The sequence below is a fragment of the Callorhinus ursinus genome, unplaced genomic scaffold, assembly GCF_003265705.2.
Source record: "Callorhinus ursinus isolate GAN/ISIS: 27379988/994484 unplaced genomic scaffold, GSC_fseal_2.0 scaffold18, whole genome shotgun sequence".
Taxonomy (NCBI): Eukaryota; Metazoa; Chordata; class Mammalia; order Carnivora; family Otariidae; genus Callorhinus; species Callorhinus ursinus.
Genome location: NW_027397080.1, coordinates 2,919,551 through 3,037,320, shown reverse-complemented (window position 1 = coordinate 3,037,320; position 117,770 = coordinate 2,919,551). Strand labels below are relative to the sequence as shown.

General features: G+C 51.6%; 6 protein-coding genes across 21 annotated transcripts; 3 read left to right on the top strand and 3 right to left on the bottom strand.

Moving 5' to 3' along the window:
- The first annotated feature begins 8,804 nt into the window (after positions 1-8,804).
- Positions 8,805-22,945, top strand: MPL (MPL proto-oncogene, thrombopoietin receptor). 2 transcript variants are annotated; one of them, XM_025856501.2, is made up of 12 exons: positions 8,805-8,899; positions 9,076-9,181; positions 9,503-9,681; positions 10,221-10,519; positions 10,900-11,062; positions 11,323-11,449; positions 15,887-16,065; positions 16,227-16,369; positions 18,538-18,697; positions 18,854-18,950; positions 21,074-21,161; positions 21,369-22,945. In XM_025856501.2, exons 1-12 carry the CDS (start codon positions 8,821-8,823, stop codon positions 21,759-21,761), a joined length of 2,013 nt encoding a protein of 670 aa, XP_025712286.1. In that variant the 5' UTR covers positions 8,805-8,820; the 3' UTR covers positions 21,762-22,945. The 2 variants fall into 2 exon arrangements, with proteins under 2 accessions (XP_025712286.1, XP_025712285.1); XM_025856500.2 differs by having other exon boundaries at positions 9,049-9,181.
- Positions 22,946-27,630: 4,685 nt separating this feature from the next.
- CDC20 (cell division cycle 20) lies at positions 27,631-32,483 on the top strand. 3 transcript variants are annotated; one of them, XM_025856044.2, is made up of 11 exons: positions 27,631-27,748; positions 27,853-28,082; positions 28,198-28,346; positions 28,437-28,533; positions 28,715-28,843; positions 28,939-29,135; positions 29,248-29,342; positions 29,491-29,719; positions 29,885-30,010; positions 30,933-31,050; positions 32,237-32,483. In XM_025856044.2, the coding sequence occupies exons 2-11, from the start codon at positions 27,902-27,904 to the stop codon at positions 32,413-32,415; spliced, it is 1,500 nt and encodes a 499-aa protein (XP_025711829.1). In that variant the 5' UTR covers positions 27,631-27,748; positions 27,853-27,901; the 3' UTR covers positions 32,416-32,483. The 3 variants fall into 3 exon arrangements, with proteins under 3 accessions (XP_025711829.1, XP_025711830.1, XP_025711831.1); XM_025856045.2 differs by having other exon boundaries at positions 27,644-27,748; positions 27,826-28,082; XM_025856046.2 differs by having other exon boundaries at positions 27,658-27,748; positions 27,894-28,082.
- An 84-nt stretch (positions 32,484-32,567) lies between these two features.
- Positions 32,568-37,443, bottom strand: ELOVL1 (ELOVL fatty acid elongase 1). Of its 2 annotated transcripts, none has more exons than XM_025856058.2 (8): positions 37,310-37,443; positions 34,756-34,815; positions 34,394-34,584; positions 34,139-34,219; positions 33,944-34,000; positions 33,751-33,856; positions 33,524-33,660; positions 32,568-33,362 (listed from the first exon to the last, which is right to left on the bottom strand). In XM_025856058.2, exons 2-8 carry the CDS (start codon positions 34,799-34,801, stop codon positions 33,141-33,143), a joined length of 840 nt encoding a protein of 279 aa, XP_025711843.1. In that variant the 5' UTR covers positions 34,802-34,815; positions 37,310-37,443; the 3' UTR covers positions 32,568-33,140. The 2 variants fall into 2 exon arrangements, with proteins under 2 accessions (XP_025711843.1, XP_073758870.1); XM_073902769.1 differs by lacking the exon at positions 37,310-37,443 and adding an exon at positions 35,342-35,541.
- A 150-nt stretch (positions 37,444-37,593) lies between these two features.
- On the bottom strand, positions 37,594-54,424 carry MED8 (mediator complex subunit 8). Of its 11 annotated transcripts, none has more exons than XR_003205129.2 (9): positions 54,354-54,424; positions 52,899-53,080; positions 51,925-52,069; positions 51,259-51,399; positions 50,978-51,059; positions 50,356-50,604; positions 49,475-49,535; positions 44,875-45,032; positions 37,612-37,718 (listed from the first exon to the last, which is right to left on the bottom strand). XR_003205129.2 is itself a non-coding variant. In XM_073902768.1 (9 exons), exons 1-9 carry the CDS (start codon positions 54,357-54,359, stop codon positions 37,703-37,705), a joined length of 984 nt encoding a protein of 327 aa, XP_073758869.1. In that variant the 5' UTR covers positions 54,360-54,424; the 3' UTR covers positions 37,622-37,702. The 11 variants fall into 11 exon arrangements, 9 of the variants coding, with proteins under 9 accessions (XP_025711838.1, XP_073758869.1, XP_025711837.1 ...); XM_073902768.1 differs by lacking the exon at positions 44,875-45,032 and adding an exon at positions 43,558-43,659 and having other exon boundaries at positions 37,622-37,718; XR_012381260.1 differs by lacking the exon at positions 37,612-37,718 and adding an exon at positions 43,558-43,659.
- Positions 54,425-54,490: 66 nt separating this feature from the next.
- Positions 54,491-104,807, top strand: SZT2 (SZT2 subunit of KICSTOR complex). The gene is made up of 72 exons (XM_025856197.2): positions 54,491-54,590; positions 64,359-64,484; positions 64,793-64,966; positions 65,252-65,422; positions 68,905-69,036; positions 69,734-69,875; positions 70,287-70,393; positions 73,603-73,813; positions 74,039-74,209; positions 74,622-74,856; positions 75,047-75,176; positions 75,894-76,036; positions 76,265-76,417; positions 76,552-76,666; positions 76,883-77,100; positions 77,191-77,406; positions 77,801-77,879; positions 78,105-78,199; positions 78,459-78,627; positions 78,828-78,942; positions 79,056-79,169; positions 79,378-79,548; positions 79,723-79,802; positions 80,026-80,149; positions 80,251-80,415; positions 80,506-80,710; positions 80,999-81,114; positions 81,231-81,477; positions 82,342-82,483; positions 82,642-82,734; positions 82,882-82,960; positions 83,067-83,360; positions 83,525-83,666; positions 83,841-83,948; positions 84,036-84,099; positions 84,319-84,504; positions 84,868-85,035; positions 85,129-85,207; positions 85,343-85,414; positions 85,602-85,803; positions 86,598-86,697; positions 87,405-87,534; positions 89,283-89,435; positions 89,518-89,620; positions 89,710-89,815; positions 89,903-90,014; positions 90,643-90,761; positions 90,868-91,032; positions 91,280-91,364; positions 91,508-91,672; positions 91,752-91,919; positions 92,279-92,412; positions 92,824-92,990; positions 93,309-93,406; positions 93,498-93,630; positions 93,750-93,880; positions 93,982-94,082; positions 94,156-94,332; positions 94,535-94,802; positions 94,899-94,978; positions 95,066-95,191; positions 95,316-95,515; positions 97,530-97,620; positions 97,769-97,849; positions 97,933-98,007; positions 100,468-100,681; positions 101,068-101,221; positions 101,374-101,496; positions 101,610-102,015; positions 102,145-102,261; positions 103,875-103,943; positions 104,086-104,807. Exons 1-72 carry the CDS (start codon positions 54,564-54,566, stop codon positions 104,227-104,229), a joined length of 10,275 nt encoding a protein of 3,424 aa, XP_025711982.1. The 5' UTR covers positions 54,491-54,563; the 3' UTR covers positions 104,230-104,807.
- Positions 104,808-104,952: 145 nt separating this feature from the next.
- HYI (hydroxypyruvate isomerase (putative)) lies at positions 104,953-107,688 on the bottom strand. Of its 2 annotated transcripts, none has more exons than XM_025857074.2 (8): positions 107,432-107,688; positions 107,232-107,343; positions 106,109-106,223; positions 105,826-105,904; positions 105,682-105,731; positions 105,499-105,568; positions 105,236-105,370; positions 104,953-105,141 (listed from the first exon to the last, which is right to left on the bottom strand). In XM_025857074.2, exons 1-8 carry the CDS (start codon positions 107,628-107,630, stop codon positions 105,065-105,067), a joined length of 837 nt encoding a protein of 278 aa, XP_025712859.1. In that variant the 5' UTR covers positions 107,631-107,688; the 3' UTR covers positions 104,953-105,064. The 2 variants fall into 2 exon arrangements, with proteins under 2 accessions (XP_025712859.1, XP_025712860.1); XM_025857075.1 differs by having other exon boundaries at positions 104,953-105,110; positions 107,432-107,687.
- Between the last annotated feature and the right edge of the window lie 10,082 nt (positions 107,689-117,770).

The following is a 117,770-nucleotide window of genomic DNA, read 5'->3' as shown; positions in this document are numbered from 1 at the left end:
GCTGATAGTATATGCAAATGCAAGGAGTTTGGAATGGGTGGTGATTAGCAGAATCTGTATTCTAAAAAGACTTGAATGGTTGGAGTCGGGGGCTGAATTTAAGAAGAAACAAACTGGAGTAATTGGGAGGCTATGCAGGACAAGGGGAGGTAGGATTTGCTAGAATGAAATTTCAGATAGACCGCGAGGATATTTTGAGGTCCAGGATGTGGAAACTAAAAAGTTGTCTTTGCCGGGGCAGAGGAAGGCACCTGGGTGGCTCAGTCGATTAGGCGTCCAGCTCTTGGTTTTGGCTTAGGTCATGATCTCAGGGTCGTGAGATCAAGCCCCAGGTCGGGCTCCACACTCAGCACAGAGTCTGTTTGTCCCTCTCCCTCTGCTCCTCCCCCTGCTCTCTCTCTCTTTCTCTCTTTCTCAAGTAAATAAGTAAAATCTTTAAAAAACAAAACAAAAACATACCATTAGTTTAAAAAAATGTATACTTTGGAATAAATTTAACAGAGTGCAAAACTCATACCCTGAAGACTATAAGACATCACTGAAAGAAATTAAAGCAGGACGAAATACATGGAAAAGCCTCTCATGTTCACGACTTGAAAAACTTCATATTATTAAGATGATAATACTTCCCAAATTGATCCACAGACTCAATGAAATCCTTATCAGACTCTCATCCGGCTTCTTAGTAGAAATTGACAAGTCAGTTCTAAAATCCGCATAGGGGCACCTGGGGGGGCTCAGTCAGTTAAGTGTCCGCCTTCGGCTCAGGTCTTGATCCCGGGGTCCTGGGATCGAGTCCTGCATCAGGCTCCCTGCTCCGCCTTTCTTTCTGAGGGCCTCTGCCTCCCTCCCTCATTCTCTGTCTCTCATGAACAAATAAATAAATAAATCTTTAAAAAATAAAATAAAATCTATATAGAATTGTAAGGGACCCAGAATAGCCAAAACAATCTTGAAAAAGAATGACAAAGTTGCAGGATTCACACTTCTGATTTCAAAATTAACTACAAAGCAACAAATACCAAATAAATGAATAGAATCAACAGTCCAGAAATAAACCCATGTGTCCAAGGTCAACTGATTTTTAACAAAGACATCAGGACCATTCAATGGGGAAAGAATGGTCTTCAACAAATGATGCTGGAACAAATTAATAGCCACATGCAAAAGAATGAAGTTGGACTTCTACCCAAACACTATGTACAGAATTAACTCAATATGGATCAAAGGCCTAAATGTAAGAGCCAAAACTATAAAACCCTTAAAAGAAAACATAGAAGTAAATCTTCATGACCTCAGATTTGGTAATGGACTCTATGGACAACAAAAGTACAAGTAACAAAATAAAAAATCGAGAAATTAGACATCATCAGAGTAGAAAACTTGTACATCCAAAGACACTATCAAGAAGGTGAAAAGACAAACTACAGAATGGGGAAAATGTTTGCAAAGCATGTATCTGATCAGGGACTTGGGTCTAGAATATATTAAGAAGACTTACAACTCAATAATAAAGAGATAAACCAATTTTTAAACTAGCAAAGGATTCGAATAGCTCCAAAGAAGATCTACAAATAGCCAATAGGCACATGAAAAGATGTTTGACATGATTAATCGTCAGGGAAATGCAAATCAAAACCACAAGGAGATACAAATTCACACCCACCAAGATGGCTATAATCAACAAGTCAGATAATAACAGATGTTGGCAGGGAGAAATCAGAACTCTCTTACACCACCTGTGGGAATGTAAAATTGTATAACCTGTTCAGAAAGTAATCTGGCAGTTTGTCAATAAAATGTAAGTTTCCTTAAGAGTGCCCGTAAGACCCAACAGTTCCATTCGTAGGTATCTACCCAAGAGAAATCCAAACATATGTCCACGCAAAAACTTGTATACAAATGTTTATAGAAATGTTATTCGTAATGCCAAAACGTGGAAAGAACTCAAATGTCCCTCCAAGGATGAATGGGTAAACAAAATGTGGTCTGTCCATACAATGGAGTATTATTCCGCCATTAAAAGGGAATGAAGTACTGATCTGTGCCACAACATGCTTGGACCCTGGGAAATCCATGCTAAGCGAAAGAAGCTAGTCACAAAAGACCACCTATTGCATTTGCTTGTATTTCATTTATATGAAATGTCCAGAATAGGCACATTATAGAGATACAAAGTAGACTGCAAGTCTGTAGAAGAAAACTGTGTTTTGTGTGTCGATCTTGTGTCCCGCATCCTTGCTGAATTCAGTTATTCGTTCTCAGTGGTTGCTTGGGGCTGGGAGGAAGGTGGGGGGGTAGGGGGGCAAGAGGTGAAAGTTTCAGATCAGCCCTGGTCCTAGGCTAAGGGCACCCTCCCCCAGCAGAAGATGCCCACATTTCCACTGTGGCCTCCTAGCAGCCAGAGCCCCACTGCAGACAAGGCAGCAGACCATAGGTACAGAGCACCTAGATTCTCAGCCTCGGCTGTCCCAAGGCTACCTAGCTTCAGTCCTCACCGCTTCTCTCTACGGCTACATTCTACCGTGCAGGGGATGGCCTGGGTTGGGCAGGGGTAGAGCAAGAGACCAGCCCAGTCCACTTGTTGGTGGAAAAGGGAAAGAGGAAAGGCCAAGGTACACCTGTCCAAGCCCCATTTGGCAGACGGCTGGGGAAGGCGACCCCGAGCACGTTATCCAAGGGGCCTCACGGCAGCCCGTCCTGGCCACAAAAACGGAACTCCCGCCAGTCAGCCCTGAGTCATTCCCTCTTGGCCCCCCAAGGAAGGGGTGATTTCCTGCCTGGCCCTCTGCCCTGCTCAGGCTCCTCCCACGGGCTATGCATCCTCTTATCTCACCCCAGGCCCTCTCCTAGGGCAGCAGGCCAGCCAGTGTCTGGTCCCCCTGTTTCCTCAGCAGGAAACATGGATTCAGGGGTCAAAGAGAGCCCAGCAGCTGAGTAAGAGCAGCTCAGGAGCCCGGCTGTCTCACGGAGGATGGAGGACAGAGGGCTGACCGGACCGGGTCCCCTGCAGCTCTCTCGCTGGGCATCACTGCTGGATGCGTACTGGGAGTCCTTTTCCCCCTTACTTGAAGTAAGCCTCTCTTGACGCCTGTCTTGAACTCAGCCTCCTACTGTGGGAGAGACCCACGGCAGGCCCTGGGCCGGACGCATACCGTTAAGTGAATAAAACGGACGAAACAGTGAGAGGTGTCTAGGCAGTGGTTAAAAGAACAGGCTTTCGGGCGCCTGGGTGGCTCAGTCGTTAAACGTCTGCCTTCGGCTCAGGTCGTGATCCCAGAGTCCTGGGATCGAGCCCCGCGTCGGGCTCCCTGCTCTGCGGAAAGCCTGCTTCTCCCTCTCCCACTCCCCCTGCTTGTGTTCCCTCTCTCGCTGTGTCTCTCTCTCTCTCTCTGTCAAATAAATAAATAAAATCTTAAAAAAAAAAAAATAAAGAAAGAACAGGCTTTGGAATCCAACAGACCTGAATTCACATCTCTGCTCTGCCCCTGAACAGTGACTTTGGACAACTCATTTAATCCTTCGCAGCCTGCATTTCCGCTTCCCTGAGGGAAGGACAAGGGCACCTGAATGAGCCGTGCGAAGACGCGAGACGGTGCGTTAGCATCGTGCTGGCAAATAGCCCGTGTTCATTGGCAGTAGCTCCTACAAGGCTGGGACAGGGGTTGGGGAGGAAGGGGCAGGCCCGCTCCCACCCAGCTTTTACCCAGGAGGAGTGAGTTGGGATGACAATTGCCCTCTGGCAGGGTTCTCGGCTTATCCAGCTCAGGAGGAGCCTAGCACAGCTGCTTACATAGAAAAGCATCCCAACAGAGGCACAGAATTCTGGGGGGTTTCTGAGAGGAAGGAAAGATTGTGTGTATGCAGCCCTTTGGGACCACCTTTTCCATTTAATATCCCATCAGAACAGCTCAGTCCCTATTCCACATCCTCGGGAAGTTCACACCCTTCTCCGTTCCTACTGGACTCTCCCTCCCATGGTGTTCGCACCCTCGGGGTCGTCCCACAACCTGAATCCTGTGGCTGCCATCCTCTCTCCACTCTTCATTACTCTTCTCCCTTTGTTCCGAAAACACCACGAATGAAGGTTATGCGTCGAGGACACGTTCACTGAATGGTGGGGCGGGGGGGCCGTTCTGGGGCAGCTGAGCATTCAGAGTAGCTAGTACCCTTCAGACTGGGCATTAGGCATCACTGTGCTGAAACTCTCCTCCGACAGTCCTACTGGAATCTCTCACTCGTGAGCCTTTCTTCTCCTCAGGTTGCAGTCTTTCACTTACTAGCCCTTTCTCTGGAGTTACCGCAGGTACACTCTCAAATCCCCACCAATTTCATACTCAGCAGATTTGGCTCTCTCACTCCTTCTTACCAAGGCCATGCCCAAAGGCTCACCAAGCTAGTCATAATCACAAAAGAGCTACAAGGCCTCTGGAAGGAATGCTCTGCTCTGTTACATATAGTCGGGGGATAAGAAAAGTTGGAGTCAGGTCTTGAATCACAAAGAAAGTTCCAACAGGCTGAGAGATTGGAGGGTCCTGTGCTGGGGACGCAAGGGACCAAAGCCCTGTGGCAGAAAGGGGATTGGGCTTGCGAATCGTGAAGGGAGCATCTTGAGAAAGAGATTCCAGGAAGGGGAAGATGAAAGGCATAAGGGCCTTGTGGTCCAGCGTCCAGAGATGAGTCTTGGTCCAAAGGATCCTATGGAGCCATGAAAGGTTTTTAAGCAGGGAAAGGATAAAGGCAAATTTGAGCTTCGGGAAAAGCACTGAGTGAGGAGCTTGGAGCATTCGTCAACTATCCGAATAGCAAACTTAAAACAACAGTGACATAGGTGTGGGGAAAAGACAGCGCTCTGACACCCTGCTAGAACAATCAAACAAGTGGAACCATCCTTTTGGAGAGGAGTTTGGCGACGCCGGGGAAGTAAGTGATGGGGAGGTGGAGAATCCAGGGGCCTAGAGTTACCTATCTCCGACTGTCTGGCTGGTGTTGGAAATCTGGGGAAATGAGGAGACAGGCATGGGCTCACGAGAGCCAATTCTCTTCCCAACTCACTATTGAGCGACATCATCTTAGCAGCTTGAAATTGGCCGTGGTGGCATATTTGCACAAAAAAAGCAGCAAATGCTACAAAACAGGGCTCCCTGCTGCCCCCAGAGAGTAGTTTAACAGTAGACTTACTGCCTGAGCCCAGCCTCATCCAGCAACCCCTTAAATTCTCTGAGCAACGGTTGCACAGAGATCAAATACAGGCTTTTCTAAGCTGGGGCTTCGGCCTTATAGCCCAACAGAAAAGCCTAGGCCTGCTGACCTGGGCTGGACCTTGAGGAGACTCCTGGACTCTTTGGCCAACGAATGGGTATACCTAAGTGGTCTCCTTTCCCCTAGGCTTCTTCTAGCTCCCCTTGATATTCTAAAGAAGCAAAGGACTGGGGAAGACACCTCTTCCCAGCTGTGTGGAAACAGAGAAAAATGGGGAAATGACAGGGACAGGTAGCTGGACCTCCTTTCACGAAGGCTCGCAGAGCCCCCATCTCAACTCTCGACAGACAAAGCCCCTTGTCTTTCGCCGGTTCTGCATCCTTCACCACTATTACACTGTCTCCCTGTAGAAGTCACAGACTTGATAAGGCTTGGATGCAGGAGTGGAGGGAGAATGAAGATTTGAGGAAAAGTTTCAGCGTCCAGGCTTAGATGCCCAGGAACCAAGGGCAAGATGCAGAACATAGGAAGAGAAAAATCGGAAAGGATGTATGGGAGTTAGTGACAGTTGCATTTGGGACTTGGTGCATTTAGGTGAAGTGCCTATGGAACAACAAATAGAGACATCCAATAAGTAACTAAGAATTTGAAGTTCAAGAGAGTGATATAGTCTTGGGAGTTACTGGTCTATAGATGGAACTGAAGGGCGCCTGGGTGGCTCAGTTGGTTAAGCGACTGCCTTCGGCTCAGGTCATGATCCTGGAGTCCCAGGATCGAGTCCCGCATCGGGCTCCTTGCTCAGCAGGGAGTCTGCTTCTCCCTCTGACCCTATCCCCTCTCATGTGCTCTCTCTCTCTCATTCTCTCTCAAATATAGATGGAACTGAAGACATGCGATCACTCGGGGGTGGGAGGTGATAAAGGGCAAAGCAAGGACACCTGGGGAACAGCAACATTTAAGAGAAAGAGTAAAGAAAGAAAGAAACTGGGAGGGAATGTTCCAGAGGGTAGGAGGAAACCAGGAGAATGTGATACTTTTGTAGAAGCCAAGGAAGGAGGAGAATATCAAATGTTGCAAAAAGGTTGAGCGTGATAAGGATTGAGGTGAGAGACACAATGAGGTTATTGTGGCTGGTTGAGAGTGAAGACGGCGGTAGGAGATGAGATTTAAGTAAGCAGGGGCCACATCACGCAGGACCTTGTATCCCCAGGCAGGACCTTGTATGCCTTGAGAAGGTATTTGGATGTTATTCTAAGTGCAGTAGGAAATCATTAGCGGGTTTTTTTTTTTAAAGATTTTATTTATTTATTCATGAGAGACAGAGAGAGAGAGAGACGCAGAGGGAGAAGCAGGCTCCCAAGGAGCCGGGAGCCCGATGCGGGACCCGATCCCAGGACTCCGGGATCATGACCTGAGCCGAAGGCAGACGCTTAACCATCTGAGCCACCCAGGCGCCCAATCATTAGCAGGTTTTAAGCAGGGGAGCAAAGAAGTCTGATTTGCATTTTAAACAGCTCCGTCTGTCCTGTGGAGGACTGGAGGACTGGAGGGCCGGCTGCCCCGGACAGTGAAGGCAGATAGGAACCTACTGCAGTAGCTCAGACTTTGCCCAGGACGGCGGGAGGTGGTAAAAAGTGTTCACATTCAGGGTACATTTTGAAAGAATATCGAAGAGGACTTACTAGTGAATTGAATGTAGGGTAAGAGAAAGATAGGAATCAAGGAGGACTGAGGTTTCGGGTTCGATCACTTGAGTAGACGGTGGTACCATTTACAGAGCTGGGTAAGACAAGAGGAAAAAGAAACAAAATCACAGGCTTCGAGGTGGGAACCAGAATCAAGAGTTTTATTTTGGCTATCTTAAGCATAAGATGCCCATTAGACGTGCAAGTGGAGATGCCAAGCAGGCAGGTGGCGATCCAAATCTGGAGCCCAAGGAAAGCCACAGCTGGAGAGACTAATTTTGAAGTCATCCACATATACAGAGCATCGAAGCGTCGGGAGTGTGTGAACATTAGAGATGTGTTTCCTCTGTCACTTGACCTGGAGGTTGGGTGGCCCTTGATTGGGGGCTGGGGGAGGCATCCAAAGTCATCCCCATTGGACAGAGGAAGCTGGTCCTTGTAACCCGAGAGCTGGACAGGAATCAGGACAAGCCTGGCCTCAGGGACTTCTTGCAGAGAAACGGTGTCAGAGAAACTAAGACCTCGCAGGAAGGCTGAAGGATTTCCATTTACTCCCTGCCTACCCACTCCCCCCAAATCTGTCTGTAAGTAACACCAATTCAGGAGGAGGAGAAAAGGTTGATATTGAGGCCACTTAGCCTGTAGCGCCAGCAATGGTAGCCCCAGCTGAGGCTGGAGGGGCTCAATGTAGGAGTTGATGTGGCATGCGGTCCCCCCATCCCAGGAAGAGTCAGAGCTTCTGAGAGGTGGCATAAAAGCCACCCATAGTTACAGCACTCCCAGGAGGCAGCCTGGGCTTCACACAAAGCATCATACCTACTCTTTTGCTACTAATGTGAAGAAGATGAGCACATCATCTGAGACCAGTGCTTCTCAAACTGAAATGTGTATTCAAGTCATCTGGGGATTTGGTCAAGGGCAGATTCTGTTTTAGTAGGTCTGGGGTGGGGCCTAAGATTCTGCTTTTTTTTTTTTTTTAAGATTTTATTTATTTGTTTATTTGACAGAGAGAGAGAGAGAGAGAGAGCACAAGTAGGCAGAGTGAGGGGGAGAGAGAGAAGCAGGCTCCTCACTGAACAGAGAGCCCAATGCAGGGCTCGATCCCAGGACCCCGGGATCATGACCTGAGCTGAAGGCAGACGCTTAATGACTGAGCCACCCAGGCGCCCCAGATTCTGCATTTCTAACAAGCACCCAGGTGATGCTGTTGCTGCTGGTCTACAGGCCACACTTTGAGTAGCAGAGGACAAGAGGCAGCTCTGGAGGCTCCCCACCAGGGAGGGTGCACATCCAGTTCCAGGGAGAATGTGTTTGTGCACAAAGGTACAGAACCCATTGAAGTGGAAATAGCTACCATTTTGTTATGGTTGTGAAGCAGTCATTTCTCGATGGATTACGCCTTCCAGTAGCGTGGCATAGCTGTTCAGCCCTTGGGCTCTGAAGCTTGACCTCCTGAGCTTTACTTCTCAGTAGGTCTGTGATCTTCGGTGAATCTTTTAACTTCTCTGCATCTCAGTTTCCTCATTTCCATAGTGGAAATGATACTATTGTGAGGATGAGCTGAGTCAATAGATATAAAGTCCTTAGTAAGTGCTCAGTAAATGTTGCTATTCTTGTTGATAATACACCCTTCTATAATAGTTGACATAGGCTCGGTCTCCTGGTTCACGATCAAAAATGTAACCCCCATCTCCCTCCCACCAAAAGGCCTATATCTTCCCTTCCAAATTCCTCTTACCCTCCTGCCCACTCCCACTCCCCCTCCCCTGGCCCCTGGCCCCGGTGTGGTCTGGATGGGCCCCACAGGGGCAGGGACAGGGACAGGACGTGGGGCTGTATCTGACAGGAACCTGAGGGGCTGGCCTGGGAGGGGATTGGGGCCCGGCTTCCTGAGGGGAGGATGGGCTAAGCCAGGCACACAGTGCCGGAGAAAATGCCATCGTGGGCCCTCTTGGTGGTCACCTCCTGCCTCCTCCTGACCCCCCAAAACCTGGCACAAGTCACCAGCCAAGGTGAGGTGTGTGGAGGGTGGAGATCACCTATACCCAGGAAGAGGGAGCCCTGGGAGGGGTGCAAGGTAGGAGGCTCCCACCAGCCCCTTACTCTTGCCTATAAACATGCCTGGGAACACCCAGAGCTCAACTCGCCAGCTGTTCCTCAGATGCCTCCTTTCTGGCCTTGGATTCAGAGCCCCTGAACTGTTTCTCTCGAACGTTTGAGGACCTCACTTGCTTCTGGGATGAGGAAGAGGCAGCACCCAATGGAACATACCAGCTGCTGTATGCGTACCCAGGGTATGTGCTGGGCTGTGCCACACTCCCCTGTATCTGTCCTGTCCTTGCCTCAGCTGAGCCCAGCTCCTGGAGCTTCCCTGCCTTTGGGCCCTATCAGAGGACTACTCCAAGTACATGCCCTCGAGTAGCCACTTAATGAACAGATGTGCTTTGGATATCCCCAGTGCCAGCCCATACACAACCCCCAACCCCACCTGTCCCAGGCACTGAGTAGAAAAATGGCAGGAATGGAAACAGAAGTTGGGCTTGGGCCCAGAACTGGGCCCTCAGAGCCTGTCGTGGTGGCCACGTAGGTGGAACAGACTTCTCCTACGCCCACAGGGAGAAGCCCCGTGCCTGCCCCCTGAGTTACAAGAGCGTGCCCCCCTTTGGGACCCGATACGTGTGTCAGTTTCCAGCCCAGGATGAAGTTCGCCTCTTCTTTCCACTGCACCTCTGGGTGAAGAACATGTTTCTGAATCAGACTCTGACCCAGAGGGTGCTCTTTGTGGATAGCGTGGGTAAGGGCCATCCTCCTGTCACCCTGGCCCCTCTCTTTGCTGCCCTCAGTCCAGCCCCTGGGATCAGACTGGTCTGTGCTCCTTTAGGGCAACGTGGATGCCTTCGTGACCAGACCGCCAGAGGCACCTCAAGACCCCCTTATCATTCTTCACATCCAGAGCTAGATTTCATTTCACACCAGAGACAACCTGTGCCCTTGCCCCATCATGAACCGATTCACTGACTCATTCCACAGTTACAGAATACCTACCATGTGCCAGGCACCGTGCTAGGTGACAAGGCTATTAGAGAGGAAGAGATCCCTGCTCTTGTGAGCACTGAGTCTAACAAAGCCACAGTGAGGTCACTGTTCTAAGGAGGAAAGGAGAACAGGATAAGGAACCTTCTTGCCTTGGCCTCCAAGAAAGCAATGGCCTGTGATCTTCTAGAATCCAGGGGCTGCCCCCAACCCAGCTTCCAACTCCCCTCTGTACAGTCCATGGGTTGAGCCACAGACTGTGGCACTCAGAGAGTTCTGTGTACCCTGTCTTGCCCCCAGGCTTACCAGCTCCCCCAGATATCATTAAGGCTTCAGGTGGGAGCCAGCCAGGGGACCTGCAGATCAGCTGGGAGACCCCAGCTCCCGAAATCAGTGATTTCCTGAGGCATGAACTTCGCTACGGCCCCAAGGATCCCAGCAACTCCATTGGTCCCACAGTCATGCAGCTGCTGCCCACAGAAACCTGCTGTCCAGTTCTGCAGAGACTAAACCCAGTCCCAGCTCTGCACCAGCCTCCATGTGCTCAGCCCATGATGCCCCAGCAGGATGGACCAGAGCAGACTTCCCCAACTAGAGAAGTATCCTGGCTTTCTTCTGCCCCACCCCCTATCTCCTACCCCAGATTTTGCCCCAAGAAAGGATAGGCCATACTTTGGGGATTCCAGACTGCGTTGGTCCTTGGGAAGTTAGTATGGGCTTGGGAGCCATGTCTATTTAGGAATCTCCCACTTTGGGTCATTCACACCAACAAAATTGAGGATTTCAGGCCTTTGAATTAGTAGGGATTTCCCTAAAAAGCTCTGAATACCACCCGAAACCCACTGACCTGGTCCCTAGTCTGTGTGCATATCTATCCAGTGAGGAAATGGGCATTTCAGTTCCATCTTCAAATATAAGAGATGGAAGCTGTCTTGGTTGAGGCAGACCTAGATTCTGAGGCTGGGCTTCTTCTCCCAAGGCTTCATCTCTAACAGTGAGGAGTGGAAGCTGCCTCATCTCAGGGCTCCAGCCTGGTAAATCCTATTGGCTCCAGCTGCGCAGTCAACCCGATGGGGTCTCCCTCCTTGGCTCCTGGGGATCCTGGTCCCTCCCTGCAACCGTGGACCTGCCTGGAGATGCAGGTGAGTCAACAAAAGAGTGGGAAGATGGGGAGGAGATAGAAAAGATCTCTAGAGAGGTCTGGACTGGATACGGCAGCTCTGAGAACCATGGTCCTTCCTGATAACCTCAGACTTGCCACCGGACAGACAGAGTGAACTATATTCAGGGAGAGAACAAGGAATGGGGGTAAATATTCCAAGTTATGTGTGTAAAGATAATCTGGATACCCTATAGAGTGGGAATGTGTTGGCCCTGATGGGACTTCCTTCTGTTAATTCAGTGGAAATTGGACTGCAGTGTTTTACCTTGAACCTGAAGAATGTTACCTGTCAGTGGCAGCAACAGGACCATGCTAGCTCCCAAGGCTTCTTCTACCACAGCAGGGCACGGTGCTGTCCCAGAGACAGGTGAGAGCTGAACTGCTGATTGAGCTCGATGTCGTGGGAGAGAGGCATGGTCATGCAGAAAGGGAGAGATTGTTCTTGATCCTCTTCACTTCCCTCCCTTGTCCCAAAACCAACTGGCCTCCATGCCCTCATCCCCATAAGATGCTCTCATCATAATCCCCATCACCCATCTAGCCCATCCCCTGCCCACCTCCCTCTATCAATCCTCAGTTTGTTCTCTATCATTAAGAGTCTATTAAGGTTTGCTTCCCTCTCTTTTTTTTTTCCTTCCCATATGTTCATCTGTTTTGTTTCTTAAATTCTACGTATGAGTGAAACCATATGGTATTTGTCTTTGACTGACTTATTTTGCTTAGCATAATACACTGTAGCTCCATTGTTGCAAATGGCAAGATTCCATTCTATTTGGTGGCTGAGTAATATTCCACATATATGTATGGCATATACACACACACACACCACATCTTCTTTATCCATTCATCAGTCAATGGACATTTAGCCTCTTTCCATAGTTTGGCTATTGTTGATGCTGCTGCTGCTATGAACATTGGGGTGCATGTACCCCTTCGAATCTGTATTTTTCCATCCTTTGGGCAAATACCTACTAGTGCAATTGCTGGGTTGTAGGGTAGTTCTATTTTTAACTTTTTGAGGAACCTCCATACTGTTTTTCAGAGTGGCTGCACCAGTTTGCATTCCCACCAACAGTGCAAGAGGGTTCCCCTTTCTCTGCAGCTTCGCCAACACCTGTTGTTTCTTGTGTTGTTAATTCTGACAGGTGTAAGGTGGTATCTCAGTGTGGTTTGATTTGTATTTCCCTGATGATGAGTGATGTTGAGCATCTTTTCATGCACCTGTTAGCCATTTGTATGTCTTCTTTGGAGAAATGTCTGTTCATGTCTTCCACCCATTTCTTGACTGGCTTATTTGTTTTTGGGGTGTTGAGTTTGATAAGTTTTTTGTAGATTTTGGATACTAATCCTCTATCTGATAAGACATTTGCAAATATCTTCTCCCATTCTGAAGGCTGCCTTTTAGTTTTGTTGACTGTCTCCTTTGCTGTGCAGAAGCTCTTTATCTTGATGAAGTCCCAATAGTTTGTTTTTGCTTTTGTTTCCCTTGCCTCCAGCGATGTGTCCAGTAAGAAGTTGCTGCAGCCTAGGTCAAAGAGGTTGCTGCCTGTGTTCTCCTCTAGGATTTTGATGGTTTCCTGTCTCACATTTAGGTCTTTCAAACATTTTGAATTTATTTTTGTGTATGGTGTAAGAAAGTTACCAAGTCTTGTTGATTTTACCTATTAAATATCTCTAGAACCTGTCCACATTTTTTCATCACTGCCATTCCCCTAGTATGAGCCATCATGACGTCTCACTTGGGCTACTGAGGAGACTTATTAACCGATCACCTCTTAAATCCTCCAAATCATTCTCATAACACTCTCTGCTTTAAAATCTTCAATAGCTTCCTACTGATCTTGGGATTAAAAAAAGAAGAAGAACCCTTGCTGTGGCCTAATAGAGTACTAACAGACTCAGCCCTGAATGCCTTCAGCTTCATCTAACACTATGCTGCCTTTTCCCCTCTATGACTCTTTGGTCCCCTTCTATCTGCCATATTCTCTCCTGCCTCTGGGTCTTTGTGCATGCTGTCTACCCAGCCCTCTTGTCTTAACTTCTACTTATCCTTCAGATCTCAACTCAAATGTCACCTCCTCAGGGAAACCTCCCCTGATCTTCCTCATCAGGTCCAATAGCACTATTATACGTGCTTACTGTACCATTTACCTCTCCTTCTTAAGTACTTATCACAGTTACAATTTTACATTTATACTTTATGTGGTTATTTGACTGATAATATCATCCTGTCTCAGAACTCCAGTTGAGAGGGGCTGATCTTGACTATACATGATCCCTAAGGACAAAATCAACGTCTGCTTTTACTCACTAAGGTATTCTCACCTACCACAGTGCCTGGAACTTAGCAGTTACTCAGTAAAAAAAAATTGCTAAATTAATGAATAATGAAAAAAACACCATTAACAGTTTTAATGTTCTTTTCCAGTTTTTCTATGTACTTATACGTGTCTATACACAACATTTCATTTTCACTATGAATCGGATCATATTATATATATAGTTTGCCAACTTACTTTTTTTACTTAAAAATGTGTCTTGGAGCCCATTACAAAAAGATGTAACTGATTATTTTTAATAACTGCACAGATTTCCATAGTCTAGAAGTGCCATGAATGGTTTAAAGGGAAGCAGAACTGACGTTCATCATTTCTTCTACCAAAACCTGCTCCTCCTCCTATTGTCCTCCATCCTACCATCAACTCAATTTTCCAGGCCTGACATGGTGATTTCCATGGACTTCTGCCTTTTCCCCACCCTGCAGGTCCAATCAGAAACAGTCTAATCATCTCTACCTCTTCAGTATCCCTTGAATCCATCTCTTTTCCTCCACCTCCTTTGCCGCCACCCTGTTTCTGGTCCTTCATCCATAAAAGTGTCCAATTGGATTTCCCCACTTCAAGTCTGTCCTCACAAATTCTTTCCTACAAATTGCAGTTACAGTGATCTTCCCAAAGTACAATGCTAATTATGACAAGTTTCTGTTTAAAATCCTTACACTTCTCCATGATTACTACAAGATTAAGTTCAAGCTCCTCAGAAAGGCCGTAAGACCATCTATGATCTTAGTCTGCCCTCTCCCATTTACCACTCATCACCAGGCCCCTCTAAGCTAAGAGAGTTCTGTACCACTTAGAGTTTCCCCCAAAGCACCATATCTCTTATCTGTGCACAAGCATGTGCCTGGGATGCCTGTTTGTCCCCTTTGCCTATCCTATTTATAGTCCAAGACTCAGTCTAAGCACTGTCTTATCCAGGAAGTATTCTCTCCCTCTAACCCTCCCCATCTGGGTTAGATTATCCTCCTTGATACCCCCCAAACCAGCCAGTCCACACCACAGAAAAATACCATCTGTCTGTTTTTCCGCCTCTCCCACTGGAATGAGAGCTCCTTGATTATTCCTCTATGTATTCATAGTGCCTAGCATGGTGCCTGGCACATTGTGTTAATTATTTGTTGAATAAAGAAGTAAACACATAAATACATTAATAAATAATTTTAGTAAGGGCTAGCCATTTAGGAATGACAATCAGGAAGGAGACATGATTCATTTGTTCAATAAACAATTATTGAGGGTGACTATGTGCCAGGCATTGGGGCTAGAGTGACAAATAAAAGAGAAACGTTTCCACATTCTTGAGGTTTCCATTTTAGTTGGGTGGGTGGGGGGGAGGAAGGGTGACAAAGAAGTAAAGAGACCAAAGAACAGGTTATATGATAGAGACTAAGTGGGAGGATGGGGGATGGATGTTAATTTAGATTGTATGGTCAGAGAAGGCCTCACCAGGAGGCCTAAATGGCAAAAAAAGAATGAGTCACATGGAGATCTAGAGTCAGAGCAATCGAGGGCAAGGTGTAGTGCAAAGGCAGTGATTGGGACATATTTGTAGCGCAGCAAGAAGGCTCGTGTGAATGAAGGGTGGCAGACTGGTGTTAAGAATTGTAGGAGAGGAGAATGGCCAGGTAGGGAGGAACTGAACCATATCGAGTCCTGTGGGCCCTGGCATGGAGTTTGGATTTCATTCAAGGGGGACAGGGAACCACTGAAGGATTTCAAGTGGAAGAGGGACGTGATGTGACTTTCCTTTCAAAAAGGTATTATTCTCTGTGAAATGATGAAGTAAAGGTGGAAGCAGAGTCACCAGTTAGAAGTTTGCCTTAATCCAGGCCGGAGACAGAGGTGGCTCATTGAATGTGGCCTTGGGAAAGATTCAAACAAATGGACAGATTTGTGATCTCTTCTGGGCGTTATCGGTTCAAAATTTTGGAAGCAAATTCTGGTGGCCATGTGGAGAACAAACTCCACAAGGGAGTGGTGAAAATGAAGGCAGAAAAGCCCGTTGGAAGGCTATTGTAATCACCTAATAGTAGAATAACACAGAGCGGTGACTAACAGGCCTGCTGTATGAGATTAAAAACAGGAGGATCTTTCCACCATAAAGATGAAGGCTCTTTGAAACAATCCTGTGAAGTAAGGATTTTTAACCCATTTTGCAGATGAGGAAATGGGAGCAGAGATCAATCATGTACCAGAGTTGCAGACCAAGCTAAGACCTGAGCTGTAGAGCCCAGGCTGTGTTCATGAATCATCTAGCTCTTTCCTTAAGAGGAAGAGGCTGGACACCAAAGTCAGCCTCAGGAAACAAAACATCGTGGCAGGAAGACAGAGAGAAAGCCTTGGAAGCCCATCCAAGGGAGGAGTTGGATTATAATCCCCACAGGCCATATCCCCTTTGGGATGGGAATTATCAGGATTAGTCTCGGAGGCAGGCCTGATTCAGTGACTACGGGGATGATTCTTAGGGACCCCATCTGGGAGAAGTGTGAAGAGGAGAAATATCCAGGATTACAGTCCTCCCAGTTCTCCCGCTGCCACTTCAAGTCACGAAATGACAGTGTTATTCACATCCTTGTGGAGGTGACCACAGCCCAGGGTACTATTCACAGCTACCTGGGCTCCCCTTTCTGGATCCACCAGGCTGGTAAGAATTTTCTTCCCTTCTCCTCCCACGTACTTTCTGCCCCTACCACTCCTGACCCCACGCCCAGGATCGCCAGCTCTGGCACTTCTGACCCATGGCCCTCGTGGCATGATGTCTCATGCACAGAAGGGCTTAGGCCAGTCCCTGCTGGCTCCCTGTAGTGCTCATCCCCACTCCAAACTTGCACTGGAGGGAGGTCTCCAGTGGGCAGCTGGAATTGGAGTGGCAACACCCATCATCCTGGGGAGCCCAAGAGACCTGCTATCAGCTCCGATACACAGGAGAAGGCCATCAAGACTGGAAGGTACGTTCGAGGAAAACATGTCCACAGATCTCACTACACAGGGTATTCCTGAGATTCATCGGGTCTGTTATCAAGAGTGAAGGTATCCATGTATCTGGGTCTGGGTTTGTATATCTATGTTGATCTGATTCAACTGGTATCTTAATCTTTCTTGGGCATTTGACACTATTGACTACTCCCATTTAAAATTTTCTCTTTCCTTTGCCTTTGGGATATCAGTCTCCCGATTCTCATACTATTTCTCTGGCTGAACCTTCTCCCTCTTTCCTGGCTCCTCCCTTTCCACCCTTCCTTAATATGTTGTGCTTCCTATAGTCCCATTCTAGACTCTTTTCTCTTCTCGATAAATATACATGCTCATCCTAGGTAAGTGCTTATAGTTTAATGACTATGCATTAACCCACCCAATCTTACCATTCCAACACCCATATGGAAAGGAACTTCTATGCCCTAGGTAAATTACCTAAACTTGGGAAGTCTCAGTTTTGTCAAATAGAGATACAACAATCTATCTTCCAGAGTTGTGGTAAAAATTAAATATATAAATATCTAGCATACTGCCTGGCAGATAGAAGGTACTCAATATGCATTAAATATTACTTTCTCTACTTTTATTCTCATTAACCACATGTATATACAACTTCTTCCCAGACAGCTCCGCATAAAAGCCCCCTGGGGCATTTCAGACCCAATATATCTATATGCAAAACTAAACTCATCCTCCTCCCCAAGATTATTTTACTTTTATCGGGGTATGTTACATTCAGCAAAATACACAGATCTTAAATATACAGTTGATCAATGGGGCGCCCAGGTGGCTCAGTCGTTAAGCGTCTGCCTTTGGCTCAGGTCATGGTCCCAGGGTCCTGGGATCGAGCCCCGCATCGGGCTCCCTGCTCCTCGGGAAGCCTGCTTCTCCCTCTCCCACTCCCCCTGCTTGTGTTCCCTCTCTCGCTGTGTCTCTGTCTGTCAAAGAAATAAATAAAATCTTTAGAAAATATGTACAGTTGGTCAATTTGTACACGTATTCACCTATTTAACCATTACCCAAATCAAGATATAGGTTATTTCTAGCACCTCAGAAGCTCCTTATGCCCCTTACAGTCACGCATACCCCAAGATAACCACTGTTCAGACATTATCATTAAGGTTTGACTCTTGTTAAACCTAATAAAATGGAACCATATGGTATTTCGTCCTCAAACTTACTTCTCTGTTTGCTATCTGACAGTGGCTCTACCACTTACCAGTTATCCAAGCCTGGAATCACCCTTGACTCTTCTTCCTTTTCCCTTGTCCCTTCCCTCCATTCATCAACACAGAAGTTGAGTTTATTGTACTAACAGTCTTCAAAACCCTACTACCACTGCCTTAGCTCATCTTTGACCACCCCGCCTACCCATCCATGCTCCATGCTCTTAGCACACTGAACTACTCTGTAACCCCCAACCAAGTAGCTCAGGCAGCATGACACGCTTCCTCATGCGCCCATTCTGCCTTACTTATATCATCATTATAGCACTAATTACTTGTAATTATTTACTGGTTTGCATGTGATCCTCATTAGACTTGCAAGAAACCATGTTTCATTATCCTTTCCCCAGTGCTTGGCATATCACCAGCAGTTCATAAATGTTTGCTACATGATGGCTAGCTAGTCTCCCTGCTTGTCCACACGATGCTTGTTCCCTCTGCTCGGAATCTGTCCTTGTACCCTCAGCACCTAGCATCCACTGCTGGATGCATGTTACTTGTGAACAGTCTATGTGGCCCTGAGTATCTGAATGTGCCCGGGGCTTCCGTCGCCTGACCTGGATCCTGAGGAGCACTTCTGGCGGGATGTCCGCGTGACCTGGTCAGTGCGTGTTTGCATTTGTGTCAGGATGAGTAGTTAGTTCTCTGTGCAGGTGAGGTCTGTGTGCCAGCGTGTGTGTGGCGGGGTGTGTTTCCCTAAGGTTAGGCACGCCTCTCCGTCGGGGTGCTCTACCTTGCAAGTTTTCGCCGGGATGCATGTATTCTGTCAGGGAGGCTCTTTGGTGGTGGGGGGGGGGACCCCGGAGATTCAAAGCGGTAGGCCTTTGGCCAAAAGGATGCCAGGCTGTCGAGGCCCCGACGCCGAGGCACCGCCACCCGGAGCCTGCCCACCCGCTCACTCCCCCTCTGCGCAGGTGCTGGAGCCGCCTCTCGGGGCCCAGGGAGAGACCTTGGAGCTGCGCCCGCGCTCTCGCTACCGCTTACAGCTGCGCGCCAGGCTCCACGGCCCCACCTACCAAGGCCCCTGGAGTGCCTGGTCCGACCCAGTGCGCGTGGAGACCACCTCCGAGATCGGTGAGGGCCCGGGGGGAGGGGCAAGGCGCTCTGCGGCTGCGCGAGTGGAGGGGCGCCGGCGCAGCGAGGGGCGGGCGGTGAGGGGCGGGGTCTGGTGGGCCTGGGGGCGGGGCTCCAGCCGAGGGCGGCAGAGGTCTGACTGGTTTTGTCCCTTAGCCTGGATCTCCTTGGTGACCGCTCTGCTCGTGGTGCTGGGCCTCAGTGCCCTCCTGGGCCTGCTGCTGCTGAGGTGGCAGTTTCCTGCGCACTACAGGTACCGCCCCGGTCACTCAGGAGACGGGTGGGGCCGGAGGCCTCTAAACAAGCACCCCAGGGTTACCCAATGACACCCGCTCTCCCGAGGACCGAGGACCGCAAGTCCACACCTTTGGCTTCAGCCACTTCCTGCACATCTCCCCTGAGAGTCGCACCGCTGCCGTACACTCTAACATGCCCGCTATACCGGACCCTCAAACAACCGCACCTCCTGGCGCCTCATCAGCAACAGGGCTGCTGTCCACCCATCACCCAAACCAGAACACTAGGCGCCTCCCTCCCCTTTATCCAGTCTGGCCTGGTCTGCTCATTCCACCCCCAAAACCTCGCTCAAACAATGGTCCCCTTTTTTAGCCCTACAAACACTACCAGGCTCGCTGAAACAGAGCCTCTTCTCACTCCAATCTAGCCTCACACAGCCACCCAAATAATCTTTCTAAAACGCACACATGACCTTGTCACTCCCCTCCTGAAGTCTCATTACTAGCTCCGAGGATAGAGTCCAGACTCTGGAATGACAAGCAAGGCTCTATAAAATCTGGCCCAGGGCCCACCTTTCCACCCCTTCCCACCCTGTGCATCAGCCTTGCCAAACTGTTAGTGATTTCCTCCACAAGTCCAGTGGTTTTACTTCTCAGTGCCTTTGCATATGATGTCCTCTCTGCCAGGGATGTCCTCCCTGGATAACTAATACCCTTTATCTTAAAATAACTTTCTCCACCAACTCCTAGAAACCTTTCCTGAACCCTCCCCGACTGGCTACTCTCTTTGTGCCCCAGTACCGACTTCTGTCACCGTACCAGTAGCATTTTACAGTATTTACTTCTTTATATGCCTTCCCTATACCTTACTTGGTCATCTTTAAATCCTCAGGACAGTGCCTGCCAAATAGCACACCCTTAAATAAATGTTACTAATGACTTGTTTATGTGGGAAGACTAAGGCTGAAGAGAAATGTCACTGGAAGTTATAAACACGAGGATAGAAAAGTAAAACAAAACAAACAGACACAAGGATAGAATTCATACCCCCTCAGTCCTTCAGTTGGTAACATCTCTTGGTTCTTGAAGACTGATCTCGGAAGGCAACTCCTCCAGGCAGCCTCTCTTGGTGACCCTAGACTAGGTTAGTCTAGGGTCTAACTTTGTCCCTCCTTTATGCTCCCATCTCTCCTTGAACATGTCTTTCTTTGAATTTTTAATTAACTTATCTGTCTGAGCAGACCGGATTGTAGCCTCTTTGCAGGTAGTCAGAGCCAACAAAAAAGCTGGTGGAGAAGAGGAAGGTGATGCTACTGAACCAGGCCTACTCAGTTCCTTGTCCCCAATTTGCCAGATAAATCACTCCTCCCCTGGAGAGATATGAGTGAGGTCACAAAAGAAGACTGAAATGTTGTTCAACTCAAGTCTTTCCACGTGGAAATACAAACCTAAAGAATTACGGGTTGCCCCAACTGACCTTAATCCATACTCTTCCCAGAGAGACCACCTTCCCCAGTAACTTAGTAATAAGCCGCTCTGGTTCTCTTCATTCACCCTTTGAACTAATTTCTTGAGGACCTACTATGAGCCAGACAGTGTTCTATCCCCTGGAGATAGAGGACTGAGCAAACAGACAAACTCTTTGTTCTCATGGAGTTTATATTCTAGTGGAGTGAGACAGACAAACACAAACATGTGTAATAATATAATGCGTATACAGTAAGTCAAGTGCTATAAAGGAAAATAAAGCAGAGCAGGAAACAGGGACGGGGAAGGGAGGTGGTACTGTTTTAGACATGGCAGTCAGGGAAGGCTTCTCTCTCAGGATGGCATTTGAGCAGAGACCTAAATGAGATAAGGGAACAAACCAAGAGGCGCAGAAAATAGCAAGCACAGCAAGTGTGTCTGAAGCAGGGATATTTGAGGATACTCAAACCCCTTTTACGAACCTCCCCTCCCCTGACTCCCCTTTCCCTCCTTTTCACCTACGCCCCTCTACCTTATCTTATTGTTTGGACTACACTCTTACTTCTCCAAGCCTTACTCCCTAACCTCAGCCTCAACCCCCCGCCCCCTCAGTAGTCTCCTCCTCCAACCCAATTCACTCCTGTGACTCAGTCTCCTCTTCCTTCTCCCCAAGGAGCCTGAAGCATGCCCTGTGGCCCTCACTTCCAGACCTGCACCGGGTCCTAGGCCAGTACCTTAGGGATACAGCATCGCTGAGTCCAGTGAGTACATCCCCTTCTCCACTCCCCAGCAACAGCCCTGCCTGGAGTTGGATCCTTGCCCCAGTGCACACTTTTCCAAGGCCCTTGCCCACCAGCATTACCATCCCTGAGCCCTATGCCCAGCTAACCATCCTTCCTGCACAGTCCAGGTCCTCCTCCCCACTGCACCTGCTCTAATCCAGACTTCTTTCCCCCCAACTGTCCCAGCCCAAGGCTGCAATCTCAGATGCCTTTGAGGAAGTGGAACCCAGCCCCCTTGAAATTCTACCCAAGTCCTCAGAGAAGATCTCCGTGGCCCTGTGTTCCTCCCAGACCCAGACGGACTACCGAGGATTGCCCCCTTCTTGCCCGGGGACCGTGCCCCTGTGTGTGTGCCCCCGCATGGCTGAGCTGGGGTCCTACTGCACCACCCACATCGCCAATCATTCCTACTTACCTCTGAGTGGCTGGCAGGCCCCTCTCTCCCCGTTCCCTGGACAGATCCAAACCTGCCCAACCTCTTTTCCCATCCTCCCTACCCCCAACCCCACAGCACAAACATCTCAGACCTTACGGCCATCCCCCTCTGTCTGTCCTCATAGTTGGGCTCCCCGACACTGACAACGTTTGGTCCTGCTGCAGACATAAAGCCAGGACCCCTCTCCTCACTCCAGGTTCATTTGACTAAGCTCCTCTCACTCACCTGCTTTCTCTCTCTTCCCTAATGCTCGACTCCTTGAAAAGATGTCTCCACATCCCCACTTCCCATTTGCTCTTTAGACGACTTCAGTTCGTTCCCCTGCTTTGCTAAGGAAACTACTCAGGCAGAGTTCACATCAAACCTTGTGACTGCAAGGGCCAGTAGGATCTTGTCAATCCTCAATTTATTTGATCTCTCCGTAGCATCTGTCATGGGGAGTACTCATTTCTCCTTTAAATTCTCTCCTACCTTGGCATCCATAGTATCACCATCTCTCCTGGCTCTGAGTATACGAGTAGTTAAAAGCATAAACTCAACAGTCAACGCTGGGTTCAATTCCTCTCTTACCCACTTGCTAGCTGTGTGACCTTGGGCACGTAACTTAAAGTCTTTGTGCCTTGATTTTCTCATCTATAAAACAAGGATAATGCCAGAACCCCACAGAGTTGTGAAGAGGATGAGTGACCTAGTGTAAGTAGAGCACAATGCCTAGGACGTATGTTTATATCTGAACTATTATAATTATTCCTTCCTGTTCTCTTATCCTGGCATCTCTCCCACCCCTTAATTATTGTAGTTCCTCAAGAGTCCATTGCCTTTCCTGTAAGCTGACAATTGCAAAGTTCTTATCTCCAGCCCTGACTTCTACCGTACCTGTGCTGCTTTATGCAAGTAACCATTTATGTGTCTGTCTCCTACTACTAGGTTGTGAGTGAGCTCCTTGAGGGCCAGGGCCATGATTTATTTGTCTTTGCCCCCCAGCACCTAGAGCAGTGCTTGGTGCATGATAATAGACCTTCAGTAGATGTTTTCTGAATGAAGGAACTCTTTCCACACAATGCCACCTTAACCCCATGCCAAGCGCCCTCATCCTCGAGGCCATTCATTTGCAGTAGTAAATGTGCTTAGGCCAGGAGCGCTTGGGTGGCTCAGTCAGTTAAGCATCTGCCTTTGGCTCAGGTTCCAATCTCAGAGTCCTTATCTCAGGGTCTTGGGATGGAGCTCCACACTGAGCCCCACATTGGGCTCCCTGCTCGGCAAGGAGTCTGTTTCTCCTTCTCCCTCTGCCCTCCCCTACTTGTGTGTGCACTCTCTCTCTCTCTCTCTCTCAGATAAGTAAATAAAATCTTTTAAAAAAAATGTGCTTAGGCCATTCTGGTTATGAATTCTCCTGACTCATTCGAATTTGCAAATAAATGGTAGTTTTTATTTGCTCCAGACATACCCACTGTATTAATCAGGGTCTTGGCAGAAATAGGTGGCACACTCAAACTGGAAATCTTGATGAGAGTTAAATAAAGGGCATATTTATAAAGATAAGGCAGGATTTAGGGAAACCGTCAAGGAAGAGTGCAGTACCCCAGGGCTAACAACAGCTGGGAGCTGGTACCACCCCTAGGCACGTCAAGGGGTAAGGGGGGATTGTGGTTACTAGATCTGGAGAGTCACTCTAAGAGAGGGCTGCCTGGAGTGACCTTTGGTAGAGAGCCAACCTGTGCGGACATGGCACAGAGGGAGTCAGGCTCAGGCTCACTGTCCCTCCACCTTCTATTCTCCTCTGCATCAGTTTGCCAGCACTGCCGTAATAAAGGGCCACAAAGTTGGTGGTTTAAACAACAGAAATGTACTGTCTCACAATACTGGAGGCTAGAAGTTCAAGGCATCATTAGGGTTGGTTCCTGACCAGGAAGAGGAAGAGTCTGTTCATGCCTCTCCGCTAGCTTCTGGTGGTTCCCTGACAATCTTGGTGTTCCTTGGCTTGTAGAAGCACCACCGCCATCTCTGCCTTTATCTTCACATGGCATTCTCCTCATGTGTCTGTGTTCAAGCTTCCCCATTTTATGAGGACATCAGTTTCACTGGATTGAATAACCCAAATGACCTCACCCAAATGACCTCATCTTCACTAATTACATCTGCAGTGATCTTATTTCCAAGTAAGGTTCCACTCTGGAGTATTTGGGGCTTAGGAATTCAACATATGAGTTTAGGGGGACGACAAAATTTAATCCATAGTCTCTTCCCATTTGTGGAATCCAGACAGAAACCAAAGCCCAAGGGAATCCATTGTATAGGCCATACAAATCAGCTTCACAAGGCACAGGGCATGGTAGAGACGGACGGAAGAGTAGGTCTGAGTGGGACAAATGGATGACATCCAGTATACTCATTTTCCATAATTCCTTCCCCTAGCCATGGTCAAGGCTCCGACTCTAATCCTAGGGCCTCAAGGCTAGGATTGAGATCCAAGCCACCAAACTTCTCACTTTTACACCCACTCAGCCATCATGTCCTGACCACGTTGACTTCCTAGGGTCCATCTCCTCCATCTCCACTGAGCTATTGCTACAGCCTTCTAACTAATATCTCTGCCTCCAGTATCTCTCCTTAAACCCAGCCTGTATGCTGCCACCAGATTGATTTTCCTATTTATCACACTCCATACCCCTAAATCTTTAGCTTCACTCTTCAGAACTTGATCTCTTCTCTGTTAGGATTAAAGTGTTAACATAGTGCCAAGCACATAGTAAATACTCAATGTTTATTGAGCTATTTTTATTATCATCCCAACTGGGCTGTTTCACCGCCTAGATGTCACCTATATTTTATTCCTTCCATGTCCTTTGCTTTCCTAGACTCAAACCCTTCAGGTGGGAGTTCTTCCATCTAACCAGCTCCTTGGCCTCTAATTATCCTTCTCTAAAGCCTTGTTCTCCTTCCCTCCAGTGTAAGAGGAAGTGATCTTTCTTCCCTAGACTGGGAAGCTCCCTGTGTTTTCTATCCCATTTCTTCCTGGGTAAGGTAATCCAAGCACCTTGTTCTATCAGCTGGCCTTTTCCCGGCTTCTTTCATTTCCCTTGGCTCTTTTGCCTTCACCTTCAGACATGCATCAGCCCTTGGTATTGGTTCCCTCAAATTCCCGTGCACTGCCCTTTTCTCAATCCCAGATTTCTCACACAAGTATCCCATGCTTGCTGCCTCTACACTCTTCCCATCCCCAGCCTTCTTTTCTACAGTCCCTTCCCCAAGCACGCACTCTTCTGATCCAGCTCTCTCCATGGTCACTGATGATTTATTTGTCAGTGGCCAAATCTGACCTTTTCTGTCATCACTCTTCTTGACCATTTTGCATATCTTAGAATTCCTCCCTCTTCAAGGTCCATGTCAGGATAATCTCCGCTGGCTTCTTTCCTTTCTTTATTTTAAAATCTATGAATTCCCTGAGGTTGTCCCCATATTTATATTCTATCCCTCTTTTCCTCTAGAGTTACTCCAGAAGCTTACTGGCCACGTCCTGTGTTCAGACATGTTTTACTTGGTTCCTCTCTACACAGAAACTCACTGATTCCACAATGCCTAGCTGATAAAGTCCCAACTCCTTAGCTTAACATTTAAGGCCTTGACCCGCGTGACTCTAAAAAACCTCTTCTATGTTCTCTGAGGTTCAGGGTCCCCCTGTTGCTAACTCCAGGTCATCCAGGTAATTGGAAATTAAAAAAAAAAAAACCATGAATACTTCAAAATCAAAAATAGTAACAACATTAAGTTTGGGCTAAGAGCCCTAGATTTTTCTCTGTCATCATCAGAGTTGATCTAAGGTCATGATTGAAAACATGATTTTTCCATCCTCTCTCTGGGATAGTATAGCATATGGTTAGGCATGCAGGTGTAAGCCAGATAGTTTGGCTCCGCTATTTATTTTTGGCTGTATGCCTTCAGGCATGTTTCTAACCTTTTTCTGACCCAGTTTCTTTTTCTATAAAAAGGGAATGGAGTATCTGCCTTATGGGATTAAGGATTAAAGTCAATAATGTATGTAAACCATTTAAACACAGTAGTTAGTAGATGGCCAATAAATGGTACCCATTATTATCTTTATTATTGCTGCTTCACCTCTAAGCATATTCACACAATTCATTCAAGTCCTTATTAGAGCACTGGATTGAATGGGAGTCAGACCTGGCTTCCCACCAACTGTGTGGTGTCTGGCAAATCCCTTCCCTGGGCCTTGGCTTTTTCATCTGTAAAATATGGGTACGTTGCCAGGATGGGGAGGATGCACCACACACAGATTAGACTAGTGGATCTACAAAATTCCTGACACCTCTAAAGCCCCATGGAGATAAGTCACAATGTCTCTCCAAAGGGAGTCCAATCTTATCTCCAGACAGGCAGGTCTGAGTCCTGATCTTTTTTCTTGATCTTCAGGAATTCATCCCTTTTCCAGCCTCATTTTCCCTGTTTGTAAAACAACAACAAAACAATTTTTAAAAACAAACACACGTGGGGCGCTTGGGTGGCTCAGACGGTTAAATGTCTGCCTTCGGCTCAGGTCATAATCCCAGGGTCCTGGGATGGAGCCCCACCTCAGGATCCGAGCAGGGATCCTGCTTCTCCCTTGCCTGCTCTGCCTGCCGCTCCCCCTGCTTGTGCTCTTGCTCTCTCTCTGTCAAATAAATAAAATCTTCAAAACAAAACAAAACCAAAAACCACACGCGCTACTTCCTTCCTCACAGCATTCCTATAGGCACCAAGCTAACTAGCTCTGGCCTTCTTTCTGTGCCTAAGCTTCTCGACTCCTTCCCCACCCCTGCCCACCTGCCGCCTTTCCCTTTTCTGAATGGCTCAAGTGCTTTAGGTTACTCCATCGAGATCTGCACTTCTATATCATCAATACAATCCACGTGCAGTTTTTTTAAATTTTTTTAAATATGTATTTTTGAAGTATAGTGTTATTTTACTTTCAGGTATACAACATAGTGATTCAACAATCCTACGTATTACTCAATGTTCACCATGATAAGTGTAGTCACCATCTGTCACCATACATTATTACAATATTATTGACTATATTCCCTATGGTGTGCTTTTCATCTGTGACTATTTTATTTTTATTTTTATTTTTTTAAAAAGATTTTATTTATTTACTTAGAGAGCACACGCGCACGTGCGAGCACGAGTGGGGAGGAGGGGCAGAGACAGAGGGAGAGGGAGAAGCAGACTCCCCGCTGAGCAGGGAGGGAGCCCGACGCAGGGCTCAATCCCAGGACCCTGAGATGACACTTAACCAACTGAGCCACCCAGGCGCCTTCTGTGACTATCTTATAACTAGAAGTTTGTACTTCTTAATCCCCTTCAGCCATCTTACCCATCATCCCACCCACCTCGTCTCTGGCAACCATCAGTTTGTTCTCTGTATTTGTTTTTTCTGGGTTTTTTTTCACTTGTTTTCTTTATTTTGTTTTTTTGGATTCCACTATAAGTGAAATTACATAGTATTTGTCTTTCTTTGACTAGTTTCACTTAGCATAATACCTTGTAGGTCCATCCATGTTGTTGCAAATGCAAAGATCTCATTCTTTTTTATGAGTAATATTCCGCTGTATGTGTGTTTATATGTATTTTTTTTAAGTTTTTATTTTAATTCCAGTTAGTGAACATACAATATTATATTGGTTTCAGGTGTACAAAAAAATGATTCAACAATTCCACACATCACAACAAATGCAGTCCTGGCGCACATCACATGCAGTTTTAAGCGTAAAGGGCGGATGAGGGGAAGCTGAGGAATGAATGGAAGCGGCTCCGGAATGCGGCGGCAGCGCAGGCCCCGCCCCCAGGCGCGCCCCGCCCCGTCCCGCCCCTCTCGCTTTCAGACACCCGTTCTCTGGGGACCGGCCTTCCCTCTCTCACTCTTCAAATCACGCTCCATGGCGGGATTCTCGAGAGATCTGTGACTTGCACCGGAAGACCCGCCTCCTGTGCCGCAAAAGGCCAATGGGCGAAGGCGACGGTTACGACAGTTGGGTTTTGAAGGAGCCAATGCGAACTCGGAGCGGAGAGTTTAAGAAGCGTAGGTAGGCAGTGCTGAAGTCGGTCTGGGATTGGAACCTGCTCGGGCCTGAAGGTGAGAGGCGGTCGGGGGTCCTGGGTCGGGCGGGGCTGCGGACAGGAGGGCCCTGAGTGAGTGGCTGGCCGTCCCAGATCGAGCACGGTCGCCTTTTCCTCCAGGACTCGGCGGGCACCCACCCCAAGGACCCCTCCCTCTGCAGACGCTGCCATGGCGCAGTTCGTGTTCGAGAGTGACCTGCACTCGCTGCTGCAGCTGGACGCCCCTATCCCCAATGCACCTCCCGCGCGCTGGCAGCGCAAAGCTAAGGAAGCCGCGGGGCCGGCTCCCTCACCCATGCGGGCAGCCAACCGATCCCACAGCGCCGGCAGGACCCCGGGCCGAACTCCCGGTCAGTGGGGTGCGGCGGGACATCGGGGAGGGAGAGAGGACAGCTGAGAGCGGCCTTCATGCCTCTTCCCTCAGGAGCTTGGTCAGACTCTCTGGCTTCCCTCTCCCTGCCCCAGGCAAATCCAGCTCCAAGGCTCAGACCACTCCCAGCAAACCTGGCGGTGACCGCTATATCCCCCATCGCAGTGCTTCCCAGATGGAAGTGGCCAGTTTCCTCCTGAGCAAGGAAAACCAGCCTGAAGATAGCCAGACGCCCACCAAGAAGGTATGTGTCCCAGAGGGGCCTAAGGCGCAAGACCCGCCTGTGTAATCTGGATCATGCCGTCCTGCCTCACCCTCTCGCCCTTTGTGCCAGGAACATCAGAAAGCCTGGGCTTTGAACCTGAACGGTTTTGATGTGGAGGAAGCCAAGATCCTTCGGCTCAGTGGAAAACCACAAAATGCCCCAGAGGGTAAGACCCAAAGTTCTTGGATCTTGGAGGGAGGTGTCAGCCCATCCCTACAGTTGAGAGGAGATGCCTGTCTGCTCTTCCCACCTAAGAGAGGGGAGGAGAGGTGTTTATCTGACCTTTAGGCTAGGGGCACGGGGAAGAGTCAGTTGTCCCAGTGTGTGGACCCACTCCGTTGCCACAGGTTACCAGAACAGACTGAAAGTGCTTTACAGCCAGAAGGCCACGCCTGGCTCCAGCCGGAAGACCTGCCGTTACATTCCTTCCCTGCCAGACCGAATCCTGGACGCCCCTGAAATCCGGAATGACTACTGTAAGTGCAGCCTTCTCTTTGCCCATTGGATGGAGGAAGAGGGCCTGGGGACCAGGCGAACAAGCTCATGCTCTTCCCTCTCCCTGCTCTGGCAGACCTGAACCTTGTGGACTGGAGCTCTGGGAATGTACTGGCTGTGGCGTTGGACAACAGCGTGTACTTGTGGAGTGCTAGCTCTGGGGACATCTTGCAGCTGCTGCAAATGGAGCAGCCTGGGGACTATATATCCTCTGTGGCCTGGATCAAAGAGGGCAACTACCTGGCTGTGGGCACCAGCAGTGCGGAGGTGCAGGTGAGACTTGTCCCCGTGCTTCAGTTCTGTGGCGCCCAGACCCAGGGGGCTTGTCGGGCGGGAGGGTGTTCGTGGCAAGTCAGGTCTGATCCTAGCGGCCTTCTCTCTCTAGCTGTGGGATGTGCAGCAGCAGAAGCGGCTTCGAAACATGACCAGTCATTCTGCCCGTGTGAGCTCCCTGTGTTGGAATAGCTATATCGTGTCCAGGTTTGTGGTTTTAGCTAGTCTGTTGCAAAATCAGTCTGTGTTTTTGGCCACCTGTCCCCAGAGGTACGCCTCTGAACTGAAGCAACTCCGTGCTGCTGGCCGTGTTTGGTGGCACTGCCACTGAACCTCATTCCCTTCCCTCCTGCAGTGGCTCCCGTTCTGGCCACATCCACCACCATGACGTTCGGGTGGCAGAACACCATGTGGCCACACTGAGCGGCCACAGCCAGGAGGTGTGTGGGCTGCGCTGGGCCCCAGATGGACGACATTTGGCCAGCGGTGGCAACGATAACTTGGTCAATGTGTGGCCTAGTGCTCCTGGAGAGGGTGGCTGGGTTCCCCTGCAGACATTCACCCAGCATCAAGGGGCTGTCAAGGTGAGAGTGGGGCTGGGTTGGGGCCTCTGCAGACCCTCACCCAGAACCTGGGGACTGTTAAGGGGAGACGGGATGGTAGGATTGGATGGGACGGGATTACCCTGTGACCCCTGTAGCTCCTTGTCTAGCTCTAGTACCTGCTGACCCCAACTTTATCCTACCTAGGCTGTAGCTTGGTGTCCCTGGCAGTCCAATGTCCTGGCAACCGGAGGGGGCACCAGCGACCGACACATTCGAATCTGGAATGTCTGCTCTGGGGCCTGTCTGAGTGCTGTGGATGCTCAATCCCAGGTAGTCTTTTACCTGTTCCAGCCTCTCCCTCCCAGAAGTATTCTTAACTCTGTATAGTCTTCCTTGGGCAACTGTCCCCTCCAGTGGCTTCACCAACTCCCTGCCCTGATGATTTCCAAAATTCTAACTCAGCTCTCATTCAAGCGGTCCAGACCATACTAATGTTTGTGGCTCGACTCCAACCTCATGCCCTATAGGCGGCAACACCCTAATATGTCCTAAATTACATTTGCCTTCTTGTCTCCCTGAAATGTGTTCCTTCTCCTCTTACATTGTTTGAGAGGGATAGAACTTTATTCAGAAATCTGCCAGACTTCCTAGAATCTTTCATCCTCCTCAGCTAGTCCCCAAAACACATCATTTTTACCTCAGTATCATTCACATGTGTCCCCTCCCCTTACAGCCACTCTGCTCAGTGGAGGCCCATTGCACTGGTCGCTCAGCATTCTTATCTCCTCCAGTCTGGCCTCTGCACTGGATCTGGGTTGTCTGTTACTGTCCTAAAACCCTGCAGTAGCTCCCTAGCACCTACAGCACTTAATCCACATTGGGTAGAATGACATTTGAGGCCCTTGCTGTGGGGTCTCCCTGCACCTACTCCAGCTTTCTCTCCTTCCACCCTCATCTCCCCCATGCAGTCTTCATTCCATTCTAAACTTGGGCTCTGGAGCCAGAGTTCAAATTCTGGCTTTGCCACCTATTAAATTTGCATGTCATCTTAGGCAACTTGCTGAAATTCCTTCTGCTTGATTCCTTATCTGTTAAAATGGATAATAATTCTCTCAAAAAGCTTTTATAAGAACTGTGATGATTCAAGTCTGAGTCTGGCACCTGGCAGGGTGCCTAACACTCAAATGGACTTAGTTCTCATTTGAGTAGTGTTGGCTCTATGTTGTGCCCACATCCCAACCCCTCTCCACAGGTGTGCTCCATCCTCTGGTCTCCCCACTACAAGGAGCTCATCTCAGGCCATGGCTTTGCCCAGAACCAGTTGGTTATTTGGAAGTACCCAACCATGGCCAAGGTGGCTGAGCTTAAAGGTAGGTACTTACCAGGTATTTACCCCAAAGATAGAGATGTAGTGATCCAAAGGGGCACCTGCACCCCAATGTTTATAGCAGCAATGTCCACAATAGCCAACCTATGGAAAGAGCCCAGATGTCCATCGACAGATGAATGGATAAAGATGTGGTATATATATATATATATATATATGTATGTATATGTACACACAATGGAATACTATGCACCCATCAAAAAAAAAATGAAACCTTGCCATTTGCAATGACATGGATGGAACTAGAGGGTATTATGCTAAGTGAAATAAGTCAATCAGAGAAAGATAATTATATGATCTCACTCATGTGGAATTTAAGAAACAAAACAGGGTCATAGGGGAAGAGAGGAGAAAATAAAACAAGATGAAACCAGAGAGGGAGACAAACCATAAGAGACTCTTAATCACAGGAAACAAACTGAGGGTTGCTGAAGGGGAGGGAGGTGGGGGGATGGGGTAACTGGGTGATGAGCATTAAGGAGGGCACATGATGTAATGAGCACTGGATGTTATATGCCACTGATGAATCACTAAACTCTACCTCTGAAACTGGAAAAAAAGAGGAAAACCCATGAGGGGAACAGGTTTGAAATGAATGGAGATGAGTTTCCTTTTGAACATGTTAAGTTTGAACTGCCTCTGAGATACTAAGTTGGGATGTCAGTCAAGCAGTTTTAGATAAGACTGATGAGCCACTGACCTCCACCTCTGAAACTAATAATAGACTATATGTTAATTAATTGAATTTATATTTAAAAAATGGTTCAACATTTTAAAAAAAGGTAGGTGCTAAGTGATCAAAGCCAGACACAAAAGGAAAGCCACATACTGTATATGACTGTTTACATGAAGTGTCCAAAAGAGGAAAATGCAAAGAAATAAAATAGATTGATGGTTGCTAGGGGCAGGGGGGAGAAGGTGATGAGGAGACACTTTCTTTATGGAGCGATGAAACGTTCTGGAATTATTGTGATGGTTGCACAACTTTGTGAATATACTAAAAACCAATGAATTGTATATTTTAAAAGGATGAATTGTGTGTTTTAAAAGGATGAATTCTATTATCTCAGAAGTGTTATAAAAAACAAAAAAGGTAGGTGGCCCTCAATATTGGGAGGATGGAGGTGTGTCTGCATTCATATGTACTGCTCTCCCTCCTCATGCCTCAGGTCACACTGCCCGGGTCCTAAGTCTGACCATGAGCCCAGACGGGGCCACCGTGGCCTCAGCAGCAGCAGATGAGACCCTGCGGCTGTGGCGCTGCTTTGAGTTGGACCCTGCACGGCGGCGGGAGCGGGAGAAGGCCAGTGCAGCCAAGAGCAGCCTCATCCACCAAGGCATCCGTTAAGGACCAACTCATCACCTCAGTTGTTTTTGGTTTTTTTTATTTTTCTAATAAAGTCATGTCTCCCTCTCTTCTCCTTGCATGACCTCTGTCCCAGCAGCCTTACCAGAGGCTCCTCTCTACTGTCTTCAGAGAGCCAAAACCACCCCTCCTGTTTGCAGACAGGGCTAGCACTTCTTCCATTCACACATGTAACACACAGCCTTGGTGGTTTCCTCTGTCACTTTTAATGAAGACCTAAGTGAGTGAGCAGCCTCCACAGGCTGTATTCCCAGGCCCCCCACCCACCCTGACCTTTGGCCAAGAAGCTTCTGCTTCAGTGTGGGGTAGAGAAGGAGGGATCATAGGTCTGCAGTGACAAGATTATTGCTGACCTCTTCAGTGTGAGGAAAAAGGCCACAAGACCCTGGTAGGGGCCAGTCCTGAGTGCTCCTCTCCCAAGTTTAAGGCAGGGAGGGGGAAATAAGTGTCCAGCCCTTTCAGCCCCCAGCTCTGGAGTGGCAGAGGGCAATGAGGCCATGTCCTTGGAGCTGGCCGAGAGAAGTGGGTGAGGAACGGAAGCCGTGGTCCCTGTGTACCAGCTGTGGGGAGGGGAGGGCCGGTCCCCTGCTCAGTCCTGACCACTTAAACCCTGGTCACAGGTCACCGGTGTAGGTGGGGAGAAGTCAGATGCTGCCCAAGGCGCAGTCCTGAGGCACTTAGGTGGGCACCGAGCTAGGCCACGTTTCTCATTTGGCCTTGACTTTGGTGGTACCTGGAGCTCCATTTTGCTGAAGTACACGGGGCAGCCGCTTGCCTTTGGTGTAAGAGTGATACCAGAAATTGGAGAAAAGCATGAAGAAGATAGTGCCGTACATCCAGATGAGGTGGATGATGAGTGGATACTGGTAGTTACAGCTAGGCATGAAGTAGTACTGGGAGATGTGCAGTGAGACCAGGACGAACTGGATCTAGAATAGAAAAAGGCAAGGGTCAGAGGAAACAGAGGTGGTAGAGAAAGACCGAATGTTGAATGCGGAGGCACGGGGTCAAAGGTGACGCAGGTTGAATAAAGGTAGGATCCAGACCAGGAAGGAAGGTTGGGGGAATGGTTATGGGCCAGGCCCCTCACCAGCTGGATGGCTGTCATGTGCTTTTTCCACCACAGGTAGGGCTGAGCCACCGGGCCAAGGGCGGACAGCCCATAGTACAAGTACATGATGACATGCACAGAAGAGTTGATCATGGCGTGGAAAGAGCCCATTCCTCCTGTCAGGGGACAATGAACCAGGTCAGGAAGAGTCGAGCTGCTGGTTCTCAGTGCCTGCTCCTCTTCCCCCAGTGGCCTTCACCACTCACCCGGGGCAATTTTTATCCCCCACCACCAGCTCCAGGGAAGCACCGAGTGGTGGAAGACATGTAGGAAGGTCACCTGTCCATCTTTTTTCCGGAGAATGAAGATCACCTGAGAAGAGTGGGGGAAATGGGTTTCAGAGCCAGGGCCTCTCCTTTCTCCCCGCCAGGTCCTCAGAAATCTCCTACAACCACTCACCGTGTCCATCAGCTCAATGAACTTGGAGAAGAGGAAGAGCCAGGCCACTCGAACCATCTGCAAGAAGTCAGGCAGCCTTAGGACCCCCATGCTACTCCAAAAACTTCCCTGAACTGGTCCATAAGCCCAGGGCATAGCCAAACTGCTATCCCCAAGGTGCTTATAATCTAGCTGCACCCCTCCACCCCCACTTACCCTTAGTGCCTCCGGGCTGCTGGAATAGTCCACAGGATCGCAGCGCCAGGTGTAGGTACTCAACCAGCCAGACATCAAGAACTAGGAAGAAGTGTGGATTAGACCACCAGGGATCCACCCTGCCCAATCCCTCCTGCTATCTAGCTGAAGAAATGGATCTGAGCCTCTCTGGAAAGGAGATGCCATGCTCTGACCCCAAGGCCTGCCCCTTATCCTGCCAGCAGGATTTAAAACCTAGGTATCCCAGAGGCCCACCTCATAGACAATGTAGAGGGAGAGTGCCACCAGTGAGAAGTTGTAGACAATCATGAAGCCCCGGAGCTGGAAGGGCTTCCGATTGGCCATGATGCGAGGCCCAAGTGACAGAACGAAGTATATGTAGGTCAGGAGGATGGAGGTCATTAGCAGGGGGGACCCCATCAGAGGGTAGCCCTGGATCCGAGGATCTGTGGATAAGGGTCAAGGAGTCAGAAAGAGTCACAGGGTCCAAAGGGTCCCCACCATGTGTACAGGCATGCGGTCAGGTCACAGAGGGTCAAGGGGTTGGCAGGGACTCTCCAGTAGGAGACAGCCTTAGATCCAGGGATCCTGGGGCAGGAGGGAGGACAGCATCTTACCTGCATACTTCATCATCTCCTGGTACAAGTTCACAACTGCCTCCATCCTGGCTAAAGATTCTGGGGAGGGATGGGGGGGTGGGTGTCAGGGCCGGCTGTGCCCCCAGCCTACCCCTGACCCACAGACAGGACACAGACCAGATGAGACAACTCCCGACACCTCCTTGCAGAAAGGACAGAGGAGGGAGAGGAAGGAACTGCCGGGACCGGGGGTAGGAGGCACGGCTTCCCGCGCAGCCTGCCTGCCTGCTGGGAAGGGCTGTGCCGCCCGCCTCTCCACACCTCACTCGCCTCGCTCACTCCCTGCTCCGCCACCGAGATTCTTACCACCCGCTCTCACCTCCCCTCTTCCTCCACAGGGGTGCTCTCCATTTCCGGTCTCTCTCTGGAGAATCTTACCTCTCCTCTCCAGAATGACCGCCTCTCCCTTCCCCACCAGTCTCCCACCTCTCCAGCGGGAGATGGTCCTTTTTCTGCCCAGGGATCCTCCCCTTCAACCGCTCCAGTCCACCTTCGGGATGCTCGCCCCCACAACTCCCTCCACCCCTGCCCCTTTCTCCTCTCCTCTGCCCTCCCAGGCTCTCACCTCCAGCGACTCTCTCCGCTCCCCGCTCCCCTCCTCTCCGGCACTCCCCTCCTGCCCTTCCGCTCCCGAGCCTGGCTCTTGGAGACTCCTGCCCCGGCGGCTCCACCTGTCCGACTTGATCTGGAAGCGCCCCGCCCTCCACCCGCCCCCGCTGCACTGCGGCATGGGGTGGAGGGTGGGTCCAGGCCACAGGTCAGGGCCTGGAGGAGCAAGACCAAACCAGGATTGAGAAAGCCAAGAGTAAAGCATGGGACTCACCACCCACCCACCCTGGATAGCCAGATGAGCTAAGGCTCTAGCTTAGTTTTGAGCCAGAAACCTCGCAGGACTCCAGCCCAGGCCTAGCCTTGGCCCAAAAAGAATTGTTGAAAACCCACACCCAGCATCCTCTCCTAAACCAGCCATAAATTCTCAGTTTGTCCTGCTTCAGAATGGGTACAATCACCCTTCTCTCCCTGGGAGGGGCAGCGAGGCCAGTGGCATGTGAGGAGGTGGGTGAGTGGGGGAGGTCTCGGGAATCTTCCCCTCCCTTAGGGAGGGTCCCAATGAGCCAGGCCCTCCCTCTCCCCCTCAGAACCTGAAGGAATGTCGGGGGAGGGCGCACTGGGACACAAAAGCCTCGGCCCAGACCCAGGAGAGCCTGGGATGCCAAGGCTGTCCCAGAGGGGCAAGGCATTCCCCAACCGGCCAGGGTAGCAGATGCTCTGCGAGCTGCCTGCATTCTAGTCTGCCAGGTCCCCTCTGTCCAGGGAACAAGGCGTGCAGGCACTAAGTGAAGAATATCCACCTTCTGACATCTCCACGAGGCCTTCCGCGTGCCCCTCACACACTCTGCTAGGCACACATCCCACAGATGCTCTCACAGCCTCCATGGGGATCCCCAACTGCCCCCACCACGGTCAGGCCCCAAGTCCTCCCTCTCGCACAGCTCCCCCCAGCACCAATGACAGGCCAACCCAGGGCTGGCACACCTATGTACACGCAGGGCCCACACACCTCCTGCTGGCATTCACCACCCCCCTGTGACACACCACCCAAACAGCCTCCATGGGCTTTGACATGCAGAGTTTCTGATACTCAGACCCACTCCTAACTCCATTCACACTGGCAACACACCCAAAACACTCACACGGCCGCCTTCCCTGGTCCTGCACTACCACGTTCAAATGCTCATGCTCACACCCCCAGGCCCACACGCAGCTTTACTCACACGTATGTGAGTCACAGATAAATGTGGTCACAGACATAAACTCAGACACCCCACTTAGAGATGCATGAACATAAAGTAACCCTTACCACATTCAGACACACCTGCCTTCGGGTCTTGCACACAGATCTCTTTCCTGGACGACAATCACCATTCATTCATTCACAATCAGATCTCGTTGGCTGCCTCTTCTGTGGCGGGGCCTACCTGGCAGAGGCCTGTGCTCACACACGGTTCCTCCCTGACCCATGTGAGCCTGCCAGCTGGTTATCTCTCCCGCTCTCGCAACCACCACCTCAAGTTCACCCCCCCCACAAACACTCAAGCCCCCTGGAGGTCAGGAGTGGCTCGAAGCTCTGGAAAGGACCTCTCCCCCTGCTTGAGGAGCACTGGGTGTGTCCCTGGTAGGGGAACTCAGGCGGGTGCTTCCTTCCTTTAAGATGGATGGAAGGGAAAAGGAGACAGGCAAAGGAGGGGGGAGGGGAAGGGAAAAGAGAAGAACTGGGAGCAAAGGAGAGGGAGGAGAAGAGCCTAGAGGGACAAGACCGGGAGCTGGTGGAAGAAAGCCTAGGTTTAAGCAAATAGGGGCCGGGATCCGAGGGAGGCTGCCGGCCAGGCCCGGCCCCAGAGAGCTGGGACCTCCCACCCACGGTCCCGGGAAGAGCCTCGCCCACAGGCTGGGCAGGGCAGGGCAGGGCAGGGCCAAGCGGGCAGGGTGCCCGGGCACGTGGACAGCCCGCCCGTGGAAGGTCCAGACTCACCAGTGGGGGGCCAGGCGGGCAGCAGTGAAGGGCTCAGAGTGAGCAGGGCCAGAGAGAAGTCGCCAGGGCCAGCTTGCCTGCCACTTCCTCATCTGCTGGGCCGACTTTCTGTCACCAGAGGGGGACGGGGCGGGCCGGGCGGGGGGCGCCTGCTGATTGGCCCCGACTCGGCTCGGCCCGAGGGGCGGGCGCAGGGGCGGGCCGCCAGATTCCGGGGCAGGAAGCACGCCCAGCCAGGGCTCCCCACCCCTTCCCTCCGCAACGCGCAGCCGGCTCCGTCGGTCCCTGGCCCGCCAGAGGTGCACCTGGCTTCTTCCTGACGCTCAGTCTCATTCTCGGACCTCCAGTGACTGTCCACCAACGCGACCAACACATCTTCTGTCCGTCGCAGGCCTACCCAGGTTGGACCCTGCGGAAAGTTCCAGGCCTCAGCATCCCTTTCCTCCAGAGCTCTCTCTCCAGGGGGTGGTGGGAGGGTTGCGCGGGAGGCAGCACGTGTGTGCTAAGGGCTAACCAGGGGTAGCAGAGAGGTCTCAGCCGGAGGGAGCAGCTGGGCAAGGAAGCCTTCTCAAACAGCCCATAAACTTGAGCCCTAGCATTAGGAACTGCTAAGAGGACTTCACAGTGGGAGAGTACAAGTGGCCTGGGGCAGGAACAGTGAATCACTGGCTAAACTGGCCTTGAAGGTACTGAAAGGAAAAGGGAAGTGAGGCCAACTGTGGCTGAATCTAGTAGGATTTGAAGGCCAACACGGGCAGTTGGGTTTTATTCTGGAAGCAGAGGAGAAAGAGTGAAGGTTCCCAAGGAGGCTGCAATCAGGCTTGTATGATCACATACTTATTGGACACCGACCATGTGCAAGACTGTGGTAAGTGCTAGTGACACATGGGTGAAGAAGGCAGATGCTGCTGTCGCAGCCCGGGGTTTACGGGCTAGCAGAATCACGTCGCTCTGGCAGCAGGGCGATGAGCTTATTGAGGCAGACCAGGTGAGAGCTAACAGCCTGACCTAAGCAGCTTTGGAAACTGATGGGATTCGAGTGGCAGACACTGGAGATGTCCCCAAGACAGGTGGACTCTCTATACTTAGCTGTCTGTCCAGCTTCCTGCACTCCCCTCCCAGCTCCACACACTCACCCACTAGACTGAACTGGGGTGAGGACTAAGTTTGAGCGGAATGTAATGTGCAGCTCCAGCGGCTCCTGGAGCGGTGCTCTGCATCTCGTGACCCAATAACTGCTTGTTGGATCAGACGGTGTAAATGTGGACAGAAAGGGAATTCCAGAAGAGACCGTGGTTTGGGAGAAATAATATGCTCATAAATGGTGGGATGCAGCCGTGTAGTTTAGTCTTAGAGGTAAGAGGTCAGAGCCAAACTTGAACTATGATCCAGCCTGTGAGCAGCTACCCTTGAAAGACAATTCAAAAGGCTCAAATTTCTTAGCGTTATAACATTAAGGCCTCCCTGACCGGGCCCTCAGTCTGCCATTCTACCTGTTACTCTCCTGTGCTAGGCTTTAACTGTTCGCCAAGGATGTCTGCGTCTTTCGCACACTCCCACCCCAAGCCTGGTCCCCTGGCTCAATACAAGGTACACACAGCTCTCCCAGGTAGTAATACCCTTCTCCAAGCGCTGCTCCCCCAATCCTACAGCAGTCCTAAAGCGACACAATTGTCTGCAACCTCCCCCACTCGACGTTCCTCTCAGCCAGAGGCACGTGGTAGTCGGCTCCGTATCTCTTGCACCTGGGCCCACTGGCTGGCTCATTTGATCCTTCAGAATGTGGAGTGAATATCAGAATAAATGAGACTGTGAGAAAGGCAAGAGAGGTCGAGGGACCCAGAGTCAGGCAGGGAGGACGGTGAGAATTCAGAAGGCTTTCTACTTCCCCGGGGGGGGCAGTCTCCCTTGAGTCTGTAAATATTTGTTTAAAGCCTAATGTGTTCCAGGTATACTTTGGTGGCTTTGGGGTCACCCCTGACTCCGCAGGCCTGAGTTTAAATCTTCCAGTGAGTACCTGCGTGAGCTTCTGCAAGCTGCCAAACCTCTGTACGATGGCAACTGCAGTGCCTCCCCCATCCTCGAGAAGCGTGAAGGAGCTGGGCCACGTGCAGTGCTTAGCCCTGCTTCTGGACGCAACATTTCAGACGGTGGGAAGCAACCCATACGTTCAGAACATACCACTGCCGAAAACCAGTATGTCAGTCTTGTGTGTATACTCATGAGCACTGGTTCGACAGATACTTCCTCAGCGCTTACTGTGTGCACACACTGCTCGGAGAGCTCTAGTGAGAGGCTGTGCATTCAGTATCCACCTAGGGACAAATGAGACACGAATAAAGCAGACGACCAGCGAGGATGTGCAGTCACCGAGGTCAAAGGTAGTAGAAGCAGGGAACTTCAGCTACCCATTTATTCACCTGGGCCCCAGTGGTAAATGAGCACAGCATGCCGTCAGTCAACGCTGACTGACTACAGGAGTGAACATGCACCAAGACTCACTTCGCTCAGTTCCTGTCCTAGTCCTGGGAAAAAGCGTCTCTGATAGAGATCACCTGGCCCCACATCCTACCAAATGGCATCCTCCATCCTCCACGGCCCTGGGTTTCCTGCAAAACACTCGAAGTCTAGAGGAGGACACCAATCATAGTTAGCATGTGGCGAGTGTTCCCACAGAGATAAACACAGAGGCTTATGAAAGCACTGAGGAGGGGCACCCTACCCCAGGGTGGCGGCGAGTTCTTGAAGGCTTCACAGAAAGGACACTAAGCTGAACGTTGAAGGGCACTTTCTAGAAAGCAGGGAAATGCATTCCAGGCAGAGGGAAGCATGGGTGTGAAGGCACAGAAGCAAGAGATGTGGCAGGTTCGGGGAGCTCTAGGTAGTTCAGTGTGGCTCCAGCTCAGAGGGCAGAGAGGTCAGGGCAGGAAACACAGGCAGAAATCAGTTTATACAGAGCCCTGAACGCCATGGTAAGAAGTGTGGATTTTGTTCTGTTTATGTTTTTCAGCCCTGGCTGCACATAATCACCTGGGAGCTTTTAAAAATATCAATGTCTGGCTCTCACCTTCAGATTGATTCTAATGGCTGTTTTTGACGGGAAGAGTCTTGAGCATGTTTATGTGCGGTGTGGAAAGAGATAATGGGATCCAGCATACACACGGAGGGATTAGCCTTTGGCTAAGGAGAACACCTCACAGACTGACATGTACGGAAAAGAAGGGTAAATTTGTCAGGGGACTGGGAGAGGAGGTCATTTGGGGCCTGCAGAGAAGCTTGGTGGAACGGGCAGGCTGATAAACTGGAGAAACTGAAGGGGTCCAGGAAGGGGTCCAGGAACTCACAGGCTCGGTAAGTTGAGTTTGGCCAGGTATTGGGGAGGGGCATGCAGGGGAAGAAGCCCCAGTCCAACAGCTAAAATTCCCCCTCCTTCATGGAACCTTCCTGACTAACTGGAAGTGAGGTGACTCCCCCCGGGGCCCCCCCTGTCTGACTCACTGCTCACTCACTGCTCTCTCAGGGGCCCTTCTCCATCCTCATTCCCCAGAAGATAAACCACTGATTATTTTCTGCAAGGGTTCAGTCTGAAAACCACCATCCCTGTGAACGCAAACAACTCCGTTCCCATGATTATCTGAGGCTTTACATGTTTCAGCAGAAATATTAAAAGGAATTGGAATCAAAGAAGCAGGAATAGCAATGAGAAACAAATGGAAAAAGGCATGCCTGTGTGTTTTTGAGCAGGTGGGCGAACGGGTGGAGGAGTGGAGGGGACAGAGCATGGGAGACGTGGGGGAGTCGGCTAAAAATGATAGGAACTGAGGGTCTAGGCTAACAGACACCAGGAGTGGCACGTAGAGATGAAAGCAGTCTCCTGGGGGCTGTGTCAGGCTTCTCCCCTCCCCATCCTGTAAAGGACAAAGGGCACTTTCTACACAGTCGCCACACAGAGGAGTTGGGGGGGAGGGCTGAGTCTGTGAGGACAGGGGAGTGAAGAGAGGGTGAAGGGGTTGTCAGTTAATCATTCTGCATATCCTTGGGCCTTTGCCCGCTCGCCAGTGTCCTCCACCTAAGGCTGAGACCTCTGCTAAAGGAACCAGAGCTGGAAAAACATTCAGCTGGCAGAAGGGGGAGACTGTGTGTGAACACTCGTCACATCTGTCCGTGGGCAGCCAAAGCCTACACACTGTGGGTAGCATGCATTGCTCACTGAACAGAACTAAAGAAACTCAGGTATGGGAAGAGGGCTGTGATAGAACCTGCAGAAAAAGCTGTGGAGAGGGAAAAGGGGAGACTTTTGGTTAGGGGACAAACCAGGGGAGGTTATCAAGATGAGGGAAAGACAGCCAGATCTGGAAGATGTGTTGAGAGGGGCCAAAAGGGGAAAAGAGAAAGCGTAGCTTATTATTCACTACTTTCTCTGGCAAGAATGGGCCCCTAAGAGCTGCTTTCCGTACGTTCTTATGGTTCAGTCCTGTAACTACTGTTATCCCCACTTCATGGATGGAAAGAATTGAATCAGAAAGGGTGTGGATGGGCGCCTGGGTGGCTCAGTTGGTTAAGCGACTGCCTTCGGCTCAGGTCATGATCCTGGAGTCCCGGGATCGAGTCCCGCATCGGGCTCCCTGCTCAGCAGGGAGTCTGCTTCTCCCTCTGATCCTCCCCCCTCTCATGCTCTCTCTCTCTCTCTGAAATAAATAAATGAAATATTAAAAAAAAAAAAAAGCGTGATGGATTTTTCTCAAGGTCACATGGCAAGTAAGGCGGAAGCAACACAGGTGTTCCAGGCCGAGGAAAAAGTGTGGACAAAGGGATGGAAGGAGGAAAGCACAGAACAGGTACAGGGAATTGCTACACCTGATTCTGCTTAGCCAAACCATACGCTGAATAAGAGGCCTTCATATGCCAGAAGGTGAAAAAGTTGGTTGGTCCCAAATGAAAGAATGAGGAGTTTTGTTTGTACTGGGGCATCCCGAAGAATTTTTAAGAAAGGGGTTATGATCCCCATTGTTCTTTAGAACGACAAACCTGGGGACAATATGATATATATCACCAGGAGGAGAGGAGGGGAAGGGGAGCCAGCCGAGAGACCAGCTACAGTGCACAGGTGTGATGTACACACACACACACACACACACACACACACACACACCTGTGACACACAGGAGGCTTGAGAGCGTAGAGCAGACAGAGGACACAATTGACAGGAAGGTGGTCATGCTGGATAACTCAGGTGGAGCAGAGTGGAGGAAATGAATGCATTTGGGGACATCTGGAGTGTGAAGTAAGTGACACATTCCATAGGTAATCTTAAAACACAGTTCTGGAAGTTTAGAATGGACAGGGCTCGAGGAAAAAAAAAAATCCAAAGATTCTCTGAAATCACATAAAGTAGACTGTGAGAGCTCAGACACTTTCCCAGCCAGGGGAAAAGTGCTTTCATTTCCTTTAAGGAATTCCTGCCCCCACTCCACTGGCCTGTTAATCATGGTGTTCTCCCAGTTTCCCCCAGTCTGAGCTCCTAACAGCCCAGAATCCAGTCAAGAACAATTAGAGTTCCTACATGAGATGTGCCCTCCTGCTGCAGAGTGCCGAAATACAGAGACAGAGAGCCTCGGACATCGGAGCCTCCTGCAGCCGGTCACCCTTCAACCCTCCCTCTGAATAACCCAAATATAATCGGGTCCCCCTCTCTTTGTTTTTGGTTAAGCTAGTTTAATTGTAATGTGCTATAATCAAAGCAGTCTAATATACCATGATGCAATAAAAATGAAATTGCTCAGGAGAGAGTAGGGGAAGAGAATAGTAGTTAATATTTGAGTGCTGACTATACTTCAAGGGCCTTTTATGCCCTTCTAAGAAGTTTGGACTTTACCCAGTAGAAAATTACGAGCTACTTAAAGGTTTCACTTTAATTTTAAGTATGTTCAGTGCAAAGTACCCTTCTGAGGTCTAGGCTATAATCCCATTTCACAGAGGTGGAAACTGGGGTTCTTGGAAGGGAGATAACTTGCCTCAGGCCACACAATGGATGTGTCCAGATCAGGTATAATTGAAGAATGGTCGAGTATACAGGGAAGGAGTTGGTAAAGACCTGATAGAAGTGACACTGGAAGGATGAACAAGGGGACTGGCAGCAGGAAAAAGAGAGGGCAGACAGTCCAAGTAGAGGGCAGAGCCTCTGCAAGCAGTAGACGTGTGACATAGCACCTCACTCCCGGGTCCTAGCTCCAGCTGAGAGTACTTACAGCTCAGTGGCCAAGAACAGTGGAGTTGCCGTGACACAGCAAGGCCTACGGGACTGGTGGTGAGTGTGAAGAGAGGCAAGCACAAGCTCTGATCTGTGATACCTGGGGAATTACAACAGCAGCCCATGAAGACCCGAGCCCAAACCTGGTAAGCATGGACAAATGAGGGAACTCCTCACAACTGCACAGAGTGATCTTTGCATGGTGTAGGGTCCCCTTTAGGGACAGAATTGTAGGCAGACTGTGGAACTGAGCCTTCAACTGGTTGGACAGGAGATATAGTTTAGGAGGGGGGACAAAGAACATTTCAGGTGAGGGAGCTTGTCATTCGGTCTCAAAGCAAAATGACACACAATTTAAGAGACCAAACTGGGCTTTAATGGAAGAATATGGGTGTCAACTAAGTGGGAGAAAAAAAATTCACAAAACTAGATTCAAAAATGACTTATCACACCAGGCAAACCAATGTAAAAATGCTCTACATTCGGTGAAGACACTGTGGGGGATGAGAAGTGCACAAAGGATCTCTCAGGAGGCTGAGCTCCTGAGGCTGAGCATGACGTCAGCAAAGACAAGGTGCACAGGGAGGAAGAAGTTGTCCTCATAAAGGGATTGATCAATCATTGGCTTAAGCAACAATTATTGACAGCAGAGTTCTAGACACTATCCTGAGGATAGCGAATATTTATCAAGCTTTTATTGTTAGGTACTATTCTGAGCACTTAGTATGTAGTAATCTATTTAAACATCACAGCAACCCTACAATATTGCCACTAATATCATCATCCCCAGGAATAAGGAAACTGAGGCACAGAAGTAAATTAACTTTCCCAAGCCACACAGCTAGTAAGTGGCACAGCTAGGCAGTCTGAACCTGCTCTTTTAACCAAAATGCTACATTATTCTATCTCCCCCAAGTCAACTAAATCACACTACTGTAGCAGCTAGCAGGGCACCTGGGTGGCTCAGTTGTTAAGCGTCTGCCTTCGGCTCAGGTCATGATCCCAGGGTCCTGGGATCGAGCCCTGCATCGGGCTCTCTGCTCGGCGGGAAGCCTGCTTCTCCCTCTCCCACTCCCCCTGCTTGTGTTCCCTCTCTCGCTGTCTCTCTCTCTGTAAAGAAAAAAAAAAAATAGCAGCTAGCATTTATAGTGTTTATGGTGGGCCAGGTGCTGTAGTATGCCAGACACACACATTCATGCCAAAGATCACCTAGCTCCCAGGTAGATGAACTGGAATTCAAACCCTGACAGTTCAGGGTGCTTGAACCTGGAGGACAATAAAGAGCATAGAAGAGGAGGTAACTGACTTTACTTACTTGAGTGGCACTGAGTTGTGTCCACACTGGGTTGTCAGAAAACTTCACAGAAGACCGGCTCATGGGCTGAATTTTGAAAGATGACTGGTATTCATCAGACAGAATGATGGGGAAAAATGTTCCTTGCAGAGGGAATGGCAGGACAAAAAGAACGGAGGCTAGAAAGAGTTTGTTCATTTCAGGAAACTTCAAGCAGCCTGTATGGCTTGAAAACAGAGTGGGCGGCAGGACAAGGGAGAAACTAAGTCAGGAGAAGTCAGGGGGCCAGATCACACAGAATCTTACTTGCCTTCCCGGGAAATTTTAGATGTTTTTCAAATTTTTTAATGAAGTAAATGTAATGGCAAAAAAGACAGAAAGAAATATCCCCCAGGAAATCCAGTGGCTTACTCTGAACCCCTTCGGACTAGTAGGAATTTCTTGAAGTCTATTTTCTCCTAATAATGCATACATGGTAGTTTTTTGTTCTCTGTTTAAATTACTTACCCTCAAGAAAATGAGTGTTCCAGGGTGATTTGACCCAAGGACTTTCAGCATGCCTGGCACACCAACCTGTCAGGTGCATGGACTCCAGTTTGAGAAACATGGGGAGGGAACTATCAAAAGGATTTTAATCAAAGGAGCAATGTGATCTGATCAGCAGTTTAGAAAGACCTGGCAGCCGTATCAAAGATGGGTCGGAGTGGGATACAGGGAGTCTGAACACTTTTAGGGAAAGAGGCCCAGGGCCTAAAATGCAGGGCAGGATGGATAGATATTAGGGAGCCAGAAGAGATAGGATTTGGCACCTGGGGGTGGGACACAGAGAGGGACGGGTTTAGGATGACTTCCATAGACCTGGCTTAGGTCACACCCAGGAAAACTAGGGGGAAAAAAAAAAAACAAAACAGGTTCAGAGGAAAGGATGCCTGGACTTGAACATTCAGAATCTGAGGAACCTATGGATCCTAGGGGCAGAGAGCTCTGAGCTGAAAATAAAAGAGGTGGTCCACAGAGACAGCGGGCAGAGGGATAGAAGGCCAAAAGCTGCCAAAAAGGAATGGTCAGAGACATAGGGGCCAAGTGGGGAGAAAGAGATGAAGAGGAAATGCTCGGCACTAGGAAACGCCATGGAGATCAAGTAAGATGAGCACTGAAAAAATTCTGGATTTAGCCAGTAGGTTAACGTACATCCCTTAGTAATTTCTCTGGACAATAATCAGGAGTTGACCCAGGGTGGGCATTTGGAAAGATTCAGCCTCCGTCCTGCCTGGTGCTGGGATCAGCTCACACGGCTCCTATGTCCACAGGGCACAGAGAATACATTGTCCGTAAGGAGGATTATTCTGTACAAGCTCAGACAAAGAGAGAGGTTGTTCCCAGCTGCCTGGGGGAGGTGAGAATGGGTGGGAAAAGGGACCAGCCTTGCACAAGGGTATTCCTGCAGAGTTCAGCTTCCTCCCTGACAGCAGGACAGGTGAGCAATCTATACCTCCAGCTCAGTCCTCAAGACAGAACCCATTATGGAGCTGGAAGGAGCACTTGGCTACAACCTATCGATTTTGGCTGTTTCACAAGAAAGTACAAGGTTAAGTAAAATTGGCTAGGTAGGGCAGCAGTAGACCTCAGAAGGGGTGGAGAATGGGGTGACTAGAGTAATGAGTGAAAGGGAGGTTCAACAATGACAGAATTCTAGCCACAGGGCGGAGCTGGAGACGGACCAGTCCTAGGCAGTGGTAATGGTCCATGCATATATGGATTAAGTAAGCTTTTTTTTTTTAAAGATTTTATTTATTTATTTGAGAGAGAGAGAATGAGAGATAGAGAGCATGAGAGGGAAGAGGGTCAGAGGGAGAAGCAGACTCCCTGCTGAGCAGGGAGCCCGATGTGGGACTCGATCCCGGGACTCCAGGATCATGACCTGAGCCGAAGGCAGTCGCTTAACCAACTAAGCCACCCAGGCGCCCCTAAGTAAGCTTTCTTAATCTCCTTCAGTGGGATGGACTCGGCACTGCAATAAGATCTCATGGTTTCACAGTGCTTCATTCTCCATCCTAGGCATAATCCCAGGAGACGATAGCCTAATCTCATTTCCCAGGGGCCCCGAGAGTAGGAGAAAGCACAGTCCCCAGGCAAAACAGATAAGTCAGAAACAGAGGAATACCCCCAAAGTAGAGCAAGAGAGCCATCTTTTACACATCCTAAATCTGAACAAGTAAGCACATCACACCCTCTTCTTTAAAGGGAGCACCATATATATTCGTCCCCAAGGGAGTGGAGGGAATGCCTGGGTGAGGAGAGGGAGATACTTTCCATGGAGGCATTTACCAGGTTGTGTGGGTCCCAAAGTTGGTGATGCTACATAGGTGTGTGTACTCCAGAGGATGTGGGGATAGGAGGGGGTCAGAAATGAGAACGTGTGTTTCCAGAGTAAGTAAAGAATATAAAGATGTGAGTGCCTCTAGAGTAAGGAATGTTTGCATAAGGGCCCAAGATGTCGGTGAGGTCCTGCACATATTCCTGTTGGGTCAGGAGGCCATTTCCAGTCTGGGAGGACAAGGAACCGATTTCAAATATTATGGTGGGAATGAAGGTAGTATTAGTCTGAGACAACAAAGTAACTTGGGGTTGGTGCCTCTCAATAGGAGGGAATCTTCTGGTGGAATTAAGGGACGGCAGTCACCAAAAGCTCCTTCAAGGGTTTTAGAGACATACAACTTGAACTTTATCCAATATGGTTAGCTTTGACACTTCCAGCAGTGAGGGAAAAGGTAAGAACATAAGGAACACTTGAGCGGGCCAACAGAGCAGTAAAGCAGCACTGCTGAAGTGGGGGAAAGGTCTGGCATTGCCTCAGAGATGATAAAAGGACTCCCCACGCTGTTGGGTGCTATGACCACTGAACTCTGCGGATACCATCTCTTGTCTTGATGGAGCAGGAATGGATGTGACATTGGGGACCACTTTTCCAGTTCTTTGCTGCCACAGCCTGGCAGAATTCTGCCCGGCACCAAATGCCAAAGCACCGCTGTGTGACAGAAGCGAACAGAAAAAAGGCAGCTGGAAGGTATGAGCAGGCCCTCCTCATACCGCTCAGGACTTTTACATCAAAGCTAATCAAAGCTAAGAAAACGTTTTATGGACAAATTAAAACTGCCTTGCAGCAACTTTGAAAGTCTCTGACATATGGTCTCTGATCCCTATATAGCTCCCTTATAAATTGCTATTGCCTAACCCCGACACGGTGGCCAGAAATTTAAATAACTTTATTCAGAGAGGGGCACCTGGGTGGCTCAGTCGTTAAGCGTCTGCCTTCGGCTCAGGTCACGATCCCAGGGTCCTGGGATCGAGTCCCGCATTGGGCTCCCTGCTCCGCGGGAAGCCTGCTTTTCCCTCTCCCCTCCCCCTGCTTGTGTTCCCTCTCTCGCTGTGTCTCTGTCAAATAAATCAATAAAATCTAATAAATAAATAAATAAACAAACAAACTTTATTCAGAGAAACCCTTTGGTCTTCTCCTGACTCAAACCCTGCCCCTGCCTGCAAAGGAGCAGCAAGAAAGGCAGCTTAGGCTGCAGACCCAACTCACGCTGCTCTTCAGCTTTATGCAAAGCAGGCAAAGGTCCTGGTGGCTGTCCCCACCCACCAGCAATCTGGCTCTTAGTTAGAGTTTCAGTGGACTGGAAGAAAGCCATCCTGGCTGGAGTCCAGGCACTAGGTATATTATGAGGCCAACTGAACCCTGAAGAAAGGTGGTGTGAGGCATAATTCCCTTCTCCCTCTAAAACGAGAAAAATGAGTCCAGGAAGAAGGGGCTTCTTCACATGCTAAGAAAATCCCTTTCTCACACAGTCCTACCTGGTAGAGCCACTTCCTGGGAAGCCCCCACCTACTGGAACTGCAACATCTTCTTTCATGTGTATGGGGTGAGGTAAAGGATAGTTGACTTTGTGACTATTTCCCAGGTAAGAGCTGAACCGGCTTCTTAGAGGAGAGAAGGAGAGCAGACCCACACTTCACCAGAGCTGCAGGTGGGCCATTTGTCCCCGCCCAGAAGCTTCAGTGCCCGCAGCTCGGAGAGATGGCCAGGATGGAACCTGGGCAGGGGGGCCTGCAGAGCCAGCACGCCCCTAAGGACATACAGAGGCTATGACAGTTTCTGGCCACACAAAGTAAGCACAGACTTTCAAACGTAACAGAACAGCCTGTGATCTTGGGTCTGTCAGCTCACTACTGACGTGAAGCAGTATCAGATCCCGCTAAGTTCTGGATCCAGGATTGAGGAGGGCAGTGGGGAGAAGTGGCTGTAGAAACTACCATTTATTGAATACCCGTCATTTCATAGACTATACTAAGTGTTTTACATTCATTTTCTCATTTTAATCCTCACAACAACCCTATGAGGTAGGTATCATCGCCAGTTACAAATAAGAAAACAGGCTGAGAAAAATGAGGTCACTTGCCCAAGGTCACCCAGCTAGTCAGTGGTAGAGCTGGGATCTGTCTGGTGCTGAAAGCCCATGTTCTCTTTATTGTACCCATGTAGTTCACTTTGGGCAAAAGGCAATTTCACTGCCCAACTCTGTAAGGGGCACCTGGAGTGGAGGTTGCCGGCCACACTCACCGCTGGTAGGGATGCATTGAAGCTGACTTGATGTTGGTTTTTATTCCACTTGGCATTTTCCCTAAAAGGAACATGAGGAAATACACTTGAAGCATGGTGGGACTTTCATGATAAATCAGAGAGATGGTCTCCCAGGTTCCCTTCCGCCACCCCCTTCCTTGCTCTATCATCTCAGAACCTCTGTGGCCTCTGACCCTGAGTAGCAAAGATCAGAGATGTGGGTCCCTGAAGGTGTCTGGGAGGAAAGGGCTGATAGTAGGAGGGGTCAAAACACACCCCAGTGGTCTCCTGCTCAGCTACTCCCAGAAAAGACAGCTAGACTCCATTTAATGTCACAGGTTAAAAAAAAAGAAAAGAAAGAAAAAAGTTTTCTCTTATTGTAACTGTTTCTTTTCCTGGACAGCTTTGGGGAAAAAAAAGAAAAAAAAAGACCTCTTTTAGCTACATACATCCGGACTCCTCCAGACTGTTCTCATAACTATTAATGCTAAGCAGGACAGAGGAAACAGAGAAAAGAGTACATGGAGCTTGCCTGTTTGTCAATTCCCAGTGTACCTACTGAACGGTCTTAAGACCTTTAGTCTAATAAAAGACCCTGACAGCACACCTTGTACCAGAGTAAATGGGACAGAAAAGGTAGTTGAGACAGAACTTTAAGATGGGGGTAGGAGGTGCAGTTTCTGCTGCTCAAAGTTCTTCCTTTCTCTGGTGCCTGCTACAGAGTCTCAAAGGAGATTTTTACTCCTAAAAAATTGTTTTCTGAGTCACGGTCCAAGAAGAAAGGGAGAAAATCTCCAGCTCTGGGATGTTGGGGGCCCAGACAACGCAGCTTATTCCTACTTCCACAAGGTCTGCAACCATGTCATTCCCTGCCCCCTTACCTGTTTGACCTGTTTGAGCCATCTGTACCCCACTGAGCAGCGGCTGCTGCTGGCTTGGAGCTCCTGCCATCTGCACCTGCTGTAATCCTGAGGCTCCTGCAAGAATGGTCCCAGCTCCGGGCTGGCCCGGCTGGCCAGGACCACTGCTGCCTGAAGGTCTCCAATTAGATAGCCCCTTCCCAAAGGCCACAGCGGCTACTAAGGCATTGGTGTCTGCAGGGTTAAAGGTCTGCTTGTTTGGCCGGAGACCTGAAGAAAAAGGTGAAGTGAGGAGCCTGAGGTACGCCTCTGACCCTGGACTGAACCCAGCAAGAGGAAGACCAGGCTGAGCCCAGGGGCTCAGAGCACCAGGGCTCAGCAGCATCCACACTCACAGGCAGCCCAGAGGAAGAGCCCCCAAAGACCCTCACAGCTATCTCAGAATTCTCCCCTCTCGTTTTGCCCATTTCCTCCACCTGCTCCAGGGCTAGCCCTAAGTACACACGGCAAACAGAACGGAAACGTCCCTTTCCTAAGCAGTTCGGTCTTCTGCCCTCACTTCACCACCACCAAAACCACCACTCTTATTCCAGCGACCCTCTCCCGCTTTTCCTTCTCCATTTTGCCACCAATCCCTCCATACCTCCACTCTCCGATTCCCGTTCCTCTTTGCTGATTTTCTCCAGAAGGTTTGAGCACATTTTGTTCAAGCTCTGGATCTGCTTCTGTAACACATATATATTTGTGCAGAGATCAGGACAAACAAGAGTGTGGTGAAATTTCTTCCTTGTGCTCTTCCAGGGACAACTTATGGGTAACCAACTGTGCATCCCCACCACACACAAACGGTAATGCCTAGCTTCTCGTGATGGGACTTGAGGGATTCGGGGGGGGGGGGGCAGCAGGGCAGTGACGCCATCCAACCTGAGCTGCGTCAGCACCAATGCGGGCCGCATCTGTTGTTAGCTGCTTCTCTTGCTCTTCGACCTCAGGGTCGGGCTTGGTTCTCAGATGGTCAGGGACCACCTCATGGCTGAAAACAGGCACTCGTCCTTCGGTCTGCCGCTATAACACACAGATTTTACTGATCCTCCTATGCAGTTCAAGTAGATTCAGTCTGGCCTGATATATATGGTTCCTTCCACAGACAAACGGTACATTTTCAGGGAAAACACCACCTGACACTTAAAGTATCGAGCTTCCGAGGACACTACTGCCCTTACTCCCTGCTTCATTTCTGTCTCCTCACACTTCTATTTCTACCACGCCTAGAGGCAAGTTTCTTTGCTACATTTTAATAAAATACCAAAACAGACAAACTCACAAAAGAACATACTTTTTGCTCAAGATAGGTATTGGAGGAGAAAGGTCTTTGCCTTAGTGACAGAGGCCTCAGGTTTATTTGGCACTATTTGGGAGTGGCTCCCCAACTCCAGAAGGAAAAAAAGCAAGGTCTCCAAAATGCAGCCCTTACTTTCTATTGCCACACGCTACACATTCAGAACTTCTAAAATAACCAAGCAACAACTGTGCGCCAAGTCCTCATCTAAGAATTTAATTTCCCATGTTGTACCTTTCTCCTCCTCTTACCATGAGATCTTCATCACGGTCTGGGGACAGCACCAGAGGGATGATGACCTGATTACGGAACAGTGGTGTCTTTTCATGCTTCAAGACCTTGTTCAAAGTGTTCAGCTGTCCGGAGAGCAAGGCAAAGCTGTCCAGGACAGAGGGCCTGGTGGTGATAAGGTGCCAGAATGTTCTCAGTAAAGTAGCCTTGAAGGGGTCCCTCAAACTAGGAATTCCCAGGCTCATCCCAAAAGGACTCATTGCACTCCAACTGGACTGGGCAGGAGGGACACACTTTCAGTTTCTGACACAGGTGGAGAAATAAGGCAGTTCATTCTTTCAATGGGGTGAGGACCAGTGACAAAATAAGAACCATGGCTATACCTATCACTAAACATTCAGAAACTGGGTAAAAACATTCCAGGCCTGAAAATAGGACCCACACTTCCAGAGTAGGTTGGACCTAAAAGACTCAGCAATATCTGTGGTAAGAGATCCAGGATGAACACGAGATTCTCACCATAGTGGGAGGACCCACTGAGAGAGTACCTCCTCCCAGAGAAGTCAAAGGGTAAGAATCAAAAGCCAGAAAGAACTTGGGTTATGGGGCACCTGGGTGTCTCAGTCATTAAGTGTCTGCCTTCGGCTCAGGTCATGATCCCAGAGTCCTGGGATCGAGCTCCACATTGGTTCTCCCTCTCACACGCTCCCTGCTTGTGTTCCCTCTCTCCCTGTCTCTGTCAAATAAATAGAATCTTTTGAAGAAGAAAAAAAAAGAACATGGGTTGGGAAACTGGGTATTTCTCTACTTCCATGGCCTTAAGACAAACTTCACTTGTTAAATGCTGGTAAAAACCCAGCTCTTTCCAAATCAAAAGATGTTTGCTAAGTGAGAAGTTGTGACATCACTGGAGATGTCCTATCCACCAGGAGGCCTCCCCACCCCACCCCCAGCACCCATGGAGCCCTCCTCAGCTTGCCCTGGCAACCCTTACCAGGTCAGCCGGTCATACTCGTTCTCCAACTTGTAAATGAAACTCCCCAGTGAGTTCTTCAGATCAGCCACTTGACTCAGCAGTGCATCTAATGATGCCTCAAGCTGCTTCTCCTCCCTCTGCACCGACAGGAACAGGTTGGTTACCCAGAGAGCGGTGAGTATGGCACATACAGAGGAAGGCTAGAAAGCCAGGATGACAGTATGCAAAACTAGTCAAGTAACACAGGACTTCCCTAGCACAGGAGAGCCAGGTTGTTTTCTATCTTCGGTATTTGGGTTACAGACAGCATCAACCCTTAGACCTTTCAATCCATTCACCTCACCATTCCTCCTTTCTCTCATCATCTCCTAATTCATGTCTGGCTTTTCTCTGCATCGGAAATACTCTGTACTCTCTCACTGAGACACTTTCACCAGACCTAATGCCGGGGCTTTATTATCTTTGTACACCTCTGCAGCATATGTATTTTAGCTTCTCCTGTACTAGAACCTGCCTTGTGAGCCTGGTGGTTCTTGCCAATAACATAATCTCTGGGAAACCTACCCACACATGAAGGTTTCCCTGAATACCAGGCTTGTACCACGCTGCCCTCCACCCTCCCCCACTCTTCCTTTGCCCTCCACATTTGATGTTTTCAAATTTCTTCTTGCTGAATTAATCGGCACTCATTTTAACTCTGTGCCAATACTCCTGTGTCCCTTTCACAAGCTTAGTCAACTTATAAACATTCACGGACAGTCAACCAGGTGCAATAAAGTAACTGGCAAGTGAAAAACAAAAAAATGCACATGCTCCTAAGCACCAGAGAAACAATTTTAAATGCTGGGGTGTCCGCAAACATTTTCCTCCCATCTGTGGTCTCCAGTTTTATTTCATTTCTTCATCCTTAACAACTAACAGGCTCAGGGTGGGAAGAATGATGCAAAATCGTCTTGCAAACTCACCAATGTGTATGACATGAGCCTTGATCTTGGGTTCCACCCTCAGCCTCATATTATAATTAGCTCAGCTTTCGGCCATCCCCTCCCCCTCCCCCAGCAATTCCTTCACCCCTCGGGTTCCTCTGCACTTCCAGATCCCTTGTTATGTCTGCATCCAACAGCGTCCATCCAAAAGCCTAGGACGGGGCCTGAGCCAACCCGCCATTTTCTTGAGCCGTCTTCCTTGGAATGCATTTCAACTTTCCCAGGTTACAGTAGCCTCATCCTTTCGTGCACCACAGCAAGTCCACGCGTCCTCCTTCCTCGCGACTCGGCCACTGTCTCCTGCCAGATGGGCCCCACCCCCACCTTTCCAGTCGGCCGCGCCTCCCCATCCCGCGGGCCCTTACCCGCCAGCTACGGGCTCTGCCCTCTCCTCTCAGTCCCAACTCCTCACTCTCCTCGACCAGCCCACTCTCACTCCTGTTACCTGAAGCTAGCTAGCGGTCAACAGTCCCAACTCCGCTCTCACCTGCATTGCGTCGGCAACGGAGGCGGCAACGACTTCCCCTTCCGGTTTCCTACTCAGCGAGCCACTGTCAGAGGGCTTCGTCCCCCAATCAGAAAACTCAGAACTCGGCCCTCCCACTTACTTCCGTTTCCTGCCGGGCCGCAGTAACCGGGTCAGGGGTCACGAGTGGAGCATCTTCTCTGGCCCGGGCCCGTGCGGGAGGGCTGTGTGATGGCCTCGGAGCGCCCGGAGCCGGAGGTGAGGGGCGGGCGGGCGCAGCACTGGGCCCTGGGCCCCGAGCCCCGAGGGGGAGGGTCCGGCAGCCTGGCGCGGCAGCGACCCTCTCCCGGCCTGGGGGGCGGCCGTGCCGAATTGCCTGGGCAGGGATCGGCCCAGCCCCGAAGGCCCGACAATTGAACCTCCTCTCCGGGGCCCGCAGTTTCCTCAGGGGGGGCTAGAGCAGAAACCTGTCGCTTTGGTTTTTTTTATTGAAATTTCAGACACGTCGCCGACTCTAGGGCTCTCGGATTCTTCGGTCTTAATAATGATCCTGTGGTTTGATTTTCTGCTGCAGTTTCCGTAGGCAACACGGCAGTAGACCTACTTTGCTGGTTTATGCATTTCTCCAAGCATTGGAATGACATAAACAGCATGAATTAATTTAGTTGTAACGCTCATGCACTTGGGAGCAGCTTTGGTTTCGTGAAAAAACATTTGACTCGGAGTGAAACCTCGTTCCAATATTGGCGCTGCTATTTAGCTATCTGTGCAACTTTGGGCAAGTCTTGACTATCCGGATCCTGTTTCCTTCTTCATAAAATACCTCTCTTATGGTGTGTTGTGAGGACCTTATGTATTAAACCAGAAAATGTGTATGAGGCATCCATTAGGTGCTAATGCAAGGAACTTATACCTACATGTTATTCGTACTTGTGTGAGGAAGGGAAGGTGGCAATATCCGTTTTCATTTACAGATAAAGAAACTGAAAAGTGAAGGAGGTTAAGTACCTTACCCAAGTGCTACTCAGCTGGGAAGTAGCAGAGTTTTGAAGTTAGAAGATCTGAGCATAGAATCTTATCAGATTTGGAAAGAATATCACTAGAAGAGGTGCCCAGTGTTCTAAGAGAGTATGTGGGAAGGGTGAAAGATGTATATAATGACACATATAGTAGTCATTACTTATTGAATGCTTACTGCATGCCGGGCACCATTCTCAGGACTTTACCAATATCAGTTAGTGCTCTCATCCCTAGACACTTTTATCATCTCCATCTTTCATTTGGGGAAATGGAGGCACAGAGCTCACCAGAGTAACATGGTTACACAGCTAGTAAGTAGTAGAGCCAGGATTCCCAAACAGGTGACCTGCTTAATTTTTAACCATCAGGATTATAGTATAATAACGTAGCCACAGGATGGTAAATCTCCAATTTGTTGGGATTTGATGTGATGAGACCCAAGATTAAGTAGGAAACCTTGTACTGTTTAAAAGAATCAAATGGGGCGCCTGGGTGGCTCAGTCAGTTGAGCTCTTGATTTCAGCCCAGGTCATGATCTCGGGGTGGTGAGATCGAGTCCCACGTTGGGAGGAAGTCTCCTTGAGATTCCCTCTCCCTCTTCCCCTTTCTCCCTCAAATAAGTAAATAAATCTTTAGAAAAAAAAGAATCAGACATGTTCCACAGGGATGGTGGAATAGCCCATGCATAAGAAGTATCAATATTGAGAAAGAAGGAAAGAATTCGAAGTACATCTCCTTAAGGATTAAGATGAGAAGAAATGGGAGGATGTTATAGGGAAATACAACATACCTTTTAGGCAGGTAATCTAAAACAACATTGCCCAGGGGCACCTGGGTGGCTCAGTTGGTTAAGTATATGGCTGTTGATTTCTGCCCAGGGCATGATGTCAGGGTCATGAGATCAGCCCCAGGACATGCTCCACATTCAGCGGGGAGTCTGCTTGAGATCCTTTCTCTCCCTCTCTCTCTGCCCCTCCCCCCTCTAATAAATAAATAAATCTTAAAAAAAAAAAGCATTGTCCAATGGAAATCTAACAGAAGCTATATATGTAAATTTTCTAGTAGCCACATTTAAAATGGTAAAAAGAAGCCAATTTTAGTAATGTATTTTATTTAATTCTGCATTTCTAAGATATTACCATTTTGACATGTGATAAAAATTATGAGATATTTATCATTCTTTTTTTAACCAAATTTTTAAAATCCATCATGTATTTTACACTTAACAGCACATCTCATTTTGGACTATTGGACTAGCAACATTTCAGGTTCTCAGTAGCCCCATTTGGCAGTGGCTACAGTATTTATCAGTGCAGATCTGTAGTAACTTGAAGTCAGGACACATACTTGTGGGAGTCTCATTCAGCCAAAAGTTAAGCATGTGTTAAGTTCTTGGTTTGCATTTCCGAAAATTTTATCTCAGAAAGTAAGGGGAGTGAAGAGTTCTGTCCCTGGGCAGAAAAGTGACTGACTTTTAGAGGTTATTACAATCCCAAGACAAAAAAATTGGGCATAGTCAGATTTAAGAAATCGTTTATTCATCAAATACGTAAAATAGTTTATGAGTGCTACTATGGACTCAGAATTGTGCCAAGTATCAGGGTGGATGCCAAGCAGTGTAAGACAGACATGTCCCCTATTTTAATGGAGTAAACAAACACTGAATTATAATGAGGGCTGCAAAGGAAAACTAGAGTGAATGAGTGTTTAAAAGGGGTTCTTAACCGACTTTGTTAGGAAGTGTGAGGGGAGGGGTGGGTTGGGATGCCTTCTCAGAGAAATGACATTTTAGCCTGAAGACTGAGTAGAAGTTGGCCATGAGCAGAGGCAATAGTGAAAATCCTGGGGTGAGAAGGAGCTTAGAGCCTTCAGAGAACAGAAGAAGCAGCTGCTAATGTGAGTGCAATGTGACAATGAGAGTAGCTAGCACTTCCAGAGTGCTTACTGAGTATCACCTAGTCCTTGTAAAATCTCCATGAGATAGGCATTATTATTTTCCCGATGTCACAGATGAGGAAACTAAGGCACGGAGAGTTTAAGTAACTTCACCAAGGCCTTATACCAATAAGCAGCAGCAGAACCAGTGTTTAAAAGATCCTAGGTGCTCCAATTCAGTGGGAGATTGGGGAGAGATGAAAAGAAGAGTGAGGTTGAGCCCATGCTAGAGGTTCAGGACTTTGGCATACACACAGTAGGAAGGAGCCTGCAGACAGTTCAAGGGGGGGAAAGTGTCTAAATTATCTCAGGGGATTCTGTTAACAGAAAATAGCATGAGGGTTGGAAAAGGCTTCAAAGATTGATTATACCTTAATCACAAAGGGACGGGTGTAAAGAACAAAGAAAAGCCAACAAATTGAGATGGCCGATGTTTCCTTCATCCTGGTATACATGGTATGCAGCACAGTGCCTAATAATGTATTATTCATCTTGTTATACATGGTATGTAGGCCTCAATAAATGTTCCAAAGAATGCTAGGCTTCCTCTCCCATTGTTCGGATTCTCATGTTTAACTGCAACAACATCCTTATGAAGTAGATATTCTTACCTACATGTTATCAATGAAGAGACTGAGGCCTGGAAAAATGAAGTAACTTGTCCAAGCTCACATCAGTTTGAATCCAGATCTCTGACTCCAGAACCCTGCCTTCTCTTTGCCAGACTTCCTCCAAGAGTAATGTACTTCAGACTCAGGATTAAATATCAGGGAATTGAAGCTCCATGTGAGTGTGGATGCTGGGAGAACACAACCATTTCAGAGATCGTCAGACATTAAAGTGGAAGAATCCCTTGGGGAGCTTGTTAAATTTAGGTTCCCGAGTCCTATCAACTCGAATTCAGTTGGTCTGGGTGGTGCCCAGGAATCTGCATTTTAATAAGCACCTCAGGCCATTCTGATGCACCTGGTCCTTGGATCACCATTTGAAAACTACTGTTCTAGCTGCTTAAGTTAATTCTTAAGTCTCCTGGTTCTGATCAGTTACATCTTGCATGTGAGGACCTCTTCGAGATGATGGTTTGAACACATAGCTGTTGACTTCGAAGGATCGTGGATGAGGGAGAATGTTGTGAGAAAGCTCATGTTGAGCGAACGCCCCTGGTTTCGAAGCTCACGTTGAGCGAACGCCCCAGTTTCAAGAGATGGATTCTGTAAGAACTGGTTGATGAACTAGGTGGGCTTCAGCTTGGCCTTGGGCAGTTAATCCATCATTCAAAATAACTTTAAAGACAACGTAGAGAAATGGAAGCAATACAGTAGTGGAATTAAGCAGCCTACTAACTACTACTAATCTAAAGAATGTTTCTAATACCACAGCCCCTGAACGTGTCCTCCATCTGGTTTATCCCCCCTTTCCATCCTCATCTAGCAAATCCTCCTCAATCTTCAGGGTCACTTTCTCCTAAGATCTAGCCTGGGTCAGGTTACTTTGTTGTATGCTACCATAGAACCACATTCTCCTTTGGTGCACTTACTCAGTTTGTAATAATACAGAAATTAGAGTGATTATTTGATTAATTATTTTCTCCATTATAGGGTAAATTTTGTGAGAGCAGAGAATGCCAATTTTTGCTTTCCATGGTATCCTTAGGACCTAGCCTGGTGCTAGCATGTTGCTGGCTCTCCATAAATTTTGTTGACCAATGAATGAATGCACACTCATCTTGTCTTTGTCCTCTTTGGACCGGGATGAGGACTTGATGGCATCATGATCAAATTAGCAGGGAAATTAAGCTGGAAAGAGATTTGCTAGAAGGCAAAACAGCACTCTGAGCCTCACAATAGAATAATAGACTGAATTTACCCAATGTTCAGGACTAATTGAATAATTGTATGTGTCCCAAAAAGCCTGCATGAGGACAGAATGGAGGATATGTCTTAACAGCAACACAAGTGAGAAAGTCATGAAGGTTGCCTGCGCCAACGGTATGGTAAAGCTTACAAATAGAACTTAGGAAACTCTGAATCCGTGATCACACCTGGGTATTGTGTTCCATTCTGGCCCCCACATTTTTTTTTTAAAGATTTTATTTATTTAAGAGAGAGAATGAGATAGAGAGATCAGGAGAGGGGGGAGGGTCAGAGGGAGAAGCAGACTCCCTGCTGAGCAGCGAGCCCGATGCAGGACTTGATCCCAGGACTCCCAAGATCGTGACCTGAGCCGAAGGCAGTCGCTTAACCAACTGAGCCACCCAGGCGCCCCCTGGCCCCCACATTTTAAGTTGAAAAAGAGACCAGCTAGTGTTCATAGGCATATGATATAAGAAATAAAATAGTGAGGAAACTGGAAACCATGGCATTTGAGATATACCTAAAGAACTTGGGAGATGTTTACCATGGAGAAGCAGAGACTCAGGACTGCCCTCAGAAGTTTGATAGATTCTCCTTTGGCAGGGGGTCAGACTTTCCTTGTGGGACCTTAGGAGGTAAAACCAACAGTGGTTTAGATGTTTTCAAGAAAACAGATCTCAAGGATGGGTCAAGATTATATCAAGAAGACATTTTGGCTTAGTGTGAGGAAACACCCAACTATGCCAGGTAACTGGAGAAGAGCAAAAAAGCTGGTGAATGGCTATGCAGGACTCCTTCCAGACTTAGAGAAGCACCTTTTTGATTAATTACTTGTTATCGTTACACTAATACATGCATTTATCCTTTTACATGCCATTGGGGGAGGCGATCATATTTTATAGAGGAGGAAACCAAAGCTCAAGCCCAGAGGCTTAGCTATCAAAGCACACTTGCTTTCAAAACAAATCTATTAGAACCCACACCAGCACCCCCTCCCCAGATTCCAAGAACAGTTTAAAAAAAGAATATTAGAAAACCACATATTAGTGAAAACCTGGTAAAAACAACTTTCGTGGAAGCAAGGAAAAATCCAAACAATAAAATAGGCTAGTTTTTCCGTAAAGTAGATGAAGGACAGGAACTCTTGAACAACAAAGAGCAGATGTTGATAACAGTGAAAAACTAGGAATCACTGGTAAGAAATTCATAACATAGCTTGAAACAGAAGAGAATAAATAAAGTTTATGACAGCAATTTCCCTCATTTATACATTCATTCAAATATTTGAACACCTAGTGTGTCTTGGCACTGTGCTACTTGCTAGGGATACAGCAAAGAACAGTATATAGTCACAACTTCTGCCTCCCTGGAGCTTCCAGACTTGTAGGGGAAACAGACATTACGAAATACACAAATTCTTCATTAAAAACTGCTGGGTGCTATGAAGAAGAGCTATAGACTGCCTTGTGAATGCCTGATGGAGGTACCTAACGGTGTAGGGAATCATAGAAAGATTCATCCATTAAACCCAGAATCGCCAAGATTTTAGTCCTAGAAGATGGAATGAGCAATTGTTCCCAGTTGTTCTTACGGTACTGACCCATGGACATGCGTTCTCCCCTGTTTAACCCGGCTCAGTTGGGGCCCAAACTCCTTTTGGTGTTTCCTTGCATGGCTGAAACAGATTGGTGTTTGGAAAAAAGTCTTCACTAACTACCAAAGAACAAGAGGAAAATAGTACCGAGATTAGTGTTAATATTATCTCACCTTGAGAATTAGTTTTACTTTTTTAAGTAGGCTCCACACTGAGTTGGAGTGTGATTAACTTGATCTCCCTGAGATCGAGACCTGAGTTGTGATCAAGAGTTGGACACTTAACCAGCTGAGCCACCCAGGCGCCCGCTGATTATTAGTTTTAAACATCAACTTTGCTTTGCTTAGAACATATGGTGAATTCACTTATTCAGCAAAATCATGTGGAGCATCTGATGTGCCAGGCACTGCTGTAGGCTCTGAGGATAGAGTGATAAACAGGACTGCTGAATTCGGGTATCCTTCCTATTCTGATAACAGTCCGAGCCCCAGCCTATCCTTTTCTAGATAAGACCCTTGGCAGGGATCCAGCATCAGCAGTTAGACAAGAGTGGGCACTCATCTCACACCCACACCCAGCTCAGACAGGCCTGAGAGAGAGCTTGACTGGTTTATGAGAGCATCCCAGTCTGAGACCAAGGGCCAGGCAGAGGGCAAGTAACTGCTGCAGTTTCTTTACCAGTAGATTCCTCTTCTGTTTCTAGCATCTTGGCAATGAGGGTGTACAATCTGATGGGACCTTTTGGGGGAATGGTGGTTAGAAATGATGGAAAATACCTATATCTGATTTTTCTAGTTAACTTGGAAATCATTCTGCAGCTTACTGGTTTCCAGTGCTATCTTAGCCATCCTTGACACCTTTTTGTTACTTTCCAATTAATCACCAATTTTTGTCTTATTCCAGAGACTCCTTAAAATGGCAGCCAAGCTCACTTGTCTTGAAAGTTAGTTCAGCTGAATGTGTAAAACCAGGCTTTCTCAATGAAAGTCAGTACTGGCTTTACATTCTGGCACAACTGCTGTCTCATGGGGGGTCAGTCTCACAGTTCACAGAAGGGCTGCTTTGAGTAGCTCTGGTCTAGGCCATGGTCATCTCCCCTGGTCGTTAGGGATCTTTCTGAATCACGTGGTAGCTAGAGGGAATTTTTTTTTAATGCAGATATAATGTTACTGCTCTGCTGAAAAAAAAAAAGTCAGTAGCTTGCCCTAACTCTGGTGATAAAATCCAAAATCCTGGCCAGCACCTACCTGAGCCCAGTGTAGGGAAACAGTAAAATAGAGAGTTGTGTGATTTTAGGTTAGTGTAGAGACCTAACACAAAATAATATTGAATCACATCATATTGATGTTTAAATTGTTTTTTTATCTTTCTGATTATGCCAGAGCATCCTTTCTGCCTGTAGAGACCCATCATTCATTCTTTTTTTTTTTTTTTTTTTAAGATTTTTAGGGATGCCTGGGTGGCTCAGTCAGTTAAGCATCTGCCTTCGGCTCAGGTCATGATCCTAGGGTCCTGGGATCGAGTCCCACATTGGGCTCCTTGCTCAGTGGGGAGCCTGCTTTTCCCTCTGCCTGCCCCCCTCCCCCCCGCTTATGTGCGCGCTCACGCTTTCTCTCTCTCTCTGACAAATAAATAAAAGCTTTTTTAAAAAAGACTTTGAGAACGAGAAAGACTTGGGGGGGGGCAGAGGGAGAGGAAGAAACAGACTCCCCCCTGAGCAGGGAGCCCAACGTGTGGGGCTCAATCCCAGGACCCTGAGACCAGAAGGCAGATGCTCAACCAACCGAGCCACCCAGGCACCCCAAATCTTTTCTGCTCTTTCCCCAGTTTTATCCATTTGTCACTCTCAGTCATTGGGCGTTGTGGCTCATGAGGCCTGGGTTTGACTTCTGTTCCTCTACCTACTAATTGTGTTAAATCATTTCACTTTTTGGACCTCAAGTTTTTTTCTGTTAAATGTCTTATGTGCAGACTGAGTGAAGGTACTTGTGTGAAGAACCTTGTATTGTGCCTGTTAATAACCTGTAATAGTTAATTTGTATCATGTTCTTTCTGAGTGCCAGGCACAGTGCTGAGCACTTCATGTACCTGATTTCACTTAACCCACTTAACAACACTAGATTGGTATTAGGATTAGATCCATTTTACAGATGAGGGCATTGAAGCTTGGGGAGGTTAAGTACCCTTTCCCTGACCTCACAGGCTACTAAGAGGCCGAATTGGGACTCATGCCAGGCTGAGTCTGAAGTTCTTGCACTTAACCTCTCCAGGGGACTGTTAGATATATTAGAGGTGCTCAAGGAATGGGAGTGCCTTCCCTCTCCTTGCCTTCTGTTCTCACCTGTGCCACATCCCAGGGACTGTTTCTGCATCTTTTGCCGTGTGCCTTCTGTCCTGTAGAAGAAAGGCTTTTCATCTCTGCTCTCCACCCTCCTGTCTGCCCCAGCACCCTTCCATTGTGATTTTTCCAGGGCTTTTTCTACTTCTTCTCCCCATTCCCCCACTTAGGGGAAAAAAAACCTTCCCTTCCTTTCCATACCACATTTCTTAACAGGCAATCACTGGCCTCTTTTCATTTCTCTTCTACCACTCTCTTCAGTGCTTATAGCCTGGCATCTCCCCCTCACCCGTCAGGGACCCAGGACGAGCAATTTGCAATTTGTGTAAACCAGGAGGACAGTAATCTTTTCATCGGAGGCTAGAGTAAGGGAGTAAAGGAATTTCAGATAAACCTTGATCAGGAAGAAACGTTGGGGGAGTTCAGACCAGTGGACCCTTGTTTTCTGCATGAGACAGTAGGTGAGTTTATCTGCCAGGACTCCAGGGGTTGAAAGATCGGGAAACGTTCTAGGGGAAACGGGAGAAGTTGCTTAGCAGGGAGAAGTAAAAGGATGGGTAAAGGCCCGCCAGAGGCGGCACGGCAAGGTGACAGGTTTCTTCGCGTCAAAGCGCAGCTGGAAGTGGTATATGTGTGGATAAGACAGAATGTCGCATCCATCCTGAATCACTATTTGGCAGGGCTTGTGAATGGAAGGACAGGGACGCAGGTAAGAGAGCTGACACTTGGCAGGACACTGCTGAGTCAACGGTTGTGAGGCAGTAGTGGGAAGGGTCTAGAGTGCTGACCGCTAAGAAGTGTGGAGGGTGGGGAAAGTGTAGGTTGTGACCCGAGGAAGTTGAACTTTGAGGCAGCCTCGCTAGTCACACAGTGAAGAGTCCTTTAGTGGCCGCTGTGGTCAAGGCTTCTTAGGAGGAAGCATGTAGCAATATTAGAGTATCTGCTCTGTTGTAAGCAATTTGCCACACATAGGAACACAAAAATAGAACAAGACACAGTCCCTGCCCTCAACGAGCTTGTGGCTTATAGGAGAAACACCTACTAAATGTTCGATAACGTGAAAAGGTCACTTCATGAACTTAGAAGTCCACGTAGGGGGAGCGGGAGCAGAGAACCGAGCCCTTGGGAACCCCATGCACTGAGGTGGGAGTTAACTTTTCGCCTCTGCTGCCTTGCCTCTCACTCACGTGTCATGTACTCCTTGAACACGTTCCTTGTGCGGTCACCTGCGGATACCAGGAACTCAGTGAATGGTGAGAAATTTTTAAATGTCTCTTTGTCTCCAGGTAGAAGAAGCTGGGCAGGTGTTCCTGTTGATGAAAAAGGATTATCGAATCTCCCGAAATGTCCGCCTGGCTTGGTTCCTCAATCACCTGCATCAAACTGTGCAGGCCACACCCCCGGAGATGCTGGTGAGGCTCAGAAACATACAGGATACGAGGGGCTGGCCCAAAAGAATCTACTTTTTTAAGAGGATCCTAGAAACGGGAGGGGAGATTAACTCTGAGGGGTCCAATTCTAGGATGGGCAAGTGACTTTGCCCACAAGATGATTCCACAGGGGAAATGCTGTTTAATTTTCCAGACAGGAAGAATATATGGTTGGGTTGCAGGAGGTGGCGCCAATGATTTGCCATTTTGGATACAGAAGTTCAGGTCCTGGAAATAAAAGGGGTGACTCTTCCCAGACCCTTTGCCTTTCTCTCTGTCCTAATTGTCAGCTCCAGTCTGAGCAGGAGTTGGAAGTCCTCAGCGTCCTGCCCCCTGGGTGGCAGCCAGATGAACCAGTGGTCTCAAGGCCATTCCTCCTTGTACCTTCCACCCGGGTCACCTTCCTGGCTTGGCAGTATCGATTTGTCATTGAGCTCGACCTGAGCCCGTCTACTGGCATTGTGGTAAGGGGGTGGGGGGGAGACAGTGGGAGGAAAGGAGGGAGTAGGGGGCGAGGGAGAGAGGCAGAGGCCTGAGAGAAGTGAAAAGGGATCCCAGCCTACCACTGGAGGAAGGAAACAGGCTTTTAAATGGTGAGTGTTGAAAGACAGACCCCCCCCCCTCCATCCGCGGCACCGTATTTGGGGGTGTGATCAACCTTCAGAAAAGAATTCCCAGGGAAGCTGCTCGTTTCTGCTCTGGACTGCTTTTGGTTACACTTGAGAGATCTTTCTCTGCCTTGCCCTCAGGATGATTCCACAGGAGAGATCTTGTTTGATGAAGTTTTCCATGCCCTCTCCCGCTGCCTGGGCGGGTTGCTTCGACCCTTCCGCGTGCCCGGATCTTGCATCGACTTCCAGCCTGAGATCTACATAACCATCCAGGCCTACTCCTCAATCATTGGCCTGCAGGCCCACCAGGTAGTGCATACTTTCCCCAGGTCTGTACCCTCGTCCCGTCTCTGCAGTCTGTGCCCAGAGTCCCCAGCTCCGCCGGCTTCTTGAACCTCTTTACTAGTCATCTCTGAATCTCTCTCCTCTCGAGAAGAATCTGTTCCTCTGCTCTTCAGGAGCCTTCTCATGAGCTTTAGGTCAGGTGGCCTTGATTAGACAAATGCCTCTCTCACTTCTGTAAGTCTGTGATTCTGGCCACTGGAGGTCTCTGTTTTAGGCCTCCACCACCACCCTCCTAATTTTATTAGAAGGTTTGCTTGTATCCTTACTCCTGGCACTACCTCTGGGAGATGATCTTTTAGAATAATTTTATGATTTTGAAATATAACAAATACCCAGAAACATAATTTCTGCCAAGGACAGAGGAGGGTCATTTCCTATGAGGGCCTTGTGAACTGCTGGGTGTTATACTGACCATACAGATAATGCACAGGGCTTATCCACCACCCAAGCAGGCTAGCACAAGACACTCCTTTTGGACAATGGCCAAGTCTGTTACTGGAATATCTGTTTTGGGCTTAGATAAGCAGTGGCCCAATTTCCCCTCATCTGCTCTTAACCACCCTCAGTTCTTCGGTAGGGGCTTACCCTGAAACTGTCCCCGATGGCCATGTTGTCACCTTAGCTGTCAAACTGGCACCTGAGGGTCTGAAATCTACAGGGCAATTGGTGCATGTCTGAATCCCAGCCGTCTGCTGTGGTTTAAAGTGCTCTTCTAGTACAGCTATTAGGACTGTTGGTTGTAGGCTGCATCCCCAGGCAGAGGCCGAGCTTTGCAAGCACCAATAGCCAAGACAGGGAAGGCATAGGTGTTAGGTAATCACTCAACGCTTGGTTCATTTTGCCAGATGCTTACTGAAGCCCAATTTCTGCAAGGTCTGGGCTACGTCCTGTAGTCACAGATGAATCAGACACTGTCCCTGTCCTGATGGGAGGAGTTGAGAGTTTAGTGGTGGGGAGACAGATATTGAAGGAGGTAATTCCAGTTGAATGTGATAAGGGCACTGTAAGTAATGACTCAGGTGCGGTGGGAGCACCGAGAAGGAGGGAGCCCCAGCCAAGCCTGGGGCTGCGACAGGAAAGACTTCTGCACAAAGAGGCATTTGAACTGAGTCCTGAAGGAAGGATTGAGGTTAACCCTTCAAAGAAGGGGAAATGGGCTTTCCAGACAGAGGGGCCCAAAAGCAAAGCCACAGAGGGCCCTCCCAATCACAGGTGTCCTTTGACACAGTAATTTTGTAATTCTGTTTGACACAGTAACCTTGAATGTAGGGGTGGGGAGTGGTAGTAAAGAGGAGACGAGAGAGAGAAATAAGAGGGACACCTAGCTGGCTCAGTCGATGGAGCGTGCAACTCTTGATCTCAGGGTTGTGAGCTCGAGCTCACTTAAGTGTAGAGATTACTTAAAAATAAAATCTTTTTAAAAAAAGAGAGAGAGAGGTAAGTGGAGGCAGAATGATGAGAGGCTTTGAGTGTCATGGCTAAGAACTTGTCCTTTGTTCTATTAAAAGAGTTTAGCATGATGATGCAAGCGCTGAACTGGATTCACACACCCCTGTATTTGCTTGCCGGCTGTGAGCCCTTATGCAAGTTACTTAACCTTTCTGCACATCTGTCTTTTTTTCCAAAATAGGGATATTAACAGTACCGATATCATATGGTAACTGATCAAGCATTTAGAACAGTGCCTGCCACATGGAAAACATGCAAAAATGTTCGCTATTAAAACTGTTCAGTTATTAAAACTATTAAAAATGGAAGGTTTTTAAATGGATGGTAATGGGATCAGATTTGTACATTGGGAGGATGGATTAGAGGACAAATTCTGTACTGAGGAGAGCGGGCAGAAGATGATTGCAGCCCTGGAGAAGAGGTGGGCCCTGAACCAGCAGTGGAGAAAGAGGAGGCTTACTCAGGTTACCCCCTACCCCAGAGTCAGCCCCAGGCTAGCTTCCTTCCCCCACCCCATCTCTAAAGCTCCCCAAGATGTATCCTGCTGTTCCTTAAAACAAAACAAAAGATCACAAGAATAATGTACGTCCATTGAAGGAAATTTGAAAAATGCATAAAATAGAAAAACAAAACTCACCGGTAATACACCACCCAGAAATAAGTATTATGAACATTTGATGGCATTTCCTTCATGTCTTTGAGTACTTGTTTATCCTTGCTCACTACCACCCCTCCATCCAAAGAGAGGAGAAACATCAGGTGATTCGCATGGTTTGACGTCCTGCTTTTTTAATGTGTAATCGGGGCATTTTTCCTTGTCAGGAAGTATTCTTTGAAGATACGATTTTTAATTGCTGCCTGGCTTAATATTTTATCACATTTTATCATTCTCTATTTAGCCAAACCCTATTGTTGGACTCTTGGGTTGACCCACTTTTCATTCCTGTAAACAGTACCGCTGTGAACGTCTTTCCCACCTTAGAGCCCCAGTTCCTACTATTCGTCTGATTCTGTTTTTCTTCTCATAGTCAGGCCTGTGGACGTACAGAGCCCCCCTCTCCTCTCTTCTGGCTGTGACCACCCACTTGCCCAGCCCCAAGTAGGGAGTGAAGAGGCAGCTGTTGCCCAGGAGGGCAGGGGCAGGGGAGTAGTCTGCATGTGAGAAGGTGGTAGGGGCCTGACAGAGAGGAGAGATCACAGGGGCTTCCAGGCCTGTGTGAAATTTCTAGGGTGGGAGCACTTATATTTATGTTGAAAGGAGGAGGAAAGGAACCCCATGGAGAAAGAACGAAGGTATTAGGCAAAAGGTCCAAGATTAGTTGGAGAGATTAGCTTTAGGGGAAAAAAGCAGAGGAGGAGTCTTTTCTTGCCTCAAAAGAACAACAGAAACATAAATAGATGTAAACATTGGGCAGACATTGTGGGTATTTTCAGTGGGTTGGAGAGTAGTACAGCCTTCTGGTTAAAGTAAGCCAGAAGTTCCCATTGGCTGGTTCCCTTTCTCTGTGAAGAGGGGGGTGGGAGTTAACCTGCTGAGGGTAAAGGGAAGGAGGGAGCACTCACTGGGAAGATGATTTTGCACCTAAAAGAGAAAAGGTCCAGAGCCGCCTCTGTGTGCCGTGCTTTGAAATCAACAAAAATAAAAAAGCATGAGTCAGAATGAGAAAGGCTTGGCCAGGCTGAGGTGGGGTAGTCTGGTGACCTGAGATGGAAAATCTTAGGGCACCGCCATGCGGGAGCTTGGGGGAACCCAGTGTGTGGGACTGAAAGCAGAGGAAGATTGTGAGCCAGATTAAGGTCACGAATGGCCCCATATCCCTGATGGAGTAGATGATCTGATAAGAGAGGAACTGGCTGTGGATTTAGCCGACTTGAGATCCTGGGTGAAAAGTCAGGATCGCCTAGAGGGAGCTGTGGAGAATAAATAAGGAGACCAGAGGGGGACTTTCCAGTGTCCCCCTGACCCTCATATCTTGTCTTTCCCTTGTGCTTCTCAGGTGCTGGTGCAGGGCTGCCTTTTGGACCCTTCCCAGCGGGAGGCATTCCTGCAGCAGGTATACGAGCAGCTCTGTCTCTTTGAGGATAAAGTGGCCACCATGCTGCAGCAGCAGTATGACCCCCAGAGTCAGGTATGTGCGAGAGAAAGCAGGTGGAGACCACTTAGAAAGAGGAGCTATTAAGGGACAAAAGGGAGAGGGAGCCAGGGATAGAATTGCTGGTGAGCACACACAACAGGTTCGCTGCTGGAGGAGGGCTCACGTACGTTCCCCAAGACACACACTCCTGCGGGGAGAAAATGTGAAAGCCATTTGCCTGTGTGTTTTCAGTCCTAGATCTCCTCCCCTACTGGATCTGGAGAGGGTGATCATGGGCGGCTTTGTTCTCTAGGACTTTGTACAGTCAGGGATAAAGCTGCTTGGACTCACTTGAACGCACTTGCTCATTCCTTTGGACATCCTAGAAATAGCCGAGGAAATTGAGTCCCACCTGTGTGAAGACTTAATCTGATTGATGTAGAGAATATTTCATCATAGTGATAGGAAACTCTAGGTAAGGGGCCTCATTGACAAAAGGTGGGGAACCCTGCTCAGTGTAATCTGGTGCTCCATCCGGTGCCAGACTCCCTGTCCATCTGCGGGTCAGCATCTGAGCACACCCTGGGAGAGCAAGCAGAGTCAGGACTCGGCTGCATAGCGGGAGCTTGGGGGTCCTCAGAGGATTAGGCCTCTCTGGCCTGGCCAGCGCTGGGCTGTAAATTCTGGCTTGGCTGTGGGTGGGACAGTAGTGCCGTCTGACCAGTTCTGTCTCTTCTGTAATTTGGGCCAGGCAGAGGACCAGTCCCCAGACTCAGGGGAGCCCCCAGGCCGGAAGGTGGGAGTCTCCATGGTGACAGCTGATCTTGGGCTGGTCAGTATGATTCGTCAGGGCATCTTGGCACTGCAGTTGCTCCCCTCAAACTCTAGTGCAGGTCAGTAGAAGGAATGTTGGTGGGGTTGGGGAAATAGGAGGGTATAAGAAGGGGACATTATCAGTATCCATCAAGGTTCCAGGGCACCAGTGGGTCCCCGGGGAGAGGATCTGTCTCCTTGTTTGAGGAAGGTGAGTGTGCATGCGTGTATTTCTCAAGTATTATCAGCTCTGACAACCATCAGGGACCCTAGTGGGAAGGAGTAGCGCTCCAGGGACATCACTTAGGACACTGGGATCCAGCACTCAGGAGGGAGAAGCAGGACAGAAGGGAAGAAGGAAGGGTGTTTGCGGATCATAAAACACATCGGTTTGTGGGCGCCGAGGTCTTCAGGGCCCCATCAGTTGGATGCCCCCCTGTGACTTTGATCTGGTCAGCGTCCCCAGGTCTGTCCAATGTTCCCTGCTCCAGGTATCATCGTGATCACAGATGGGGTGACCAGTGTCCCTGACGTTGCTGTCTGTGAGACATTGCTGAACCAGCTCCGCAGTGGCACCGTGGCTTGTTCCTTTGTGCAGGTGAGGACTTTGTAGGAAGGAGAGGGAAGTGTAGTATGTCACAAAGTTGGACATGGCTGGTTACTTTCTTATAGGTGACGATCTCCCACGTAAAGCCAGTAACATAGTTGCCTGTGTGTTAGTGGGGTGCATAGGTGGCATGTCTAGAACAGGGTAGGTGGCAGTGGTGGGAGAGGACTCTCATCTTCATCCTTAGGGTGTGGGGAGACAGCATGTTATAGGAAAAAGAGTGCTGAATTTGAAATCTGACAGTCATGTCCAGCCTCATCTCCCCCGTTAGATTAGTTATCACTGTTTTGATTGCAAGGATCAGAAAACCCAACTCAAACTAGCTTGAGCAAAGGAAAGAATAGGAATATTCAGCAAACCACAGCCAATTTGGATTGATGGGCCATAGGGTGGGAAGCAAAGCGCTCTGGGAAACAAGACCACGGGGTAGGCATTGGCCAGAACATGAAAAGCTGGTTCTGCTGTATTAAGACGCTTCAGGGTAATTCTGTGGGTGATGCAGGGAAGCACAAGGAAAGTCACTAGTTGGGTTTATGTTTTATAAAGGTCACTCTTGCTGCTGCATGAAGGCAGGAGTGGAAGCAGGGGGGTTAATAATTGCAGTGCTCAAGGTGAGAGAGGAACAGGGCTTAAATGAGGGGACTGAAAAACAAACTGAGGGTTCTAGAGGGGAGAGGGGTGGGGGGATGGGCTAGCCCGGTGATGGGTATTAAGGAGGGCACGTTCTGCGTGGAGCACCGGGTGTTATGCACAAACAATGAATCATGGAACACTACATCAAGAACTAATGATGTGATGTATGGTGATTAACATAACAATAAAAATTATTTAAAAAAATTAGGGGACTAAGGGGTAAGAGACAAGGGGATAGAATTGAGAAAGTGAAGAGGTAGTCAACATGACTTACAATTAGCAAGGTGTGAGGGGTGAGCAAGAAAGAGAGGTCAAGGATGTCTCCCAAGTTTGTGACCTCAGTGGTGACTGGGTTGCTGGCAGAGCTAAACAGGAAGAGAAGCAGCTGGGGTGGAATGAAGACAAGGTGATCAAACCAGGTGTGTGCGTGTTGGGTTTGAGGCATCTGTGGGTCAACAGGAAAGCAGCAGAAAGCATCACCTTTGGAGTTAGACCTGCCTGCTCCACTTACTAGCTGGGTGACGTTGGGCACATCACTTGATTCTTGGTCGGATTCATTTGTAAGTGGAGATTATAACAGTGCCTCCCTCGTAGAGTGAGACAGTGCATTTAAAGTGCTCAGCAGAGTGCATAATTATGTCATAGACGGCTGCTTTTCATAGCAGTTAGCAGTTGGATATGCAGATCTGGTACTCAGGAGACAGCACTAGTTGAGAGAGTTAGGATTTGTCAGCCTGCAGATGGCAGTTGAGCAGAGAAGAGGGCCCCTGAAGAAGCTTGGGTAATACCAGTGTTGAGAAGTTTTTCATAAGAAGGGGGCCCAGCAAAGAAGGAAGGGAAAGAATCAGACAAGAACCAGGAGATTCCCATGTCAGAGAAGTCCGAGCAGCAGCTAGCAGTGTGAGAGGCAGCAGACTGATCGGGTAAAATGAGGAGTGGAAAGCACCCTCTGGATTTGGTGATGAAGAGGCCACCGGGACCTTTTTCAGGCCATTTCGGTGAAGAGGTGGCAAAGGGAAGTGACTGCAGTGGGTGGGAGAGAAGGAAGCGGAGACAAGCAGACACAAGGACTGTGGCTATTCAGATCAGGTGGGGGCAGGAGAGAATGGAAGCTGGAGGGAAGTGCAGGGCGGAAGAGGCAGGTGCTTTGTTCTGCTGGTTTGGTTTTGAAGCTAGAGACTTTCAGCCCGTTTCTAAGAACCCGTGAGGAAGCAGAGTTTGAAAATAAGGGAAAGAAGAGGAAGCCTGATGGAGTGAAGTCTCTTCGTTGACAAGAGGGCGCGGCCTCAAAGTAGATCGAGGGACCCTTTGGGAGTGGAGAGGAGTCCTTTCTTCCTTTGAAACTAGAAGGATAGAAGTGATGATAGGGATAAATTCGACCGAGGGCCTCCCGTCCCTCTCTGAAGGAGAAGGTGCGGGGGAGTACTGTGAGGAGGGGCGGCCAGCATCGGGGAGAACTGTGTTGAGGACAGCCCTGAAGGACTTGCTGGGCTGGGTGTCCCGTGTTCCCGTGTGGTGCCACCCTAGACAGCGGTGCACCTTTCTCCGGTTGGGATCCCGTGGATAGGTTGTGCTCCTCATTGGGGTTTGGAGGTCAAAGCAGAGTCCGGTCAGGAGGGCCAGGGATAGACTTGGAGAGCAGAGGTTCAAGGCCGGCAGTCTTAATGAGGTCAGAGAGTGCAGGCGAAGGATGGAAGAAATCCAGAGGGGTATAATGGTGTGCAATTGGTAGGATGTGGCAACTGAAATTGCAAAAATGAAGTGGGTCCAAGAGAAGCCAAGGGCCAGCGTGTAGGCAGCGGGCAGGTGAGTGGAATAGAGGGAGTTCCAGGAGATGAGGGTTCAGGAACAGAGAGGTCAAGGAATTGAATGGAACATCTCAAGTTGGCCTGTCACCGTCTTCTGTCAAGGGCCAGCTAGTAAATATTTTAAGCTTTGCTGGCCATACGGTCATCACAACTACTCAGCTCTGCTCTTGTGGTGTCAGAGCAGTCATAGACAAGATGAATGGGCGTGGCTGTGTTGCAGTGAAACCTGTTTACAGAAACAGGTGATGTGCTAGATTTGGCCCACAGGTTATATGTAGTAGTATGCCAATCTCTGATCTACGGGCTTAGTATTCACAATATGGTCCATGGACTGGCAGCATTGGCATCACCAGGGAGCTTGTTAGAAATGGAAAATCTTAGGCCCACCCCAGACCTATTGCATTTTTAACAAAATCCCCAGGTGTTTTGTACATACCCTAAGGTTTGAGAAGCCCTTTTTTTAGAGACACTGAAGTCTCTCCGATGGTAACAGGAAGCCCGTGAACCAGTTCTCAAAATCTTTAGTGAGTGGTGCAGTCTGGCGTTTGATGTCCTGCAAAAGGGTGTGGCTTCAGCCAGGGGCCCAGGGAAGGAAAGTTGCAGAGCAGTGGTCTGTCCTGGGAGAACACTGACCCACTTCCTGCTTTGTGGTCCCCAGGGGTGGGAACAGCCACCGGCCCAGTCTCTTCCACTCCTATTTTTACTTCTTTCTCGGGTGCCTGTTTTGGAGGTAGGCCTCTTATTGCTCATTTCCTCTAGGTGGGAGGAGTTTACTCCTATGACTGCAGTTTTGGCCATGTGCCCAACGTGGAATTGATGAAGTTCATCGCAATGGCCACATTTGGTTCTTACCTGTCCACTTGTCCTGAGCCAGAACCAGGCAGCCTGGGTCTGACTGTCTACCACCGGGCATTCCTCCTCTACTCCTTCCTGCGCAGTGGAGAAGCCCTGAACCCCGAGTATTACTGCGGTGAGGGGCAGACTGGGGCCAGGGGTTGGGGGCTGGCGAGTGTAGCATGGACATGGAAGTGATGCAGGAAGGGATCCCTGGGGGGCCTGAGCTCGAGCCTGGGGCTGACTGTTCTGGCACGGTTCTCTCCCCTGGGATGGCAGCATAGCGCCCCCCCCAACCCCCCAGCTCTCTGTCAGCTCACGGATAGCCACCCGCCCCTCCGTCACCTCGCTGGTCTTCTAGGCTCTCAGCACCGCCTGTTCAATGAGCACCTGGTCTCCGCAAGCAGCAACCCTGCCCTGGCTCTACGTCGGAAGAAGCACACCGAGAAGGAGGTGCCTGCTGACTTGGTCAGCACAGTGTCTGTACGGCTTCGAGAGGGTTACAGTGTCCGAGAGGTCACACTGGCCAAAGGTGAGGGTCGCTAGGCTCTGCCCCATCTCGCAAGCCTCAGACCTGCCAGACCAAGCGGAAGGTGCCTGGGTATCACCCGTGAGATTCTGCTTGTCATTGGAGACAAGTGGGTTTTGAGCTGCCTTCAGGGCCTCGTTCTCTTAGCATTTGGCCTCCCGGTTCCATCTTTGCCAGGGGTGGGTCAGCGGAGGGTGGTGTGGTGTCCTGAGCTTGACTCTGTTTTCACATCACTGCTGCAAACTTCTGTTTGTGGCAGTTGGCAGGCTCTAGGCTTGAAATCTCTGGAACTAGGCTTGGAACATTTAGCCAGGCTAGAGTTCCAGGAGGTCGGTGGGGGTTTTGGATAGAACTCAGTCCCAGGCTGGAGTCCTGTGCCCTTCTTCCCCTAACTAGTCTCCTAATTCCCCTGAAGGAGGGTCTCAGCTGGAGGTGAAGCTCGTGCTGTTGTGGAAACACAACATGCGCATCGAGTATGTGGCTATGGCGCCCTGGCCCCTGGAGCCTGAGGGCCCTCGAGGAACACGGGTGGAAGTGACAATGGAAGGGGGCTATGACATTCTGCATGACGTGTCCTGTGCACTAAGGCAACCCATTCGCTCACTCTATCGTACCCACGTTATCCGACGGTTCTGGAACACGCTGCAGAGGTGAATGAGGTCACCACTCAGTGAGTGATGCCCTGTTTGTTGTGTGGGGAGACAGAGGTGTGAAACTGGGAGCTGGTGAGAGCCCCCCTGAGGCCCAGGCTTGTGTCCAGGATCCCACGTCCCCCTGGGGCTCCCTTCCTCTGTGCCCACTGGAGTCAGGGGTGGCTCAGGGTTGACCCTTGCTCTGCAGCATTAACCAGACGGACCAGATGCTAGCCCACCTTCAGTCTTTCTCTTCAGTCCCAGAACATTTCACGCTTCCTGACAGCACCAAAAGCGGAGTGCCGCTCTTCTATATCCCGCCCGGCTCCGCCACCCCGGTGAGTGGTTCTCATGTTCGGCAGCCCCCCTCCACACCCATCCAAGCTCAGACTAGCACAGCTTCTAGAGCCCAGAGCCACCTTCTTTTTCCTTCCCTCTGGGCTTCTAGAACCCAGAGCCACCTTCTTTTCCTTTCCTTCCCACCTTCCTTTTTCCTAAACCAGAATTCCTAAGCTTTAGCCTTGAGAGCAATTCTCCTCCCTCCTTCCAAGTTCCTGACAGAGAAGGATCTATAGAGAGAGGCTGTCCTCAGCAGACCCCCGGTGCCAGACATAGACTTGGAGAACGCAGAGGTTCCCATGAGCCCCTTCGCCCCATCTCCATGTGGAGTATTCTGGCCTCTCCCCGCATCCTCACCCATTTCCCACCAGTGCCAGCCACCGTGAACTGTGCACTGCCTAAAGACCGTAGCTTCCTTTGTCCTGTGCTCACTTCACCCGCGGCCCAAGGACATCAGCCTTGCACCGCCAGGCGCAGCTTTTGCTAGCACGCAGCCGCCCCACCCTTTGCCTGGGGTTAGCTTAAAGGGCTACCCAGTCTGTCTCTGGGCTCCTCCCAATCTGGCCTTCGTCCTGGAGGCCTCTGTGTTTTGCTCCTGTCCCAAGCTGGGAGCTCCTCTCTGACCCCTGGACCCCACCGTCCTGTTTGCCGGTTGAGCCTCGTGCCGTGTTTCTCCACGAATGCTCCTCCTACAGGGCAGTCCTTCCCATCCCCAGGTGCTCTCCCTTCAGCACAGTGGGTCCGACTCCTCCCATGCCCAGTTTGCGGCCTACTGGAAGCCGGTGCTGTCCATGGATGCCAATTCCTGGCAGCGCTGGCTGCACATGCATCGCCTGGTGCTCATCCTGGAGCACGACACGTGGGTATCCTCTGTGGGCTGAGGGGACAGGGAGGGTTGGGGAAGGCGGGGGCAGCAGATGAGCCCTCACCCGCCGCAGCCAAGGAAAAATGACGACCCTTCCCCAGCCTTCCGGGTTACCCACGCCCACATCCTCAGATAGGACCTGGCAGAGAGAGACAGCAGTCTGTTCTCTGCCCCCAAGCTTGGGGCTGCGAGGTCTGACCTCAGCCCACACCACTCTTCCAGACCCATCCCCAAGCACTTGCACACCCCCGGCAGCAACGGTCGCTACAGCACCGTGCAGTGCAGGATCTCGCACTCCTCGCTGACCTCTCTGCTTCGGGACTGGAGCAGCTTCGTGCTGGTCGAGGGATACTCCTATGTGAAGCTGCTGTCCAGGTGTGCAAAGCGATGGGCCCTCGCTCCTCCCCCTCCACCGCATCCCACATCTCTTGCTCTAACCCCAGACCTCACCGCTCCTTCTCAGCCCACTGACAGCCTAGAGCTGCTCACTGACCCCCATCTCTTCCTAGTGCCCCTGACCAGCCCCCCTCCTCCTTCTACATGGTCCGCATCATTTCCAAGGCCCCGTGCATGGTCCTTCGCCTGGGTTTTCCCATCGGCACACCGGCCCAGGCCCGACATAAGGTGAGCTGGGCCCTGACTTGACTCCCAGACCCAGGAGCCCTGGAGGGTAGACTGACTCTTTCTCCCCACACCATACAGGGCCAGGGCCAGTGGAGAGAGGAGCCCCCAGATCAAGGAACGCTTGGAGTAGAGGGCTCTCTCACCTTGTCTGGGGGCCCCTTCTCCCAGACCTAGAGGGGATGGGGTTAAGAGGATCTGATCACATTTCTCCCCCAGATTGTGTCAGGCTTACGGGAAGAGATCTTGCGGCTGCGTTTCCCCCACCGGGTGCAAAGCAAGGAGCCAACACCCAAGGTCAAACGGAAAGGGCTGGGGGGCATTGGTGGGGGCAGCTCTCCCTCCAAGTCCCCCCCCATGCTGGGCCCGCAGCAGGCCCTGTCCGACCGGCCCTGCCTTGTGGTCCTGCATAAGCCCCTGGACAAGCTACTCATCAGGTTGGTGGAGAAGCTGGGGCCCGGGCTGGGGCTCAGGCTGGGGCTCAGCTGGGTCCAAGTGGAGATCGAGGGGTTGCCTCTATTGCCTAGGTATGAGAAGCTGCCCCTGGACTACCGGGCACCCTTCTTACTGACACTGGAGCCACCAGGGCCACTGCCGTTGGTGTCAGGCCGCTCAGCCTCTTCTAGCCTGGCGTCGCTGTCCCGCTACCTCTACCAGCAGCGCTGGCTCTGGAGCGTCCCGTCGGGCCTGGCCCCCGCGCTGCCCCTCAGCGCCATCGCACAGCTCCTGTCCATCCTCACTGAGTACGTCACCCGGGCCCCGCCGGGCAGCTTGGGGCAGGGAGAGAGCAGGTGTAGACTCTGGGTTCGGCCCTGGCAGAAAGCCGACGTCAGACCCTGGCCCTCTCTGAGCCCCTGTGCCGCCGCCGCCATTATGCGCGGTCTTTAGCGCAGAGCAGCGCCTGCCACTGCCCTCCCTCGCCTCCCGCACCTGCCACAGTCGACTTACCGTGGCCTGTGCAGCTAGACCTTCCTGCACCTGAGGCACCAGTGGTCTGAGCAGGGCTGCCAGCAGACAAGTCTGCCTGGATGGCTGCTGGAAGTGGTCACATAAGTAGCATGAGGGGCAGGAGGATGGACTCTGAGTGTCTCTCCCCCATCTCATCCCGTCCCCACCCCCACCTTTGCGGGGCTTCAGAGTCCGACTCTCCGAAGGCTTCCACTTCGCCTGCAGTGGGGAAGGAATCATCAACATGGTCCTGGAGCTTCCAATTCAGGTATGTGCCGTCCCTCGTGACGCCTCCCCACCAGGGCCCGTCATCCGAGGGACACTTGCCTCTCAGCCGGGTTGCGACTGCTGTAAACTCAGCCTCATGGAGACCCTGTGGTCAGAGGACCCAAAGCCTGAGGCCAGTCCCAGGACAATGTGGTGGAGGCTAGGGTTCTGAGGGCCCGAGCTGGCCTGGTTGACGTTTGCCCACGATCTCCCGTTCTGCCCCCAGAACGAGCCCCTGGGGCAGGCTGCAGGCGAAGAGAAGCACACCTGCGTTGTCCAGTACATTCTCTTCCCCCCACACTCTACCTCCACCAAAGACAGGTGAGGCCCAGGTCCTCTCTGGGAGCCGCCTCTCTCCACATTCCCACTTGTCCCTACTGCCCCTGAAGTTGTCTCCTGGGCTGTTAGAGAGCTGGGGTAGCGGGTGCTGTTTGGGGATGCTTCCTCAGGCAGACGCTGGTCTGGAAGGGCCACGTGGGAGTTTCGTCCGTCCTGTGCTCCCCGCGTGGACTGACCCCCTGCCACTCAGCTATGGATTGGACTCTCCTGTCTGCCAGGCTCAGGGCTCCTCCTCCTTTAGCTTCTCCACAGATGACGACAACGACGTGGAGGTGGAGGCCCTGGAAGGAGACTCAGAGCTCAACCTGGTCACTGAGGTGTGGGTGGAGCCTCAGTATGGACGGGTGGGACCCGGCCCTGAGAGCTGGAAGCATCTCCAGGACCTGACATACTCCGAGATCCCTCGAGCTGTGAGTGACCCCTGCAGGACCCCCCCACACCTTACCAGGGCAGGCGCCGTCCCCTCTGGAGTACCACAGCCTGTGCACTTCCTGGGCCCTCTGAAGCTCTGTGCTCTGCCCGTCTCTGTGTGGGCTTCCTGGAGAGCTGGACACCAGAGTCCTCAGGCCTAGGGCAGGCTGATCCCTAACCTCTGCTGTTTATGCCCTAGCTCCACCCTCGGGATGCTGCGTGCATAGGCTCCATGCTGAGCTTTGAATACCTGATACAGCTGTGCCAGAGCAAGGAATGGAGTCCCCTGCTCCCAGAGCCAAGGGTCTCTGATGGTCAGTGGGGAAGGGGCCCCCAGGGTGGAGCAGGAGAGTGGAGGGCGGGGGGCAGCCATAGCTGAGGCATCTGGGTTTCACCATGGGTCTTGTCTTCCTTCCCTCCCTCCTAGGACTGGACCAGGGAGGAGATACCTGTGTCCACGAGATCCCTTTCCATTTTGACCTAATGGGACTGTTGCCTCAGTGTCAACAGCTCCAGATGTTCTTCCTTCTGCTTTCTAGAGGTGGGTGAACTTCCTGCTTACTGACCCACAGGGCCAGTGGGTGTGGGAATGATAGAGCATAGAGAGCAGATGATTCTGCACATGAGTCAGAGGATCGCTGGGGCAGGAGGAGGCTTGGAGGCCGCACGAGGGCCGCTATGGTCAGGGCTGAGCCAGGGTGCTGGGCAGCAGGAGGCTCTCAGTGCTGAGTGGAGTGTGTGTCGGGCAGAGCCAGAGGGCGTCCCTCCCGCCGAGGGGCCCTGTCCCACCAACGACATGGTGCTGTGCCTGCTGCACAGCTGCCTGGGGCAGGAGCTGAGTGACCGGGAGATCCCGCTGACCGCTGCTGAGCAGGCCACCTTCTTGAGTGAGGTGCTGCGACGGGCCTCCCACAGTCCAGGTGAGTTCCCACCTCTTCCCCAGACAGCACACTCTGGCCCAGCTCCCCTTTTCCCTACCCCTCGGAGTTGGGGGGGTTTCTGTCTTTGGGTCTTGGCCTCCCTGTCTCTTTACCTCAGAGCCCTGCCTCTCTGCTGGCCCTGCCCTCGTCTACCCACCTCTACCCCCACTGTAGGTCCAGAGGAGCCAGGGATCCTAAAGGATCGAGCAGTCAGCAGCACCCAAGCCACTGGAGACTCAGCGCCTCCTACCCTGGTCAGCACCGCTTTGTCTCCTTGAGCCTGTTTTCCCACTGACCTTCTGTTAGCACATATCCATGCCCCAACTTTCTACCACCAGGGATGCCAGAGACAGGGTACTGTCACTCCCCTTTGTCTTAGATCTTCCAAGCTATACCTAGGGCTACACTCCATGGTGGAGGAAGGGAGCACGGGTTGGGTGGTCCCTTGCAGATTGCTCTGATGTTTCTCTCTTACAGGGTGGAGGCCCTCCTGAGCCGCTCAAGCCTCTCATCTCTGCCCAGCCCCCTCAGTGGCGCTGCTATGCAAGGCTTCTGACTCCCCAGCATGTGTTTCTGACTTTCCTCCCAGCTACCTTCTCAGGTACCACCTGCTCACCTTTGTCACTAGCCCCAGATACAAACCCCTGGACTCTTTCACCAGCCTACCAGGCAGCTCTGACTTCTGTCTCTTTTCCTCTTCAGATGTCCAACATCTGGGGGCCTGTGGCCTGGAGGGACCCTCTCCAGAGGAGACAAAGCCTAAGTTCGGGGATTGGAGTGGGGCCGCCAGCCTGAAAGATCTGGGAGGACCTGGGGTGAGGGCTGCAAAGGCCCAGGTCCCCACGCTCAGTGTCACCCCAGCCGGCGGTAAGGCTGCTAACTCTTAAGTCAGTTAAGCAGGAGCAGGAATGGGAAGAAATAGAAGGCTTGGAGACCATGTGACACCTCTTCCCACAGACACTGCCCAGAACCCAGGAGACCTAAGCCCGCCTTTCCGTCGGGACTTACAAGCTTACGCTGGGCGTCAGGCTCCACAGACGGAGGGTGCAGATGGTCCGCGGACCCGGTGTCCTGTTTACATCTATAGCTGTGCCCTGGAAGCGCTGAGAGAGCAAATGGTTGGCCTGCAACCCCCTCAGGCACCCCGAGACCTCATCTTCCGGTGAATACCCTCAGTATTGACCTAGGTCCTCCCCCAACCATGGCCCCCAGCCAGGGCTCATGACCACCATGCTCAGGGGTATAGACAGGTTGATGATCAGTGGCAGGAACTCAGTCCATGTCCTGCCGGCTCCTGGCTTAGCTTCCTTCAGCAAATCAGTTGAACTTCCTGGGCCTTGAATATATTCAGTAGAGACGCAGGGAGAGTTCACGGGAGCGAGGGTGGATGGGGAGTCTGAGATACCCCTTAGGAGAGTCGGCCAAGCTTGCTCCTCCCTCCTATTCCTAGGACTCAGTTCCTCGACCAGCCCTCCCCATCCTCAGCCTGGATGGAGCCCAGGTTCAAGGAGGCAGCCAACCATTGTGCCTTGCTGCAGGAGCATGCACAGCGATGCTACGTCCGTGGTGAGCAGGAGGCCACGTTAGGGAGTGTTAGGGAGGAGTCTTTGCGGGATTACGGGCAGAGGGACAGGAGGGTCCATTCCTGAGCTTGACCGTCATGGTCCCTTCCACTTCCTCAGGGCTGTTCCGGAGCTTGCAGCAAGCACAGAGCGTCTCCTCACAGGACTTGCTGATAGCGGTCGATGCCTGTGAGGAGCTACTACAAGAAGTAGACATCACCCCTTTCCTGCTTGCACTGTGTGGCCATACTCGGGGTTTGCCCCAGGCACCCCCAAGCCCTGGGCCTCTCAGCCCTGGGCCCTTCAGCAGCAGCATCGATGAGGGCCCTGAGCCTCAGGACCGAGCTGTCCTGGCTTCTGAGTCCAGGTTAGGATGGTCCCAGAATGATGTGTCAGGGCTGCGTGAGGCCCCTGTAAACAGACCTTCCGAGCCAGGGGTAGGGCTGTGCAAGGTCATGCCCACACACCGGGGAGGTGGTTGCTTTGTCGCTGGCTTCTTGCTCCCATTTACCAGTCTCCTCTCTGTCTCTCCTGTTCTGGCGTGAATGTTGAGCTGGGTGAGGGTTAGAGAGTTGCCGGCTGCATCAGTGAAAGTAGAAGCTTGTTCTGAGGACACTCGGGCAATAGTAGTAATCCCTGGAACCACTCCGTGAGTTTCAGAGTGTGTCGCTCACTGCTGAGTCCCCAGCTCACCTGAGGGGCCCAGCAAGTCCCTGATGAGGGGAGGGAGAAAGGCAAGCGAGCAGACAGCTGTGTGTCTGGCCCCTGCAGCGTATTAGCATCCGGGAAGCAAAAGAAGCGGAGGGAGGAAGGTGCTGATGACGCCCAGGTCCGAACTCTAGCCCAGTTCCCTGTCTGGAGCTCTAGACCCTCCACCTTTTGTGCCCCCCAGTCCGTGCATTTTCTCCCCACCAAACCTTGCTTCTCCACCTGTGTTCTTCCACAGTGAATGAGATCACCCTCCACCCGGTGGTCCGAGTCGGGAAAGTGAGAGTCCTCCTTACTCATTCCTCTGTGTCACAGAAATGTCCAGTCATTAAGAGACGTGGGGGTTCAAGCCAAAGTGGGTGGGGTGGTTCTCCTTGCCTCTCCCACTGCCCGTGCCGTTGTGCTAAGCACCCTCGCTAGAGCCAAAGATGGTGTGGGCCGCTCCCAGAAGGGACGCAGGCTCCTCCGGGGCTTGGTGGCTCTTAATGCCTCAACGCCCCTCACCCCCAACCTGCCCACTCAGCATAGAGACCGAGGACCTCAGCGAGCCTGAGTTTCAGAACAGCCGTGTCCCTGGCAACCCAGACCCTAGCCTGGAGATCTCTCTGACGGATGTCTGCCAGCTCAGAGGAGAGGCACATGACGCCCTTCATAGCCTCATCCAGGTGAGACGCTTGGGGGAAGAGGAGGGTGGAGGCCCGCCTGCCCCAGGGCGCCGTGTGCTCTCTTGGGACCGGGGTATATAGGTGTCTACTCTAGGCTAGCGGGGAGTGTTCTGCCGAGGGCAGGCTGACATAATAGGCTCCTTCTAACCCCCAAACAGGAGAAGTTCCTGGAGATAAGCAGTCTCCACTTCCGCACGGTGCCCTCCAATCCACACTACTTCTTCTACTGCCCTCCATCCAGCCGGCGAGAGGTCAGCGGCTTCCTCCCTCCCTCCCTCGGACCCCCGAGCCATAGCCCCATGGGCCCACCCAGACCCTCTGGACTCCTGGCTCTCGGAGGCCCTGTTGTGGTGGCTCTCGTCCAGCTGTGGATAAAGCGGTCTCTTTCTTTTGCTCAGGATGAGGGCCCCCGGGACCCAGCAGACAGAAAAGTCAGTGACCTGGAGTTCTCAGAGGCTGAGCTCATAGGAGAAGAAGGTGTGTGGGCAGGTGGGGAGAGGTGGGAAGGCTGCTTCAAGCCGGGATTCGGGGCCCTCCACTGCCAGCCTGTCCCAGGAAGCCCACGACATGCATCCCTGTCTAGGAGACATGTCAGCCTGCTGTGTGGTCACCGAGAGTGACCCAGAGCTCGAGGTGGAATACCGCGAGAGCCGTGAGCCAGACCTGGGGCCAGCGGGGCTCGACTCCGCCTCACTGTCAGATGCAGACACCGTGAATCCCGATGAAGACTCCTTCAGTATCCTGGGGGGCGACTCACCGACGGGGCCCGAGAGCCTGGTGCGTGACTTGCCGCCTCTCTTCCTGCACCTCACGTGCTCCGTGCGGCTGCACGGGCAACACAGCTCAGTACCCGTGTGCAGCCTGCCCACGTGCCTGGGTGAGTCCAGGGTGCCCGGGGACAGGCCACAGGTCCCAGTACAGCCCGCCTGCATGGTGGTGGGTAGGGGGCAGAGCCTATGGTTAGAACTCATTAGCACTGAGGACTTGAAGTCTGTGCTTATCCCCGGGCTCCAGCAACCCCTGACTTTCCCCCTCTCTCAGGCCAGGTGCTTTCCAGTCTGGAGGGCCCCCCCATTGGAGGCCGAGTGCCCCTGAGGGACCTCAGTGTTACCCTGGACGTCTTTGTGCTGACCTTGCCTGTGGAAGTGGAGCTTCCCCCGACCTCGGACCCTCAGCACCACCGGTGTGGCAGCAAGTTTGGTGGGGGGGTCTGGGCCTTGCTGGGGCAGGGTCCCATTAAAGGAATCTAGAGGCACTTGGGGACTCAGGACCCCTTAAGGATTCCAAGAAAGGAGTGCTGAGGAGGCCTAGGAAGAGGGTAGCTGCTGATCTTTGACCTTGCTCCTACCCTATTCAGGTCCACGTCTGAAAGCAGTGCTTCATTCCCACGATCCCCAGGGCAGCCATCATCTTTAAGGTCGGATGATGGCCTGGGGCCCCCACTGCCACCCCCAGAAGAAGACAGGTACTTCCCCTTCCGCCTCGCAGAGTTCCTTGCTCCCTGTCAGTTTTATTTTCTGGAAACCAACGTCTAAACCTTTCTTCCACTTAGGCACCCCGGACTATCCAACTTGGCCACACCCCACAGACTGGCTATTGAGACCACCATGAGTGAGGTGAGGGCCTTCCCTCCCCCAAGCTAGGTGACAACCCCTTAACACTTTAACTGATACCCTTGCCAGCATATGAGTAAGGTAAGGAGCCCCTTTATTCCGCGATCAAAGTAAGGCCACCCTCAATCTGTGAGGCAGTGTCTTCTGGTCTGCGAGGGAGATAATGCCCCAAGCGGCAGGGAGGTACCCTTTGCCACTTCCTGGATTGCTCTCCGACTGTAGATCCACTGGTTGCTGGAGGATGAGATGGTGGGGGCCCTCCGAAGAGGGGGCATCCCCCAGAGCCCTGCGCTGCAGCGGGCAGCTGCCCACATCCATAGCTCTCCTGGACGCTCCACCTGCCTTCGCCAGACCCTGCCACTGAGTTTTGTGTTTGGGCCAGAACGTTCCCTCACACAATTCAAGGAGGTATGCTGTCCCTGGAACACCCCCCGGTTATCCCGGGGCCCATTCTTCCCTGGACTCCAGATAGAGAAGTAGAAGGGCCTCTCCTGGTTTGAGTCCATAGCATTCCCCTCCGGACAGCCTCCTCACCACATTGTCCCTCACCCCTGCCTGGAGGCCCAGCTCAGTGGGAAGAGACCCAGCTCCCCTCCTTGTCACTAGGCCTGTTGAAGTTTAGGCAAGTCCCTGACCCTTTGTGCACCTCAACAGTGGGGGTGCCGGTGTCTGCTTCACCAGGGAGTTGTGAGGGTCTGATGAAGTGTGGGGTGCCGTGAATAGGGCGGGCTGCTCCCGCCCGAACTGTAACCTTGGCTCCTGATTCCCCAGGAGTTTCGCCGCCTGCGCCTCCCTGGCCATGTTCTTCTTGAGGATCCTGACAGTGGCTTCTTCTTTGTGGCAGTTGGCCAACAGCCAGGTGCGTCCCAGGGGGAGCCCCCTTCAGCAGCCTGGGCTTGGCACAGCCATGAGGACAGGGCTGAAGGCATCGAAGGGGAGGTGAGTCTTCCCTGGGATGACCTGGGAATGGGGGCGGGGGGTGGAGGTGGGTGGGGGGGGGCCTGTATTCAGTTCTGACTTCCTGCCCCTCAGGCCCTGACAGCCAGCCCCCAAGCCCCTGGCTCCCCAGAGGGTTCTGAGGGCACCACCCTCCTCAGCCTGCCACAGGGAGGTAAGAGAGGACTCGGGCAACAAAGTCTGGGGGCTAGGACCAGGGACTTGTGGATCCCCGGCCCTGCTTCCATTTTCGGAGGGCGGTCCTAAGCAAAATCAACAGAGGTTCCAGGCCTTTCCCGTCTCTTCCCAGGGAGCCAGCCTGGGCCCAGCCGGGGGCTGAGCCTTATGTCCAGTCAGGGCAGTGTGGACTCTGACCACCTGGGTAAGCTGGGACAACGCAGGGAGGACTCTAAGCTGTTAGGAGGCAGACGCAGGGCTGCATGGTGGAAGGACTGGGCAGAGGGCATCAGAAGGGACTGACGTGAAGGAGCCGGGCCCATCAAGCCTGATACACTTGGAAGATCAGATGAGCCATAGGAAGGAGCTGAACCTCAGCACATTTGACACAGGTTACGATGGCGGCAGCAGTGGTTCAGACAGTGAGGGTCCCAATGAGACCCTAGGGGAGAAGGCTCCCTTCACGTTGCGGACCCCGCCTGGGCCAGCACCTCCACAGCCTTCGCTGTCAGGCCTCCCCGGGCCCTGTGTACCTGACTTCTGGCTCATCGTTCGGGTGCTGCAGGATCGTGTGGAGGTGTATGCCCACGCACGGTAAGTAGGGCCCTGCACCCTGACTCTGATGTCTGCTGCTTTTCCCTGGTCCCACAGCACTCCTCTCCGGGGTCGTTCCAAAGTAAGACTTGGGACTGAGGGTTTGGGGAGAGGTCTGACTGTATTCTGGGGCTGGAGGGTCCTGACCACTTCCCACAGCCTGAGCAAAGCAGTTCACTCTCTGCTTTCCTAATGGAGTTCAAAGCTGGTAGGATTTGGGCTCCTGTAGCCAAGCATTAAGAGCTTCTCCATTTCAGAGCAGCTTCAGAAGCTGACATGGGAATAACAGATGATATGTAACGAGCACTTACTATGTGGCAGACGCTGTTCTTAGTGTTCCACCTGGATCAGCTCCTTCATCTGGGCCACGGTCCTAGAGAGTATTATTCTCCTTGTGGCTTGGCGGGGGGGTGGGGGGGACCTCAAGCACAGGTGAGTTAGATACTTGCCCAAGGTCACAGGAAAGGGCAGAGCCAGGACTCACAGCAAGGCCCCTGGTTAAATATGGCTCCCATCATGGGGTGGGGTGGGTTTAAGAAGGGAAGGCCATCCTTCTGCTCAAGATCTGAGAACGGAGAGGAAGGAAGCTTCGGAAGCTGCCCACGTGGAAGCTGATAAAGCAAGCCTGGAGCCTGTGCTTCCATAATTGCTATGGAGAATTCCGCTTTTCCCATTTTCCACCATGTCTGCTTCCCTTGGTCCAGTCCTACTCCCTTTTCGTGGCTTCTCTTGGCCCCAGCTCCCAAGCCCCCCGCCACCCCCCCGACTCTGTCTGGTCCATCCCTCCCCTCCAGGAGCCTGATTCGGGAAGATGGGGGGCCAGGCACCGAGTGTCGCCACCTGCAGCAGCTCCTGGTGAGGCGAGTTGGGGAGATCTGCAGGGAGGTCAACCAGGTAAGGGACAGCGAGCAGGGCTTTCTAGGCCTGGGACACTGCTCGGATGAGGAAGGAGTTTCTAGGAGCTTGACTTTCAGAGGCTCTTGATCCATCTTGGATATCTTCTTTGACAGCTGGTTACTGGGGTACTCTTACTCCCTGGGTTCTACAAACGGGGGAACGCTCCGTCACGCACTCCTGGTAGCGTGGGTTACTCTCCCACACCCTGACTTTGAGCTGTTCCATCTTGTGGCCTTGCGCTAGCTTTAGGGATATAATAGTGAACAAGTCAGGGAAACCCTGACTCCCTGGAGCTCGTGTCGAGTGAGGGAGATAGACCTTAAACAACTAAATTACACGAATCATTACCATTACGATTGTGAAGAATCGTACAGAGGAAAAGTAGAGACTGCGGTGGGAGCATATGACAGGGTCTAACCTTCTGAAGTGTCAGGGAAAGAATTGATTTTTTAAGCTGAGACCTGGAGGGTGGGGACCAGATTCTGGCAAAGAGGAGGGACGAATGTTTCTAACCTGGGGTTCCGAGCCCTGAGCCCGGTGACTGTGGGACACATCTCTGACCCCCCCAGTGATTACTGATGCTCTCTTGACCGCTGACCCCCCGTGATAAGGGGGATTCTCTCTGGCCTTTGATCACCCCTGACCACCACCACCAATTGTATGAGGAATGTTTCAGTTCCCTGATACCCGGCTCCTCCTCCCAGCGGCTGCTTCTGCAGGACCTCCATGACAGTCACGTGTGTAACTCTCTTCTGGTGGCCGAGAGCGAAGAGGATCTGTGGCGCAGCGAGACCCCCTTCCACTCCCGTCAGCGGGCACCGCTGCCCAGCGATGGTGAGACCCCACCCAGGAGCCTCCCTGCCGCCCTTCCTGTGTCCGTGCTTGGGTGGGAAGACGAGGGCAGAGTGGCCGTGACTTGTTCACCAGTGCCAGGAGAGCAGGGAGGGTAGGACAGAAAAGCGTCACTGAGTTTGGCCATTGAGAGCTCCCGTGTGTCGTTAGTGAACATAGTTTTGGCAGAGAGGGGGGGCTAGGAACCAGAGGAGACAGAAGTGAGAGGATCTCACACAGGCGGGGCAGAGAAGAGCGACTCACTCAGATAGCGTGGCAGGCACACAAGGAAGGAATTTGACAAAAAAGTGGACTCGAGCACACGTATGTTCCACAGGGAAGGAGGCAGGAGACAAGGAAGGGTTGAAGAACACAGGAGAAAAGGGACCATGGAAGGGGCTGTGACCTGTCTTCCTAAGGCCGTGCCTCTGCCTGGCCCCACCTTCCTTTCCAAAACGACCGTCTTTCCCCTTTGGGTTATAGGGCCGAGGAATGGTGTGGAGGGGTGGGCGAGTCGGCCAAGTCACAGGTAGAAGAAGATCAGAGGGGAGGAGCCTAAGGCCCGGTGGGCGGGTTTGCCTTCCGATCGGCTGTCCCTCCTGACAGGCAGGCACAGGGCCCCTTTGGGCTTCCTGCGATCGCTGGGCTAGGTTAGCAAGTCCTTTACTCTAACTGATACTCTACCCGAGATGCTAATGGAAGTCTTCACACTTCCGCTCTCTCTTCTTACCCCTGATGACCCCTCAGCACAGCTTGGAGGGGAAAGCCAAATGATGTCGTTCTTTTGCCGTTGTCCCGTCTGGTTTAAAAATAAAATCAGAGCACTTCTTGTTTTTAATATTCTCAGCAAGTCGGTAGGTGAATGTTCCTAACAGTCCCGGACATCACGTCTCTCAGCACATCCTGAGATGTGCTCCGTATCAAAGCACCGTTCCCCTAATTAGTGGACTTCCCAGGGTTTGATGGCGTCTTCTGCACATTGAGCATGAGCTAGGACAGCCACGCACCTTTGCTGCAGATGCCTTCTAGCAGCGTGCGACGGAAGACTGGTCGGAGCCCGGAGACAGCCCTTCCTCATTACAGTCTTTCCATGCGGCTTTGCTGGAGCCCTCGGCAAGCAGCATTCTGTTCCAAACAGCCTCCTGGGTGTTCTATACGCTGCTCACACCTGGCAGCAGCTTCTCTGGGAAACCAGATGGCCACCTCTGCCGTATTGGGAGGCTCCTCATCAACCTGGGAAGCTGGAAAGGGTCAGACAAGGCACTGGCCTGTGCCCTTGGGCTCTTGCATTCTGTCCTACTGCCCTGTGGGTTCTTTGGGGCAGCTGTCCTCCAGAGCACTGTGTTTTCCCTGACTCTGGGGGTGTGTATCGGCACTCCTGTTCTCTTGGTTCTAACAGGGTTCTCGTCGCCGCTCTTTGTGAGTTCAAAAGGTGGGGTGTGTGTTATATATTATATCATGACACAGCCAGAGCGTCCTGACATTGTCTCCAGGATTTTCTCATGCTCTGCCTTATGTGACACCTCTTCTTACCTCCTGCACATCTCCCTGAGAGCCTTTGTGCTGTGACCTGGCTTCCTAAGAGCATGGTCCTGCCTTGTTACCCGAAATGACCGGCTTTCCCCTGCAGGGTAACAGACAGGGCCAAGGAATCCTGGCGAGTGAGGACAAGTAGGCCAGTTCCTCAGTGAGAAGTAGCGAGGGCAGAGGGCCGTGTCTCGCTTCTGATCTGCTGTCTCCCTTCCGCCCAGATTACGCTGCTGATGAGAGCTGTGCGCCCCGAGGGTACCTAGCCGCCACAATGCAGTTTGTCCCTGGCCATTTCTCCTGTGACGTTGTGTGGGGAACCGTGATTCGAGTCCATTCGCGCCTGAAAATGGGGCCCAGCATGGGGGTGTCTCGGGGTGTGTGACGGGCATTGAGAGGCAGGCGGAAGGGGAGGGGATCCGGAGAAGGGGGTGTCCTGAGCCCCTGTCACTCCCACAGCCATCCAGGCCCTGCGCTCCGTGCTCAATGCCTTCTCTGTGGTGAACCGGAAGAATATGTTTGTCTATCAGGAACGAGCAACGAAGGCTGTGTACTACCTGCGGTACGTGGGCCCTGAGGAGAGGGGGTAGAGCCGGGACCAAGGATGGTGGCCGAGGAGGTATGTCCAAAGACTGTGCCCCTCTCTCCCAGGCTCTTGGAGACTTCCTGCAGCGAGCGGCCATGGGAAGGTGATGCGCTGCCCCCCTCCCTAGCTCTGTCCCGAAGCCAGGAGCCCATCTACTCCGAGGAAGCTTCGGCACGTATCACCCCCACCCCCGAGGCCCCTGTGCTCCCCTCATACTTTGCCCCCTGGAGCCGGGCCCTGACCCGAGTTTCCCTGTAGGGTCCTCGTTCTCCCCTGGACATGGCTTCTGGCCGCAGTGCCGATGCTGCTCGTCCTGTGGGCCAAGTGGACAGGCATATCCAGCTGCTGGTGCATGGCGTAGGCCAGGCAGGTGAGCGCTGCGCGGAGGGGGCAGGGGAGTGACCAGAGGGGGTTCCAGAGTCCTCCCGAGACTTCTCTTAACGCCTTCCTACTCTAGCTCATGCTGTGCTCTGGGTTTCCCTCAAGCAGGAGCTGGGCGGGACAGACAGGTGTTTATAGAGGGTAGGCCCTGCAGCTGATTGAAATGCAGCTTGGGGAAGAGGGGCCGTTAAAGCTGACTCCGGGTGTCTAGCCTGGGTGACTGGGGGGTGGATGGTGGCTCCACCGGCTGGAGACCAAGGGCAGGTTTGGGATGAAAATCATGTTTGGGAGATGGTGTGAGGTTGAGGGACCCGGGAGGCAGCTGGATGTCGCAGCTCATATTTATGGTTGGCTTAATGTGTACCAGGTCTTGGGCTGAGACTGTTACATGCGACGGTATTATTACTCCCATCTTATGGGTGAGGGTACTGAGGCTTTGACAGGTGACACTCACCTGTCCACAGTCACACAGTGAACTAGAATTTAGCAGAACTAGAACCTAGTGCTGGCTGCCTCCAGTGTGTGGGGGAATGTTCAAGTCTGGGGGGCAAGGGCCAGTCTGGGGGTTGCTGGATCCTCTGCCAGGGTCTCCACCTTCCTGCCATGGCTGTGTCAAGGTCCTGAGATCACCGACGAGCTGGTACGGGTCCTGCGTCGGCGCCTGGACGAGGCCACCCTGGATGTCATCACAGTCATGCTTGTTCGGAACTGCAAGCTGACACCCGCTGATGTGGAGGTCAGCTCCCTCCCAGCCTCCAGCGGCCCTCCAAGGCTCGGGCGCGGGGACTATCTGCGCTCTACCTTCTCCATGCTGCTCTGACGCCCCTTCCCACTCTCTGCAGTTCATCCAGCCCCCCGGCAGTCTCCCCTCAGAAGTGCTGCATCTGGCCCTCCCTGCCTCCTGCAGGCCCTGGCTTCCTGCCCTGGCCTGGTACCTGCGGCAGAACCTGCTCATCTTCCTGCACTCTCCCAAGTACACAGACAGCAACAGTCGCAACCATTTCCAGGTGAGGTTCAGCCCCTCTCCACACTCCCTCTGACGGTGGAACCATTCCCTGCGGCTGCCGCAGGTGACCTTTGCCCATGGACCCGTATACACCCCTGCCTCCCCCACCCCTTATACCTTTATTGTCTACCTGTGTCTTCCTGTGTGCCCAGCGGTGCCTGTCCACCGTTCCCCGCTGTGGACACCATCCCCTGATGCTCTCCCTCCGTCCGCTTGGGCTTAGTTCTCTGTGGTGCTTGTCTCCCCAGCACCCGCTACCACCACAGGGCGGCCTCCCTGACTTGGACATCTACTTGTATAACAAGCCTGGTGGACAGGGCACTGGCGGCAAAGGTACGCTGCAGGGCGCAGGCCTGTGCCACTGCTGAGCGCTCGAGAGCCTTTTCCTGCCTTGTGGCTGACGGGGCCTTGCCCAGCCTTGCAGCTCAGGGCGATCTGGAGGTGTCGGACCTGAGCCTTCCTGTGGGTTTCTGCAGGAGTCGCCTGCATCACTCTAGCCTTCGTGGATGAAGGGGGGAGCCCCATCTCACTGGCATCATGGCCTCCCTCCTCTCCGGGGCCCCTCGACCCACTGCAGGAGGAGGAATTTGAGCAGCTGACCCAGGTCACTCGCTGTCCAGTCGTGCCGGACAGTTCTTCAGGTGGGTCAGCAGAGGAGGTGTTGAGTTAATGCTCTGGGAACCAGAGGCACCCTCACGTCACCCCCGTTCTTTCCTCCAGCTCACAGTGGGGCCCCATGGCTTCGACTGGACGTGTGGGAGAAGGGGAACATCAGTATCGTGCAGCTGGAGGAGAAGCTCCGGGGAGCAGCCCGCCAGGCCCTGGCCGATGCCATCATGGAGCTGCGGCTGCTGCCAGCCTCGCTGTGTACTGAGGACGCATCTCCAGGTACGTGGCTTCCAGAGAACGTGCCAGGCCCAGGCAAGACCATGTCTCTGGTGAGGTGGCAAAGGTGGGGGTCCAGGAAAGCATCTCAGAGGCACCCTCCGAAGTACGCGTTCACAGTTGTCCTTTATTTTCTCTGCGTCCGCAAGGTGACGTGCCAGCAGAAGTGCACACGTGCAGTCGTCCCCCCACTCCAAGAGGGACACCTCCTCAGGAGCTCCCTTCACACAAACACGTAGCTTTCAGTTGCATACACCGCCACTGGCTAGCAGCTGGCATAGGGGCACCTGTGTTGGGGCTAGGCCGTCTGAAATGGGCACTGACAGTCAGTGACAGGAGTCTGTAATGTCCCATGTGCACAGGAAGTCTCCGGAGCGGGCCGTTGGAAACCAAGAGCCCTGCAGGCCGAGCTAGCACCTTTCCCCCTGGCCCTGGCCCTGGGGAGCCTGTGACTCCCCCCAGCAAAGCTGGCCGCCGTAGCTTCTGGGATATGCTGGTAATCAGAGGATGGGAAGAGCTGGTGGAGTCAGCGTCTGCCTTCTTGCCTGTCTCTTGGCTCCCCTCCACCCCCCGTAGACCTTTCCCCAGGTGGCCTGTTACATAAACGGTTCTGTCCCTTCGGGGTGTGCAGCGGGGCAGGTTCTCTCTGACAGAGAGCCTCAGCTTAGCAAGCGCCTTCACTGCCCTTTTTCTCATGGGGCCGTCATAGCTGCCCGCAAGAGAAGTAGGGCTTTTACCAGTGAGGGTGCCGGGGCTCGGGAAGACTGAGTGCTGCCCAAGGCCAGGGCCTGCGCCTGGGCCGCCAAGCTCCCCCACCCCCAGCTCTCATTACTGGTCCACGACGCCCCCATCCTCCACGCCACCCCCCTTCCCAGCAGCACTTCCTCATTCAGTGCCTTGCCCCCAGAGTAAAACAGAATGTGGGGACTTGGGTTCCCCCAAAACAACTGATGACATTGTCCTGGATCGGCCAGAAGACACCCGGGGCCGGAGGCGGCACAAAACTGAAAGTGTTCGGACTCCAGGTGGAACTGAGCGGGCACCAGGCCCAGATTCTGGAGCCCAGAGACAAAGGTGTGTGTGTGTGTGTGTGTGTGTGTGTGTGTCTTGTGGTATTGCGTATTGCGTCATGGGGGGGTGTGAAGTCACAGGTGGGTGTTGGATGTGTGTCACATGTGGAGGTGAGGCTCTTACTCTCGCTGTATCTTCAGACGCAGGACCATACAGCTAGAAGAGGGTGAGGTGGGGACCCTGCAGCCTGTGTGTGTGTGTGTGTGTGTGTGTGTGTGTGTGTCTTGTGGTATTGCGTCATGGGGGGGTGTGAAGTCACAGGTGGGTGTTAGATGTGTGTCACATGTGGAGGTGAGGCTCTTACTCTCGCTGTATCTTCAGACGCAGGACCATACAGCTAGAAGAGGGTGAGGTGGGGACCCTGCAGCCTGTGTTTGCTCATGTGACTCAGCGCTGGATGGAGTTTATGGTTCAGATTGGTGAGACCCCAGCCCCCTCGTCCCTGTACTCAACCCCATGGCCTGGTCCCCATCCTGCAGCCTCACCGTGACTTCTCTGCCCCGGTTCCAGGTTGTGCCTCAGTGTCCAGGAGCTCCACCCACATGGTGTCCCGATTCCTCCTTCCATCTGTCCTCTCTGAGTTCACCACTCTGGTCACCTCCATGGCTGGAGACACCAGTGTCCGTGTCTTTGAGCAGCATTTGTGAGTTTGGGGTATTCTGGGGGCTGAGCTCGGACAGGTGGGGGCTAGGCAGTGGGAGCCCCACTGAATGGGGCTGTGCATGGATGGTCTGCTTTCTGTGCTTCCCATCTTCCCTCCAGGGGTTCAGTGCCAGAGATCTTCAGTCCTTGCTCCCTTGGACAACTGGGCCCAACGCCACGCCCGGCAGTGGAGCGGCATCTGCTGCTTCTGGGAAGGAACTTCTTGCAGTGGAGGAGACCAACCCAGCAGGGTGAGGGCATGGCCTAGAGGGGTTGAGTTCAGAGTTCTGCGGGGCCAGGGTGGGCTCAAGGGGATCTGCCTCCAGAGCCCAATTGAGCGCTCCCCCCATAGCTGCCAAAGCCGTGCAGCGCTTTGAGCCGGGAGGCGACGGGAGCTCCGGGCGAAGTGCTCCCCGGCAGAGGTTCTTGCTGCTGGAGGTCGTGGACAAGAAGGTAGATGGGGGGCCAGGGGCTGGGTGGGAGAAGGGGTTCAGTGATGTCACTGACCCTGACCCCGGACTTCCAGCTGCAGCTGCTGACCTACAACTGGGCTCCAGACTTGGGAGCGGCGTTGGGCCGAGCGCTGGTTCGCCTCGTGCAGTGGCAGAACTCGCGTGCCCACCTCATCTTCTGCCTCCTCAGCCAGAAGCTTGGGCTCTTCCATCATTACGGCCAGTTGGACTTCCCGGTGCGGGATGAAAAGGTGCCCGTTGCTCGGGCTCCCTCCTCTAGTTCTGGTTCCTAAGGGATTAGTTCAAGGAAGTGCCAGTCCGGAAGCAGGGGAGAGGGGACAGACTGAGGGCAGAGGTAGTGGGGAGGGAGCATCTGAGAGAGAGGCCGTGGGGTGGGAGAGAGGGTCTGAAGGCAAAGGCCATGAACCCATTGTGACATTCCATCTCTCTCAGGAGCCAAACCCATTCCTCCTGCCAACCATGGAAGCAGAGACCCTCATCCGGAGTGCAAGCCCCCCCCTGAGCCGCGAACAAGGCCGGCTGAGTGCATCCTCTCGGGGCGGGGGCCCCCTTCCCCTGGACACATTCCCCTTCGATGAGGCCCTGAGGGATATCACAGCTGCCCGCCCCAGCTCTTCACTCGGCCCTGTGCCCAGACCCCCTGATCCTGTCACCTACCATGGACAACAGTTCCTGGAGATCAAGATGGCAGAGCGCAGAGGTGAGGGCCCTGGGCCAGGCAGGGGCAGTCTGTGCAGTGTGGGAGGGAGAGGGTTGACAGCTCTTGGGGGTCGTTATTAATGCCTGCACCCCCCAGAACTGGAGCGCCAGATGAAGATGGAGAACCTGTTTGTGACCTGGCAGCAGCGTTCTGCCCCAGCCAGCATGCCCATCAGTGTGAGTGGCCTGAGCCCGTGTCCTCCATGAGCATCCTGTGACCCTTCCCTGGCCACCGTTCTAGCGCTCACCGCCTCATCTCCCCAGGCTGCAGAGCTGGAGACCCTGAAGCAGTCATCCCGCCTGGTGCATTACTGTGCAACGGCCCTGCTCTTCGACCCAGCTGCCTGGCTGCATGGGCCCCCCGAGACCTCTGGGCCCCCCGAGGGCCCGGTGAGGCTCCAGACTCCTGGGTTTCTCCCATGGGACCTCCCTTTACCCACCGTGCCCTCCATTCCTCCACCCCCATGGTGTGGTTGACAACGGCTAGAGCCTGCCTTAATCCCCACTCCCACAGCGGCGCCATCGCCCCGAGTCAGGGGCTGGGAGCCGGGAGGCCCCCGCAGGCTGCGAATCCTCAGACGCGCCTCCGCCAGGAGCCCGGGAGGAGCCTTGGCTGAAGGAGTTGAGCTTGGCTTTCTTGCAGCAGTACGTGCAGTATCTGCAGAGCATGGGCTTTGTGCTCGTGCCACTGCGGCCCCCCTCACCCGCCCGCAGGTGAGTCCCTTCCTCCTCCCCTCCTCCTCCCCTGCTCCTCCTCCCCTCCTCCGCTGCAGGCGAGGCCCCACACACCCTGCCTCTCTTCCCCCGGGCCCCATCTGAACCACGTGGGCCTTGTGCATGCCCACCCCACCGGGCCGAACGCATCCACGAGGGTCTGAGCCGCCTCCACGCGGGCCTTGGGCACGTCCTGTGAACCCCACGGCCACACAGGTGTGCGCACAGCTATGCACATCCTCACAAGCTCACGCCCACGTATGTCTTGCATGCTGACTGGCTGGTGTACATCCGCGCACGGGAAGCTCCTAGGCTTCTGGATCTGGGGCTTAACGATTCCTGGCCCCATCACCGCAGGGGCCTCTCCGGGTATTTCACATAGTTCCTGGCCCTGGAAGCCCTGCCCTCACCGAGTTAGCCTCCCTCACCAGGGACCGCTGCCCAGGCCCACCTGCGTCACTGTCCCCCGGCCCGTTCTGAGGCAGTCGTGACAGGTCTGAGTCTTGGGAAGTAGGCAGCTCCTCTGTCGCCACCTTTCAGCTCCCCTGAGCACAGGGACACATCCATGACCACCCTTCCTGTCCTGTGTCAAATCTCAAATTCCCGTTTCTGTGGCCCCTGCTTTATGTTCCTCTCAATATCTGAGCCTCCAGGTTCTGTGCTCCCAGACCCTTCCCAGGGGCTGTGGGAACATACCTCTTCGTGTTGCACACAGTTACTTTTGTGTACGAGTTGTACTTCCTTACTCAGGACACCACATGGCCCAGAAAGCCAATCCCAACTGTTCAGCGTTTCTGAAACCAGCTCTCCAGCTCTCAGGCCTCCCTCCCTCTTCCAGGCATTAGGAAGAGAGGACAGGCCTGTTCCTCTGGGACCCCGCCCCTCTCATTTCTGGGCACCAGGGCCTGAGGAGGAGCTCTGCTTGCTGCCCTGACCGGTCCCCCTAAAGGAGCGTCTCTGCGAGACTTTAGTTTCCATACTTTCCATTCAGTTTGAAGCTCTTCCCAAAAGTCTGGGTTCCTCTTTTAAAACAAAAGACCCTGGGGGCACCTGGGTGGCTCAGTCAGTTGGGTATCCGACTCTTGGTCTCAACTCAGTTGGTCTTGATCTCAGGGTCATGAATCCAAGCCCCACGTTGGGCTCCACGCTGGGGATAGAGCCTACTTTAAACAAATAAAATAATTTTTAAAAAAAAGACACTGGGATGAAAAATACATTTCTGGAGCCAAATTTATAGTCAGCCCTTCCTCTCTCACCAGTCTTTAACCATCACAAATCACTGCTTAAGTCTTGTTGCAGTTTCATTGAGGATTAAATGAGACATTCCTTTTCACCAGAGGCTTTGACACAGCCCCCCCCACCCCCAGACCGCCAGCAAGAGTCCTGGCGGTTTATAGCTCCTGAGGTGATGAGTGCGTCCTCCTGGCCCTTGCTCTTTTCCTTGTTCACAGTACCTTCCCTGCTTATCTTCTCCCCTTACCGCTGAGTAGAGTAGGTCTCTGGGACCCTGAAACTGCCATTCCTCAGTCAAAAGAGAACTCCTTTTTTCTCTCAGAAGAAAGTACCTAAGCAGGGCATCAAGCATGTCCTTGAATTTTCCTCCTGAAATCTTAAACGTGCATCAGCCCCCCCCCCCCCGCCTGCACTCCCCCCACTGCGGGGCTATCTCCCCCCCCTCACAGTGTCTCCCCGTAGTCTCAGCAGCCTCTCATGCCCTAACCTGACCCCTCTCCGCTCACTGGTGGAAAGGGGCCTGCTCTCCTCCCCGCCCCAGAGCGCTCCTCCAGCTTCCCCTTAGACCAGCAGCTGCCGTGGAGCCCTGCTGCCCCGCGGTCTAGACCTGGACTCCGGTCCCGACCACTTACCCAGTGTGGTACCCCAAGCAGGTCCTTTCCCTCTCCCGCCCTGTTTCCAGTCCTACAGAACACTTGACCATGAAAGTGACTGTGGGTCTCCTGGCCGGACTGCTTCCCCTGCTGGCCTGCCTCATCCTCTCGCCTCCTCTCTCCTGCAGCACCAGCCGGCTGCGGGCCATGGCCATCCTTGGAACGGAGGGTCGCGGCTCCTTCTCCTGCCCTAAAACCAAGACCGATGGGAGCCCCAAGGTATCACATCATCGCGTACCTTCCCTGACAGTGCAGTCAGTGATGCCCCAGACCCAGGGATCACTGACCCAAAGGACCCCCCTGCTGGTTCAAGACTCGTGAATCCCCAGTGCTTGCCCATGAACCCTAGTCTCTCTCCTTTCTTCAGAGCACTGGCTCTCCGGTCACCACCTACCACCTGCAGCGGGCACTGCCCGGGGGCATCATCCTCATGGAGCTGGCTTTTCAGGTGAGCAGGGAAGAACAGTGAGTGGGGAGAGCCAGATCCACCTGTCTCTTGCCCTCCTGACCTCATCTTCATCCTCTCTCCAGGGCTGTTACTTCTGTGTCAAACAGTTTGCCCTAGAATGTTCCCGGATCCCCATGGGGCAAGCTGTCAACTCTCAGGTATGTGGTGGGGACAGAGGGGAAATAGGGGGTCTCGGACATAGTGCATCCCCAGTGCACTGTGCCCAGTAAGAGGAATACGCAGGTAGTCTGGGCCGGTGGTGATCTATTGCTTGGGCTGGCCAGGCCAGTGGCCGTTCCGGCGCCATGACTGGGTCATCTACCCATCAGCCTCACTCTGTCAGTGGGCCAGAGCTGTATTCCACCGTAGCACTGGAGGCAGAAGGCAGTCCAGCACAGTGGCCTGCTCTGGTCCTGTGTTCATCGTGGGACTGACGGGAGCCCAGCACCATGGTCGATCCATTAACCATAGATGGCCAGTGAGGACCCTAGAACATAGTAGGTAATCTGACACATGGGTACATCGATGCCATGGGCAGTCCTGGCCTGATCTAGAGCTGGAGACAGCCAGGCTTTGTCAGGATCGCCACTAAACCTTAGAATGAGGACCAGAGTTCCCAGCCACACAGCGTACCCCTGGCACTTGGTTGTTATTTATGTCCCTCTCTGTCTCCTTTGGGGCAGGGCCTCTGTATCCATGAGGGCCCAGCTCCCAGGAGTGCACAGAATGAGTCAGGATCGAGTGAGGTCAGGGACCTGAAGCCCTCTGGACTTCGGTCACCAGGCACGTCATGTGAGGGCCTGTGCCTTCTTTGTGCCTCTCATTTTGTTCCTGAGATCAGGATCTGACCGGGCCTAGTCTGCCTGACTCCTCTTATCTGGATAGCTCACATCCCAGCCCGGGGATGGTTGCCTTTGACTTGAGTGTGGACACCTAGTCCAACCATCACGGGATAAGGTGACCCAGAAAAGCGTGGTGACTTTGTGTGCAGAAACCTACCTGGGCCAGAGTGCTCCGGAGGGAGCTCTGACGGACAGGTACGCTTTCACACTTTGCTGTCGTGCTGGTGGGAAAGACCCAGCCCCGTGACACTCTCGAGCTTCTTGAAGTCCTTGTGGCTTCCTGCCCCTGATCTCCATCAAGCTTGGCTCTCCCTGCCCCTGCTTGTGTAATCGCTGACCCTACATAGATTTCTAAATTGCTGAACTGTTGCCGTTGTTACTAAGTGCAGAGTATGCATACTCAGCGTAGAAGAGAATTTTCCTCATGCTGTACCCGTAGGGGACCTACTTAAGTATACGTCCCCTGCAACATGCCAGTCAGCGGCAGGACTGGGGCTGAAGTCTAGGTCTGTGGCCGAGAGCCCTCGGCTAACATGCACCGTCATGCGCCATCCCTGACATGAAGTCAGCAATGTCCCTGAGCCTGAATTATGTCCCCCCGGCTTTCCTCTCTTCCCCTTCCCCTCCTCCACGAGCATCCTGAGGCCTTTCCACTCTAGTGCTCATGATCATCATAATCCATGGGCCCTTCAGTTTACCACACACTCTCTAGCTTTGCAAAGACCTCTGCTTTATCTCCGTGTGGATGAGGGAGCTGAAACCGAGACATTGTGACTCAGTCAGGGCCAGACAGCTGCTCTGACCCCGAGGCTGTCACTTCTTCAACAGCCAGTTCTTTCCTTTCCTAATAACTCCTGCTTCCAGTGCTTCCAAGGGCTTGGGCCTGTAGATCCTGCCAGCCCAGTGCCACGGATCCAGCTGCTAACACACTCTCGGTGACCATGACTTCCACCAGGAAAGCACCAGCTCCGTGTTTCTATCTGCCTTTCTTCCTCCATCCATGGTTCATTCATTCATTCACAGATCAATTAGAGGAGGCCCACCCTGGCCTAGCCCTGGCAGGATGTCCCAGAGGACGCTTTACGAACGAGTAGGAGCTAGCCAGATTTGGGGAGCAGGGAGAGCAGCATTCCAGGCAGAGAGAACGAGCAGGTACAAAAGTGTGAAGAGAACATGTGATGTACTGGGAAGAGCAGGTAGTTTGATGGGAAGGTCAAGCTGGAGAAATGGGAGGAGCCAGGAAAGACTTCCTAATACACGTTCCATGCCTGGCCTCCCCTGGCCGCCAGCATAAAACTGTGGCACTTCACTAGATTTTCCATAACACCATCTTCCGATGTCCTACATTCTTGTTTCTGTGGCCTGACATTGGCCGTCCTGTCCGCCTACCGCTAGAACGTAGACTCCTTGAGGGCAGGGTTTGCTCTTCTCCCAGTGTATCCCCAGCGCCTCGAACAGTACCTGGCAGGCACTAACCGGTATGTTTTGCATCAGTGGATCTGTGCCAGACATTAGCAGAATCTGGGGTAGAGTAAAAAGGCCCCTCTATCAAAACAATCATAGTTTCATGTAAACAGAATGACACTTCTGTATGAAAAATGGGATACACTGAGGACGGCTTCCCACAGAAGTCATTCCGGCAGAAGGGGGTTCCCCTGGGCCCAGAGCAACAAGGGGCAATCTTGAACTTCCTCTTCCCGTGGAAGAGGGAGAGAAATGGGAACGTGCCGGGTGGCCTGCCGGGCCCTGACCCGGCCCCCGCCCCCCGCCCCCCAGCTGTCCATGCTGTTCACGGAGGAATCCGACAAGGTGCGGGACCTGATGCACGTGCACTCGTTCAGCTACGACTTCCACCTGCGCCTCGTGCACCAGCACGTTCTGGGCGCCCACCTGGTGCTGCGGCACGGCTACCACCTGACCACCTTCCTGCGGCACTTCCTGGCCCACCACCCCGACGGGCCCCACTTCGGCCGCAATCACATTTACCAAGGTCGGTGCTCAAGGGCAGGCCGGTGAACCAGAGATAGACCACAGGGCATCAAACCAGGGCCGATGGGACCACTTCCTGGGACCAGACCTCCTCACCTCCTGTCCCGTATGGTTAATCTCCTTAATGTCACTTGGCCCATGTTCCCGTGTCTCTGGTTTGTGTCTTAAGTTCTTCACCCTGTTTCCTATCAGAGTTTAGATCTTGACCTCGGTCTGTCTGTTCTGAGCCACTTTGGGCCCATCTCGATGTTCTACAGGACCTTAGGAGTTCCCCAGAAAAACAGAGCCAGTCCACCTGTCAGTCAGAGCCTTAGGAACATCTGTCCCCCTCCCACCTATTCAGTATGTCTGTCGCAGGCTCAGCATCTCCTGTGACTTGCCCCTCAGGGACACTGGAGCTCTCCACACCACTTATCGCTGCCCACCAGCTGTATAACTACGTAGCTGACCATGCCGGCTCCTACCACATGAAGCCATTGCGGATGGCTCGGCCAGGAGGCCCAGAACATAACGAATATGCCCTGGTATCGGCGTGGCACAGGTGAAGTGGCCGGGGGCGGAGGGGGGCACCAGCATGTGCTCTGGCGGAGCTGAGGTCAGGGCCATCCGGGCAGTAGGGAGACTGGTGTTTTCTCGAGCCCCTGGCTTCATTAGAACCTCAGGACTGGCATCTTCCCCACCCCCACTGTACAGCTCCGGCTCCTATCTGGACTCTGAGGGGCTTCGTCACCAGGACGATTTCGATGTGTCTCTGCTGGTGTGTCACTGTGCTGCACCCTTCGAAGAGCAAGGAGAAGCCGAGCGGCATGTTCTGCGGTCAGCGGATCCCCCCCCCGCCTTGAGTGTGCTCGTTGCTCAGCCTCCCCTGTACCCTTGCTCTCTGTGTCTCTTGCTCTGATCACCACATTCCTACCCCTTCCCCACCCCAGGCTGCAGTTCTTCGTGGTGCTCACCAGCCAACGAGAGCTCTTTCCCAGACTCACCGCGGACTTGCGCCGGTTCCGGAAGCCACCCAAACTACCCCCTGAGCCAGAAGCTCCTGGGAGCTCAGCTGGTAGTCCGGGGGAGGCCTCGGGATTTGGTCTGGCCCCTGGACCAGCTCCCCTGTTCCCCCCACTGGCTGCAGAGGTGGGGGTGGCACGGGCACGGCTGGCTCAGCTGGTCCGGCTGGCTGGAGGACACTGCCGTCGGGACACCCTCTGGAAGCGCCTCTTCTTGCTGGAGCCTCCGGGGCCTGACCGGCTACGGCTGGGGGGGCGCCTGGCCCTGGCGGAGCTGGAGGAACTCCTGGAAGCAGTCCATGCCAAATCCATTGGGGACATTGACCCCCAGCTGGTAAGCGGCTGTGGGTTCTAGAAGGGGCTGATTTGGATACTAGGGATTCTAGCAGCAGCCAGGGGAGACGGTGCAGAGATCTCAGGTGGCTCTGAGACAGCAGATCCAGCCCCATGGACCTTCCCCTAGGACTGCTTCCTGTCTATGACAGTCTCCTGGTACCAGAGCTTGATCAAGGTTCTCCTAAGCCGCTTTCCTCAGAGCTGTCGCCATTTCCAGAGCCCAGACTTGGGAACTCAATACCTGGTAAGTCTCTTTGAGCCTCCTCTGAAAGGGGAGATGTAGCCAAAGGCCTCATCAGAGAGATAACAGGTCCCTGAAGGAGCTCCAGCCCAACTAAATGAGGTCTGCTTTGGCGGGAGGCCTAGATGGAATGGGGTCCATGTGAAACCCTTCAAGCACTGAGCACCAAGCCTCGACATAGGAATTGTGAGAACAACCTAGAGCTCTGACCTTAAAAGCTCACAAAAAGGGGCGCCTGGGTGGCGCAGTCGTTAAGCGTCTGCCTTCAGCTCAGGTCATGATCCCAGGGTCCTGGGATCGAGCCCCGCATGGGGCTGGCTCCCTGCATGGCGGGAAGCCTGCTTCTCCCTCTCCCACTCCCCCCTGCTTGTGTTCCCCCTCTCACTGGGTCTCTCTGTCAAATAAAATCTTTAAAAAAAATAAGTAAAAATAAGCTCACAAAAAAAACACAGACCTTTGGCTAGAGATCCAGAGGGCCAAGCTCTGGAACCTCATCAGTGGTTGGTCTTAGGGGCTGGAATCCCAAGAAGGACCTCTGTGGCTTTAAAGCCTCGTTAAGCCAAAGTGTGGTTTTCACCCCAGCAGCAGCAGCAGCAGCAGCACCTGGGAGTGTGCCAGTGTGCCAAAATGCAGAGTCTCGGGCCCCAGCTCCAACCCGCTGACTCAGCACGTGCCTTCTAGCCCAATCCCCACATGCACGTGAGAGGCTAAGCACTACCTGGGCCAGGTAGAGGGAAAAAGGCTCAGGTGGTGGCCGGAGAGCATGGGGGCTGAGAGACTGAAGAGGTGGGCCTGGTGAGAGTGGTGGTTGTGGGGAGGAGGCATTCAGAAGACTTCCAAAAAAGTAGGCACTGGCCCGTAGGGAGGGGTCCCGCAGCACTGCTTGTGGGGAAGGCCAGCTTCAGGGTGTGAAGGGGCGTCCCGGCATGCTGAGGTGGTAAGGCTGCAGTTGTGCAGGGGGGTTGAGCAGACGGGGGTGCTCCTGTGGGTGGTGGGAGCACTGAAACAGGAGTGGCTTTGGGGGAAGGGTGAGGAGTTGGGTCGGAGGTCCATGAGGCCCTCCCAGGACCACACTCTAGAAGGTTGAGGGACCGGAGCCCAGGAGAGAGAGAGAGACCTTGGCAGCATCTGTGTGAACAGGTGGTCACTGAAGCCTAGGAGTAGAAGGAATCATCTGGAAGAGATCACAGAGCTGAGCAAAGGGACAGTCAGACATAGGGGGACAGTCCCAGGGGAGGTCAAAGAGATACAGGACTCAGGACACGGGGCAAGGAGGGCTTGCGCCAAGGGCAGAGAACTCTCCGTCACTGACGGGCTTCCGTGTGCCAGCTCTGTGCAGGACCTCTAGCTAGACAAGCGCTGAAACCTTCCAGTCAGGCGCCTCCCCCTCATTTTGATGAGGCTGGTCGGGCTGCCGGGGAGCCAGCGAGGATGAGGGCTGCGGTTCAGTTCAGAGACAAGGTCCTGGGCAACCGGAACGCAGGTGGGCTCGGGTGTGGTGATGGAAACAGGCCTTCCTCACACCGGTCCTACTTCCAGAATGCCCTCAAGGAAGGTGAATGCCGCCTCAGGTGACACAGACCTCACTCCCCATGTCACTTTGTCTTTCACTGCAGGTTGTGCTGAATCAGAAGTTTACGGACTGTTTTGTGCTGGTGTTTCTGGATTCCCACTTGGGAAAGACGGTGAGAACAGGGGTGAGGGGCTTTGTGTCAGCCTAGTGGGAGGCTCCCCAACTGGAGCTTGCTGAGGTTGGGGAGCCCTGTTCCCCATGCCTCCCCTCCCCCCCCACCTCTCACCACTGCACCCCTGCCATGTTCCCCACAGTCTTTGACGGTGGTTTTCCGAGAGCCCTTCCCGGTACAGCCGCAGGACAGCGAGAGCCCCCCCGCCCAGCTGGTCTCCACCTACCACCACCTCGAGTCCGTCATCAACACAGCTTGCTTCACCCTCTGGACCCGCCTCCTCTGAGGCCCAGACCAGTGAATGTCACCGTTCCTCGAACCATGGGGGCCTGGAAGATTGCCCACTTGAAGCAGGACTGACCAGCCCTTCTGGGCCTGGACACTGAAGGACACCAAAAGCTTTGTGACTAGATCTCAGGGGTCTGCAGCCCCAGCCTCACAGTGAGAGCTGCCCTCCTGAGCACTTGCCACTGCTGACCAGCCCAGCGCTCCAGAGGGGCAGATCAACTCCCTGAGGTGCGCATCTCCTTTCAGGCCCCTGGGCCCTTCCAGAACGGGACTACACCTTCCTACTCACCTGGTGTAGTCCCAGGAATTCACACCAGGTGGCAAGCGCTCACCCAGGGAGCTCCTCTGCCTGAACGCTGCCTCCAAGTCTCGGATTGCCGTCAGCCACTCCACCCCCACGTTGAGCCCTCTGGTATTAATTTCCCACTTGAACATCATTGCTGGACGTTGCCATTGAGATATGACACCTTGGTTCCAATGTTAGCCCTGCCTCTGAAGCCTCTGTGACCACAGGCCAGTCCCTCAGCTCTCTGACCTGCGGTTTGTGGTGTATAAATGAAGAGGTGGACTCAAAAACCCCCGTGTGCACAGGAGAGTGGAGCACTTGAGTGTGAGCCGTACGTCCCTTCTCGCCCTGGGAGAGTGAGCGGTTAGACACTGTCCCCCACCTGCCCAATCACACACACACACACACACACACACACACACACACACGGGAAAATGTTGAGCAGGTGGTCTTTAATTCAGGCAATGCAGGCTGCTCGGCGCCCTGTCCCACAGAGGCAGGCGGGGGCAGGGCAGGACCTCACTGGCCAGCCTGTGGGCGGCCCTGCCTATCCCAGTACGAACGAAGCCAATTCAAGCCCTCTACTGTGTCTCCTGAGGAGAGAGGGAGGTGGCCGCGTCTTAGCTGGTGAGGAGAAAAGCAGCCATGTCCAATACCTGTCCCTCCAGAGCTCCCTTCGCCAGGGCCTGGCCTGGGGCCCCAGCACCACCCCCCTCACCTTGAGGCCGGTACTCGCAGCCCACAAAGCCCCTGTAGCCTTCATCCTCCAGCAGCTGGAACAGATAGGGGAAGTTCAGCTCCCCGGGGCTGTCAGGCTCCCCCCGGCCCGGGACCTGTGCCACCTGCACGTGCCCTAGACACAGATGGGGGCAGGTGTGGGGCCCAGGCTCCAGCTGAGGCCTGAGGAACAAATGCGAGGGGGCGTGGGGGTTGAAGGGGTGGGAGCACAGCAGACGAGGAGCAAAGACAGACTCCTCTCACCAACGAGGGGCAGGAACTCCCGTATGTTTCCTGTCAGGTTCCCATCCATGATCTGCCAGTGGAATAGGTCCTGAGTAGAGAACACTAGTCAGAGATCCTGCAGGCCCCCTGGTCCCCCACCCCATCCTCCCCAGATGTGGGGAACATGGGCCTTCTGAGAAGCACTCCCTTTCTTCCACCTACCATCTGTAACTGGAGGTTGGGTCTTCCAACCTTCTGTAAGATGGCTGCCGCTGGGAGAGAAACCGGGGGGGGGGGGGCCGGGAAACCCAAGGAGACCACAAGGATCAGAGGAGGCGGGGGGGGGGTACAGGGCTGCGGTCCTACCCTGCTGGGGGGTGTCCAGGAAGTACCGGGGGTCAGTGATGCGGGTATTGATGGGCTCCAGCAGTCCCACGAGGCTCTCCTAGCACCACCATGGGCCCGTGAACAGAGCTCTGCTCCAGTTCCGTTCCCCGCCCGGCCAGTCACTGGTGAAGGCCCTCACCGTTCCCTTTGAGCTGGGCTAGGGCCCAGCCTCGTGCCTCATTTGCTCGCCCCGCTGTGCGCCCCCCTCCACACACGTAGGCGTTCACGTAAGTATGCGCGTCTGTATGTCCTTGGGGCTCACCTGGGCCAAAACCCCAGCTGCGTGCCTCAGGTTCTCCAGAAAAACCGTCTCCATTTCGCTCCTGACTGCTGCTCGGTCAGCCCCCTGGGGTACCCGGCCAGCCATCAGGTGAACCCTGGGGGAACGTGGCACTGGAGGAGGCTGGGGAGGCCATCCGGACTGCAGGGCCCTCGTTCCTCTGGCTCCCAGCGTGTGCCGCCTCCAGCTGCCCTCCCAGCCCCCCACCCCCCTCTGGCTGGGCTGTCACCTGCCCTCCTATGTCAGCCTGAGATACCTTCTGAGGGTCACCGCATCCTCCCGCCGCAGAGACCTCTCATTTAGCCCTCCCTGTCTTCTCTACCTCTCCTTTCCAGCGGGCCCTCTCCTGGGGCTACAAGCATGCACGACAGCCTCTCTCCCTAACAAGTATTTTGACCCTTTCCCTTAAGTATTCCGAGCTGCCTGCCTCCAAGCCTTGCATCTGTTGCTTAAAGTCTTCCCATCTGCTTTCGGCCCCCACCACTCACCAGCAATGACCCCTGTTGCCGGTTCCATCTCAGCCCGCTTACCCTCAGCAGGGCCTGACATTTATTTGATCAGCCCCACTGTGCCTCTTCCACCTCCTGCTGCCATCTCCTGATCCTTCTTGGCCACACCCAGCTCCAAAGGGCCACATCTCCAGCCTCAGGAACTCTGCTGAGCACCCCAAGCCTTCTCTTGTCTCTGGCCGCTGCATCCTCGCCTCCAGTGCTCCTTACATCAAGCAAATGCCTGTTCATTCCTTTTAGACCCAGCTCAACATCACTACCTGTAAGAAGCTTCCTCTGATCCCAAACAGGTGCCATAAACTGACCCTTCCTCCAATGGATCACTCCGTAGGTTTACTTTACTATCTCCCTAGCCAGGCAGCTCCTGGCACGGGATCCCAGCCTGAAAGAGTAGCCAACTGAGAATGACACAGGACAAATAAAACACAAAAGGCAATTTACAAAGGACCGGGGGCTGGCAGAGTGGAGAAGGGCCCGTGCGCTGACTCCCGAACCTCTCCAACCTGGCGTTCCGTTCTCCCAGACCCCAGACGTGGGGCAGGGTCTTGGAGGGGACAGGGCAGGATGGGGAGGAGGTGGAGGAGAGGGTAGGATACCTGGGACAGCCCAGAGCCTTGGCGTACAGCACTGCCTGCTCCAGCCCCTCTCGGAAGGCCGCTTGCCTCCCGGGAACGGCCCCCAGCCCCATTTCCCCTTTCTCTCGGTCTCCTGCGGAGAGAACGGGCCTCAGCCCCGGCTCGCGTCCTCGGGCCTCCCGGTGCCTCCCGGTGCCCCCCGCCTCGGCCCCGCGGCGCACCAGGGGGCGTGTTGATCAGCACCAGCCGCAGCCCCGCTTCCCGCGCCGCGCGCGCCAGTGCCTCGGGCTGCTCCGCGTACGGCCAGGCCACCTCCGCGGCCTCGAAGCCCGAGCTGCCGGCCGCCCGGAGCCGCGCGGGGAGCCCGGGGAACTCGGGGAACAGCCACGACACGTTGGCCGAGAAACGGAGTGGAGCCATGGCCGGCCGGGGACACGCGCGCAGGGCAGAGTTTGGGACCGGCCGGAAGGCGGAAGCAGGCGGGGCGCCGCGGAACGGACCTGACCCCGCCCGGCGGGGGAGCGCGGATCCGGGGGGAGGGCGTTGCGGGGCCGGGTCAGTAAGGGGAGCGCAGATCCGGGGGGAGGGCGCTGCGGAGCCCGGTAGAGAGGGGGAGCGCGGATCGTGGGGGAGGGCGCTGCGGGGCTGGGCGGGGCGGGGAATCGCGGATCCTGGGGGAGGGCGCTGCGGGGCCGGGTCGGGAGGGGGATCGCAGATCCCGTGGGAGGGCGCTGCGAGGCTGGGTTGGGAGGGGGATCGCCGATCGGGGGGAGGGCGCTGCGGGGCCGGGTCGGGCGGGGGATCTCCAATTCCGGGGGAGGGCGCTGCGGGGCTGGGCCGGGCGGAGAATCGCCGATCCCGGGGGAGGGCGCTGCGGGGCCCGGACTTGGCCCGCTGGGGGAGAGCGTCTGGGGAGCCCGACCCGACTGGGGGCGCGCTGGCTCCGTGAGCCGAGCCAAGAGCCCTCTGTGCCAGCCTTTTTTGGTTAGAAAAGTAGTGTGGGGTAAAGACCGCGGATGGTTCAGAAAAGTGACATTTTTCGAGACTGGAGAAGGGGAAACGTGGGAGAGGTGACAGAACCGAGCGAGAGGAGCTTGGCCCTGGTGTGGGCAGGAGAGCCCCCCGCTCCAACCGCCGGAGGGTAGACGAGCGGGGCGGGGGGGGGAGGGGAGGCTGGGGTCCCCTGGGCTGAGAGCCCGGAGATAAGGCAAGAGAGAGCTGGCCCGTCCTGAGAACCCAGTTAAAAGTGAGGAACGTGAACTTTAACAAATACTTAGTATTTACCCTCATTATAAAATAATGTATCTATTATAAAAATAGTATCTGTTCATTAAGCTACACGACGAAATCAAGAACATTTAAATCACCAGTCATTACACCACTAACCGTTAACTTTCCCTTACAGATTAAAAAATAAACAAAAGGTTTTTTTTCTTAGAGAATTCTGATCATACTGTACATGCAGTTTTATGGTCTGCTTTTTCATTTAATATTTTGTTACCATTTCCCCGTGTTCAATATCCCTCAAAGTCGTTGCATTCGCTGTTCATTGTGCCATACCCGCAGCCCAGAATTTATCCTACTGCTCTGCTGATGGTCATTAGGGTTTTTCAACATTCGTGTGTGTGTAATGCACCTCTTGGCTCCATCTCTGAACTTTTTTCTTAGGTTCCTTTGAGCTGTCCATTACAGTATTTGCCAGCCCAAAGTCCTTTATAAGGGAAACTGGCCTCACCACTGGTCTCTGCCCTGAGCGGTTATGGGTGGGCTGTTCCCTTATCCCCAGCTGATTGGGCCACAGGAGGACATCTGATCCAAGGGCAGCCAATGCCTTTGCCGGCCGAAGACCCATTACTTGCCTAGTTTGGAAAGATGATCTGGCCAATCGGATTCTCTTTCTCAAAGTTCAAAGAAGTACTGAGAAAGTCAACTAAGAGGCAGTCTTGCCAAAAAATGTGGCTGTAGAAACAAAGTCAGCAGGAGTTGGTAAAGGAATGCTAGCGCAGACAGGGGGGTAACCAAGCACGAGAATACTAGGGGTAGAGGTAGCACGTTGAGAAACCTCGGCGTAGAGTTTCTCGGGCTGGCAAAACCCACAACTACATCGGATCTGTGCACTTCCCAGGCTGGGATGTTTAGACTTTCCTGGGTTTCTGTGTCTGTAGCCTCTTAATGTTTCTTGAGAGAATGCGAATGAGTTTATTTCATCCTCAATAACACGAGTGATTGGGAAGATTCCTAAGGTTGGCATTACATAGTCAGCCAATAGGAACATGTTTAAGGTCTTGATGCTCTGCTAAATTGCTTTTCAAAATTATTGCAAGTTTATACTCCACCAGTACGTGAGCGGAAGTCCTCTTGGTCTGTTTTCTGCGCTAGCTTTGACAGAAGGAAGCTCTAAGGGCAACATTAGGAGCACCCGCAGGAGCATTGCCTGTTCTGTCGCTGCTGGCCTCTATCCCAAGGCAGGCCCACTCAGACACCTGGGGTGCAGGCGGGCATCAGAGTTCATCCAAGCAGCCAGCAAGTTCCGTTTCTTCAGCTCTGCTTCTAAGAACAGACCGCCACCAGCCAGTCCTGATCACCTGATTTCTTGCCCCTTTGCAGCTTGTGTTATACTTGGAACTTTGACTTGTCCTGAAACGTGTTTCTTGGGTATAGTCCAATCAGGATGTGACCTCACTAAGTTTAATATTTTAATCAATCCCAACTTCAGCATGTTTGTAGTCCAATGTTGACCATGCAGAATAACTAACATCTAAGGAAAGTAATTCCTTTTTTTTTTCTTTTTTACGATTTTATTTATTTATCTGACAGAGAGAGAGAGCACAAGCAGGGGGAGTGGCAGGCAGAGGGAAAGGGAGAAGCAGGCTCCCTGCTGAGGAAGGAGCCCGACGTGGAGCTTGATCCCAGGACCCTGGGATCATGACCTGAGCCAAAAGCAGACGCTCTACCAACTGAGCCACCCAGGCATCCCAAAAGTAATTCATTTTTAACACTTCCCTGTAAATCTCTAAGTGTGTAAATTCTACTTAAGACTTTAAAAGCACCACCATCTGCTGGGGTCTGCTCCTTTTTGTGTATACCCTTCAGGGCAGCAAAGATGATGTATAATAAGAACTAGAGGGGCATGACTCACTTCCCCCTTAATTTTCTTCAACACCTTCATATAATATATCAAAATAAATGCAAAAGGAGGACAATGCCCGTGAAAATTCTTTTCTTTTTTTTTTAAGATTTTATTTTTAAGTAATCTCTACACCCAATGTGGGGCTCGAACTCACGACCCCAAGATCAAGAGTCGCATACTCCACCAACTGAGCCAGCCAGGTACCCCGGAAATTATTTTCTTTACTCACTGTTTGACTTTCTACCATACACCACTTTGCAACATAGGCATTACACTAAGTTATTATTACAGATCTTGATTCTTTGCATTTAACTTTTAAGGAAAGAATTTGGTATGACAATGAGTTAAGGTAACAACTTAAAATAGTTACATGGCTGGTGGCTAAGACTTGAGTGTAGAGTTTAGAGTCTTGTTCAATCACTGGATTGCACTTGCCAGTGTGGTTAAAAAATACACAGCTCATGTGAAATGCAAATCAAAACCTCAATGAAATTCATTTTATACCTTCCAGATTGACAAAAAATTTTTATTCAGACATCAAATATTGGATTGGATTTGGAACAACTGGAACATTTATTCACTGCTGGTAGAAGTGTGTGAATCACTACAATCACTTTGGAAGACAATCTGGCAGTATCTCTTAAGGCTGAACATCCATATACATTTGATCCCGCAGTTCCTTTCCCAGGGATATCCCGTGAAGGAATGTTTGCACAGGTGTACCAGGAACCCTGTGTTTTTCATAGCAGCACTATTTGTGTAGCAAAAATACGGAACTAACCCCAATGTCCACTAATATATATAGAGATGAGTCGCAGGATAGCCATCCAGTGTTGTATAGAAAAGTGAAGAGAAAGCTGATGGCTCAAATAATACAAGTGAGTTTGCTCTTGTATTCATTCCAGTGATATATGAAGAGCTTAGTGAAGTTTGGGTCAAATTGGAAACATCAGTGTGAACACATCAACTGGATAAATCTCAGAAACATAATCCTGAGTGAAAGAAGCAAATCACAGAGAAATACATAGAGTGTGATCCCATTTATACAAAGTCCAAGGCAGGGAAGACCAAACAATATCTTGGGTAAGGATACGAGCAAGTAAATAATGACTGCAAAATTCAGGGTGACAGCAAGCTCCAGACAGGGAAGGAAGAGGGGAGCATCGGAGGTTTCAATACTGATGACCATCCCCTTTATCTTACACCGGCTGAGATGATCCGTTTTATCACTACTCTTTCTATCTCGCATCTCTTTTATAAATACCATTTTGCATCTGTTCCATATTTAATAAAAATGGTTTGTAAAACCTTCTGTAAGCATTACTACCACCTGTTAGCACATTTTGCATTAACATCCTTCTGGTAGCATCATCTTAATCGCAAGGCTTTTCCTACAGACTCAGCTTGTTTGTAATAGACTGTAATCACCCCGTTTTGGATTCAGTGTGTCACTGTTCTGTGTAGTGTTCTTTTATCATATTACCTGCCTAGAACCTGTGGTAGGCAGCCTGTCCAATGGTCCCCCGATGATGTCCACCTCCTGGTCTTCACACCCTCTCGCCTTGAATGTGGGCTGGACCTGGCAACTTCCTTCTAAAAAATATAACAGAACCTCAGAGATTAGGTTACAAAAAGGCTGTGGCTTCTGTCTTGGGTGCCCCCCTCACTCATTCACTCCCTCACTCAGGAAAACCAGCTGCCCTGTTGTGCGCTGCCTTAATGGAAAGACACAGGTCAAGGGGCTAATGTCTCCAGCTAACAGCCAGGGAGGACCTGCGGCCTGCCAACAGCCGTGTGAGGGAGCTCGGAAGCAGATCTGCTGCCATTAAGCCTCAACACTGTACCTCGAACAACATCTTAATTGCAGCCTTGTGACAGATAGGGTTTGAATCAGAGATACCAGCTAAGCCACACCTGGATTCCTGACCTACAGAAACTCTTTGATAGTAAATGTTTGTTGTCTTAAGCCACCAAGTTTTGAGGTAATTTGTCAGCAACAGTGGATAACAAATAAAGGATCTCTTTCCTCTTCTGGGATAAGTTCCCTGGTTTGAGGAAACAATGTCATTTCTACCACTCTTGCGGTAAATGGGTGCTGCCATTTTCTTCTATGATTCTGTCATCCAAGTCTCAGTGATTGGTCAATGAGTGGGCACCTGACCCAAACTGGATCAACCATATAACAGGCGGGAGGCCTGTTACAGACATTGTAGGTCACCTACCCAACATCTGTTCCCTCTTTTCTCCTTCCTAATAGAACCATAGCTCATGGGGACAGTCGGCCAGAGAGAGTAAAGCTAACATACAGAGCAAAGTAGCAAAGAAAAACCGAGAAGCACTGTGTTCAGCACTTGGAACCTCTGTAAGGGCATCAACCAGGCTGGCCTTCTTACTTCATCTTAACTCTTTCTAAAAACCAGATGTCCCAGAACGAACTTGCTTTTTTCATCCCAAGATCCAGCATGGTGCACATTTCAGGAAACACTTGGTTCTCTCGGTAAAATGTAATTTCCTCAATTTAAAGACCTGAACCCTGGACACTGGGGCTATGTATTTATGTCATTTTCTGAATTTATATAATTTCATATAGCCTGTAGCGGAGTCTTTATCTTTTGAAGTCATGAGTTTATGCTGATATTTTTCATTTCACCCCATCTCCCTTAAGCTCTTTCCTACCTTGTTCTAATACAGGAGCATCTTCATTTCTATTTAACTTTATTTTTTGAGCTACTGGTCTTTATTTTTATTTTTTTTTAAGTTTTTGTTTGTTTTTTAGATTTTATTTCTTTACTTGACAGAGAGAGAGAGAGAGAGAGAGAGCAAGAGCAGGAACACAAGCACAAGGAGTGGGAGAGGGAGAAGCAGGCTTCCCGCGGGGCAGGGACGACCTGAGCCGAAGGCAAATGCTTAACGATGGAGCCACCCAGGCGCTCCTGAGCTACTGGTCTTCTATACAGCAATGTTCAAATCGGATTCCACACATCATGTTCTATATTTTCACATCCAACCATGTGTTCAATTACAGGTGCCTAGATGTAAGAATATCAACATTCAAGTGTTACTTCATTATTATTATTATTTTGAGCTATTGAAGCTGCATTGCTAAGGCTTTGGCACTGATCTTCCCTGCTTTTTTCAGTATGCCAGCAATAGTCCATATCACACAGATTCCTGATTACTTGGAACTGGGTCAGAAAGGAAGCTAAGTCTTTGGTAAAGTTTTTCTTTCCTAGTTTTCTCTTGTATCCAAGCACATCATAGGGAAATATCCATGGTGCATCTACATTAGGACTCTCCCACTAAAATTTCAGCACAGTTATACAGAATCATCTTGCACAAACAGTACATTGAATCACATCATTATACAAAATAGCATGGAATCATTTTATGAAATTTGTTTGCACAAATGATCATATAATATTCTTGGAAGGGTATTATCATACTTGCTGTTTCATGTTATACGCCCTCATCTTGCAAAGGAGATTTCCTATAACTGGCCCTTTAGTTTCTATTCTATTACTGGTGGTCGGATCACATCCAGACACTCTTCTTGCGCCCTTCCCTTACATATGCGTGCTATTAGTGACACACAAGGCCCTTGGCAGTCTTAACTAATGGAGTGTTAACTAACCACACACCCATCCCCATGCAAACTTTAAACTTGGTTAAATTCAGCCAGTGTAATCGGGCTCCCTGCTCGGCGGGAAGCCTGCTTCTCCCTCTCCCACTCTCCCTGCTTGTGTTCCCGCTCTCGCTGTGTCTCTCTGTTAAAAAATAAAAAAAATGAAAATTCAACCAGCGTATGTGTGACTCAAAGGGTACAGGTGTGAATATTCAAAAAGCTGGTTTTTACATTGGAAATTTTGAAAAATCTCAGTAACCCTGACTACAGAGTCCTATCCTTCTCTTGTTTAATCTTTACACACGTGAATTCTACTCTTGGTGTGTTATGTATATACTTTTTGCTGCTTGTTTATTTTTCAACATACATCAGACATACGTAGGAAATACATTTTTAGGAAAACACAAATAAACTCAGTCTACCTTACTATTCTCTTCCCCTTTCTTTGGCCATTCTTTTAACTGCATTTTATTCCAAAATATGTAGATTTTTTAAAGATTTTATTATTAAGTAATCTCTACACCCAACATGGGGCCCAAACTCACAACCCCCAGATCAAGAGTCCCATGCTTCATTGACTGAGCTAGCCAGGCATCCCAAAATATGAAGATTTTTATCATTCCCCTATTGGTGGGCAAGATTGCCTCCAAATCATCACTATTACCAACGGTAAGCATTCTTGTATATGTTTTGTGTGTGTGTACAAATACGAGTCTTTCTCCAGCATCCATCCCATAAGTGGACTTGCTGGGCCATAGGACATGCAGCTCTAATTCGGGGCACCTGGGTGGTTCACTCAGTTAAGCGACTGACTCTTGGTTTCAGCTCAGGTCCTGATCTCAGGGTCATGAGATCGAGCCCCACATCGGGCTCTGTGCTTAGCACAGAGTCTGCTTGGGATTGTCCATCTCCATCTCCCTCTGCCCCTACCCCCTGCTCTCTCTCAAATCAATAAATACATCTTTAAAAAAAAAAAGAAAGAAAGCTCTAATTCACGGCTAAATTGCTCTTCAAAGGGTTTTATCAATTTGCATTCCTTCTGACAGTCTATCAAAGTACCTGTTTCCCTACATCTTCATCAACACTGAATCATATCAGTTTTTAAGATTCTTGCCAACCATGGGGCACCTGGGTGGTTCAGTTGGTTGAGTGACTGACTCTTGATTTCAGCTCAGGTCATGATCTCAGGGTTGTGAGATCAAGCCTCACGTCGGGCTCCGCATTCATCGGGGAGTCTGCTTGAAATTCTCTCTCTCTCTCTCTCTCTCCCTCTGCCCCTCCCCACCTCTAAAATAGATAAATAAATCTCAAAAAAAAAAAAAAAGATTCTTGCCAACCTGAAGGGGAATAAACATCTTTTTTTTTAATTTTTAAAAAAGATTTTATTTATTTATTTGAGAAAGCGAGCAAGAGAGCACAAGCAGGGGGAGCAGCAGAGGGAAAGGGAGAAGACTCCTCCCCTCTGAGCAGGGAGCGGATCATGACCTGAGCCAAAGTCAGCCGCTTAACCAGCTGAGCCACCCAGACGCCCCAGAAGAAACATCTCTAAAAATCAAGTCCTTCATCATTACTGAGATTGAACATCTTTCCAGATGTTTATTTGCCATCATTATTCCCACTTCTGTGACTTGCTTACTGGTAGCCTTTGTCCGCTTCTCAACTGGATTCTTAGTGTTCTCACGAATCAGTTTGTGGGTGCTCTTTATAGAAATTCCAGACATTACGTCTTTGGCTCTTTTGCTTATCTTTCACTTTATTTAAAGCAACATTTGCTGTTCAGAGTGGTGGAGGAGGGCCGCCTTACCGTGGAGCTTCTTGTGTGGAAGGAGGCCTGCCCTCAGTCTTCCCCGGGCGAAGGAGTGACTCCCGAGGTTGGTAACTTGGGCAGAAAGGGGGAGCCAAAATGCTCAGCTCAGTCCCATCCTCCCCGATCTCTGTGGGAGAGCATTCCTCCTACTCTGCCTGGGGCCTCAAGTGTTATAGGCCGGCCCTCACAGGGCTGACCTCAGGATGGAATGTCAGCAAACCTGCTTGCCTAGCCGACCTAAGCCATATTGTCCCAGATCATAAAAGTAGTGTTTGTCTCTCCATCTGTCACACTCCTGTGTCTATCTCTTGATAGGTTCTTGGATCAGTCAGAGTCCAAACAGAAAACAGATGGCACATTCAAATTAGGATAATTCAGGAGATTTTAAAAAGGCACCATTTATGAAGGTGTGGGAAGGGCGTAGGTGAGACACTCAGGCTAGCCCAGCAACCTAGGGCTAGGAACAGCGGGTCTGCCACCACTCCCAGGCCCGGCAAGGTGAAGGGGAGGGGGACACGGTGACTCAAGTCCAGGAGGAGCGGGTCCTGTGGAGAGAGCTGCCCTCCAAGGAGCAGAAGCCCTCAGTTGAAGGACACGGGCGCCTTGAAGTGGCCCGCAGGGAGGAAGCCCAAGAAATACATAACCTGACCTTCCTCCCCTCCCCCTTCCAATCTCTGGATAAACCAAACAGATAAGCCAAACCAAACAGCCATGGAGGACAAAGGGAACCCATTGATGTAATCCACATCGATCTGCCTACTTGGACAGAGAGCAAGGAGGAAATAAGCTCTGGAGGGACAAACGCGATGCATCTGGCACAGTTCACATCTTTCCTCCCTCGGGATATACTCTTATCCTGCTACTGTTTTACCATGAAGCAATCTTAATCCAGCATAATGCCCCCCTGAAAGCTAAAACATTACTACCACTGATATTCATTGGGTAAAGAATCAGGTAAAAGTTAGGAGAAGCGAGCCGGCAGAATCCCAAAGTGATGCTCCCAGGCATGCACACACCTTCTCTCTGATATTCAAACACTTATCTAGGCACTGCTAGAAAGAGAGTTTGCAGATGTAATTACTGTCCCAAACCAGTTATGAAAGGGAGATTACCCTGAGTGAGCCTGACCTAATAGGTGAGCTCTCGAAAGGGTGAGCGCTCTTCCCAAAGAACACTTATGGAGGAGGCCTCCAGCCTACGGCCACAGGGAACTGAATTCTGCTCCAACCACATGCTCCTGAAGGAAGACCCTGAGCTCCAGATGTGAACGCAGCTCAACACTGATACTAGCTTTCTGGGCCAAGAACGCAGCCATGTTCACCATGCCTGGACTTCTGACCTCCGGAATGTGAGCTGATGAATGGGTGTTGTTTTCAGCTGGTATATCCGTGATAATGTGTCAGATAGCAATAGAAACCAAACAGGGGGTGAACAGGAAAGTCACACAAGCACATTTGTTACAGTCCTCATCTCTGTAGCTGGTGATAGGGCCTAAATCATATCCCAGCAGGCTGCAGATCCAGGCGCCCTCTGCCCCCTTCTAGTACCCCAGCTGGGTGAGTCTCCTGGCCCGGTGGAATGACTCATACCTTCCTTCTGTAGGAGCCGAGTCATCGGTAGTCTTGACAGTAGTGGGTTGTCCATCTTCCACTGACCAGAGCTTCAGAGCAAGAGAAGAAAAGAGATACCATCCACAGAGTCCTTCTTGCCCTCACTGGGGCAACACAATCTCCCCCTGGTGATCAGGAGCCGTGTTACCCCAGCCGTGCTCGAGAACCCCTGCCCTGGCTGAGTGGGAACATGAGAGCCTAAAATGAGCAGGGTCAGTTTCAGCTTCGAGTTCATGAGCACCAGGATCATGCTTCCTGGTGGAAAAACTGCTACAGTGCACGCTAGAACCTTCGGATCCCCCAAGCCTGCGGTTCTGAGGACAGAGAGCAAGACGGTCTTCTCTGAACCACGCATCCTGGCTCTGGGGGAGATGGCTCATATACTGACCTC

What these genes read in the sequence shown, in the direction of transcription:
- SZT2 (XM_025856197.2), top strand. Translation starts at nt 54,564, where the DNA reads ATGGCCTCGGAGCGCCCGGAGCCGGAG. An exon ending in CAGCCTGCCCACGTGCCTGG is followed by an intron (nt 83,361 to 83,524) that starts GTGAGTCCAGGG and finishes CCCCTCTCTCAG; the next exon opens with GCCAGGTGCTTTCCAGTCTG. An exon ending in GGAGTTTATGGTTCAGATTG is followed by an intron (nt 93,407 to 93,497) that starts GTGAGACCCCAG and finishes CCCCGGTTCCAG; the next exon opens with GTTGTGCCTCAGTGTCCAGG.
- HYI (XM_025857074.2), bottom strand. Translation starts at nt 107,630, where the DNA reads ATGGCTCCACTCCGTTTCTCGGCCAACGTGTCGTGGCTGTTCCCCGAG. An exon ending in CCTGGACACCCCCCAGCAGG is followed by an intron (nt 105,732 to 105,825) that starts GTAGGACCGCAG and finishes TTTCTCTCCCAG; the next exon opens with CGGCAGCCATCTTACAGAAG. An exon ending in CCAACCTCCAGTTACAGATG is followed by an intron (nt 105,569 to 105,681) that starts GTAGGTGGAAGA and finishes TTCTCTACTCAG; the next exon opens with GACCTATTCCACTGGCAGAT.
- CDC20 (XM_025856044.2), top strand. Translation starts at nt 27,902, where the DNA reads ATGGCGCAGTTCGTGTTCGAGAGTGACCTGCACTCGCTGCTGCAGCTG. An exon ending in AGCATCAAGGGGCTGTCAAG is followed by an intron (nt 29,720 to 29,884) that starts GTGAGAGTGGGG and finishes TATCCTACCTAG; the next exon opens with GCTGTAGCTTGGTGTCCCTG. An exon ending in CAAGGTGGCTGAGCTTAAAG is followed by an intron (nt 31,051 to 32,236) that starts GTAGGTACTTAC and finishes CTCATGCCTCAG; the next exon opens with GTCACACTGCCCGGGTCCTA.
- MPL (XM_025856500.2), top strand. Translation starts at nt 8,821, where the DNA reads ATGCCATCGTGGGCCCTCTTGGTGGTCACCTCCTGCCTCCTCCTGACC. An exon ending in GGCACAAGTCACCAGCCAAG is followed by an intron (nt 8,900 to 9,048) that starts GTGAGGTGTGTG and finishes GCTGTTCCTCAG; the next exon opens with ATGCCTCCTTTCTGGCCTTG. An exon ending in CTGCTGTATGCGTACCCAGG is followed by an intron (nt 9,182 to 9,502) that starts GTATGTGCTGGG and finishes CTACGCCCACAG; the next exon opens with GGAGAAGCCCCGTGCCTGCC.
- MED8 (XM_025856047.2), bottom strand. An exon ending in GAGTATGACCGGCTGACCTG is followed by an intron (nt 52,070 to 52,898) that starts GTAAGGGTTGCC and finishes TATCACCACCAG; the next exon opens with GCCCTCTGTCCTGGACAGCT. An exon ending in ACGGGAATCGGAGAGTGGAG is followed by an intron (nt 50,605 to 50,977) that starts GTATGGAGGGAT and finishes CTTTTTCTTCAG; the next exon opens with GTCTCCGGCCAAACAAGCAG.
- ELOVL1 (XM_025856058.2), bottom strand. Translation starts at nt 34,801, where the DNA reads ATGGAGGCAGTTGTGAACTTGTACCAGGAGATGATGAAGTATGCAG. An exon ending in TCATTGAGCTGATGGACACG is followed by an intron (nt 33,857 to 33,943) that starts GTGAGTGGTTGT and finishes CACTCTTCTCAG; the next exon opens with GTGATCTTCATTCTCCGGAA. An exon ending in GGGGATAAAAATTGCCCCGG is followed by an intron (nt 33,661 to 33,750) that starts GTGAGTGGTGAA and finishes GTCCCCTGACAG; the next exon opens with GAGGAATGGGCTCTTTCCAC.